Genomic DNA, 127,500 nt, shown 5'->3' on the forward strand with positions numbered 1-127,500 from the left:
TGTGTGTGTTGGAGTGGTGTAAAGCCCTCTTGTTCTACTGACGACGCTCTGTCCACACCTGCCTGTTGTTTTTGGGTCCTCTGACACCGGCAGGGAGTAATGCTGTGGTGTGGGGGTATATGTGTGTGTGTGTGTGTGTGTGTGTGTGTGTGTGTGTGTGTGTGAGAGAGAGAGAGAGAGAGAGAGAGAGAGAGAAAGAGAAAGACAGAGACAGAGAGAAAAAGAGAGAGGAAGAGAGAAAGAGAGAGTGTGAGAGAGAGAGACAGAGACAGAGAGAAAGAGAGAGAGAAAGAGAGAGAGAGAGGAAGAGAGAGAGAGAGCGTGAGAGACAGAGACAGAGAGAAAGAGAGAGAAGGAGAGGAAGAGACTTTTAAAACCCCTTTTATTGAACCATTGCATGGATAAAAAAAAACACCTTAAAACACTACAGTATAACCCCCCCCCCCAACCCCCCAGTCCCCATGACATCACCACATAAATGCCAAGGCCCCATCAATAATGGAGATCAGACCTTTGCCCGTACACCATTTCTGTGAGAAATGATCCACACTGTCAGAAACTTTAAAAAAAAAATATTCAACCCTAACCCTTGATTCCACCAAAGCTTTAAACATGTCCACAAGGTTGACAATCTGGCCCTCCTCCTCCAACCGATTCCCCCTCCATATTGCCAGTTTTGCTTGGCCAATCAAGAAGTTCATGAAGGTGCACAGTTCCCTTTTGTTTTTGGATGAACAGTTCTTTTGATAAAGTGAACCCCAACCTCTGGCCCACTCCCTCCAACAACTGAAAAAGGGACAACAATTTCAGACAGTCACAAAAAACATGAAACACTGAATCGGGTACATTACAGACACTACATAAAGGTGAGAGATCATGCCTGAACTTGACGACAAAGACCTTTGTGGCCATGACACAGTGAAGTACCTGCCACTGAAGGTCCCCAGACCTTTTTGGTATGGGGGGCTTGTACAGTACCCTCCATGATGGTGACAGATCTTCACTGCCCCCAAAATGACCCCTCCATTTTGTGTCAATCCTCCCCGCACATTAGCATTAGCAGATTTCACAATGGCATTATACAACATCTTTCTGTCCACTGATGTAAAATGTATATCAAGCATCCCCTTAAAAGAAAGCAGTGTCTCTGTAGAGGCGTATGTGGGGCTTTTAGGGGTAATACGTAAATCCGGAAAGGGGACCTCAAAAGGGCCCCCATCCAGAACATGATTGATGAAACTTAATAGACAGTCAGGAAGACCTGCCTTCAGGCTTCTCAATATGCCCTCCACTACCCTTTCTGACCTGCAGCCCAAATAGGACACCAGGTCAAGGACAGAGCGCCAGCGTCTATTCAGCAGGTGGCCAAGTGTTGTAATTTTTGCCCCAGTGAAAAGAGACACAATGTTTCTTGATACGTCACCCTCCATTGTCCAGAAAGGATTAAAGAACAAAGGTTCATTGAGGCCATAATGCTCCGAACGTGACACCCTAAAGTGTCCCCAGGCCTCAAAGACTAAGCTATAGAAACGTGTTGGCTCAGTTTGAGTTTGAACAGTGGCAGTGTGTCACCAGGAACAGCTGTCGATCCAAACGCATCTCAGTCCTGGTTCTCACCATTGCCAGACCGAAATCCACCCACGGTAGATCAGTCCCGTATAGCAGCTTCTGGGAGGACTGCAGCCTCATTGCCTTAACCTTACTGGCCAGATGGATGAGCCCCTGCCCCCCCTCAGCCAGGGGTAAGTAGAGGACTCCTGGAGGTAGCCAATGGTTCCCATCCCAGAAGAAGTTCACAAAGCTTTTCTGTAAGGAGGCGACAAGCTCAGCTGGCGGGTTAAACACAGTCAATCTATGCCACAGCATGGACGCTGCCAAATTATTGACTAGCAACACCCGCCCTCTGAACGACGTAGAGAGGAAGAGAGAGAGAGAGGGAGAGAGAGGGGGGGTTGTTATGAGGAGAGGCTGAAGGAGGGCTGTTTGTGTAGGACGAGCCCGTGCTATCTTATGCGATGCGCTCCCTACCCCACAGCAGACGGTCTGTGGCTCAAGCAGCTGTGGAAGTGAAGTGTGTGAAGTGAAGAGAGTGGGGGAGAGCAAGGCCAGATGAGTCCGTGTGTGACAAAGGGCTTTTATAACCGTATGGGTGAGACACACTCATAGCTCAGGACACGGCTTTGACTGGATAGAATGGTCCTCTGTTTGGGTGGATCCGGGATACAACATGGGTGCAAGGAAAAGCAAACCGACTTCTGAGAGGAAAGGGCTCTGTGAAGTGAGTGGGATTACCCAAAGTGTGAGGGGCTCGCAACGTCGGGTCTGGGAATCGAAAATAAATGCAAATAAATGCAAATAAATTCTCATAAATACAATCTTCTACAATGTATCTATCAGAACTGTGTAAATGCACTGGATGAACGTTACAAGAGAGAAGTACCATGTAATCTTTATTAGCACCCAAGCAGGGTCCCATTTGGCCAGAGTTTCAGAACTTTGGCAGAAGACATATCTGTCAAGCAACACGGCCTAAACAAAGTCAGCTAACTTCTTTTCCAAAGATTACATTTGCACAGGATGTGTTTCTTTCTCATGTAGTGTGAAATCCCTGAAGTTGAAGAAAGTGATCTTACAAGTTACAAGTGTCTTTGTTACAAACTGTTGTGTGTGAAATGCTTGACCTCGATGCTCACTACACAGCTCTTATTGGACAGATCTCTGACAGGAAACCACTCTGAGTGATTAGATTACCTATGGAACCGCCTTCTCATCAAGACAGACATCTGACCAGAGTCCTGACAGGATGCAACTCTAACTGGTCAGATTGATTAGATAAACCTGTGACAGGACTTCTGGCACACAGGACCAAACCAGCGGTGGACAGCTAATGACCCCATAATTATGTAATGGACTAACAAGTTCAGACCTAGTCACACACTAAGTGGGTGGTACATGGAGTTTTTACTTTTAAAAGCTTCCCATTTTGTCACAAATTACGGCAATTTAGCCAAGTCAGATTATCTTGAATCGTAATCAATGCGATTCAAGATAATCAGTCAATGAGTCACTGTAGACAATCGAAAAGACATCCATTGTTATGTCACCCAGAGAGAAACAGAAATAATTACAGGTCAAAACTCAAGCACTACAGCCACAATATCCATTCCTCTACCACAGCACTTTCCATTAACCTGACTCTCGCCAGATGAATTTCGCCAGATGAATTTCTCATCCATCTGGGACCAATCCATTGGAGTGTTGCTTCAGAAGGCTGGGCCTAATCAAAAAATGCTTGCATATGATTGAATAAGTCACTTCAACCTCTCACATCGAAGTGCTACTTCAACCACTCACATCGAAGCCAACCCGTGACGCTGATAACAGTCTCACAGTCGCTTCTACACTATGTCACATCTATGAAACTCCCGCCCTGCGTCCTGATTGGCTGTACCATAAAATCGGTTGCAGAAATCACTCTCAATGGAAGAGGTCCCAGATGGATGTGAGTGAAGCTAAGCAGAACGAAATTCATCTGGTGAGAGTCAGGTTAACTTTCCATAGCAATCCTGCATACTTTAATGCAGTGGTTCTCAATCTGGGCCAAAAATATTGGAGGGTCGCAAAATGGGTCGCCAAAAATGGGAGGGGTCGCGAAATGATTTGCAGTCTGGATTAAAGACATTTTTGTAAAGGTTTTTAGTCAAAGGCTACCATTGACATAATGCCTTTGATGTTGACATAGCCTATACCTTTCATTTTTTGCCTCTGCTTCCAATCCCCATCTTACAACATTTGAAAACCAAATTATGCCGGTTAGAGAGAAGGAGGTTGTGAGACTTGGCCCATGTTTTGTGGTCATAGAATGAGGAGCCATGTTCTGACATGATGCAGGCCCTCGTTTTACAGGCGTTCCACGGCTCCTCCCGTGTGCATACCGCAGGCTTCCTCTGATCCTCTGATGGGGTGGATTATGGGCTGAAATGTGCCCTTATTATCCAGAGCCACTGACACTCTAGAGCATTGCTGCCTGCTTGCTGCGTATCAAACAGGGGGCCCAGCGGTCAGAGGCGGCATTGTGGGCCCAGTTTCTGTCAACAACACCCGACCCGTGGGGGAAAAGAGACACACACACACTCTCTCATCGGGTCAAGAGTGTGTATGAAGTCGTCACTTGAGGCAGGGCATTGCTTGACCATGCATGTATGTGTGTCCATATGCTGTGTTTGTGTGTGTGTGTATGCGTGTGTGTGTGTGTGTGTGTGTGTGTGTGTGTGTGTGTGTGTAAGAGAGAGAGATGCACATTCAACAGGGTGTGTGTGTGTGTGTGTGTGTGTGTGTGTGTGTGTGTTTGTGTGTGTGTGTGTGTGTGTGTGTGTGTAAGAGAGAGAGATGCACATTCAACAGGGTGTGTGTGTGTGTGTGTGTGTGTGTGTGTGTGTAAGAGAGAGAGATACACATTCAACAGGGTGGTGTGTGTGTGTGTGTGGGGAGCAGTGGGCTGTGATCTCACACACACAAGGCATGGTTGATTACCCCCATATGATCATGCCACAAAAGAGGCCATCGGCATGGAGCAGAAGCACCAGGCCTGCCAGAGAAGAGGAGCACGGTACCTAGTCAGCAGTCTCTTTATGCCAACTCTCGTCCTCAAACCTCAGTCTCCATCTCTAGAGTCAGCAGGCCTCTCTTTATGCCAACTCTCGTCCTCAAACCTCAGTCTCCATCTCTAGAGTCAGCAGGCCTCTCTTTATGCCAACTCTCGTCCTCAGACCTCAGTCTCCATCTCTAGAGTCAGCAGGCCTCTCTTTATGCCAACTCTCGTCCTCAAACCTCAGTCTCCATCTCTAGAGTCAGCAGGCCTCTCTTTATGCCAACTCTCGTCCTCAAACCTCAGTCTCCATCTCTAGAGTCAGCAGGCCTCTCTTTATGCCAACTCTCGTCCTCAGACCTCAGTCTCCATCTCTAGAGTCAGCAGGCCTCTCTTTATGCCAACTCTCGTCCTCAGACACTCTCATCAGAAACAAAAGTGCAATGTGGAGTCCTACAAGAGCTCTTTGGCGTTGCTTTCTGTGAGACTTGTGAGAACTTTCAACACCTCACGTCACGCTGACTTCAAGCACACAAGCATGAGGTTGGGTGTGGGAGTTGCTGCACGGTTGGTTGCAATGTGCATGCGGCAAACAGCTACGATGGTATAACCTGCTCCTACTCCTGTACTTAAATGACCACAGGCGGAGGTCTGCCAAAGACCTTGACGGCTGGAGAAACCCTCAGCCTCCGGGAGGAACAAGAGGAGGAGGAGGAAGAGAAGGAGGAGAGCAAGGGGTAGAGAGACAGTCCTTCCACCTGTGGCGATAATCACACGTTAGTGTCGCCGATTTTTTAACTCCTCCATCAGTTACCCCCGGGTGCTTTAGCTCATTGATATGAAATGACAGCGGCACACTGTAGCCACAAAAATCCACCAGCTCCAAAATAATATGCTTCAGGTGCATACTAAAAAAAACAGCACCTGAGGTGATAAACAGGAGAGTAGTTATTATGCTACAACTATGCTAAAGGCTAACGTGCTAGTGGAATGTTTTCCTCACAGCTGAACATCCACTGCAGATTTGACACTAACCTAACCCCCCCCCCCCCCCCCCCCCCCGCCCGCCCGCCTCCTCAGTACTGCCATAATGCAGTATGTTCAGTGTGGTTGGCAGTCGGCGACGGTATTACAGCTGTGCAAAAATCCATCCGCAACAGCATTTTTACAAGCCTCTCTCTACAGCACTGCACTTTACTGTCTGTAAAAACATGTAATTATTTAAGCCCGTGCATCTCCCTCCCCCTCAGGCCCTGCAGAGTTGTAGGACGTAAGTCATTTCACAATCACTTTGCCTTGTAGTAGACAAAGAAACAAACAGCTTCTTGAATTGCATTAATCAGTAGTTGGGGTAGGGGTGGGGGGGGGGGGTGATGTAAAGTTGACCTAGTTAAAAAGCTTGGGACGGGACGGGCCTTGGTTGGTGCGGGCCAGAGGAATGTCTCCCTCCATCTGGATTTGATAATAAAGCACTCGGGTGTGCGATCTGTGGAAAGGCCCCCACGTGTCATCATCATCACTGACGAAGATGTTTTATTTTTAGGGGGAAATGTGAGAACATGTCCATCACATTATGTCTGCAGAACAGGGGAGGAGGAAGAGGAAGAGGAGGAGAAGGAGGAGAAGGAGGAAGAGGAGAGATGGGGATTTACAAGGAAGGTTTTGAGTGCAACACCTTCATTTTGAGTTGTCGCTTGTAAGTGTTTTTCATAAGGCATGCACACACATGCACAAAGACATATGCGCATGCACATGTACGCACACACACACACACATAATATACAGTACAAGCACACACACACTCTCACACTAACACATTAACATACATATGCACAAGCACACACAGGCATGCACGCAGGCAGGCACGCACACACGCACGCACGCACGCACGCACGCACGCACGCACACACACACACACACACACACACACTTGCATTTTGCCCTCTAAATCCCTCTCTTGGTACATCAAAGCTACCCAGCCCTGCCTGTTGTCCTGAGTAATAAACTCCAGGCACACCGAGAGAGACATGTCCATTTTGACAGCCAAGACGCACGGCATCACTAGAACATGAAGAACACACCCAGAGCTCACTAACAGAACCAGCAGAACGTCTTTACTCCTAAAGTCTTTACTCCTAAAGTCTTTACTCCTACTCCTACCTGTTGTTTTCAATGTTTCCACCCACTTGGTGGGGCACAAACAGCGCTGATTCCCTTGCTCTTTAACTGCTCTACCTTACAGAGGAGACCAGGAGAGCAAGGGGTTGAGCAGGAGAAATGAGGAGGTTTTTCTGGCTGAGCTCTGGCAGTTCTCTCTCTCTCTCTCTCTCTCTATCTCTCTCTCTCCCCCTTCATCTGATGTTAGCGGTGAGGTAATGCTAGTGGTTTTATCAACTGACAGAATCAGCAGATGGACCTCTCAGTGGAAACCTTTCAGTCAAGAGCAGACTGAGTGAGTAAGAGATAGAGAACGAGAGAGAGAGAGAGGGAGGAAATTTAATATACTTTTCAGGGAGATGATTAAGGAGAGGAAACCATGAAGTGAAATTCAGAGTGAGCAGTTTAAAAAAAAAAGAATGTCTATCGTCTGTCAGTGTTCCAGACCCACTGTCTACATGGCTGGAGTGCAAAGGGCAAAAGGTCACGACCTTTGGGGTGCCCTGCATCACCCCTGCTAAAGCCTCCATGACTCCCCAGGGGCAGCTGGGATCCTCCGGGCTGCTGGTCTGTCCTCTGGCCTCATCCGTTAGTGGAGTGGGGGAAAAGGCCAGGCGGTGGCCAACAGCAACGCTGGATGTTTGTCCAGCGCCCTTTATCGCCGGCCACTTACAATAGGCTGATAATTACTCGCTTGGCATGTCTTAGAGATTTATCCATGCTGATTTTCCTCTCTCGTTTTTTTTTTCTCTTTCAGAAAACAAGCCTCACACTCAAACACCCAAGGCCTTGTTTGGTTCTAGCACAGCAATCTCAAAAGTGTTTTGAAACTGAAAATGAGATGTTTTTTTAAAAACATATCAGTGCTTTTTAAAAGAAAAAAGAAAAGAAAAGAAAGAATGTGCTAAGATTGTTTTTAATTGACTTATTCTGTTTGCTTGCCTGCTTGTGTGTCCCTGTAACAGTAACAGTTATCACAGTAAGTGCTGGCAGGTCTGTGCCGGGCCCCCTGTGGGCTGCCAGTCGTCCTCGTCCAGGCTGTGGCACAGTGGGGACGTGCTGCTTGATCAGCTGCACGTTTCCGACAGAAAGTGACCGCTGGAGTGGAGACGTTCACACCGGCAGTGCTCTAACAAATTGTCCGGCGGGGGGAAAGCCTGCAGAGGAAAAACACTGTTCTTGACCCATCAGGGTGGACAGAGAGAGAAACTACAGAGAGAGGAACCCTTTCATCTCTGGGTAAATGAAAGCAACCCCCCTCCTCCTGAGTGTCTGTCCTCCATCTGAAAGTGAAAACACCAACTGATTTAAACACGTGAGAAGAGAAGTGCAAAAAAAAAATCCCTGTGTTAATTTCTGAAGCTGTCGTTAAATGAGTGAGTGCCAGAAAACCCTGATTTTCCTGCCATTGTTCAGCGTTAGATAAGAGAGGAGGAGATATCGGAACAGGCACTGCCCAGCACACGCATGCAGCCCTTGCAAGCTATTTCTCCTGCATCATGTATGAGAAACACATGTGATGCTTAGGCACACTACACCTAGGCACACTACACCGCCTGCCTCTCCAGCTGGGTCTGGGGCCGTAGTTTTACTGCTCCTACTGCGACCACAGATAATTCATTACATCCACCCACCACCACATCCACCCAACGCTGCAAAACTCCACACATAATCACCTCTATACAACATCTCTCACTTGCATTAAAACACAAAAGCTTTGTTAATATGTAAATCTGATACATTTAAAGGAATTTTAATGTTATTAATCTTTTAAGTACAGTCAATGGTTTCTGGGTTTGAAAATCACCTGTTGGGTGACAGGTGTCGTATTTAAAAATGGCTGAGTTTAAATATATCTTACTATATCATCTTGTTTCTTAAGTAAACATGTAAAACTCTTATAAGATAAGTTATTGTAATGGTATTTCTATTGTCCATTAAGCATGTGATGTATGGTAGTCTGTGCCTACTTATATCAAGGGACTCCTCCGGTAAAGGAAAATCAAAGTGGGGAAAAATATGTCCAAGACCACCTCTAAGGGGTTCTATGTTTGGGTGCCTCTATTCAAAGACTCCAGTGAGCATGTGCAAAGGTTCTCCCCTTCTGCCACCTCCACAGCAGCTGTGCCCCCCAGAAACCGGGTGGGGCCCAGACTGAATCACCAGACCACCAGCTGTGTCCCCCAGGGCTACCCTCTCAGAGTTGCCCCCTGCTCGGGCTCTCCCGGCTGGGCCTGGGGCCACGTCACCTCAGCCTATAGCAATCTCTGGTTTACACACCCAGAGCTATGTTTAGACCTCAGATTATCAAAGACACACACATGCACAAAGGCAGGCACACATACATACACACACACACACACACACACGCACACACACACACACACACACACACACACACACACACATTACAGACATGTGATCACACTATAGACACACACTGTCTCTCTCTCTTTCTCACACTCACATACACACACACACAGAGGAGAAAGAAAAAATATACTCTCACCCCCAAATGTGCTGTCTGTGGTAACCAAGCCAGCCCCACATCCTGGCCCAAGATGTTTCCTGCGCTCAGAGGTAAATTATCTCAAACTGTAACAGTGGACAGCACCGCTCCACACAGCACGCACATGACCACTCAGAGTACCGGCCAGATGTGTGGTCGCTGCAGTAAGACCTGCAGGCAGCACAGTGTTTGTTTTCATTGTGGATTGAGCTTCATTCCCTTATATTATAGCCCAAAAAAGCCCACCGAGGTGATTTCTTAATAGTTTTCAAAAATGTGTTCAATATATGTCTCCGGTGATTTTTGTCATCATACTGTAAACTCGCTCGCTCTTTCAAAGATAAAAATCAAAGGAGAGTATGGAACTTGATCTTGTCATCATAACTTCATTAAAGATATTTGTCAGCACGTGCTGAAAATACAGTGCTGTCATAATGCAAGTGTGTGCTTCATGATTGTCAACACAAATGCAGTATATAGGCGTGGGATAGGTCATATAGTGTATGTGCATGTGTTAAACACATGTATGATCCGATAGTGAGTGAATGTTTTTTTTTCCCTTTTAGATGATCATGCATCATAGGAATGTGGGAGACTCCTGATAGAGGTGGTGGCTTTCTAGCCAATATTACATCTATAAGTAGTTTCCTGTCTAGAATCAGAATTAAGTTCCCTCGTGAGTGCTTCAACATGTAGAGTAGTGAGGTATGAAATGTGAGATCCCCTGCAGACTGTGTGTGTGTGTGTGTGTGTGTGTGTGTGTGTGTGTGTGTGTGAGTGTATATGCATGCACGTGTGTGTGTGAGATGTCAAATCAAGACACACACACACACAGACACAGACACACACACACTGTAACACACACACACACACACACACTAACTCATACACAAGTGCATACTGTACACACGCCTTTCCTGCCACTTCCTTTCCAGTCACTTCCATGGTTGTCGCCGATCCGCCCTGTTTCCGGCCTATTTGGCGTTCTCACAGCCACTCACCCACCCACCCACACACACACACACACACACACACACAGACAAAGACACAGACACACACACAGACACACACATCCACTTCAAAACAGATTTAAGCTCACACACCACAGCCTTGGTCTTGGCCAGTGACCATTTCCGCCTGAGGTTCACCATTTCCGCCTGAGGTTCACCATTTCATGGGTTACACCTGTGAATGTGCTCAACTTTAACCATCTTTGTGTTCAGTGAAGTGCACACACATACATATACACACAGGCACACACACACAAACACACTTGTGGCTCATAATTGCTACATTGTTACTGCAATCAGTGTCAAAATCATGTTCAGATGCAGTCATAAAGTTTGAGACAAACACACACACACACACACACACACACGTACACACACACGTACACACACACAAGCACACACACACACACACACGCACACACACTAACATCACACACACAATTGGGATACTGATCACGTTAGTCCCATCTACTACACAATGTATTAGGTCAGCCTGACCCTGTTTCCATCAAGGACCGTGACACATAAACAGGATACCTGGTGAGGAAGAAAGGAGAGAGAGAGAGGAAGAGAGAGAATTAGAGAGGAGAGGGAAGAAAGAGCCAAACCCTAAGGTAAACTCAGCTCAGCCTCAGAGACTGAGCCACTGAGGGATTCAACATGGGGGCAAAACCAAAACAAACTCGAGGCAGATCGCCTTTCACACGGCCAAGCGAGGTCCAGGCTCTGGCCCAGCCACTGCTGCTGAGCTCATGGGGCTTCCCGGTCCGCTCTGTCCTCACTCAGCCTCGTCCACTCCTCGAGCCTCCCTCTCGTCTCTTCCCATCTCGTCTATCTTTCATGGGGGGGGGGGGCTTCTCATTTCTCACGCATGGGATTTCTATCACGTGTCCATGTATGTGAAACTCCGAGGCAATGAGGCCTGGCTCAGGGTTGCGGAGCGCCAGTGAACTCTCAGGTGAACAGCGCAGTACCTGGCGGCACCAGGGCGCAGGTGATATCTGTGGATATCAGAGGCGACGCACAGACTCACAATGCAAGATGCTAATGTGACCTTAACGCCGCACAAAGCACACCTGGAGAGGAGAAGCATGAGGTCAGAGTCACATGGCAGAAATGCCCTGATCACTGCACCAAACAATCTCCTTATTTCCCCTCTCTCTTACTCAATACTTTACAAAAATGTCCTTTTTGTCCTTATCTATGTCTGTAAAACTTTAGCTACCAGCACCTTCCTCCTCACCATCATCATCACCACCACCACCACCTTCAACATTATCATCTTAATCACATACACCTACAATTCTCCAGTTCGCGTTGGCTCATCATCATCTCTCGCTCACATCGCTGGCCGAACACACCTTCCTCTCACTTCTCGGCTGCGCGGGGTGGACAGCTCCTCTCCTCTCCTCTCTGGCCCCCAGAGGAGGCTCGGCCCATTTGGCTGTGGTCTAACAGAGCGTGATTGTGCTTGTGTGCCGCTACAGAGCGGGCAGACAGGGGACGGGGACGGGGACAGAGGCTGGGTCCATGGGGCAGGCAGGCCCCCTCAGTACAGAGCAGACAGCGCAGCGCTGCAGTGACCTGCTTTCTGCACACAATGTTCTACCCGGAGCCTCCTGGTTCACAAGGTGCACACAGAGGGAGAACACGCACACATACAAATACACGCATACACATGCACTATACACCCCTCACCAGAGATGGGAAGTAACGAAGTACTAATACTTCGTTACTGTACTCAAGTAGATTTTTTAGATATTTTTACTTTACTTTACTATTTATTTTTGAGACGACTTTTTACTTTTACTTCTTACATTTTAACATAAATATATCGGTACTTTCTACTCCTTACATTTTAGAAAACTGGCTCGTTAAAGTTTCAAATAATTTCAGTGGAGTTAGCCTACCATTATTATTTTTTGCGTCATTAATAGCGGATGGGAATATACGTTGCACTTGACGCACCACTACAAGATGACTCGATAGATTTGGGCGGCATTCATTCGTGGCAAATCATTACAGCTTGATGGCAGTAACGTTAACGTTAGCACGTAGTAGTATGTCTCAATTAAATTTAGTCAAAAATGCCCTCCTCCTCTCCTCGCCTTTGATGCTTCCCTAACTTCTAGCTGCAGTGTAGCCTATATCCTTAGCAATAAGTAGATGCAGCATTGGGTCTTGAACAGGGATGTAGTGGAGGCTAAACGCAAGTAAACGCAGTTTCCACTTCTGAAATTTCAGAAATAGTTTATCCATCTCTTATGAGAGTTTATCCACCTCTCAAAAGAGTTTATTCACCAATACAATTGTTAACATTTTAAAATCTCACTGTATTATCCACAATAACAATATGTACACTCATCAACACTCTATGAACCACTTAATCCCACTTGTATTGTTATAAACATTGGACAATAACCTCCACCATCATCAAACATGTTCTGAATACCTTTTCTAAAAATCTGACACCGCATGGCACAGTCCACCTTACAGTGATCACAGAATTCATAGTTTACCCACCTCTGATTTTACCACTACATTCCTGGTCTTGAAATATTCACAGGAATCCATAGGAATTAAATATTCATGTTGTTTTATCCAATATTAGTTGTACAGATGTATAGTCCATCTTATACACACCCATGAAGCCAACAAAGAAAATGCAAAAATAGAGACTTATTTGTATGTAATTATATGTAATTATTCCATTTTGTGTAGTCATTCTATATCAGAACCTGACATAGGCTACAATCCAAATAGTCTACAAGAAACCTCATAAATCCATACTTTTATTGTCAGTATGCATTTTGGGTAACCAAAAGTCCTATGGGGAGTTTCCATAGGGCATTAAAAAAAACGCATGAGCATACCTTGGCAAATAATGATCTAAAGTACTTATTTTCATTCTACATTGATCTACTTTTGCACACAGCTTCGCAAGACCTGGTGCTAGGGCTCAGTTGTGTTTCTAAAATCATATCAAGTGACCTATAGAGGGCTGAAATGTGGTCAATTCAAGATGCTTGTTATCCGGCAGAAAGAAAAAACAATATTCTAGGCTCTGTAACTCTGTGCCAGTGCTTCCTTAGAAACTACAGGATCTTAGCTTTCTAAAGATGTCCAGCATTTGATGGTAGGCCAAAAAAACACCCTCTGAAGTAGGCTGTGCAATGTTGGGGGGGAAAGCCTAGAAATGGCCCAACAGGTTATGGGAAGATTTAAAGACTGGCACTCTTGCACTCTGGTAACATTTGTGTGGTCCAGGTACCGTTGCATAAAAAATTGTTGTCATTCACAAGACTACTTTTACTTTTATACTTTAAGTACATTTCCAAGCCTGTACTTTGTTACTTTTACTTGATTAAAGAAGTTAAATCAGTACTCCTACATTTACCAGAGTATTTTTTAACACAAGTATTTGTACTTATATGAGTATGGGGAGTGAGTACTTTTGCCATCTCTGCCCCTCACACATTATACTGTGCATACACAATCACATACTCAGGAGTATACTCATATTTGAATGTACACACGTTCGTTGTGTGTCACACATACACACTCATAGTTTAGACTGTCTGTCTTAAGCATAGATTTGCTCCAGTCACCTGGTCACTGACTCAGTTGTTCGTACATGCAATTGTGCAAGCAAGCCTATAGATTAAGCATCTCACTCACTCTTTACGTCATGGTAAAGAGCTAATTCATGCCTTTGGCAGGTTAGACTACTGCAATGCACTTTTCACTGGTCTTCCCAAAAACATCTAAAGAAATTGGCACTCATACAGAACTCTGCGGCTAGACTTTTAACTAAGACCAAGAAGAGAGAACACATCACCCCTGTGTTGGCTGAACTGCATTGGCTCCCTGTTTCCTATAGAATTAATTTTAAGGTTATGTTAATTACTTACAAAGCTCTGAATGGCATAGCACCTTCATATATCTCTGAGCTTTTAATATCTTATCAACCACAAAGGAAACTTAGATCATCCAATCTTTTAATTGTACCCAAAGTGCTCCACAAGCAAAGTGGAGAAGCTGCTTTTATCCATTATGCACCAAAACTATGGAACACCCTGCCTCTGTACATCAAGCAGGCGAGTTCAGTAAATATTTTTTTTAAAGATCTGAAAACATACCTGTATAGGAAAGCCTTTAGTTAACTCATCTTATCCTGTAGACTACTTTTTCTGCTGCCATTGGAGGGCGCAGCCAGCCAGAAGCAGATGGGCTCCCCCTATTAAGTCAGGTTCTGCTCAAGGTTTCTTCCTGGAATATGGGAGTTTTTCCTTGCCACAGTTGCCATATGGCGTGCTTGTGGGGGGTAAAGGGTTAAGGCTGCCAGTCTTGAATGTCTGTGTATAAAGTCAAATAATTGCGACATATGCTAAGAACAAGCTAAGGCTGGCTGCTTGGAGTCCGCATCAACGGGGCCTAAGCATTTGTTAGCCTAGGCATTTGTCAGCAAAGCCTTTATCCATAGTAGTATAAAAGTATTTCTGATATGTTGCTGATTGGATCATAAACGGCCACAGAAACAAAGGGGAATGACTGACTCTTCTCTAATAACTGTGTTACATGTTGTTTTCTATATTTCTGATATGTTGCTGATTGGATCATAAACGGCCACAGCAATGGTGAAAGTGATTGATAATGACTGACTGACTATTATTGTGTTACATGCTTCAGATGTAAAGCACTTTGAGCTGCATTCTGTGTATGAAAGGTGCTATACAAATAAAGATTATTATTATTATTATTATTATTATATGGTCTATATCTTCTGTCATACACACCGTCTCACACACACACTCACACACACACACACACACACACACAAGGTAGAGGCTGTTACGCAACCAGCGCTCAGAGGGGAGGGGCGGTGGGCCCTGGGGCCCTCATCGTCGCCTCTTTCTTTTCTCTCTCCCTCTGAAAGACGAGCAGTGTTGGGTGACTTCGGCGTGAGAAAGGGGGACAACACAACTCCCTTTCGCTCAAAGGTTGGACAAGGGTCATTTTGCAGCGCCAAGGCACCTGACTCTTTCAATGCATTCACGCCATGTGGATCTTCATCTCCCTGTGTGACGCGCAAGTGTGTGTGGGTGCATGTGTGTGTGGGGGGGAAACAAAACAAAGACAAAACAAAGAAGAAGCACAATTAAGGTGACTCTGGAACATCTCTGACATTATGAAAGCATAGCTGCAACTGTTCTGAGAAAGTTTTTTTAAATTGTGTAACATAATCTGCTTTCTTCCTTTCTCTCTCTCTCTCTCTCTCTCTCTCTCTTTGTGGAGCTTGTGAAGGTATTAGAGTCCATTCACAGAGAACATTGCTCGGCACCTCCAGGGATTAGTAGAGGATTTAAGGGATGAATTATTCTCACCTACGTACACAATTATCAGATTAATCAGGTAGGGCATGCTGACTTAGAGCAAGGGAGCACATAACTTACAAGTTATGCAAAGAAAGAACTCGCGCACCATAAGCGAAATGAAATAAATAAATAAGTGGGTTAAGAGTTATGTGCAGGAGTCACCCTAATGGTCTGATCCTCTCCAAGTGGTCAAACCCCAAGCCAAAGCCACAGCTGCATCTATGCTGGGACATTATAAAACGGGGCCAAGGGACTTCAGGGTTTTTGAGCGGCGGTTGACGGAAAATGAAAACAATTTCCACTCAGGCCGCTGCAGCTTCTTCTTCTTCTTCTCCGACTTTCAGCTCAGACAGCTCAGCGGTGGCGCGGCAGACGAGGGTCCCAGGAGCCACGGAGGATCGTCCCGGCGGAGCTAAAGTGTGTGATCCAGCTGTAATCCCCTCAACCCCCCCCCTCCAGACGGCCTGGCTCAGTGCATCGGTCCTGGACGCCTGGCGGCGCTACAGGTGGATCTGAATGAAACTGGACAAAGCCAGGATGAGTGGAGTTTTCCATGTAGATACAACAGCTCTCGAAGAATCGGCTCGAGAAGAACTTGCTCGGCCGGTGAGGTGGGATGTGGAGTGAGGTGAGGAGTCATCTTAGTGTAAGATCATGAAAGGGATTAAGCGAGCAGCTTTTTGTTGTTTGGCCACTGTCTGAGTTCTTTGACTGAGTCAGACAAAAGACGGCACAGCCACCACGACGATGGAAAACTACAGCATGACAGCCATGTTTGTTCTCAGCCAAAAGGACAGGATGGGGGGATGACTGATTCCCTGGGGTCATGCTCCCTGGTGACTAGAGTGGGGTGTGTTTCTTCGGGGAAGGCCAAGAGGAGTCAGAGGTTTCTCTTGGAAATAAAAAGCGAGAGAAGATTTCGAGGGTGGAGGGGGCGGTGAGAGGCAGTTGATGGGTGGCTGAGAGTGTGGAGGGGGTGATGAGGGGCAGTTGATGGGTGGCTGAGAGTGTGGAGGGGGTGATGAGGGGCAGTTGATGGGTGGCTGAGAGTGTGTCCATCACCTAAGGCACACCAGAGAGGAGGGGGGGGGGGGGGTGACAGCCTCAGGAGAGGTCGTCTGGCACCACCTCCCCAAACAGCGCTACACCCTTTGGAGAGAAAAGGCCGCAGGAGGGTCAGCTCCTAGAGCAGGACCTGAATAAGGAGATTTACGGAATTGGGGGTGGGGGTGGGGTTCTTGGGGGGGGGGGGTCTGTGGACTGGTCTGGACGCCTCATCACTAACTGGAGCTTTCTCTGCAAGCCTGGACAGAGTGGGCAGACAAAAAGGACACTCTCAAAGATATTGGATTTAAAGGTGTGGAGGGTCGGGGGGCAGTGTTGAAGTCACTGACGTACGGTGTCTTTTACCACATCCATAAACAATAACATGACCCTCGCCCCCCCTCCATGATTGATCAAATGGTTTATTGTGCACAAGTTGAGTTTAAAAGTGATGGCTTCACTCCTCTTTAAAAGGCTTACTCACACAAAGTCACTGCTCCAAACTGGTTTGTCTGACCGACTAAACGGTGAGGAATTGATTTTGGGGAGGCTTTACTTGCACACTTACTCCCACTCAGAACTCTGTCTCTGAGGGATATGTTGCTGACCAAGCATGACTCACACGTAGTGGCTTTCGTCAGTGTGGGTTATTTTGGCCAGCTCTCTCAAGCCTCATGTGTCCAAAAGTGCACACGCCACATAGCAGGTTTTGGATCTCCGCCCTCAACTCAAACATACATTTCCTCAGTATCCAGACCATACAAGTATATACAGTGTACAATTATTACATATGATAACTCAATCAATATGCTTATATACCTTAAGAATAAAATGTAAAGCTATATAAATTATATATCCATAAAGCTACTTACGTATGAGGACGTGCTTGGCTGTTTTTGAAGGGCAGTAGGCCACTTAGCTGTGATATGTGGCTTGGTTAAGGCTACAGCACATTTGTAACTGGTCCCGGCACAGACTGCTCTGGTGCTGAGTGAATCCCCAGGTTATCGTGTGAGATATTACAGCCCTCTCAGCAAGGGTGACATTCCTGCAGGGACCACGCAACAACTTCCCGCTACGGAGTGGTTAAAAGTCTCAGCACATCAAAATGAATGCCTCTAAAGATTTAAAGAGAGGCATTTAAAAAAAAAAAAAAAACATACTTGTGTGTTGCCCAGGCAAAACAAATCAGACCACAAAATGTGCAGCTATAAAATGTATGTGTGTATCACTCCCTCCTACACCTGACGGAAAACGCAGAGGGGGGACGGCCGGCAGACAGAAATCAAAGAGCCGGCACCTGATATTTAAGAGCTTGCAGCTGGATCCCTCTCCCGTGCAGCCACCTTTGCAGTTGTTTGCTCGCAAACTATTTTTTTTTTCCGACAACAAGATTTCTATGCCTGCAGGCTTCCATATGGGAAATGGGTTGGCTGGAATCATGTGTTTGCAAGTAGTTTTCTTGGTCAAAATATCTACACTATAGCAATTAGGAAAATTATTCAAAAATGCTTTTCTCAGCATTTCCACAGATTATTCTTTTTTGTAATGTTGTAAAGTCCAATGCATTTTCCATGAAAAAACTAGTGTAAGCTGCCTGGTGTAAAAGCCAAACATTAATGCTTAAAATAGAATAATTCATTAAATTATTGGAAGATGATTATGCAGGTCATTGGATATGAAACAGTGGCCAATGGAATACTGAGAATAAACATAATCTTTATTACACATTACAGGTTATAAAATGATTTGACTGGGCATTCATACACAAAGTCATGTTTTTTTAGGCAAGAGTGTGTTAAGAGGTTTAAAGGCAGTCTTCTCAGACAATCTACTTGGCTTGTGACTTGATAAGATGTTGAAGGACGAGCTTTGCTTTCCCATGTGAAATGAAAATGGGCAGGCGTTGTTGAAAAGCTGAAGGGTAAAATCCTTCATGATTTGTGTTGGGTATTACTGCCCTGTGTGAGCACAGTGCCCTGTCTAAGGCAGGCCCTGCAGCATTCCATGACAGCATCAGAAAGACCCAGAAAAGAAGCAGGAGAGATAAAGCTGGGATGCAATCACATGATGCCCCTAATGCCTATGCTGTGTACTGCAAGTTAACATAATATACTGAGGATAATTAGAGCAGATTACAATGCTGACATTTTCTGACAACTACCCTAACTGCTATTAATGAGATTGTATCACGGGTTACAGTATACCGTGGTCTGTCTTAGGAACACTCAGTTATTGAGTAAGTTATTGTCAATGAACATCAAAAGTAGAAAAGTAGAAAAACTATAACTAAGATTAACTAATAACATGCCAGTATACAGTTAATGGCAATTGTAAGCTGACCATGGAGAGAGCTGCAAGATGTCATTGGATAAAGTTAACTCATACAGACTTAATCCCTCAGTGAGGTAGTCTTGTGTTCTGTTGTCCCCCATGGATTTCATCCAGAAATTAGGAGAACTGGACATTTTAGAGTCGCAGGCATCACAGGCACACAGACATCAGTGCAGGAGAGTCTGGCTTAAGTTTCGCAGGAACACCCACACTCACACTGACACCCATCGACTACAGTCAGCCCCACAGACCCAGGATGCATACAGACTAGCAAAACAGACATTCTTAACTGCTTGTGGATCATAAGTCACTTGATCAGTGCAACAAAAAAAACTACACAGAGAAAGTTAGAGAAGCTTTGCCATTTTCATATTTATCTATGAACACAAAGATATGGTCCTATAAGATTCCATCAATTGGCTAATTGTCCCTTGAACTGATGGAGTGGACCTTTGCCGCAGATCATCTTATGAGCCAGAACAATGAAGGCCCACGATTAATGTAGACAGTGGTAGCCGGCTACTGAAGGGACCTACTCAGGCTTGTAAATGATGTGACCGATTGTGCTACGCCGCAATGTATAGAAGGTCAACACTGTTTACGGTCGACCGGCCGTGCAAATGTCAGTGTGTTTCAATACATGACATCACCTATTGGGAATGGACGATTTAGAGCCAATGGTAATCAGTTTTCAGAATGTGCCTATCTGGCCTGAATAGGAAAACTGTTGACAGAGAACGATATAAAGGTATAGGGATATGGTTAGTTAGGCCAATTGAATAGGAAGGGCTTGGACAGAGTTTGAGAGAAGTAGAAACAACAAAATCCAGCCAAGCCTCCCAGACACATTATTGAACTCACAAACACATTTATGGGACAAGCGGCTACCTCAAGAGCCAGGTCTTCCCCCATGAGTACAATGACTGGCTGGATAACAACAAGCTGGTCATGTTGACAAACCACCACCTACAAAAAAAACCTGAATGGAGCTCCTTGTAATTGCTGTAACCCAGACGTCCCCTGTTCAGAAGCAAGTGTGTTTCATTGGGCTGACCCTTTTACATGCACGTGTTGCCCAAAATAGCCAGTTGTCTGTGAGAACAGAGAAGCGGGGAGTGGAAATATGCCACCGGGGTCCCCGTGGAGAGGTGTCCATCCTGGCCCTCCGAAAACTGAGGCTTGCACAAAGATAAAGGATGTCAGATGCAATCGCCACAGACACCCCCATGACATCACTCCCCCTGCTAGCTTTTCCCAAGACGACAGCCAAAGCCATGCAACGAGGGAAGTGGGGCAGGCACACACACTGGGCTAACACACAATGCAAGCTAGCGAGCACACACACACACACATACAAAACACACTCTGAACTGAGCAGCCCATCAACTACACACATACAAATCCGTCCACTCAAACACACGGAAACAACGTGCCCTGTGCACACAAAACATGGGCTATAGGGACCATCTCTGCCAGCGATGTCAACCGGTTCCCATAGATTGGGGCAGCGCAGAGAAACAAGCAGTTGCACTATGGCCCCCTATTTTCAACAGCCAAAGGAGAAATTAAGAGTTAATGAGACTTTCATCCCATCCAGGCCTTCAAGGACCTCTTTGACATGTCAATCTGCCAGAGAGGCTGGGAAGGGTGGTGCAGGGTGAATTGATTAGGTATGTTTGCCCTCCTTGCCTTTCAGTTGAAATTAACTGAACTCTTCCAAGATAAAGAGAGGGAGAATGAGAGATGAGAGTGAGAGAAATTAGAGAAAGAGAGACATGAGAGAGAGAGAGAGAGAGAGAGAGAGAGAGAGAGAGAGAGAGAGAAGGGTATATAGGTCTATAATGGTATATAGGTCAACAGTATTTCACAAAAAGAAATTGAATAGCATTGTAGTTCCATCAGATGAAATCGATTTTAGATTAAAGAATTTTAGAGGACAACATAGGTGATTGAGTGTGCATCCCTTAGTTAATTTGCTGTGTATCAGACCTACATGTACATCAATATCTAAGATTAGACAAAGATGCAATATTACATTCAGATGTGTGCCAACATCTAAGATTAAGGTACATTTCTATTAAGGAAATTCAGTGGTGATTGCATTTTATTTAAAACTTTCGGTTTATCTTTATCGCTATGTTCTGTACAAGACTGCTCTCTGCTGGTAAAATGGTAAAATGCTGCAAATGTGCTGAAATCCATGTGATTCATAGATGCGTGCATGTGACTCAGTCCATCCCTATTCTTGCATTCAATCTTTGATATGTGGTGAAATATCAGTTAAATTGAAATTAAATTATAATGCTACGTAAACCTTAAAATGCAGAAGCATGTTCCAGTGTCTCACCTATTTTTTGGTGGTGGCTGCTAAATTGGATTTCTCTTTGACAAATACACTGTAAACTCTGCAATGCCACATCGGTTAAGATTTCTTCACGCATATTTCATGGTTTAGTTTGACCCAGAGGTCAAGTCTGCCTTTATCAAATGTACCGCAATGCCTCGCGCAGTGATATGTCCAGGCCGTGTATCAAAGGAGACCGTGGAACGACCTCGTTCTCCAAATCCGCTATTAATTGCGTTTCTCTGTACTGTAATATGTCAAAGTACTGAATTGACCACTTGTCTATATGCATAATTACTGGTGTAAAATTGCAGGGACGCAGTGGAAATAATTAAACAACATATCAAATGACTATCTTTATTTGACTGAGATTATGGGCACTACTTTTCTTTGGAGAGTGCATCCTTCAGATCCGCCATTTCAGGGGAGAACAGGCGCTTTGTTAGGTTTACAATAACGACAGAGCGGTAACTGCTAATATTGGTGGATTAACGTCTACCTTTAAATGACATACTTTAAGATTTAAGTGGATATATTTAGGTGTTGATGCTATTTCTGCATTTAATGCATGAATTTAGTTTTTAGACCAGCCGTTTTGAGACGGTATTATCTAAACGTTGTTGCTAGCTGAGCTAGTCGGACAGTGTTGTGACATTAAATCCCGTGGTAGCTAGCGCGTTTTGTTTAGCACCAAATTTATTTTGGGCTGAACAACGGTCTCGGACCTTTTAATATTTTCATTAGCTTACATTACGTAAACTACACAAGCAACACTGACGACCACCGTTCAAGAGTCCAAGACCGAAGGGGAGATGGCTAGCTCCGTGGGAAACGTGGCCGACAGCACAGGTAAACATTTTTCTAGCAATCTACTTAGCATTAATGTAGCTGAGCTACCTCGCAAGCTAGCTTGTTAACACACTGTGTGCTTGGTGTGCACATGTTATATTGCATTGTAGTCCCTTCTAGGCTTGATAGCTCGTAACGCTAATGTTAATTTAGTGTCAGCACTATCTAATACTTGTGTCAGCGACACAAGGAAACGTTAGCTACAAACTAACGTTGGCTATTGACTTGCTGTTAGCTCGCTAGCCTTGATGTCCACTTAGCCCAAATCAGTCGGGCTCATCGGTAGCAGATAGCCAACTAAACGTTAGCCAACAATGGCCTCGAAGGTAACGTTAATGTTAGCTATGGAATCCAAACGTTATTTGATAGCTAATTTGCCAAATTCACTGTTGTAGTCCATAATATTTGTTTATCCTGTCACAAGCGTACGTTACAACGATATACGCCTTTTTGTCATGTATTAACAAATAATTGTGTCTGTCCAATTATTCCCCAGTGTCGTCTCGCCATGTTTTCTGGCGCGTGCAGTGAAATATGTTCTTGAAAACGCTGACAGCCTTCCCGTTCCCTTCCAGATCTTTCTCTCTCGCATTCACTTCCCACCAATACCCACTGAACTTTTCTAATTTTGCCCGCATGGTATTAATTATGCTTTAACCTTACCCCCACCCCCTTGAAATGTTATGGGTCATTCGCTGTCCCTTGAAAAGGATAGAGAGTGATCATTGTGTGTAAGTTTACGTAACGTTATGCAGGCATAACGTTACCATTTGTGTGTGTGTGTAAGCAAGCATTAATGGCCGATTTTGCACGTCTTCATGTTTCTTTTACCACACTGAAGTAGCAATAAAATGTGGCACCATTCTGAGCTCACCCTCTCGAATGGTGGCATCCCTAGGCCCGTGCAGCAATTTGCTGCTTTTGAAAAATAATTCGCTTTGAATTAAAATGCGTCTTTACGGAGACGCACACGAAACATCTTGCTGCCTCGCAACATTCTCACGTAGGCCCACACCATCCAGTTCATCAATACACCATCATCAGCATCCTCCATTTTCTTTAGGTTATGTGTTTTTTCTGTTTTATTGGTTTTGCTTGTTCATTTGATTGATTCACATACCATATTATTTTTGTTTTATTTCTCAACTATTATTTCCATTTCTTCTAACATTGTTGTTCTCCCTTCCCCACCCCTCCCTCCCCCCGCTGGGCCCCCCTCCTCGGGTTGTGTTGGTGCTCCAGAACCAACCAAACGTATGCTTTCCTTCCAAGGGTTGGCGGAGCTGGCCCATCGCGAGTACCAGTCGGGGGACTTTGAGGCCGCCGAGCGCCACTGCATGCAGCTATGGCGGCAGGAACCTGACAACACCGGGGTGCTGCTGCTGCTTTCATCCATCCACTTCCAGTGCCGCCGGCTTGACAGGTGAGCTCCAGGGAATGGCATAGGGAGAGCAAGGGATAGGTCGATAGATAGGGTTCCCCTACAGGGGGTGTCCCTGGGGTGCTCAATAGAGAGACGTTGTGCTCTGTCTCAGTTGTGTATAAAGAGAGTAAATTGTGTGTATTGATTATTGAGATCTCTTTTAGGCACCTGCATGTCCAATGTTTTCATGCAAATTTTGACCAGTCGAAAAGGAAATACAAATTTAGATTCACATATAGTCTAATGTCGAATATTAAATTGCCTTGTTGGTGGGGATGGATTAGCCCCCAGTTTGCATGTGGTAGAGCGTGACAAAAAACATTAATTCACCTTAAATTGATATTCCAGTGAAGTTGCCCTGACAACACTTAGTTTCGAACCCACAGCTATTCACCCCTCCTTTTCCATGTGGAGAATGTCCATTTTTAATTGGCACAGCACAGCGGATGCACACTTGCACAGGCTGACGATTTCTCTTGCAGAATTTTCACGAGTGCTTGTAATATAACAAATGAGTTGGATAGGAAACTAGCAACTGTCTCTTGTTCTGCCCCAATGTATCACTCCTTTAGCTCTATGTGTGACTCCTTTACACTGGTGGTTGTTACACACACACACACACGCGCACACACACACACACATACATGCATACACTTACCAGGTGCTAGATCTTTTCTGACTGTGTAATGTGTGTTTTCTGAGGAGGTGTGCTGCTTGTTATGCGCTAGAATCACCTGTGTAAACCAACGTCATGCCAGGCTGTAGTTGTGGGGTCTGGCATGTTTGTGTACAGGGCCGTGTCGGCCATCTGTGTTATTCTATTCTTGGAGGACTAGGTAGAATTTCAGGTTTGGGACTGGGAGGATCATCTAAACTGCAACTCAGATGTGGGTTTGTTAACATGTAATTAATGTGCTTATCTCTCGAAGTATGTGGCTTTGAACAAGAAACTGAGGAGTTTGTGAGGGATCTGTGTATATCATGTACAGTAATTGTATAGTTAGAGACCAAGTTACATTTGATTCTGTTCTATGACCGACCGTACAACTTGGGAAAGTTGATTTGAATATTGACATTCTGTGTGTGTGTGTGTTCCGAGTTGAGTTTGTCGAGGTGGATAATTTGAATGTGGTCATGTGTTTGCCCTGCCCATGGAATAAACATGCAGCATCCATCCAGCATTTCTACCCCAGGGTTTGGGCTGTTCTTAGCACAACATTTCAGCTAACTGAACATAAAGCAATGGAACAGACAGCGTTACTTTAAGGCTACTGAAGTAAACTGACAGATAATAAAATAAAGCTGCGTTAACAACGTTAACATACGTAGCCTATGGTGGAAAATATAGCCTGCTCATGTCTGTCAAGGTTGAATAAAATCAATATTTTTTACAGGCAGATTACATTGCCATCAAATTGACATTAGGCTAGCATCTTATAGAACATGAACTGATGAAACAGATAGCATAGTGATTAAACCTACTGAAGCTTATTGACATACCATGGCAGAGGCTAATAAAATAAGCTGCAAGTATATGTTAGCTGACCTACCTCAGTGGAAAATACTCAACTTCTGCCCTCCTTGTGTTATCAGGAAATGAATCAGCAATTTTTCTTTTTTCAGGTATATTACCATCAAGGTGACATTATGGTAGCAGCCCATTTATTGCATGAACATAAAGTACCGGTAATGAAACAACATTCATGTTTTGGGAAGAAGCTGAATGGTTTTTAAAAATGACATTTGACTGCCTTGACTAAGTTGGCTGTTGTGTCTGACTCAATCAACATGCAAATGGTTCCTTTGGAAAAGTCCCAACCCCCAAATAGAAGCTAAAATAGTTATAGGTACTGCGGTTTAAGGAACTACAATTGCCCCAAGTTCCATGCTGTGCGAATGTGCTAAATGTAGTTTCTCTAAAGTGGTTTGATAGTAAAGAGACGGCAGAATTGAGGCCATTGGTTATACAAACGCCCATATTTTTTAGTCCTTACTGCCCTTTCTCCTTTTGTTTTGTGTATGCATCCTCTGTCTTGTAGTTGCCTCTTAGTTGTGCCTTTGCCTACTGTTTAAGGCTGGGAATCAGTAACTCGTAAATCGACACTCATGATACCCGAGTCATGATGACGAGATCATCACAATACAGCAATCCTATCCACCATACTTAATGCATTGATAGAAAATCATTTATGATTTATTGCAGTATCTGTAACTGAAGACTAAGAATATGAATTTGATGTACAGCATGGTGCACAATGTTTTTACACTGTACATTTTTTGTCCTTGACAATTTCTTCTTCCTTGTAAAATGTTTTACTAAAAATATTAATATCCAATGCTAGCAATAATGAATGCATTTATAAGCTGATACTGCCCCTACGACTGCTTATGGTTTATCTGATGCTAATCTTTCTTTCTTTCTTTCTTTCTTTCATTCTTTCATTCTTTCTTTCTTTCTTTCTTTCTTTTTTTTTCTTTCTCTCACTCACTTTCTGCCCTCCCCTCTCTCTTTCTCTCCACTTACTTTTCTTTTCATCTCTTACCTCTTAAATTTTTTTTTTCCTCTGCCATTCATTTATGCTTTCCTTACCTTTGTCATACCCTCACTCTTACACTCTACTTCTCTGTCTGTCATTCTGCTGCCTTTTCCATTTTCTCTTCACCTTTCCATATATCCTTCTACCTCTGTCTGTGAATGTGTCGCTCCCTTTCTCCTTCTCTCTCTCTCTCTCTCTCTCTCTCTCTCTTTCTTTGTCCTTCTACCCCTCTCTCTCTATTTGTCCACCTCCTCTATCAATCTCTCCATCTATCTCTGCCCACTTCTCCTTCTCTCTCTCTCTCTCTCTCTTCCTCACGCCTCCTCTACAGGTCGGCCCACTTCAGCACCTTAGCCATCAAGCAGAACCCGATGCTGGCGGAGGCCTACTCCAACCTGGGCAACGTGTACAAGGAGCGCGGGCAGCTTCAGGAGGCGATCGAGCACTACCGGCACGCGCTGCGGCTCAAACCCGACTTCATCGATGGCTACATCAACCTGGCAGCCGCCCTGGTCGCCGCTGGAGACATGGAGGGGGCCGTGCAGGCCTACGTCTCTGCCTTGCAGTACAACCCTGTGAGTGTTTGCATTGAGATTTACATGTGTGTATACTACACACACACACACACCACTGTTAACACTCTTGCAGCTCTCTGCGTCAACATGGCAGTGTAACACTATGGCTGATGTTGCTAAGAGAATATTTCTGGATACACACACACACACACACACGCGCACACACAAATCCATAAATCCTTAATACAGGCAAATATAACGCAGACATTTATTCTCACATACATTGTCCTGGAATAGAAAAGGATCAACAATTATGGCTGCGTGAACAGACACACACTCAAACCAGTCTTCAATTAAGACACATGCTTGTCAGGTTTATTGCACGAAGATGTCGGCTGCGTTCAGATTGTTTTTGACCGCTGTTTTTGTTTGTGTGTTTGTAGGACCTTTATTGTGTGCGCAGTGACCTTGGTAACCTGCTGAAGGCTCTTGGCCGTTTGGAGGAGGCTAAGGTATGTTTCATCGGGTCCATCCTGCTTGATGGCATCAAGCTTTCTCCGTTCATTTCCCTTTTTTATTTCTTTATTATTTCCCTTAGTTACTTTTTTTTTTTTTTTTAAAGACAGGATTTTTTTCTACCAACTTCCCCTATCCTCCCACCTCCCGTTTTGAACCCCCACAGCCCTCCATCTGGAGTTTTTGTATTATTATTATTATTATTTATTTATTTTTTTTGGCAGGGGGCACTATCTCTTCCCCCCGCCCCCCACCCCCTGGCTCTGTTAGTAACTCCCCACCCCCTCTACACCCTGGTTCACTGCTTGACCAGATGAAGCCCCCTGACGTTTGCAACAGCCTCCAGAGCCAGGCCACCAGCCAGTGCCAATCTCAGAACAGAATCGTGTGAGAAACGGCCCAGTAAATCCTGGCTTGGAGATTCATGCAGATGAAGACTAGAATATTAGGGATTTTTTTATATCTCTTATTAAAGATAAGCTTCTTTTTTGTTTTTTTTAAATCAATATTTTTTTGAAGAAGAGAGTAGTTTTCCACATTTTTTTTATTGATATTCTTTTTATAAATACCTTCCTCAATTTTTAAAAAATATTTATATATACATGATAGGGTAGTGACATCTTCATGCTCTCATCCCCATCCTAGAACCCATCCTTACCCCAACCCCCACCCTCAAAGCCTTGTGCTTTTACCCCATCCTGACCTCTATCAGGTCCTCTCCTCAGGAAGAAAGGCTGTACTCCTGCCGTTTAGGCTTCTATGCAGACCTCTCCTCTTACCAAAATTTCAGCTGGCTGCCAGCGATGCAGTGTTCTTTGGAGGGAATAAAGCTGGCTCGGTCTTTGCCGAACCAATGGACTGGCGGAGTTAGTGGTATTTGCTATGCACCAATAATAAGATGGCTTCCAACTTGCCCCCCTGTCTGCCATTCACCCGTACAATCCGCTCCGATTGGGAAGAAAGACCCATCCCACCAAAAAAAAATCCTGAATGAAAAGCCTTACTCTCCTGATGACTTAGTGAATTTATGCTTCTCGCAGTTTTGAAATGAGAGAAGAATTGTCCCTCTTAGCTTGCCGTAGCGCCCATGAGCCACCCGTGTTGGGTCCACCTGCGGTGACATTGCGGACGGGGGACGTGCTGCGAGGGGTCACAGTGCGTGCCCCTCGCCGTGGGGTTGGATGCCACCTTATTGGTTTGAGAGGGGGAGGGGGTCGTGGGGCGAGGCAGGAAGGGGAGCGGCCAGCGTCCACCCTCCGGCCCCACCCACCCCTCCCCCGCGCGCCCGCTCAGGTCACGTGGAGTTGCGCGCGCAGTGAGCTGCTTGCCTGACCCCCCTCAGCCGTACACACACAAGCGTTCTGTCACGCACTTGGGGAGGGTCACCCACTCAGTCAAATCGGTCTTCGACCCGGTGGATTGTCACATCATAGTTTGATATAAATACCAGCCTATATCTTAAGAATCCTATGGCAGCGCAGCGTAGTTGGCTGTTTGTCGGTCTATCTGTGTGTCCGCACACAATGGTTGGTCATTTAACTGGAATTTGAGCACCTCAAAAACAAGTTTTGCCCTCCCCACTTCGGCTGTGCCAGGCAGGTAACTCCCACTATGCGCTCCACCGCAAGCGACAGATGCTGGGCTAGAAAGAGAGAACCCACCTGCGCGCCACAAGCATTGACCTCTTTATTTCAGAGCTGTGGAGGCTTCTAGAATACAAAGAACATAAACCCCTCCCACCCCCAGGCTTCTCTCTTCTCCCATTGGCCAGGATTCAGGAAATGCAGGACAGGATAAAGAATCACAATGTATGTACAATTATGATTAGTTGTTCTTTTTTAAGTATTGCCTTTGAAAGAAAAAGAGAAGGAACAATGAGGTAAAATTAACCTGCAGATAAGAGCTTGAAGAATGAATGGATTGATATTCCCCCCTTTTGTCTTTTAACTATGCAATGATTTGGGAACATACCCAAAGCAATGTGATCAGGTCAAGGGGGGAAGACCAAGCCAGTTGGCCTCCCTCATTTTCTTTCAATTGGAACAATAATTTTGAAAATAAATTATGTTAACTTATTTAAGTAAACATAGTCCAAAGCCTTTCTTCTCTCCTGCTCTAGTCCTTCCTTTGCGAACTTTTTCTCCCCCTTATCGCAGACATTTTAAATGTATTTGCATGAGTATAAGATATGGACTAAGCTTAGGATGGCTTATTTTCATTTCAAGTTGTATATTTTTTTATATATATATATATATATTTATTTTGGTGTGCGTGTGTGTGTGTTTTTTTTTTTTTTGTACATCCATTTAAAAAAAGAAAAGAAAAAACACAAAAAAATGTTAATAAATTGCCAACTTTTACTAACGATCTTTTCTTCTTATTTTGTCTCTTTTGGTTTCCACGACTGATATTGTTATTTAGAAGGTTTCAGGTGTGGTGGCCTCTTCCTCCAGCTCAGGGGTGGTGCTCCGGAGCGTCAGTAGGCCACCAACAGCCCTCACCTCCCCCCACTGCAGCGGCTGCCCATGACACAGTCCCAAAATATGGTAACGGGTTTGTAACTGCCAGCAAAAAAAAAAGCAAGAACTAAAGAGAAAAAAGAACTAAAGAGAAAAGAACTTAAGAGGATAAAGAGAAAAGCGAGAAAAGAGTAGAACACGCAAAAAAAAATGGCTGACTTCTGCTGTTTTGTGGCTTACTTTGGAAGAAAGCATTTACTAATAACAAGGAGAAACAAGTAAATGGACAAATAAGTAACTTTGCAAAACAAAGTAACATCGGCCCTCTTGCTGAAGCTTGTTGAAGAGAACAATGTAACAAAAATAAGAAGGGAGAAAAAAAAAAAAAAATTAAAAATGGATTGGATGCAGTTTAGCTCCAAACGAGCTAAGCACAAAAAAAAAGCAAAAGTAAGAATCCCTCTAACTCTCTTACTTGTTGATGATTTCCTCCTGTTGATCTGTTTTGCCTTGTTTGTTTGTTTGGTGTATGATTATGATTTGTATTTTTTCTTCTGGGCTGGTTGGAGCTGCTCCCGCCGCCGCTGCGTTGTGTGCCGAAGCAGAGGTGCAGCAGCACGCGCCGTGGGTCTGCAGTGCGCATGGGCCGCGCCGGCGACCCTCTGGTGCCACACAGAGGCGCGCGCACGCTCGCCAACCTCGCCCCCCCGTGAAGTCCCAGCGAAAACCCACCCCCTCACCCTCCTCCATCCAAACCCCCCCCCCCCCACCCTCTGCACACTTCCACTCCACCCGGCCTGTCCGCAGCATGCCCCCCCTGGCCTGATAAAGCATCCTCCCCCCACCAGCTTGGCACCCTGAAAGGCCCACCCAGCTCTAGCCTAGATAACCAAGATCCAAATACTCTTAGCCACACACACACACACACACGTGCACATTTGTTAGTTAGCTCCTCATGGTGTGTGTGGGTTTATTTTTTGCACCCTGAGGCGACTGGGGGTGTCGTGGAGTGTGCCAGTCTGGTTTTGGGGGGCGAGGGAGTCATCTGGCCGACCAGTGTTGGGGGTATGTGGCGGGCCCAGTGAGCCGGTGTTGGCGCACGCGAGAGGGACACTCAGCCAGGTGACCGACGCAGCAGCAGGTCCAAGCGCGTGCGGCCGCGCCAGCGTTGCGCGCCAGCGTCATAGCAACGCCCTTTAACCCCTCCTACAGGCTGGGAGGGGACTGGGCTCACAGCGCTCGCTTTACAGGGACCTCCACCCATTCTCACCCCCCGCATTCAAGGTTTAGTACAAGAGCCCACATAAGAACGCTCCTAAACAGCCTTAATCAGAGATGAACTAGCATGCCAGTTTTGGCTTTGATAAGCTTTCTAATATCAGCTAAATTATACATTATAAATTTGCTGTAATGGCTCGAGTTGTGTTTCTCACACAACCTTGGCTGTTTTTGAGTTTTTAACCAGTGGGCACCCTCCTGTGTGTCTCACACACACACACACGCACACACGTGTGTGTGCGCATTTGCTCTGTGCAGTGAGCAAGGGGGTCCTAACTGTGGAATGTGGGGGTGGGGCGTGTGTGATGGTCGGATCCGCGCAGCGCAGGGATACAAGCGTGCAGCTTTCGCGCGGCAGACAACACACTTGCGCAAGCTGGCCCACACTGCAGGCTCACCTTTTGCCTTAGCTAGGACGAACACTAACACTGCTTCTCTCTGCCCCCCTCCCCTTCTTTTCTTTATTTCTTTTGGTTTTATTCACTCTTATCTTTTTTTATTTTCATTTTATTTTTACTACTACCCCCTCCTCCTCCCATCTTTCCTTCCCCTCCTCCTCTTCCTCTTGTCTCTTCTGTTCTATCGTTCTTCTCCTCCTCCTTCTCCTCTCCTCCTGTCCCTGGCTCTGGTTGTTCTTTCTGAAGGCGTGCTATCTGAAGGCTATTGAGACCCAGCCCAACTTTGCCGTAGCTTGGAGTAACCTGGGCTGTGTGTTCAACGCCCAGGGAGAGATCTGGTTGGCTATACATCACTTTGAGAAGGTGAGAAGAGACAGACATTTTCATGATTAAGAATACTGGGCAGGTTTATCGGTTGTGTGACAGTGAACAATTATTGACCCAAATCTTATCACGTATGCCTATTGTTTACTTCAGAAATGGATGTAAAAAAATATATATTGTTTCCCCTTAGGCTGTAACTCTTGATCCCAACTTCTTGGATGCCTACATTAACTTGGGAAATGTCTTGAAAGAGGCTCGTATATTTGATAGGTAAGGTCTTCAATTTCCTGGTGCTGTCCAAAATACAGTAGATTAAGGTTTGGTGGTACAATGAACTGAATCCCTTTATGTAATGATGATGATGATGATGATGATGATAATAATAATACTGACAATAATAATGTATTATTATTATTTTTATTATTAATACTGTTGTTAATATTATTAGTCCAGTCACTGAATGTGCATTGCTGAACAACCTGAATTCTCCTTAACCCACCCTTCCTCTCTCTCATATTCTTTCTTTCTTTATTTCTTTCTTTCTCTCTCTCGCTCTCTCACATTATCTCTCTCCAGAGCTGTTGCTGGCTACCTGCGGGCCCTCAGCCTAAGCCCCAACCATGCGGTGGTCCACGGCAACCTGGCGTGTGTGTACTACGAGCAGGGTCTGATCGACCTGGCCATCGACACTTACCGCAGGGCCATCGAGCTGCAGCCACATTTCCCAGATGCCTACTGCAACCTGGCCAATGCTCTTAAAGAGAAGGGCAATGTAAGCATCTTCGTTGTTTGTTTGTGTTTGTCCATGACTGGGCCTAGCAGCAACTTTGTCATTTGGTACTGATAGGTATTGTTTTGTAGCCTTGCCAGATGCATACACCTACCTTACCTAACTCTTACCTTAAACCTACCTAACTTTCTTTTTAGGACAGTTAAAGAGCTTAGGTCTTAACAAAACAGAGTGGTCCTTAGATGTTGGTTATAATGAAGTTGTGTGTGTGTGTGTGTTCTGTAGGTGTCTGAAGCAGAGGAATGCTACAACACAGCCTTGCGCTTATGCCCAACCCACGCTGATTCCCTCAACAATCTGGCCAACATCAAGCGTGAGCAGGGCAACATTGAGGAGGCAGTGCAGCTCTACAGGAAGGCCCTGGAGGTGAGAGACCTGAAGGGGAAATAGGTCACCTGACTGCCAAATGGCGGCGCACTATGCAGACCGGTCCTCTCTTTGGCAGATATGTTAACCAATAATACTTTGAGGTTTTTGTTACATAAACAAAATGGCCTAGTTCTTTAGAAAATCCCTGGAGACAAACGATGAGCTTAGGAATAATTGATTTTATGATGAGCTTAGGCGGAAGAGTTTATCCTGCCAAATATAAGGGAACATGATTTGATACCATAAGTGGAGCTTGGTGACAGATTAGGGTCAAAACCCTGGCTCCAGTTTTTAGGTACAAGAGTAGTCATGAAAAGAGGTAGATGGAATCGGAATCAGTATCAGTGGTAGTGACACACTGTGTGTGTGTGTGTGTGTGTTCAGGTGTTCCCAGAGTTTGCTGCAGCCCACTCCAACCTGGCCAGTGTGCTCCAGCAGCAGGGTAAGCTGCAGGAGGCACTGATGCACTACAAGGAGGCCATCAGGTAACCTAATCACATCATCATCATTTCAACACTGAGCACATCAAGCATCACTGTCAATCAGCGTCTGCCTGAAAACACAGCTTGCATGAAATATTCTGTAATAGTTTTACATTATGGAAAACATTTACCTCCTCCTGTGAAAGAAGATGCAATGTACCCTCCCACTGTCAAAATAACCTACGGACATATTTCTACCTCCTTGCAATCATCCTAATAGAGGTTGATGATTTCTGTGAACTCTTGACTTTTTTTAAAATGTGTGTGTATAACGGCATTCTGTCCCTTCTGATCCAGGATCAGCCCCACGTTTGCGGACGCCTACTCCAACATGGGCAACACCCTGAAGGAGATGCAGGACGTGCAGGGAGCGCTGCAGTGCTACACACGTGCCATACAGATCAACCCCGCCTTCGCTGACGCACACAGCAACCTGGCCTCCATCCACAAGGTGACACACACATATGCGCATATGCGCACTGTACGCATTCACACACATACTGTACGCATTCACACACACACATTCACACACACACACACACACACACACACACACACGCATTCACACACATACTGTACGCATTCACACATACGCATTTACACACACACACACACGCATTCACACACACACATACTTGCACGCACACACACACACACACACAGTCAGGCCTGGGTGCTTTCATATCTGCCACACTCACTGTGTAGAGTTCCAGTTTCTGATATTTAGGGTTGAGTAAAGATGTGCTCTGAGTTTTTATGTTTGTTAATTGATCACTTTTCTAGTGTTTATATTTGCTTATTGATCTCATTTCTAGTGTTTATATTTGTTTATTGATCACATTTCTCCCTGTTTGTGTGCAGGACTCTGGCAACATCCCAGAGGCCATTGCATCATACCGCACGGCGCTGAAGCTGAAACCTGACTTCCCTGATGCCTACTGCAACCTGGCCCACTGCCTGCAGGTCAGACCTGCTCACTGCTAATTGGATATGGCTCTTTGGCTGTTTCTTAGAGGTTTCGTCAGCTACTAACTGAAAGCCAATTGATATCTCTTAAAATTGATGAGATAAGCATTCTGTGTTATTAATTGATAGTCATGAACATATTCCATTTTGAGAATTCAGATTTAGCATGGAATGTCTGCAGTTGGCTAACTTCCCTCTCTGTCTCTCAGCACCATGATTCAATCTTGAAATTCTTGTTCTTGTCGTATTTTGTTTCATTTCCTCTTCACTGTACTGGTAGAAAATAGCCAACCAGTTTATTTTCTCTTTTAAAATAATGGCCTCCATCTAGGGGTGTAAAGATTAACCGATACGTATCGGTATCCGTTTTTAACGTGTAAGATATGGCTACATCGATACGTGAAACCCCGTATCGGAAAAAAACTGAAATGAACCGGTCGTTATATCGATTTACTTGTTATGAATCGGTGCACAACCTTTTCTGCTCGCTCAGACTCATTTACGTTCCAAGCAGCGCGTTCATCTCACTTACGGTTTTGAAACTATACGTGGCACGGAATTGTGGGTAATGCAGTTTGTTTTTGGTTACATTCATTGCCCAAAGTTGTCAAATGACCTCATGACCCCATACATCTATTGCAACTTAACCATGTGACAACTTGCACTCGGTCGGCTTTTGTTTTTTCGAAATCCAGCGCGAAATTAAGCACTTATAGCATTCCTAAACAGCAACGATAGTCTGTAGAGTAGCCTTACCTTTGATGAATGGATTTCCTTAATGTTAAATAACAATTTGGCCCTTGCTGCTAAAACGATGCATAAATTATTAGCCAATGATTTTGTTCATATTCACTCAGACTTGTGGCATTTTAGGTTTCTGCATTAGGTCTACTGTTGGAACAAAATAAGCCCAGAGAGTTCATTGATTTGTAGGCCTATTTTATTCTTGTAGGGTAGGCTAGGCCTATAGCCTATGAGAAAAGGCCAAGAGTGTCTTAAGCACTGTTTTATTTTATTTCGGTATTGTCTTACCTCAACAAGGCTACAGCTCCATGAAAACAATCTCAATAAAATCTGTAAAGTCTATAAAAATGTATTTTTATGTTGTATTTGGCTGCTGTGCTTGACTGAAATGTAGACTATTCTTTTTTCATTCCAATACAGTATATGAAACAATCCTCAGTTTAGATAATCATATTCACACATTTGACCATGATAATTGATAATATAAAATGAATGTGCACCTTGAGCAAATTATAAAAAATCTTTCAGAATGCTTTCCATTCTTGAACTGCATCGAATTGCATCGAATCGCATCGAATCGTACTGAATCGTGTTTTATAAACATGTATCTTTTCTTGTATCAAATCGTGCCCATGTATCTAGATGCGAATCGTATCGTCTTTTACATGAGAGATTCACACCCCTACCTCCATCATATAAAATGGCTGTAGCCTTGTGTTTTTTTCAAACTAACCTTTTCTGTGTGTGTGTGCAGATTGTGTGTGACTGGACCGATTACGACGAGCGCATGAAGAAGCTGGTGAGCATCGTGGCGGACCAGCTGGACAAGAACCGGCTGCCCTCGGTGCACCCCCACCACAGCATGCTCTACCCACTATCGCACGGCTTTCGCAAGGCCATCGCCGAACGTCACGGCAACCTCTGCCTCGACAAGGTACACACACACACACACACACACACACACACACACTGCCTCAACTGCTCTGTTGGGCTATGAAAATCATTTTCCTTAGTGAGTTAAACTCAAGCAGCTGAGGGGAATAGATGGTGCCTCCCATATTGGGAAGATAAAATGAGACGCTCCAGTGTACCAGTGGTCATAGGATATCAGGAGATTGCCTTTCCATGTGGCAGATGGTGCTCTGTGAGGAAGTGTAGCACCTCGCCCCAGGGGCTCAGGTTGCACTTAGCGCTAGAGTTTCTGCTGCTGGGGCGTCACATGTTCCCGAGGCTCCCCTGGCAGGCACTAGCAAGGCTAAGGTCACAGCTGAAATGTTAACGCATTTGGACACCAGTGTATGTGTTCTGTACTTCAAATCAATGTTGGTAAATGCAGATTACATCATGTCCCGTTCCCACTCCATCTCTCCTTTCCACTCAATTCCTCTCTCTCTCTCCACTGACCTATCTATAAATTACAGGAACTTCTGTGTCTGTCTGTGTGTGCGTGTTTGTGTGTGTCACATATCTGTCGAACCATTTGTCCGATTGATTTCAAACTTGGCAGGTGTCTTGCTACGGGGACGAGTAAGTGCAGTGCCAAGTTTGACGTTTGTATAAGAAATGCAAAACACACTGTTAAATATATCGGTAAATGAAGCACACATTGGCTTTTGCCGCTCTAGCTGCTGGCCATTACCCCTTCCCTCTCGCGCACTAGTCATCAAGTTATTCAACAGGCTAACCATATAGCCTTAACTCAAAGCTTTAGACTTTAGCTTTAGTCATTTTGATCAACTACAGACGAGTAGGCTACCAGAGATTGTTTTTCAACAACGTATAGCCTTAACTCTAAATCTGTAAAAAATATCACATGCAGCCATGCTTAAACTCTGCTCACTGCACATTTATTATAATGTATTATATAATATAATATTCAGTATTCATTATTGAATGCTTAGGGAAAAGCATCATTCAAGCTGCCTTCCTTTTTTAAAGCAGGCCTACCTGCGGGCATGTATTTGGGCTACGGGGTTTCTAAAGGAATAGCGTGTTTGAACGGGCACTGCAGTAGTTGATATAAAGGCAAAAGCCCAAATTTTAAAAAAAATAAAATAAGAAAAATACCTGTCTGGTGAGTGACTGTGATTCCCATGATTAGACCATGAACACTTTTCTGTCCAGCTCTCAGCCCTTCCTCTCTTGTCTCTTGGCGTCTTTGTAGATTAACGCTCTGCACAAGCCACCCTACGAGCACCCCAAGGACCTGAAGGCCAGCAACGGCCGCCTGAGACTGGGCTACGTCAGCTCTGACTTCGGCAACCACCCCACCTCTCACCTCATGCAGTCCATCCCCGGCATGCACAACCCTGAGAAGTTTGAGGTGAGGCCTGCTGTGCTGTTTGTGACGGGGGACTGTGTTCACTCATGTATCACAGTACAGCTCTATGAAACTGGTATTTTATTGCTCATAGTGACCAAACATGTACTACAAGTAGCACAATGATTTTGTAGGTTTTGCACACGGGTAAAATAAAGTCTTGTGTAGGGTTGTGCATACGGATAGTTAAAAATATTGTGTGAATAACCCACAGTGTTATTTGGCTATTATTTGATTATTTGCATTGCTTTTTTGAAGGTTCATTATCAAAGCACACCTGTGTGTGTGTGTTTTCTGGTGTTAACTGTGTGTTGTCTTGTTTGCAGGTCTTCTGCTATGCCCTGAGCCCTGATGACAGCACTAACTTCAGAGTCAAAGTTATGGCCGAGACCAACCACTTCACAGACCTCTCCCAGGTACACCTTTAGCACAAGCGCGCACACACACACATGTACAAATACACTCTCACTCACACATTGACAACTTGTTGTGGATGTGTAGTGTACGGTCACGCAAAACATCGCCACGTCCGTGTCAGCTGTACACTCCCACAGTTTCGTTTGTCTCGCTCACACATTGCTTGCTCCTCAGGCAAATCTTCCTCTTGTTTCCCTTCAGATCCCATGCAATGGAAAAGCAGCTGACCGCATCCACCAGGATGGAATCCACATCCTCGTCAACATGAATGGCTACACCAAAGGAGCCCGTAACGAGCTCTTCGCCCTGCGCCCAGCTCCCATCCAGGTGTGTGTGTGTGTGTATTTGTGTGTCCTGCATAGTCACCTCTGACTGCCTTTTCAAGGCTTGAGAAATTGGTCCTCTCATCTGGAGAGCTCCTAGATTCCGGTGTTAACAGTGACTGACCCTCAGCCCTATCTGTACATCACTCATAGCCCTTTGAAGAGTAGTTTTTTTTCTGTCATTCTAGAATTTGCAATAAATAAAAACATTGGAGTTCATAACAATTACTTTAGTTCATTAGCTGGGTTTCCATTCAGCTCAGTCACACATTCAATGCGCATTCATAAAACTTTGGCTCAAGAATATATACATCTACTTGCGATTCCATCCACTGAGTCTAATCCACTCCCCTCAAGCAAAGAAGATTAGATGCTGCTGGGAGCGTTCTCAGCCCATATTTGTGCTGGTACGGGGTCAGAGCTTTAACCTTCATCTCCCCTCCCATAGGCCATGTGGCTGGGCTACCCTGGCACCAGCGGCGCCCCCTTCATGGACTACATCGTCACAGACAAGGACACTTCTCCACTGGAGGTGGCTGAGCAGTACTCGGAGAAGCTGGCCTACATGCCCAACACCTTCTTCATCGGCGACCACGCCAACATGTTCCCACACCTCAAGGTAAGAATTCAGGTGCACAGACACACACACACACATGTGCATAGATATGTGCATGCATATACACAAACACACCTTCTTATACATGCATGTGTATGTTCACTGCACACAGCAAAACATGCATACATTCAACATGCATATGTCTATACTTTCAGACATGTTTCTGATTAACCATAAGATGAAGATAAATGATGATGGTTGCACAAAGCTTTCGGTGGTTTTTAATTGAAAATCTTTCTTTTTTGTCAATGTAGAAAAAGGCTGTTATTGACTTCAAGTCCAATGGTCACATCTTCGACAACCGCATTGTGCTGAACGGCATTGATCTGAAGGCCTTCCTGGACAGTCTGCCTGATGTCAAAGTAGTCAAGGTTTGAGAAACAATCCTCTCTCAGTTCACACTTGAGCTTTCTCGTCATGACTAGATGACTAGAACAAAGCTATGCATTACTATTATGTATTGCTATTCTCCTTATTATCGTTTGACCAACATCTTAATTTGTTCCCTGTTAAATTTAAATATTATATTGTTTTGTATTTGTATGTCGCTTTGGACAAAAGCGTATCCATAACCATTACAAATAAGCCATACATTGTTGTGCATTACTTAAAAGTAAGGGTTAATATTTAACATTGAAAGCAAATCTAAAAATATAAAGTGTGAAGGAAGTGGTTTTGTAATTAATGAACGGCTTCTTGAATTTTGATCAGTGGTAGTGGTGTTCTCAGAAGAATTTAGAAACTTTAATTGCAAATGTATTTTCTCACCATAAATGCACTTATGGCCATCGTCCCAGCAGATGGAGTGTGATGGCCAGGAAACCACAGACAACAACGCTGCCATCTCTATGCCAGTCATCCCCATGAACACCGCAGCCGAGGCCATCATCAACATGATCAACCAGGGACAGATCCAAGTCACTATCAACGGCTTCACCGTCAGCAATGGCCTGGCCACTACACAGGTAACCCCCCCCTCACCACACACACACACACACACACACACACACACACACACACACACACACACACACACACACACACACACACACACACATATATATATACTTTTTCCTCACGGTGTAAAGCACACCAAGTAGTCTGCGGATCCTGCATCTGTGTGACCGTTCAGTGACATTTCAGGGGAGGGGGTGGACTTGAGAGGCTCTGTTAGTTGTTTGAGTTTGAGTGATGGTCATGAACTGTGGTCCTGCCCACTTTAACCCTACCATCCTCACCTTAATGTGGGGGGCAAGTTCCTCTACTGGGGGCGAGGTGGCTCCCTCTCCAGGCCCCCCTTCACACGGCCCTGTTGCTCTTTGCAGGCCTCAACAGTGGAGGAGATGGTGGTGAATGGCACTGTAGTGCTGCAGGTACAGCACTGTGATGGCTTCTGGGGTTAAAGGGGCAGATGTGTCACATCAACTGGATGTGGATAAAAACACATTCGGCAAATTACGGCCCCATCTGACTGGTGGTGTGATGAACGTGTGTTTGGTCAAAGGGTGGCGTAATAGGCACAACAGGACACAAGACCCGGCACTGGGGTGGCACTAGTGAAATGGACATTGAATTGCTAGTTTTGTTGCTTTTTTTTTTTTTTTTGTCCTTTTGTAAAGCAAGCATTTGCTGATGTTCCTCTCTTGCTCCAGCCTTCATGCTAATTTCTCTGCTTTTGGCTCTCTTCTGTTCAGATCAACAACAAGGCAGCCACTGGAGAGGAGGTGCCACGCACCATCACCGTGACTACACGCTCCCAGTACGGCCTTCCGGAAGACTCGATCGTCTACTGCAACTTCAACCAGCTCTACAAGATTGACCCACCGACCCTGCAGATGTGGGCCAATGTGAGTCCCTCATGAGTGTCCATTACTGATTTTTCTCTATGTCATCAAATTTGTTTTTGTAAATGCTTAATGTTGTATTGTTTTGTGCTTTCCTCCTATACTTTTTTCTTGTCTCTTCCCTGTCGTCCCCTCTGCCCTGCTCTCCTCTCCTCCGTAGATCCTGAAACGCGTGCCCAACAGTGTCCTGTGGCTGCTGCGCTTCCCTGCGGTTGGCGAGCCCAACATCCAGCAGTACGCCCAGAACATGGGCCTGCCGGCCGCACGCATCATCTTCTCGCCCGTGGCACCCAAGGAGGAGCACGTCAGGCGTGGGCAGCTGGCCGACGTCTGCTTGGACACGCCCCTCTGCAACGGACACACCACTGGCATGGACGTGCTGTGGGCCGGCACCCCCATGGTCACCATGCCTGGTCAGTGACATCACTGTGGCAATAGAGATTGTTATGTAATAGACCTCTGAAGTTCGCCTACAAAAGGTTCCAAATCTGCCATCTTTGGCCACATAAGGAGATCCGGATCTCCTTATATGGGCAAAGATGTCAGCTTTTGGTTCTTTTTAGGTAGGCAAATTTCAGAGGTCTATCTGTATTAACCTGTGTATATGTTTCAGGGTTTCCATTACCTGGGCATTACAGTGTTTTGATTGCTAATGTTTATAAGAAATAAGATCGGTGGGGGGGGTGTTGAAATATGCGTGAGCAGAGTGGAATAAGTGTATCCTCACATTGAGCCGTCGTCTTCATGTTTCAGGAGAGACTCTTGCGTCGCGCGTGGCTGCTTCCCAGCTCACCTGTCTGGGCTGCCTAGAGCTCATCGCTCAGAGTCGACAGGAGTACGAGGACGTGGCCGTAAAACTGGGCACAGACATGGAATAGTGAGTACCTCTCATTGTCTCAGTGTGTGGATGGTTAGATTTTCATATCCGTAATGTTCAGACTAGTAGTATGAAAGTGATTTATATGTTGTTGTTTGCTTGGGGTCATGACACTAGAAAAAGTCTGCACATCCAAGACATGACATTTTAAGCCAAAATGCTCTTTGTCGAGTTGGGTTTATTGCTTTCTTCCCGTTAAACCGCCCCCTCTCTCTCTCCCACCCCAGCCTGAAGAAGGTGCGTGGCCGCGTATGGAAGCAGCGAGTGTGCAGCCCGCTGTTCAACACCAAGCAGTACACCATAGACCTGGAGAAGCTCTACCTGCAGATGTGGGAGCACCACAGCATCGGGAACAAACCCGAGCACATGGTGACGTCGCAGCCCATCGAGGCGTCGGAGACCGCCTGAGCTAGCCCCACCACCAGCCCAGTCCCGTCCCTTCCCCACCCCCCAGTGCTAAAGCGCTAATGCACCCCCTGAAAAACCATGCGCTCAGACCTCCTCCCTTCTGCACCCCCCACCCCCTCCCATCTTCCCAGGGACTCTATGGAGCCTGTAGGTGGAACTGAGACATACTCTCACACACACCACCACCTCTGAATGAAATCAGGTCCTTTAACATGCGCCACATCCCACACACCGATGAATCCCCTTTGCCCACCATAAGACAGTGAGGAGAGTTGAACCCCACATGCCTCATACCCTCCCGAAGCTAACGACACAATCAGTCTGGTAATGCTCCTTGTTGTGTGTATATGCGTGTGTGTGTGTGAGAGAGGGAAGAGAGGGTTGTGTGTGTGTGGGGGGGGATAGTGACATGGACCAACCAAGGCAAATGGAGGCAAATTTTGTTAGACAATTTTTTTTTGTTATTGTTTGTTTTTTGTCTCTTCTTTTTGAAAGAAGGGTCAGAGCAAAAGGGACTATTCTTCGCCTAAGACAGCTTATAATCAGTACAAGAACATTTTCAAATCAGCTTTAACTCTTTAGTTTGCAGCATTTTTTTTCTGCAATCCCTCACTTTTTCAAGGTGAAGTGGAATGATTTATTTCTTTATTTGCTGTCTTGGGTGATTAGTTTGTGGAGAAATGTACTTAGATGGAAAATTATATTTACCAAATGCCAAGTTCAGCAAGATATTTTGTTACTGTGGATTCGTGTGTCAATGTGAAATACGAAATGCCCCCAGTGTCCTACTGGGTCCTACAGCCAGGGGGCGATGCGTGGGCCGGATTCTCTTAAGAGGAGTCGCAGTCAAGCACCGCATTTGAGAAAATAAGCATGAGTGGCCACCATAGCCTACTGCCCCAAATCACTATGAATCGTTGTCATTTTCACCAGGGGAAGGCCCAGGTAAGTATTTCTAAACAGTCTTGATTTTATATTCTGCTTTGTCATTGGTTATTTGTTTTGATTTTTTTTTTTTTTTTTTTTACCCATCATATTGGCCATTTTATTTATGATCGGATAATGATGTGCTTCAAAGGCTCTTGCGTACTAGCGTGAAAACATGAACTCTGTCTCACTAAACGAGCGGCCAGTTTCGAGTCGTGTTGCCGCTGTTTTGCTTACGTGCTTCGTCCCGCCATGGTTTTCTTCAAATTGTATAGTAAGTGAATTGGATGGTAAGACCAGTTTAATCGCTCATCTCTCATCAGCTCAAAAATGTTCCAAGGTGTCTTGTTCTTGTCACTGAATTAACAGTGTTGTGCATTCAAAGAAAATTTGTGCGATTGCTCTGTGCTAATAAAATGTGTTGACATTTACCTTTGTTCTTCGTTGTTTATGTAATTTGGTTTGTGTTTAAAATGCTGACTTAGCCTGGCGAGCCAGACCCACATTAAAATGTAGGGTCTGGGCACTCACCGTTCGCAGTGCTCAGTCCGAGGGTCGGGATAATCAGTTGTCTTTCAAATTCCCTCTGCACGCAATAGGACGCAATAGGATATTTGTTTTCAAGTAGCAGGGAATTCAAGCCAAACCGTTGCAACTCTGCCATCAATCATTATGTTAAGCCCAACAAACGACTCTATACACGATTTCAATGCCAGATTTAGTTTCGATTTCTAGAGCTCACAAGTCAACGGAGAGTTGCTAGACTAGCCCTGGCAGCAAATGTAATTTGCTGCCGCTAGGGGCGCGTCTAGATTTCTAGGCTAATGCTGACTAAACATTTTGTCTGAGTTGTCAGTTAAAGTATGTCAGTGTACAAATATTCAGTACTCTTCTTGAAACCCTTTTTCCAACATGATTGGTTCTCCAATATGGCAGTCAGGTTATGTAAAGTGACAGGTAACCTTTAACACAACAAAATGTAGTAATAAATAGAATCAGTCCACTTTACAGGGCCTGTCTCCAACAGATAGCTCGCTTTTGAGTAGCTCAATACTAAAACAAGTCAATAATATACTGTTTGTTAGGAAGAAAAAAAAGTCAACAAATGATGAGTGTATGGCCTGTCTGGTGCGAAGGTTGGAGAACCATAGAGCAAGCACCGCCAGCTTGGAAGGGGGAGGGGAGACCCATCTGCTTCTGCCTTGGCAGAGAGAGGGAAACGGGGGAGGGGAGTCACAATCAGAGGCAGGCAGCTGAATTCATACACACGTCAGCATTTAACCTTTGCATACAAGTATTCAAGGATTTTTATTTTTCCCATACATACAGATACTGTGGTAAAACATGGTGAAGTGGCATGGCAATGGCATGAAATGGTTACTTCAGAACAGTGAACCATAACACTTAATGATGTAATTTGTTTGTATTGCTGTGACGCACTGGCTGGCGTAAGATGTAAGACCAATCATAAGCTGGGTAGAAACTGGACAACAGTTTGGGAATGCGCAGCTGTAAGAAGGGGTCAGCTTACTGTATGGTGATAAACTGTTTAACACAAGCATCAACATTTGTTGGCAAAGGTCCTAGATATGGCACTGAACAGATGGAATTTTAGTCATACACACACACACACACACAAAGCAATTGACATGCAAATCTCAGTGTCTGAACAAAGCACTGCTTAATTATCCTAACACCACTTTCATCCATTATACTATAGCATGCCACATGCTATCCAGGGTAAGGGGTGGGGGTTGGCGGGATGGCCCCCTCGGGAGTTCGAACCTGGGTTAGGGCAAGGGTGGGGAGGACAGCCCCTGGAATACGAAGCCAGATTTGGGTAAGGGGAAGAAATTGGGATGTGAACCTTGATCTCTTTAGACACCCAAAGAGAATGAACCTTGACAAGTGATAATGACTGAGTAGACTTAATATGGGCACTTCATCAGATAAATAACACAATGCATATTAGGGACAATCTCATATTTCTGAGGAATTCCTTCTGAGAAAAGTTTACTGGCTATGACGTTAGAGCCCTAACCCTTAGTTCTTGGATCTAGACTCTAGGGGGTGTGCAGTGAGCATTTTTTCTTATGTGACTTAAAGGTCACCTCGAAGTCAGAAGTTTGAAACAATGTAAAAGTAGGCAAATTAAATCATGTCCTGATATTCCCAGCTGTGGAGATTCGACAGTGGGATTCACAATGACATTTATGTAGTTGGTTCAGACTGTCGTGTAGGGCTACGCATTTATTACTTTTCGGATTCATGACACGGCACATGATTCCCATCTGGTTTAAGACCAAATTGGTTTTTATTTGGGCTATCTAACCTTATTAGACATTCTCTGACCACCATTTTTGTTATCAACATCACTACAACACGTAACGCGACGGTGCTCTAAAATCACAGTTTAAAAAAAAAAAATTGTGATAGTTATGTAACTGCGTTTGATTTAGGATTGAGCATGTTGGCTTAGTGAGAGACTGAACATGCCCCTGAATTTACGACATCAAGATATTTTAAAACTAAACTATCGTGGGAGACGTGTGTTATCGTGGGCGTAATTTTACTAATACATTGTAATATAAGGCTAAGACAAAATAGATACAGTTGTTTCGATTTACAAAACAATACCCATATCGATTATTTAAGATTTAGTTGATTATCTCGTGGACTTTTGTGCCGTTTCAGCTCTCCTCCGGAAATAGCGTCAGCCATGACCTTCCTTCTTCGGATCACGTCTGTCATGTCGACAGCATAGGCTAACATCCCTGGCATGTAGGCTAGTTGTAGAAAATGTGCACTTCTACATAGATGGTGCTGTCATTAAGGTAAGAACAAGTATCTATGTGTGCAGAATTTCTAGGCATAGACCACTCTGTTCTATGAACTCCTGTCTGTGGAGTTAATCTTAGTCACAAAACCTTAGAGCTCATAACGGTACTTGCTAGTAGCCAGTCAGAAAGCTAGATTTGATAGCAGCTAGTCCTTTGATTTTTGGTCAATGTACGTAACAATTGACTGTTTGAATGTAACGATGTTTCTATGACGTCGAATATGTAACAGTAAAACTGACTGGCAAGTTTGTCACATTTCAATTTCTCGTGAATGTCTTCTTTCATTGGATATCGGTAAGAGCACCTTTTTACCACATGGTGCTAATTAATTACTGAAGTTTGACCTCTCACCCATTTACACAGATGTTGGTAGTGCATAATTTGTGTACAGTACACTGAGAAAACTTCGTTATTAATAAATTATGCGTGTTAGGTCGAGGGTAAAAAAAACCTTATTGAGCTCTCCCTTGCAACGTGTACATCGGCACAAGCCTATTAATACTATTATGTTCGAGAAATTTCTCTGTTGATAATAGTCGCAGTGGGTTTGAGCCAACAACTTGTTTTGCCTAACTGCCATCCATAATAATATAATAAATTGTATTGTTTACAGGTTCATTTGTTGTGGTTGGAGGGAACATATGTATCCAGGTGAACATTTAACATTTCCCACACAAGTACCTCTGAATAAATGAACTCTGTCTGATTGGCAAGACAGCAATCTAATTAAACTAAAAACTTATGTTGTTTACATTGCAGGTGTCTGATGACACACTGTTTAATTTGGGAACAATGGTGAAATATTTCCACTGCGTTGGGCTTCTCAAGAACACATGGGACCAAGTCTGCCTGGCTTTCTGGCAGCGATACCCCAACCCCTACAGGTAAAGCTTCATGTGACAATCAGTAGGGAGAAAAGTAATACAATAAAAGACTAGAAAGCATAGAAATGCATGATCAAGTATTGCTAATCATATTTATATCATGTTAATTGTATCTTGTATAAGTAATGTAATATATGGTGAATATTTCTATAATATATCTCTACCTGTTTCCTGCTGCTACTCTAGCAATCATGTTTTGACGGAGGACATTGTTTTCCGCGAGGTGACTCCTGACAACCGGCTCATTTCCAGACGCCTGCTGACCAAAACAAACAGAGCCCCACGCTGGGCCGAGAAGTTCTTGCCCAAGCAAATGGCCCGCTTGGCGTACATTGTCGAGGACTCTATTATCGACCCAAAGAACCGGACCATGACCACAGTCACCTGGAACATTACTCACGCGCGCCTCATGGTGAGACTAAATGCGTTTGTTTGGCAGACAGCCTTATTCTCGGATTAACGTTGACTGCTCCCTTTCTCCAGTGGCACTGGATATGTTATTGATGGCTTAAGCCACTGTGGTATTTTTGTAGTTGAGTTGAGCTGTTGAGGGATTTTTCTTTTGAAGAATCAGTCTTACGAATGCTCTGAAAGTCCAAAGTGTTGTGAACACTTGTGAATTGAATGCTTCACTGCACTTGAAAAGTGGAGCGATCAATCTGTCATTGAGTCTAGCAGTCTTCTTATCAAAAATTGATTGAGTATTAATGTCCTGGAATGACTTGGCTGTCTCTCAGTTTACAACCAGCCTCTCACTACATGCCCTTCTCTTTTTTGCACTCTCTCTCTCTCTCTCTCTCTCTCTCTCTAGTCAGTTAAGGAGCACTGTGTTTATGCTGTAAATCCTGACAACAGCAACTGGACGGAGATAAAGCGTGAGGCATGGATCTCTTCGAGCCTCTACGGGCTTTCCAGAGCCATCCAGGTCAGTAGGGGAGAGAGAAGCGGACCTTAAGCCTAGAGGGGGGAAAATCACCACCGCTTGCGGAACATGTCTTTTGCAGCATTACAGCAGTGGTTGGCTATGCACTGCAAATAGTCCTTGCTGAAAGACACGCATGGGAGGCTGTCATAAATTGAGCCTCCTCAGCTGTTAGCGGTCACATGAATGTGTGTTGGCAGAGACACGTATGCCGCCACAGGGCAAGGTTTCAGATGGCCGTCATCTCTTGTGTACCAAATGATGGTTTTGAGGTAACATTTTTATATTTTATCTTTCTTAGGAATTTGGTGTTGCAAGATTCAAGACCAGTGTTACCAAAACCATGAAAGGGTTTGAATATGTTTTGGCTAGAATGCAAGGTATGTGCATTTTTAATCATCCCTCAATCATGCTATGGGCTTGTGAACTTTGACAAAAAAAAGAGGCTGAACAAAATCGACACCCCCCTCCCCCTGTAAAACTGGCTGTATCTTGGAAAGTATTGATCTTACATAAAAGTAATTTTACAGTGTGTCTCCTGGATAACATAGGTACACCTGGTAATTTTTTCAGAATTTTTTGAGACCTAAGTGCGTGGGCCATGACCCAGAATAATTGCTATGACGAATGAAAGCTCATGGGCTGTTCACACCAATAACGATAACTATTGATAACGGCAAAATTCACTCTAGCTAATATGAACAACCTCACGTCCACACATAAACTATAACGGTAACGACATGAAGAACAATATGTTTGTAAATCACTTTTAGAGAAATTTTGAAAACGATAATAAGCTGACAGCCAATCAGAATCCATAAAATGTTAGACATCACAACATGAGGAGAGACTTTATCATTGGTCGCTAATACCATTATAGCAACAGTTGTCTTTAAAGTTCTCATTCCTGGTGTGAACAGCCCTTTTAGTGATAGCACTTGCTCAATAAAGTCAAGAGACCACAAATGAGGGTGTATGTCTTAGTGAAGTAATTTGTTCTAATTTGGCCTTTTACATAATTTCAAGGAAATCCATGAAATAAGTTTCATGTTGGTAGTTCTCTCTCTCTCTCTCTCTCTCTCCTCCCCTCTTAGAAATGTGACTTATGTCAGTGTATAAAAAGATCGTCCGCGTAATGTTGGCAAGTGGGTAAGCTGCCAGCATCTATCCTTGTGATTGGTGATGAGACTTGTGTGTGCTTTCCCGATCATAGGCGAGACGCCCTCCAAGACGCTGGCGGAGACGGCCACAGAGAAGGCCCGCGAGACGGCTCTGGCAGCAAAGGAAAAGGCCAAAGACCTGGCGTCGCAGGCCCAGAAGAAGCAGTATGTGTGAATGGGTGGGATGTGGTGCTCGTGCTCTCCCATGTGCTCTTTGGGACGCCACTCATACTCCCCCCTCCTCCTCCTCCTCCCCCACACACACACGCGCACTCGCCACACCTCCGTGCACTAGAGCTCTTATTCTCTGTGTGTGTGACCCAGTCATCTCTACTTGACCTGAGTGTGTATCTCCACGTCAGCCTTATCCCGGGTCAAGACATGACTGATGCGGATGTATATCTTCCTCCATTTAGTGTCTGTTTTTTGTTTGTTTTTTCTTATTCAAGAGTAGTTACTAATGGGTTGTTCTCATTAATCGAGGATGGGTGGGTGGGTGGATAGATAGATGTAGGTCTTAATTTCTCCGTCGACTTTCCTTTGTATGTGACTCTACATACTTGACTCTATCTCAGCAGACAGTTATGCTGCCTTTATGTTTTTCTCTTGTCTCCTCGTCCACTCGGTGGATTCCGTTATCAGATGCTGTTTCTGTTTCACCATTTGTGTTCCTTACCCTGCTCCCCATCTTCATCTCTGTACCGCGTAGTTTCATTGCTTCAAATTGAAGTGATTTTTGTCAGATGATGGCTCCACGTTAATTGCAGTCTTGGCCTGGTTAGGCAAACTGGGCTTTCATTCAAAACAGAGGACAGGACCACCAAAACATAACCCACTGTGGTGGCCAACTCCACCTAATCAATGAAGCACTTACTTTAGTTTACCCATAACATCACTAGAGCTCAGGGTATTCCAGAATATAAAGCGGTCATCCTATGAATAGCAGTGAATACATTTAGGCCTCAAAAAGCGTTTCATGGACGTCTTTTGTCCTAGTCCTCAAGTGTGAATGAAGACTGGTTTGGGTTGTGTGCATTTCAGATGGACCGCACAGTTGGTATGTTCAAAACATGGGAGAATTGATTGCAATGGGCAGCAGTGTCTGTATACTATATATGCTTGAAAATGTACTGAAATGAATGCATCATTCAAATCTACCAAAGTAGAGATGGTCTTGATTATTAATGATTATCTTGGTGAAATGCTACAAATGTGTTACAGGACTAGAAAGTGAATGACATATGCTTGATGAGAATAAATATTTTCTATTGAACAGAGAAAAGTGTCTTTTTTTTGTTGTTGTAGAAATTGGCTTCAAACTGTATAATCTAAGTAGGGACCTACATGCTCATGAGATTCTAATTGTATTTACATGATCTAAAGCCCTATACAATTTAACACTTGCATTATGCAAACATTTAACACAGAGCCCTTTGCACTATGCAAACATTATTGAGCAAATTTTGTTGTATATATTTGTGTGTGTGCGTGCCAAATATATATATGTGTGTGTGTTACTATAATTTTACGGAATATGGTAATTTGAGGGGCCGATAAATACACCTTTCTTTTTTTTGTAATTTACTGTTTATTAAGCTTTTTCAGTTTACAGCACAACTCTCTCTCATGGGACAGAACAACAGTACATAAAACATAAACAAAACACAACCAAAATAAGACAATAAACAAAACAAAAAAAAAGATACAAACAAGAACCAGGGGAGGTTACATTTTTACATCTCTTATCTTATAGGGACTCCAGTGATATCCAGTTCCAGTAGCTATCAAAACCGCACCCAGAGGAGGAGTAAAAGCCTGCAGTACTTAAATTACACAAAGTCAGGTCTTATTGCTAACACATAATAAACCCAACTTAACCAATTTTCATAAAATTTGTCATATTGATTTCTCAATGTGAAAGTAATTCTCTCCATATTATAGATATCATACACAACATCAATCCAATCATCCACAGTAGGAGGGGCCTTCTGAAGCCATTTTCTTGTCAAGGCCTTTTTAGCCGCCACTAATAGGACTCTCAACAGATATTTGACTAGTTTTCCACATTGAAGTTCCTCAAAGTCACAGAGATACAATGTTTTGAAATCATAGTTAATTCTTATGTTGAAAGCAAGTTCTAAATGGTTATGGACACTTAACCAAAAAGGACCAACAAAGGCACAATTCCAAAAAATGTGAAAGTGATCTGCCATAATGCATCCACAACATCTCCAGCAGTTAGTTAGAGTAGAATATTTTGCCTTTTGGGCTGGAGTATAAAAGAATCTAATAATGTTTTTCCAACTAAAGAATCTCCAGGAGGGTGAACTTGTCATCCTCCATTGATGTGCACATATCCCTTCCCACTCCTTCTGTGATAATGACAAGCTACTCTCCTTTTCCCACCTGGATTTGACTGACATTGTATTGTCTCTTGCCAAGGCCTGAAGAGCAACATATAGTCTAGAAATTATTTTCCTGTAAGCTCCATCTTCACAGGCTTTCAGAAAGATGTCGATTATAATGTTTCTACAAGGTTCTTTCTCTTTCCTTATAAAAGATTTATTAATAAAGTCTCTGATTTGCAGATATCTAAAATGGTCCTGATTCTCTAAACCAAATTGGTCCTTCAGCTCCTGAAAACTCAGCACTAAATCTTGTTTTATTAAAGAGCTGTATGTCGTAAGACCTTTGTTGTTCCACACAAGGAATTGTTTGTCGTGGATACTGGGTATAAAATCAGCGTCATAGGCAAACCATTTGAAGATACCCATCCTGTCTTTTAGATGGTGTCGTTTAGCTATTTTATCCCATAACCTCAGGGAGCAAGATATCCAGGGATTACTGGGATCAGAAATTTGGTCAATTAGTGAACAATCACCAATTAACATACTCATTGGACATCTCCCTCTCATTGAGCATTCTATTTCTTTCCACCTTGATCTATAACTGGGCGTACACCATCCGACTAAAAATCTAAGTTGAGCAGCCTTGTAATAATCTAGTAGACATGGGAGAGCAAGCCCTCCCCTATCTTTAGCCAGTTTTAGTGTTTTGTACCTTACTCTAGGTTTTTTCCCTGCCCAGATGAATCTAGCTAGAAGTTTGTCCCATTCCATAAAGTAATGTTCGGGCTTCTCAATAGGTATGGATTGGAATACATACAGAAGTCTAGGTAGTATATTCATTTTAATTGAGTCTACACGTGAATAGATACTTAAGTAAGGAATCACGTTCCATCTATTTATATCATCCATAATTACCTTCTTAAGTGGCCCATAGTTAATTTCCTGTAATGTTGATAGGTCTATAGGCAAAAAGATTCCAAGGTATTTTATGCATTTCTTATCCCAATCAAGTTGATACCTTGAGCGAAGATAGTGAGGTGGATTATAGTGAAAGTTAAGGACTTGAGTTTTTTGCTTATTAACTTTGTAGCCTGAATATGATCGATCCATATTCTTCCAGAATTGACATCAGATTCGGTAGGGAGTCTGTAGGGTTGGTCAGGTAGATAAGGATATCATCTGCAAAGAGAGCCAGTTTCTGTTCACCTGCCTCCAATTGAACTCCTGTGATGAGGTTATTTTGTCTGATCCACTGTGCTAATGGTTCTATGAAAATGGCAAACAGAAGTGGACTTAGCGGGCAGCCTTGTCTTGTGGATCTCTCTAGCTGGAATGAATCACTCAGTCCCCCATTTATTTTTAATCTAGCTTCTGGTTTGGAGTAGAGGGCTTCTAGTGTCTTAATTAATCGTTTGTTGAAACCAAATTTCTCCATAACTTTAAAGAGAAATTTCCATCTTACAGAATCAAACGCCTTTTGTGCATCTATGCTGATCAGCATGGCCTCTATTTTATTTTGATTTATATGTCTGATGATCTGTAAAGATCGCCTAATGTTGTCATGAGTCTGACGAGTCATCACAAAACCAGTTTGATCCATGTTTATTATGATAGGCAAAACTTTCTCTAGTCTTTTGGCGATGATTGAAGCAAATAGTTTATAGTCAATGTTTAACACACTAATTGGTCTGTAATTAGAGCAATTAAGCTTGTCTTTTCCTCCTTTTGGTATAACAGAGATGGTAGCCTCCCTCCAAGACTTAGGAATTTCACCCTTTTCAAAGACCCAGTTAAATGTTTTAAGCAGAATAGGTGTCAATGCCTCCCTCAAACTCTTATACCATTCTGATGTGAATCCATCAGCACCAGGAGACTTATTAGCTTTTAGTCTAGTGATAGCTGAGGCTAGTTCTTCTTCAGATATAGGTAACTTCAAAGCTGAATTTTGATCCTCTGTCACAATTGGGAGATCTAATGCTTGGAGCATTGATTCTAATTTGTCGTCATTGTGTACTTGAGGTTGTGAATATAATTTTTCATAGTAGTCCTTGAAACAGTTTTTTATTTCTTCTGTTTCCTGTAGGATATTTTTAAAATACACCTTTCTTACCCACTAATCAAATAGGCGAAGTACTGTGCAGTTCTGTACTCCGGGTTGGCACAACCCTGCAAAAATGCTAGTAAAGCACAACACATGACAGCACAGTATCACCAAAAGACACCAGCTGGCTTTTATCATTAACGGCTGTCTGGTTTTTGCAAAGTTTTTACATGTGTTTGTAAGCAGACGGCTCACTAGTATTTGACCCAAAACTCCAATTCTCTAATGAGTTTACTCTTCTGCACTCCTGATATTTTCTCAGGACTGTTATAGAACAGGGCTGTAAATAATAAATTCCGATACAGTGTGACAGTGCTGATCAAGGACACAAAATACAATCCTATTTCCAAAACAGTTGGGACGCTGGGTAAAATGGAAATACAAAAATAAAAAATAATCTGCAAATCCTGTAAACTCATATTTAATTGCAAAAAAGGTCATGGACAACATGTCATATGTTCAAATTAGACTATTTCATGAAAATGATACTCATTTTGAATTTGCCTGCAAAATATCTCAAAAAAGGACGGGGGCAACAAAAGACTGGAAAAATTCTGTAATGCTACAGAAATCACAAGGAGCATTTCGCAACTAATTAGGTTAACTGGCACCATGATTGGGTATTTAAAGAGAATCTAAAGTCTCTCAGAAGTAAAGATGTGGAGGAATTCATCAATTTGTAAAATACCTATGTGGACAAGACCAATCAAAATGTGAAAATCTTTTTGAAAAGTAGAGGAGAGGGACAATCTGACTTGTTATTAGTGCACAGTTCAAAAGCCAGCATCTGTGATATGGAGGTGCTTGCCATGGGATGGGCAGCTTGCACAGCTGGAAAGGCAAAATTAATGTGGAATGATACAGGGCAACATATGCAGTCATCCAGACATCTTTTTCAGGGAAAACCATGAATATTTTAAGAAAACATTGCAAAACTTCATCCTGCGCCTATTAACATAACAGTACAGCTCCATATTAGAAGAGTCCAGAGGCAGAAATGGCCTGTCTGCAGTTTAGACCCCATCGCATTGGGTGCATCAAGATGTATCAAACGAAAAACTGGATTACGTGGACCCTGGACTGTTTTTGACTAAATATAAGGTTTACGTGATTTACAAATCATAACATTGTTTTTATTTACATTATACACGTCACAACTTTTTTTTGGAAACAGGGTTGTAGACCAACATGACGTCACCATTTTTCAGCCCCTGTAGAGAGCTATCCAGTTCCTTTTCAATAGACATCACAAGGTTTTATTTATTCAAAGCTCCTAAAACAAATTGCAGTCACCTTTCACTTTTGTTAAGCACAAAATGCAAAACAACTGTGTGCTATGTAAACCAATCCAACATCTAGACATGGATGATATAGATATGGAAATAATTATGTCTGAATGGCTGGCTCAGATCATCTTGGCCATAAAAATAAACCCAAATTGTCATAACATGAAACCACACAAAAGATGATTAAATACATAAAATATTTATTTATACAAAAGTGTATACACTAGTATAAAAATGCTACATTGGAAAACAGGGAGTAGGAAAGGACAGAGATACAAAGGTGATGGTCTTCTTCCAGTGATACAGATACAGGCAATAAGGCTTCAGGTGGTCACAATCAAAAAGGCAAAGGTCCTTCACAAATACCTGTTAAGTCTGGTGAACACCACCACTGACACATGTTGCATAAGTCAGTTTACAGTGACAAGAGGGAGATTGGTTTGTCCAGGTCCTTACGTTTTCCTACTGATATGAACGTTTGTTTGTTTGTTTGTTGTTGAGATGCACCTTGTTGAGGTACCAGTTCATTGGGGAGAAGCTGTTAAGTCAGACTGCACATCCAGCTGTAGTGGTCACCAGCTGTTGTAGGAGCATGCAAGCACTACATCTACGTAAAGCTAACCTACTCTCCAGAGAAAAAGTGCGATCTATAACCTTTAAGGGTTCTAAGACTTGACCACATAACTCAAAGTAGCCACAAAGAAACTAGCCGCTCCAGGTGACACCTTCAAGATTTGTTATTATAGCTTAAGAGTTGTCCTATGTGGCCAAACCAAAAAACCCATGTCAAGCACCTTTTTTTTTTTTTAACAAAAATGAAATAGCTTGGATCAGTAACACTTCTTTTCACTGCATTTTTGTGTTTCCTAAGGGCCTCAAAAGACCAGAGAGCCCCATGCACCATCACACCCACAATGTGTTAGAAACCGCTCATTTTCTTTCTTCCTCGGTGGTAGCCCAGCACAAGTCATGATGAACCTGTCCCATCGCAAGGGCCAGAACATTTCCATCCTGCCACACAGCTCAGAAGGTGAGGCACTCAAAGAGTTCCTCTTCTGTGAAAGGCAGCGTCAAAGCTGTAACTCGTCACTGGTGTGCTGACGTAGCCACCCTTCATCAGCCCAAGTTAATCTCCTAGATGTATTTAACAGGTTACACGTATCTTGTATAAAATCAGAAAAGTCAAGAGGGGTGATAAGGGGCCGGTCAGGTCACAGCCTTGCTCTGCGTAAGAGTCTCTGACAGTGAGAAAGAGATTTTGTCCTTGTCATGAAATTATTCAACTAATTTCCATCAAAAATGTGCAAACATGATCTCTTGTATTAAAATCTGTAATATGTTGCCAAACACCCCTTAAAATGGACAAAACAAAAACCAAGTGCTTTGTGGATGTTTGTACAACAATGGACACAGAAACAAAAATGTCTCCAAAAAAAAATAAAAATAAATCAGAGCAAGACACATGGACAAAACCATAAATAGGTTCAACTCCAGGAAACAAGTGCAAGCTTTTCTGTGCAGACGGTTCCTGAAATTAAGCTTGGGAGCTTACATGTCAAATCAGAGAGTGTGTTTACAGAATGACAAGAGAAAAAAAGAAGACAGTTAGCCTGAAAAGATGCAATGCACGGGCTAGGTTTCAGTTTCTGCATCAGTTTTTTTTTTCCTTCCTTCCTCTCCCTTAGATAATGCACTCTCTTGATCAGGATGTTTTTCTCTAAAATTAAAGTCCTTAACATGCTTTTCAACCCTCTAAAAATGTAGAATTCCATCTCAGACTAGAACATCACAGAGGTCTGTGTCACCGATGGACTGGGATTATAATTAAAAAAAATATATTGAAAAATAAAGAACATGATGTTTTTCTTCTTTCCAGGTCTTCTTTTTCAACTGATTTGGAATGTTTCCACTCTCCAGAGTGGGATGATCACACTCACTCACACACACACACACACACACCTGTCAATCATAGCCATACGCGGTCAGGAGTTGAGTAACAGTGGTCCACCACTGTGTGCATGCAGCCATCTGACTCCAGTGTCCAGACCATGCTCTCCACATCGATCTCCACGTCCTCTGCAACAGAATATTAAAGAGTGGGGTCAACATTAATTTCCTATTTTTTCACTTTCTTATCCAGTTAAATATTCTATTTAGATATTTGTAGGACAAAAACATCAACCAGAAATACCACCAAAAGAACAACTCTATTGCATGCATTATTCCCAGCATCATACACCCCATAATATTCAATTCAAGAATGTTGCATCCTGTTTATATTGAGTAAGTAAGCTTGGATGTAATAAGGACGTAAAACACAAGGTTGAGAAGGATAGCTACTTTGACACACAGGAAGGTATTGGTTAGTATTATTCTGCACTTCCGTAATTATACAGTGTTTCCTTTAAGCTTTCACAAGACCTATAAACTAGTTATTACCCTAGTTGCCAGCGTTTTGCTATGCCTATTGTGGTATGTGGAAAACGAATTGTGAAGGCCAAGGGCAGGGTAGCTTATTAACAGGGTAGATCATGAAAAACATTTCATAATTTAATTGCCCCCAGTTGCTCTTTATCTTGTGACTTCAGACTGTGACTAAATTCTCTACCAGGAAGTTTTGCATGCAGACCAGGAAGTTTCTAACCCACGAGCAAAGCAAAAGCGTTTTTATTTTCCATTTTGCTTACATCCCCTTCATTAGAATTTACTGTGCACCAGTGCTGTTCGGGTGGGAAAAAAACAACCTTTAAACACTTGGGTTTGTCTGATAAGGCAGGTGGTGTCCTGGCCTCACCTCTGTCTGAGTCGGAGCGTTCAGAGGAGACAGCCGAGCCGAGGCTGTCATTGCGGATTCTTTCGGTGGCCATGGGCGCGCCGGCCTGCAGCTTCTCCAGACGCCCGCGCAGCTCCTGCTGCTCCCAGCGCAGACGGCCCTTCAGCAGCTCAGCCCGCTCCGCCTGCTCCTGCAGCTTCTGCACCGAAACCAGACACACGCACACGGCTCAGGAGGCTTTCCCCCATCTAGTACTATATATATATATTATTTCATCTGCACATAAAGCTCTCAGAACTGTCCACTGACATGAATTGAGATTTACAAGCAAACTATAAATGAATAAATAAAAACATTGCCTTGTTCATGTTGGTTTATATTTAACTGCCATTTACTGTGAGTACTTCCTTATTTTTAGTGTATCAACATATAGGACTGATTCACTGATTGAGTTCATTGTTATTTTGCAGTACTTTGAGACCCTGGAAGAGGGCCGATTGTGAAACCCAGTACCCAGTACAAAGGCCCATTGTCTAAAAACGCAGCCACAACACAGGCAGAAAAAACAAACCTTGTTACTCAGCACTACAACACACTTTGCACAAACACAAACATGCACACAGCAAGTCCACTTCTGCATTTAAAATGCTGAATCCGTCTGTTTTCGACCTCAGATATCAAAGGTCACCTTTAGGGTGCCAATAAATTGTAATGTCACACCATACATCAAGTGATCAAATGCAGTATGTAACTCACACTCCCACGAGGATTGAAGTACCATGTTGGCACAGACTGAATAGAAATAAGTATACTGCAACGTGCATGGACTTTACCTTGATATGGAGCTGTGCCCTTCTCAGTAGGTTAAGAGTGGTGTTTCTGGCTGAGTCTGAGGAGATAGGAACCTGCTGTTTTAGCTGCTCTAGGCAGTGTCTCAGTTGAGCTCTCCTGTACAACATAGAAAAAAAGTGAATTTTAGTCTTCTGAAAAAAGACTATGGCATGATCATAAATTACTGGCAATATACAATCATTTGTTTTGTTCTCACCTGTGTTTTTCCAATTCGTTGTGGACTGATCTGTACAGATAAGAGTATAGTTGGTGTAAATTAGTTACGGACACATAAGCACACGTGCAGTAGCCTAATAATTCATTTTGTTAAGAAAATGAAAATCCATGATATGTGGTGACAGGTCACAGACAATACTCTTACGTGTCAGAACAGGCACTCTTCTTTAAGGCCACGTAATCAACCTAAGTTAAAGTTACATAACCTCACCTGCTGTTTCCAGCGCCGTTTTTCTTGTTCTTCTGCTTGCTTCTTTTATCGGACACCCCTTTGCTGTAGAACGGCAAGACCGAAGCATAGCCGTGTTCCGCCTCTGAACAACAAAGTAACCAACTTGTCATTCACTTTCTTCTTAATCAACTCGTTTATGGTAAAATATAGGGATTCAATAACTGAGCGGAATAAAACATTAAACGCAAAAACAACACACTGACGGCAGATTCCTATTTTCAAGTAAAATTACATAGCAAGGGAAAGATACTTACCCTGCGGATCGCTAACAATTTGACAGAGGCTCGCGGTTTTTTGGCGCAATGAACATCAATCCGCCGCTAGCCCGTCACTTACTCGCCTGCCACCTAATCTATTTCTTACTATTCTGCTGTTAGAATTAATGAAATCTATACAAACACGTCATATATTATAACTTTCATAGACAATGTCTGGATTTTCATTCATTAACGGAACATGTCTACAGAAGCGGAGTAGTTGCATTTTCAAATTTGCCGCTACTTCGCGCCTTTGTGTACAATGATGATCTCAAATGTAGGTCACTGAGTCAACCCTAAAATTGGCAACAACCAACTAATTTTCAAAACATTTGAAGCTCCATACACGTTATACTTTCATTCAATCCACATCAGGTTAAATGTGCGAATCGAAACACTTAAATATCACAAGACAACCTAGTGTTGTACGTGTAACTTATCGCTAGGCATTTCTGAACCTAGACGGCAATTCCAAGTCAGCAACCTTAGATGACGGATCGAAGCGTAAGTTTGACAGTACCTCGCTCTCTTCTCTCCAAATATTCGGCAGCTTGCAGAAGAACTTGAATATTGCATCCGTTCACTTCCATGGTGATGTGCAAAGTCTATTTTTAAAACTCGCTAGGAGCACTTGACCTGCTGGTGTATTTGTCCAGTTAAGAATTTGGCTGAGCTGGCTACGTAATGTGCGTCAGATTCGGCACGCCCCCACGCCGACCGCTCCCTTGTTTTGCTATGGTTTTGCTACGTCTGCTGTGGCAGCGGAGATCTGAGTCAGTCCATTCAATAGGGGGCGCTGTTAAGATTTCCTTTAAAACACAAAAGTGTTTGTCACTGTGATTCAATGACCCTCCCCCAAAGACATCTTGACCAAGTATTTAAGGATATAGTAATTCAATTCTCATTAACACTTTAACTGAAAAATCATCGTTTCTTGAAGTATTTTTCTTTAGGTTATTAGGTAAAAGCTATTACTTTTTAGGCCTACTAATCCTGTAGCTCTGAGATTCATCTCTGTATCTCACACAATGGGCCACAGCTCCCATCCAGTCAGTGTGAAGTTGCTTGTCTGTGTCCTATGCCTCACATGAGTGAGTGTCACTCATCTCTAACTGAGAACAAAACTTGCCCAACAAGATTGAGCCTGTGAAGGGCGTAATGTACTTCCTTTCTTGCATCATCTCAGTTTTGGAGATGGAAACGTGTTCAATCTGAGGATACTGTTCAGAACCATCTGAATTGTTTACCATGGCATAGACTACCTAAAAGTAACTGTATTCTGAAGCAACTGTATGATCATCGGGTGCTTACACAGCAGGGGATACAATCAGTAAAGAGACACCTATAATATATTTGGAGGCTACACTAGACACCTTCGGTGTCACAGCATGTAACTAAGAACAGATTAGGGAGGTCAAAGTGCAAGACACTCTGGTTGCCTGTCATTTAAAACAGAAACAGATATACCCTTTAAGTTTATAGCATGTGGAACATTCTAGCAGAAATATATCTAGCATCAGAAATATGTTCTGGAATTGTAATGAATAAACTTGTATAAACCAATGAAGTCCTAAACTGACTAGATGATTGATTTCTGTTTTTGTATATGCCATGTAAAGGTATATGCCATTCCATTCATCAGATGGGGTTTTTTTCTTAATGAAAATCACTTTTGAGAATTACAAATCCTGAAAAAATGTACTGTCCTCAATCCAATTTGATCTAACACCATTAATGACCCATTTAAATTGGGATCACTAACAGCAATATATGTATAACATGGGATTATACACCAATTTTACAAATAAATGGTAGTTTACAACTGTCCCTATGTTTTCATCATGTACAGTCACATTTACGTAAAACGGCACATTAAGAGTGTCCAATACATCTTTCAAAGGAAGTGAATTCGTTTGACAAAGGTGACACTTACACTTATTCATTGAGTTCTGATTGATTTCTGTCATTGAATTGTATGATTTAAAACAGCTTTATTTTTGGAGGATAAGCTAGAGTCAGGCCCTGGCACACTAAAATGTCCCAGAAAAGAAAAACAAAATTGTAAAACAAAAAATCCGGTAGCATTTTTACAGGCAGAGCAATGGCAGTTAAAATACCTGACTGTCAGGCCATCATATTAGGCCCTGTCAAAGCCATATGAGATAAGGCCTGATAACTGCAACACTGCATGACAATATCACATTTATTGCATGCAATTTGCATTTAATGTATGACATATACTCAAAAAACACAAAACAAGTTTCCCTAAATATCTAAGAAAATCCATAAAGTCAATTCGGTCACATGAAACATGATTCTTTGAGAAAATATTTATGAATACATTTCAACTGTGTATGTAGGTTAGGCCTTACTTTATAGGCCTTATAGGCCTTACTTTTTTATGGTTAAATGCAAAATTTTAGATAGGCGCTTCTCAGTTTCACATGTCCTCCATATTACTCAATGTTCAGATTAAAAAAATGTTGTGCCCCCCCCCCCTAAGATTTGAAAATGTGCATTTCTGGTAGAATGTCCCACATCAGAAGGCCTAATAACAAACAGAAAGAGGGCTGCCATCACTCAAAGGACTGATCGTGGAGTAAGGACATCAAGGGCTACATTAATAGCTCACAATTAAACTTTTGATTTTAAATTACCATTCATGAGGTCTGTGTTGAAATGCAGTTTAAGCAACTCAACTTAAAAATTGTCACTACACCATCATAAGACCCTGTATCTTCACCAATACACACTTCAGGAGGACAGGTTCAAGTTCAAATCTAGTACCATGTAGCTTACTACTGTTGCAAGTGATTTAATCTTTCAAAGCGGGATAAAGTAATTGACCTTTATTTACTCATTGTTCAATAGTTTTGTCCTAGCAGTGGAAAAACACTGGGCAGAGTGCTTGTACTGATAAAACAGTAGGCTAATCATGTCGGCTAAATTATCAATGCCTCTTGCAAGTGTTAAGTGTTCTCCCTGCAGCTAACTTACAGTGAAATATATAACAAAATGGACTGGGAATTAACTGACGGGGGAAATTAAATGTCAAGTCCTAATTTCTACTAACCAAAAAAAAGAACATTCATTTAAAAAAGAACATTCACATGCAATATGGTAGTGTAACAAAAAAATTGTTTGCTTACACTAATGCCATACAGTTTTACTTTTCCATTCTGGAAAATGAAAAATCCATGCTATAGCACAGCATTTCCATTGGTTTGAGTACAGACTCTTTGTGTTGTTTCAGTAGGGTATTGTCCTGATGCCTCAACCAGCTGTGCCATCTGGGGTACAAAAGTAATGAATTCTACTGCAGAACATTAAAATATCCTGCTAAATATAAGCCAATAAAGAACACCAAATAACCTTAAATATGACTACATGTATGGGTAGTTTTTAGCCTTCAATTTCTTGGAAAGACTGCACAGATCTCAACAGCAACCACATTTTATGTGCTTTTGGTGCTAAAGGTGGCTCTGCTAGTTACAAGATCCAAAGGTTTATATGTATTTTCAACCTGTGACTGTGAATGTTTAAACAATGTTTTGAAGAACAAGTTGACAAAGTTCAACTGTACATGTGGAATAAGTCAAAGACTGCATTACCCATTTTTGTGATTTAAACATATATTTCACCATATGCAATTTGCATTTGCAATGTGGATATCTGAGTATTAATAAAAAGCCTCACATTCTCTTTAGTAACCATTTGTGTGTAACTCATGTTGCACTATAGATAGCTCATTACTAAAGGAACCAATATGCAGGACTACAACATAACAATATTCAATCCAAGATATGAAATAGTTAATTTGATATACAACCCACTGCACTGAACTCACTCTACCTGGTGGCTGATTAATGTCTAAATCACAATTAACACAGCTTCTAACAGTACAGAAAGACATAAAATAACAGGTTTATAATAATCATCCATACAAATTGATCATCACTTTCAAACTATTTAATGTATCTTTCACTCATGCCACTCGGGAAAAAGAGAGACATCCGACCACATGTTTCACACAGGTGTAGTGTAGTCAGGACCCAGGCAGTGGCGAGAGACGGGTTACCAAGCCACATCAGCGCACACCTGGGTTCAGTTCCCACCAGCTCATCTCAGTTCAAGGGAAGAGCCCTATGGAGATCGTGTTGGAGAGAAGGGAGGGCAGGATAAGAATCACAATCAGACAGTGGCTGAAAATCACATCCCATTTTTACTTCTGTTTTATTCCCGTTTTTTCACACACAGTTAGTCTGCTGTGGCATTAACTGCAGAAGGTCCGTTGACTGACAAGCTAACGCAACTGATTGTAATTTTGCCTATAGGAAGAATTAAAGAGTCTTGTTCAGACAACTGGTAGTCAAAGGACGCTACATACAAGTTATCTTTATTTAGAAATAAGATGCATTACATGCAGAACATTTACCTACCTGTGCATTGAGGTTCTGCAGCTGTTCTGCTAGTTCTGCTCCCTCGTCAGTTTTTGAGAGCCAGGCCGGTTCCAGGTTTCTGCAGGCTGATCTCATCCCACAGGACTTAAAAGCAAGAACTTGTTAAAGTCCGGCTGTTTAGGCCACTCTGAAGAGGAGAGAAGAGAGAAACAATGGTGTGCTTAAATGTCACCCAAACAAATACGTTTCTCTCAAACCAACTGGAAAACTCAAACATTTCCAATCAGTTTCACTAAACTTCCAAGCAAAAAAAAATAAAAATAAAAAAAAATGAAGAAAATAATATAAAGGCTACATACAGAAAACTCTTCTTTTCAGGCACAATGCAATTGGGAGATGTAGTGATATCTAGACCTGGAGGTTAGATGGGTATATACATCGATTTTGTAAGTCGAGGGGAGAGCAGATGCATGATGAGCCTCGTCCAGCACCGCACTACCAAGTGTCCACTAAGAAAAACAACATACTCCAAATACAGAACTACTACTACTAGGTATGAATTCACATTGGCTTTTCAGGGTCTCACTGGGATGTTTGCATATTAAAAATGAGAAGAGTTCCTTCTTAGAACCACGAATGGATTTAAGACAAAGCAAAAGAATAACTGAAGAAAGAGAAACAAATCAAATCACTGTGTAGATGAGGGGAAAAGCAGGGTGGGGGTGGTTAAGAGTGAGAAAATAACTGAATCCACAAACCTTGCTCATAAAATGCAGTTCCCCTTGCATTTTGAAGGCATTAAAATCTGGATCTAAAGCATCATGTACACTGGATCTCTAAGCATCTCGAGCCGGTTAGACCTTAAACTGAAAGTTGTCTAAATAGGCATAATTAAAAACAAGAGAACTGAAGGCCAGTCACCACATCGCTATAAGGGAGGTGGGGGGGAGACTTTACAGACATTCACTCAAGCAAAGACGGCAGTCCAACTTCCAAGTCAAACTTACACAGAGGAACAAAAATGTCCACCTGTAACTTAAGATGTGAAAGTGCCATCTGACTGTAATAGCAACAGTAAAAAGCAAAGTTGCATGCACACATTACTGCATTAACTGCAAACAGCCCATCCAACACTAGGTAGGGGGTTGTCCGTTCCAAATGGATCTGTGCCCAGTTACAGACACACAATGTTAATGTAAAGTCTGGTGTATAAAGCAATGCTACAAACCTGAGGTGAATATCCTATGGATTTTCAGCTGGATTTCTACAGCTCTGCAGTACCTCTGGAGATTCCCATGTCGTAGAGGACAGCTAAGGTATACGGCCAGCCTATTTGACCACTAAAAGTACTGAAGATGTATTTAAAAGGAAAGACAGCATAATCTTTTCAATGGATGGTAGAGTTGTGGATGCTCCGTGACTGCTTCCGAGAGGGATGACTGAACAGTAGGTGTATAACTTTACTAGTCTACAAGGTTCTTTGACAGCATAATTCATATTTAATTACAAGGCGGTTACCCATATTCAGCAATAATGTATGACTCTTAACATAAGTGAGCGCTCTGGCACACTATTTTTTTCTGACCTTATGGGCATTTAATCTTTAAAGCTGCATTAAATCCTGTTTTGAGCCAAAGTATTCAGTAAGGTTCATCTTATTGTTCATAATGTCTACAGAGTAAAGAATATTTATTAATGGAAATACATACAGTTAGCTGGTATCTGAAATAAACATGTTTTAATAGGTTTAATCTGTGTATCAGTAATACAATGAAACAGATGCATAAAGTCAGCTTCTTCTGAGATTTGTGAGATCCTTTTAAAATAAAGTCTGTGAAATAGAACACCTGGAAAATTTTCAGATACTTCCTCTGTCTTAAAGAACACGATCACCGCAACAACTAAGAAAAAAAATGTCCATATGTCTAGAATAACGTTAAAACTACTTAAATTGCTTTACAATCACACTAATAGGAGTCACAGCTCAATCACTACAACGGATATTCAACATATTCTGTCAGTAACAACGGCAGTGAACCTAGAGTATTTAAAAGTAACGTGACCTAGTCCTTATAATGCTGCGTTTAGGTACTTTTATCACATTGTGACCAGAACACAACGGTGGCCATCAATGCTATCGAATACTTGAATAGAAATGTCCAAGAGGTGTACGAACTCCGAATAAGATCTAGATGCCAACAACCTGATTTGATGCAGAACTAAGGACTAAATCAAGTTCACTGTAATCAACTACTTGGCCATTTCTAATCATACATGGGGGTCTGAAGATCAACACGTCAACTTAAATACATATTTTAAAATAAAATAGAACTTACAGTACATATCTTAAAAAGGAAAAATAACAGGCCTTCACCAACAAGCAACAGGAAATATCTTAACTGAATTACTATAAACGACATTATAAAGCAAACTGCAACATTGTAGGTCCCCCACCAAGGAAAATGAAAAAGAATCCAAAGAAGTAGTCCTATTACGTGTTGGTAAACCAGGCCTAGTTTATTAGCGACTGAGGAGTAATGGCCGTGTCTCTTAAAGATTTGATGTTTCACTATGAGACGATGTATGGTTGGGCTCTGGTAATAAACACCTGACCTGATTAAACCAGCCTGTGATAGCTGAGGTTTGTTGACTGTACCAGAAAATGGGGTTCAGTGATCCAGTCATGTCCCTGCCGAAAATACGGCTGGGAGCTACTTAATGGATGGGATATTTAAGCGGCCATTTAGATTTTGGCTAGGGGATGGAGCTGCTCTGTTGTACGACTGACCAGGATTCCTAATATGAGCCTCCATAACCCCCCCTGCCGTAACCACCACCGCCTCGGGAGTAAGGAGCGCTGCTTCTGCCCGAGTAATTACCTTTCATTGGACCATAGCCAGACGACTGCTGGCCATAGCCACTTCCAAAGTCATTGTAGCCGTTGCCTCCGCCATAGCCTCCCATTTGGTCTCCATAGCCACCCCCGTAACCGCCACCGTATCCACCTCCATAGCCACCTCCGTAGCCGCCATCGTTGCCTCCGTAGCCACCTCCGTAATTCCCGTAGCCACCACCTCTTCCACCGCCGTAGCCGTTTTGGGATCTTCCCATTCCACGCCCGCCTCTACCTCGACCGCCGCGGCTGCCAGCAGCTTGAATCTCTTGTTTGGTTAGGGCTTTCTTCACTTCTACTTTATGGCCGTTGATAGTGTGAAACTTCAACACAACAGCTTTATCAGCAGAATCGTTATCTTCGAAGTAGACGAATCCAAACCCACGCTTTTTACCTGTATCTTTGTCAGTAATCACCTCTGCTTTCTCGATGGCGCCGAACTGGGAGAAGCATTCAAGGAGATGTTCGTCTTCAATATCATCTTTGAGACCCCCGACAAAAATTTTCTTGACTTTAGCAAGGGCCTCTGGCCTGCCCGCATCTTCTCGTGCCACGGCCCTTTTCAATTCAACGTTGTTACCGTCCAGAACGTGTGGCCTAGCTGCCATGGCAGCATCCGCCTCCTCCGGTGTTGAGTAGGTCACAAAGCCGAAGCAGCGAGATCGTTTCAACGCTTGGTTCTGCACCACAACACAATCCGTCAGCTCGCCGTACTGCTCGAAATGTTTGCGGAGACCCTCGTTGGTGGTCTGAACATTCAGTCCACCGACGAACAATTTGCAAAGTTGATTTTCCATGGGTGCGTTTAATGAAACCAGTTTAAACTGCGACAAAAAGTAAGACTAGCTACCAGCAGTTGCAGCACTCAAAATGGCGGACTTTATCCGAGGGAAATTAAAAAATGGCGGAGGGGGAGGTGCTACAGCGACAGGGATGTTGGGATTGGAATTAGCCAAAGCTTTCTAGTTCATTCATTAGCACATACAAAGATTATAAATTATTCATACGTGCATGTAGCACATGAATGATTCCATGATGATTAAATAGAATAGATCAACCAAATGTTTGCTTAATCGAACAAAAAACCTTGAATCGGGCGTCCTCGCAGTTCCAGGAATAGACTGCGTAACAAATTGAGCGCAAACTCGCGCTCGATATTCAGAGATCGACTAATGTGAATTTTAGGATAAAAGCAGGAATTTGTGTTTTGCACGGTGGAAGTATAACATAATTTCTACCACAGCTGTAACCGTGGTGTAGTACTATGAACAGACTTCTAAACGGCTTACGAAAATACGACCATATCAATTTACTTGTGGTCAATAAATGTAAATGCATCTCGTGCATATGCTGCAAATTCAGATGAAACGTAAACTTGAGTGCACTGATCTCCAACAGGATACCCCAATAATTACCAAAAGAAGGTCTACACATAAAACAAGCAATTTGTCAAATCATGAAAAAGTTTAATACAATTTGACAGGGTTGTGAGTTAACCGAAATTCAAGGTTAAGCAACATTTCACAAAACTGAGTCAACAGAACAGCACAGGACTTATAGAATAAAACTGGATCAATCAAAATAAACATGTATAAAAAACTAAACCCACAGAGCCTGACATCACAATTATACACCACACAATAAAACAATAGGATACTCGAACAGAGAACGAGCTGCTTTTTACATAAAGTTAGCTAATTCCCCTGAGCTTCATGACTTGTAGATAATAAAACAGAGCAAACAGACAGGTCATCGTTCTGAGCTTCGTCCACTTAAACTAAAACCATTCACTACAATCATTAAAAATGGAATAATTATCGTGCTGAAAAAAAAAAGTTTAAAGTCCATAGCTAATGTCCATAGTAAACGGCATAGCAGTCCAGAAACTGAACATTAGGAAGGGGTATCGGCCTGTGGTTTAGATTGAGGGAGAATTCCTCCAACCTTTGCAATAATTTGTGTTCTGAAGTCCCAAAATATGTGCATCCCTCAATGGTGCATGATTCAATAACCAGCGTACCCCCCCCTTCCGTATCCACCTCCTCCGCGCGCATATGGTCCCCCACCCCTACCAGCGGCATAATTACCGCTCTTCATTGGACCATAACCGGAGGGCTGTTGAGCATAGTCCTCTCCAAAGTCACTGTAACCGTTCCCATTGCCGTAGCCGCCCCCCATCTGATCGTATCCACCGCCATAGCCGCCTTGGGTTCCATAGCCGCCGCCGTATCCGCTTCCATAGCCGCCATCATTGCCATAGCCTCCGTAATAACCTCCTCTTCCGCCACCGTAGCCATTTTGAGGCCGACTCATTCCTCGGCCTCCTCTGCCCCTTCCACCACCACGACGGCCTGCTGCTTGCATCTCTTCTTTAGTAAGAGCTTTCTTCACCTCTACCTTGTGTCCATTCACCGTGTGAAACTTAAGGACAACTACTTTGTCGGCGGAATCGTTATCTTCAAAATAGACAAAGCCGAAACCACGCTTCTTGCCGGTCTCTTTATCGGTGATGACTTCGGCTTTCTCAACTGTGCCGTACTGTGAAAAATATTCATTCAGATGTTCCTCCTCGATATCATCTTTAAGTCCACCAACGAATATTTTCTTCACTTTTGCCAATGCTTCTGGCCTACCAGCGTCCTCCCGAGCGACCGCTCTTTTCACATCCACGTTGTTGCCGTCTACAACATGTGGCCGAGCGGCCATAGCTGCATCTGCCTCCTCCGTGGTTGAGTATGTTACAAAGCCGAAACAACGAGACCGCTGTAACGACTGATTCTGAACCACTACGCAATCGGTGATCGTTCCATACTGCTCAAAATGCTGTCGCAAACTTGCATCTGTGGTCTGGACATTCAGTCCACCGACGAACAACTTACATAGTTGAGCGGACATTTTTCCACAATTCTCCGAAAGGCTCGACTGAACTATCACCGGTAACGTACGGTTTAAACAATCCGAGGCGCCTCTGTCGTTACGTCAAGACATGCGCCGCTTGTTATGATTGGTTGAATGGGAATCAAACCCCGCCCCTTCCTTTTACGTATGTCTATCGAGCAAATTCACAAAATCACTATCACGATCGGGATAATACACAGAACATTTCCCTGTTTTTAAAGCACACCAAACTGTCAAACACTACACATTAGTTTCCTATTGCTTATGTAATATGTTTGGGAAAATGTTGGCTTTCGGCTGCGTGAAGCCTCAAGGACATGCAATTTTCTTTTCTTGACCACAATGCTATCAGGCAGTCTTATTCAAAAACTGTAGAAAACATATATTACAGATCCTCCAAACTAGCAAGTGTTAAGCCTGATGCCTTTCAGTTGCAGCTCCCCCCCACACACACCACCATTATGCTTCATTAACTTAATTTGGGAGACAGTGCACTCCAAGTGTCAAATGTCACAAACAATATTGTTATACTTAACCAGTTGAGTCCAGTTTGCCTGGCAAGTAACCCATAGAATTGGGCAAAGGGGTGGACCATTGAAAGGTGCAGTGGGCAGATCTATAGGCCTACATAATATAAAAGGCCTTTAGGGTCAATAATGTAATGCATAACAGGAAGAGTGTGCTGATCTTTGACGATAATCACATTGGGTCTTTGAGTGTTTTAAGTGTGTACATGATCAAGACCAGGGATGTAGTGCTAAAATAAGAGGTGGGTAACCTATGAATTTTGTGATGTCGGTGAGGTGGACTGCACCATGCGGCATCAGATTTTTTAAAAAAGGCATTCAGAACATGTTTGATGATGGTGGAGGTTAATGTCCTGTTTATAACAATACCAGTATTAAATGGTTCCTAAAGTGTTGATGAGTGTACATATTGTGAATGTGGATAATACAGTGTGATTTTTGAATGTTAAAAGTTGCAATTGGTGAATAAACTCTTTTGGGACGGGGATTATACTCTATTTCTGAATTTTCAGAGGTGGATAAACTGCGTTTAGCCTCCACTACATCCCTGGTCAAGACCTAGAGAAAAGGCCACAAGCAGTAAAATCAAAGAACGAGTAAAATCAAAAAAACAATTCTCATGTGCATGTGCTTAGGCTATGATGGCTATGAAGATTTTGCCTCATTATTAAATGAGCTTTAGTTAGACTTTAAGCTTTGCCCACCTTTTAAACTAGGGCCAACAGCAGTCTGTTACAGCTTAAAGGGATGCTGCTTCCGATTCACTTGCCGCTAGCTAGGTTGCTCTTGGTTGAGGTAACGTCCCAAAGATTTTTGTTACGGTTACCGCCGGGCTTAGCGCAAAAGACCTATGAGTCCAAAATGCCGCTTCCGCTGCGCTCTGCATGGCGGCAGACCAGTTCTTGCTCGCACAAGCCATTGAAAATAATGGGATTCATAGCACAGTGCTGCCACTTGCGCATACAATGTGAACCCGGCTTCAACCATCCTTACACCAGAAGACTTTACAATCCTTAAAGAATCTTTCCCAAATCTTGTCAGTCTTTTGAGTAAAGCTTGAATGGGGAGGTGCATTAGTTAAAACACTCCAAACTTTCAAGAAGCTTTCCCTAATCTTGTGAAAGTGTATGGGTAACATTAGCTGCAACTGTAAAGATTATAACCCAATCTTTTACCATAAAACACTACCAAAATATGAAATGTACAGAATTAACCATACATTTATCTAGAAATGGACATGTTCAAATTAATTTTAAAATGCCAGAGCAAGTTAGGATTGGTGAGACCCTTTATTCAGAAAACAGCTTTATCCTAGCTGAAACAGGCCTCATATGAACACAGAGATTTGGTTTAATGTAAAATAATTTATTTGCCTGCATACATAAAGTTTTGAAACAACCAAATAATGCCTTTTTCATTGCTGCGTCACTGATGCTCATACAGGTGGCTTTGACCTTAGGATAAAATAAAGAGAGGTTAGACAGGTCATTCTACCATGATCGTAGCAATAAGTGACACAAAGACTAGGTTTCTATTTAGGCCTCTTATTTATCTATAGTAACTTCTGCATTTTTACCCAAGTAACTTGCTGTGTGTAGTGTACCACTATTCAGTATGAACTGAGCCAATCTATAATGTTCTCCGCACCTTGGACCACCAATTCAGATGGAGGACTGTATGACAACACAACACCGAATGGCCATTGTCTCATTACTGACCCATGGGGCTTTAAAATCTCCCAACCATGCCGATGGATCGCCAAACTCCACAGCCACAGTTGATGTGGTCTGAGTCAGGCATCACCAACTCCCTGTAGATAAAGAGAGAACAAACAAAAATTAGAATTTAACAGCAAACATTACATGAATCCTTGCAAATGGTGTCATGTATGATCTAAGGAGTGACTGTTTCAGTTCAGACCTTTCCACAGGCCACCAAATGCCACCCTTCACATACCAGATATCTTTTTTATATTCAGACACGCTGGCCACATGTTAGGTAAACCAGCTGGTGTCAGTCCAAACTAGGAAAATAAAAACGAACAGCTGCATTTACACTTCTAAGTATACTAGTTAAGAGTTAAAGTTGACCAACACTTAGTGAAGACAGGTTGATTACATACCTATGTTGCAGGGTGATATCCTAATGTGAAATTTCAGTCCTATAATGGACCCCAGGTATTGAACAGGGTCCCTGTACAAACAAACTGCTACAGCTATTTCGAAGTACTGGGATTACTGAAAGAAAACCTAAATATGGGAATCAAATGTAATAGGAACCCCGTTTGTGCCCAACAAGGAAAACATCCCGAGCTACTGGTCACCAACTTCATCGGCCGGCTTTATGGTCACACGCCCCCGTACAGTACCGGCAGACGTCTCCCACTAGGATAAGTAGTACTGTATGTGTAGAATAGCTCATAGAGGCACCTAAAGCTAAATAGACTGAAATTTAATACAAGTTATTTTAGTTGAATGCATAACAGTATTAAGAGAGTAAACTAAGTATACGATCATAAACTTTTTATTTAAAAAAGAAAACATACATTTGCATACCATTGTTCAACAATTTTCTTTGATGTGAAGACATAATATACAAGGTACATATGTATGCTAGAAACGATATACTAAGTAGCCAAAATACCAGAGAGTGCAGATAAATAAGTTCTGTGGAATTCCGCAAATACAGCTGCAGACTACCGTAAATGCCACACTGCGTTCAGCTTTGTAACGATAGTGCACATACATCCACATGTGCGTCCAAAATCCAAAACTGCTTAACACAAGCGCATTCTATTATCCTCTGTGATACATTACTGAGCAGGGGTAAATTAAATATTACTTGTAGCCCATGACACAACAAACTCTAAAAAGAGAAAAGAAATTAAATGAATGCTGGTGAACAATTAAAACAAGCCTTGCACAAAACAAAAAAACGCATTATAAAATAAAACAGGCAAACTAAGTTCTACCTACACGACCTTAACTTGAAACAAAAGTGATCATTTGATTTTGAACATGTTCTACAACAAAAGCTGGTCGAACAAGCCAGGTTTCTGGGAAGTAGTCTTCCTACCTGTTTAGATTTGAGGTCTTTTAGGAAAGGTTTCACAGTGTCCGCCCCGTGTTGTTAAGCAGAGGCCAGAGGATTGAACCAATCTGTCCAATGTCGTGATATTGAGGGTATTCTGGGACAAAGTTCTCAGTCTCATTCACTGCCCTTAGTACGGGGCACCATATGCGCCTCTGGCAGCATAGCCCCCTCCACCTCCTCTGGGATAGGTAGCGCTGCCCCGAGCTGCGTAGCCGCCTGCTCCCTTCATGGGCCCGTAGCCTGAGGGCTGTTGGGTATAACCACTGCCAAAGTCACTGTAGCCATTTCCGCCACCGTAGCCTCCGCTTTGATCTGCGTAGCCACCGCCATAGGCCGCGCCGTAACCTCCAGCGTATCCTCCACTTGCATAGCCTCCGCCATAGCCGCCATCACTGCTTCCGTAGCCATAACCTCCGCCGTAGCTTTCGTAACCACCTCGGCCACCGCCGTAGCCATTTTGATTTCTTCCCATACCTCTTGGCATTCCTCTTCCTCCCCTTCCTCCCCTGCTCGCAGCTTGCATCTCATGTCTTGTGAGGGCCTTTTTAACTTCAACTTTGTGTCCCTTGATGGTATGAAACTTGAGGACAACCGCTTTATCGGCGGAGTCGTTATCATCAAAGTGAACAAAGCCGAAGCCTCGTTTCTTGCCGGTGTCTTTGTCGGTAATGATCTCGACCTTCTCAACAACACCAAATTTACCAAAATATTCATTGAGGTCTTCGTCCTCGATGTCCTCCTTCAGCCCACCAACAAAGACTTTCTTCACTTTGGCAAGCGCTTCGGGTTTACCTGCATCGTCCCGTGCAACAGCTCTCTTCAACTCCACGTTTCGGCCATCAACAACATGTGGCCTAGCGGCCATTGCTGCATCTGCCTCCTCGGCGGAGGAGTATGTTACAAACCCGAAGCAACGAGACCGCTGTAATTGTTCGTTCATGACCACTACGCAGTCGGTAAGAGTTCCGTACTGTTCAAAATGCGCCTGGAGTCCATCTTTGTTGGTCTCCACGTTCAGACCGCCGACAAAAAGTTTGCAGAGTTGATCCATACTGCCTCGTAAAATATTTCTTCTTTACCGCCGACACGAGCTTCTTGCTGTTCAACAGTTGGAGCTTAAGGTACCCCACCTTCATTTAAGTTGTCGTAACTCTGACGTCATATGCGCTCAGATACGTGAAAAGCTACGCCCCTTAATCTGTCTGGGCCAAGGCCCGATAGCTCCACCTAAGGGCAATAAGTGTGTCTTTACAAATGTAAACTAGACCTATGTGAGTTGGAAGACAGAATAAAATGATGTTTCCTTGTGTGCATTTTTAAATCTTTTTTATAATGTCATTTTCGGATTCAGACCTCCACATATTCACGTTTCTTGAACGTTGACGAATGAGAATGCATACAACATCCAAAACGGTTAGCCTACCATGCAAAGAATGGCCATATATGATGAAACCAATGACTGGAGTTATAGTGAAACCATTTCCAAGTCGCTGTATAATTATACATCAATACATTAATTATATTTTAATTCAAAAATGGGAAACAGACAAAAAATGGTAGTAGGCCTATGAATGTGGACATAGCAACTTGTGTAGGCCTAAAGAGATCTACAGTTTGCACCTAAAATATAACCACACACGAAAGAGTGCACTTATTCTTCCTCTTCAAAAAATCACATTGTAAAAAGAATTGGGCCATCAGGAAAATCATGAAGGGAGTAAAGGGGTCTGTAGCAAGTCATGTCATCATTAAGATTTTGAAAATGACATGGCCTTAAATTGAATTAAAAACATTGCCCAGCAGATATGTGCAGCATATTAGGTCATAATGTAAATAGTGCTTAGTCCTCCTCTCTGGTAGTATAGGCCAGTGTTTTTCAACCTTTTTTGTGCCACGGCACACTTTTGACACTTAAAATGTCCCACGGCACACTAACATCCTGTGTGAAGGAAAAATAAACATACTATAGCCTAAAATTTCAAATAATACACAGATATGGCCTTATTATGGCTTCTATGCAAGACCTGCTCAATAAAACAAGTGCCCTCTGTTTCATTAGGTGACTATATGTAATTTAATTGTTGTTATGAACTGGATATGTGATTCTGTGAATACTGGATATAGGGCCCCCGTTGTACAATGCAATGTAGTCATGAAGTAGTCGTGATAGCCTAAAGTAGTCTAATAGGCAACAGACCCATTACACAGCTCAGTCATCATCATGAGCATTGCCTAGCTCTCTATATCAGGGCCGTGCTGAGACCTTTGGAGGGCCAGGGGCTCAAATTGAAAAAGGGGCACATGAAACAAGATTTCTAAACATATGTCAGCATAATTTACAGTTCAATCCGTTAAATTATAGCCACCCATATTGAAACAAAATTCAACATGGAATCTTACAAAAAACTACATCATACTATAGTATATAGATCATTTACCCCACCAGGTGAAATCTTTATCTATCTGTTTGTATGTGTGGTGAGAGAGAGAGAGAGAGAGAGAGAGAGAGAGAGAGAGAGATCCACTGACTTTTGTGGCTTTCTTTCTGCATTTGTCTACTGTCTTTGAGGCATCTTGCACTGCATAATTCAATATCATGATTTATAAAAACAAAACACAATTTAACTTTGTAAACACCAACCTGAATTGACATGAATCTAGCTTTTAGTCAGTTTTATAGCTGTAGTTCAGCTGTTGTTCAGTTGTTCAGCTCTGAATCAGAAAATATAGTTTAAAAGTATAGCAATAATTATAGCAATTGATTTATTGTAATCTCACAATGAAAGAAATTAGGAAAAACCTTGAAGGGAAGCAAATTTATTTGGAGAAAAAGGAAAATCTCATAAAGAAATAAATATTTGTAACAAAAACACATTGCTCACAATTATTGGCACCCCTGCTTGTAATAACTTTTTAAGCCTCCCTTTGCCAATAAAACCCCATAAAGTTGGAGAATACAAAGCAAGGGATTTAGGACCGTTCGTCTTTACAAAATCTCCCCAGATCGTCCAGATTCCTAGGTCCACACTTGTGCATTCTCCTCTTTGACTCACCCCACTGTTTTCCTATGGAGTTTAGATCAGGGGACTGAGATGGCAATGTCTGAAGCATTATTTTGTGTTCAGCAAACAATATTTGTTTTGATCTGGACATTTGCTTTGGTTCATTGACCTGATGAATGATCCAATCATGACCAACTTTTAGTGTCTTGGCAGAGATTGGCAGATTTCCTTTGAAAATGTTCAGGTTTTTCTTGGTGTTCATGACACCATGCACCTTAATTAGGTTCTCAAGGCCTTTGGGAATAAAAACAGCCCCACAATAGCACAGCCCCTCCACCATAATTCTCATTAGGCATGGGGTTCTTTTCAGTATAGCCATTCTTCTATGTACACCAAACACATCTAAAGTTTCTAACCAAAGAGCTCAATTTTCATTTCATCTGACAATAGACCACACTTCCAGACAAAGTCACTGTACCATTCAGTAACTCCTGCCGTTTACATTGGTAGTTAAATGGCTGGACAGGCTTTTACCTGCATGCCCAAATAAGCTATTAGCAGTGAGGTCACTTTTGAAGACTTTTTTGGGGACTTGGTGACCCCAAGATGATACATCATCGGTTTAATACCGCTATTATCTGGCCCTATAGCCCAGAAACCCCCATTCAGCCCCATCTTCAACTTTGCCTTTACAATTTATCTTCATTCACTTACATAAACATACTGTGCTGTCTACTGTTTTAGCCAAAGTTGTGCAAAGTAAAGAGGCATCATACAGGCCCCTCTGATTGGACAGACAGTCTATCAGTCAATCCCTGTCAACAACCATTTCCATTGATTCAAAGGGCCAACATGTAAAAATAGACACCAATTTGGCAACAAACCAGTCTGAAATAAGCATGAGAAATGTACTAACTCTTTGAAAACAAAAGAATGTTCCTCAACAATGCAATATTCTAAAATCCCATGTTAAGTTAGATGGGGTCAGATATTCTAGAATGCTTATTCTACAACATTCTAATGAAAATTTTGTCAGTATTTGCTGAAAGATAATGCATAAAACAACCCTCATTTTATTATATATCCACCAACTGGATTTTCATGGACTTTTACTATGGTGTTTAAATCACAAATTGAAATATAAAAATGTGAAAATAAATTCTGTTGCAATTAGTTTTGGGTCAGACCTGACTTTGCCTGGACTACATGTTCACATGCATGGGATATCATAGGCCTAATGTTTGTTTGTGGCAATGCAAGGGATTAGGCCTACGACATGTAAACAGTAGGCTACAATTTAAATGTCTATTTTCTGTCTATTTTCTAATGTAGGCCTAAGCCTTACATTATTTTGCCACGCCAATCTTTTCTGTTTCGATACTAACCTTTGCCTTGGTCTTAACACTGTTGAGAGATCATCAAACGTGTGAGTCTACTGATCGTTAAGTTTACCACAACAACAGGTCACACATCCCCAAGCATCGTTGCGGACAAAGAGGTTTCGCCGACGCCCTGGAGACGGCCTTTTGGACATGGATGGCCAGAGTTTGTATATGAATGGAGGGAACTTGACTTCTCCTTATGTGATAGTAAATTCCTTTGACGTGTAAACGACTGCCTTTTACACTTGGTCTCTGACGCTAATCATATTAGGCTATGTTGAGTGTCAGCAACAGCTATTGAGGCTGCAGAGTTTTAGGATGGTATAATTTTTTTGTAACATTTAAGTAAGTAATTTCATTCACATCAGGCCATACATAAACCTACTTACATCAACTCTAAGACCGAAGCTAAACATACACACAATAGATTAGAGTGCATTTGAGTCCAATTAATACATGCGAGCATTGTCATTTCTAGTAGCCTATAGTTCATTCTAAAGCAGGGGTGGGCAACTAATTTCCCCAAGGGGCCACATGACAAACTGGGACTGTTGAGGAGGGCCGGACACAAAATACCGAACTCAAGTCTGAACTCAATTCTGTTCAATTCTATTCTGTTCTTGTATAACATTAAGTAAATCATATGGTTTTGTTTACTAGTCGTAAGAACAGATGAAAATGTGAGGGGAAAGGAAAAACAGCAATATTTAATCTATGTCCAGTATTTAATCCTCATTCTCCAAAATGATTTTTTGACATTGACATTTTTTTCAGTTTTCAAAGACTGATATAAAAAAAGTACTACAATATCTATATAATTAGGCTAGGTCATGAAAATGTGAAGGAGTCAGTACAACCGATAGGCCTGTGCCACCATTTCATCAACACTCAGCAATATTTCATCATTAAATCATTACCATCATTAAATTAACTCTATGCAGAATTAGACTACGAAAATGTGGAGCAGACAATAGTAGACTGTCATTAGTTAATCAACATGCACAAAGAAAACTATTTTAAAAATGTAGGCTATTTTTTTGCTTTAACTTTATGCACATAACTGTGATTGGTCAACTCGCTCTGTGTGTTGAGCTGGCTGATTCAAGCAACCTGTGGGTAGTAGCATCATACTAGTTCGCCAACATAAGCTTTGCAAATAAACTCAGACATATTTTGGTTACAATTACGGGGTTATCCGATTGTAAACTGTCTATCTGCCAGTAACGTTTTGAAATGAACACTTCGTATCGCCAACGAGCAGCAGTAGGAGTTCCAGTCGTTCTAACAACCTTTGCGGTGGTGAGCGACGCAGACATAAGAGACACAAAACTTTGAAAGGTTTACGCCGACGTAAAGGCAACTGCATTGTGTCGACGCAGGAGCATAAATTCTGTTCACCAGCACATCAGTGAGGGTGTTTACATCGTATGCATCCACGCACAAATGTATGGGCGTACAAATAGCAGTCGCTTTCAAAATAAAAACAACGATATTGATTTGCATGCATTATCTCTATGCTAGGTTCTTGACTATTGTTCTTTCACGGACCTTACGCGGGCCGGTTAGGGAAAGCCCACGGGCCGGATGTGGCCCGCGGGCCGTATGTTGCCCATGTATGTTCTAAAGTGTCTGGTGCCAATGCAAACAAGTTATTTAAACCTGATCATAGGATTATTGACATCTATAGGTTGTTATTCACATTTTAAACTAGCTAGACAATTGAGGCATATTAAAAGGGAAAAAATAATTGTTTGCATGACCTTTACAGCCCACTGAGTCTGTTTAGTTTGTGCCAAGTTCTATCATAGCCTTCAAGTTTACATACCCTGTAGCCCACATACACATGCTAAAGTTGACTTAAAAGAGAAATAAATTGATCTTATTGCCTTAATTTAAAAAGAAAATGAGGAAAAATCCAACCTATAAGGACACCAATTTTCTTTGTGAATGAATAATGTATCAGATAAATACCTGTTCCTTAAAATACAGGGGCCATAAGTATACATATGCTAATTTCCCATAGAGGCATATGTTATGAGCACAACTGTATTTTTTATTAATATTGTGCATAGAAATAGAGAAATAAGAAGTGTTCTGTGGCAGGACATTGCATTATGTAATTTATTAGCTTCACTTCCCCTGTAGGTTTCCAGTAATTTGGTTGTTGGAAAGATCCCAAGTGTGTGTAGTTGTAAGTACTGTGCATGTACTGTCTGATAATGAACTCAGTATAAAGGCTTGCTTATTATAGGACTGAACAGTCACATAGTGTATGTCACATGTTGATCTAATTCCTCACCTGAATCAGAAGGAAAAGTTAATTGACTCATTGCCAAAATATGGTATGGTATTGCTTTGGAGTTGCTGTGCTCATCAAAGTCTAGAAACTGTCCATTGGATTCCATTCATCAGTTGGGCAAGCCATTCATCTATTCCAGTAGTCAATGTGACACTCTCTGTGGTTACCACAAATCCCCTCATTTGCTGAGTGCAGACTCTAATTTCCATGCGGTTTGCACCTTAAATCTCACCACAAATTGAGTCCGAGTAAAACCCATCTGAAACTCTAAAATCGGCAGACCCTTTCGCTACCCTGCCAGGCTCTCACAGTTCCCACGATGTGATCTAGCGCTTGCTTGAACCTCTCGGCTCCCTGTGTGAAGTCAAACTCTACTCTGTTGTTCAAACTCAAGCTCAAACTGCTGGCCTATTGTGTTTGCTGTGTCTGTGTGACACACTGTTGTCAGACAGGCCTGTAAATCAAACCCCTTCTCTTGATAAAAGGACACTCACTGCACCTTCAGTGGTGTCTGCAGGCCAAGGTCATTGAATTTCATAGACAACACTGTCAGGGACTGAAGCAGCGTGGAGGTGATGAGTCAGGACGGGTGTCCACTACTATGTCACAATAGCACCAACTGTGCAAGCGGACTGGAATAGTAAGAATGCACACACACAATGCAGACACAGCTGTGTCCTCAGCTGTCCATATACATCTGTGAGGCGAATCAAGGCCAAAGTCTTTAGCAGGACAAGCAGAGGGAGGAGGGGGGATGTTTTCTGTTTGGATAGTGTTTGTTTTATACATATGTTCAAATGAATATAGGCTACTGTCCAAGAGGTAATCTTGTTGAAAGATGTAAAGATTTACAGTAAAGAAGATAAACATCCCAGTCATGTTTTGTTTGTATCATAATGGGCCTTCGAACATGCTACCCTGGGTATTGTGTATTAATGACTAGATCAATACAGCTCCATACGGGGCTGTTTTTGACAGGAGGACCCAGAATCTTAATGTAGCCTCTTGCTTTATTGACCTTCTAAAAGTAAATGGTAACACTAAAACAAGGGTCTACATTAAGATTTTTTGAGGAAAAGATCAGGCAGTCTAACGAGAGACCTGCCCCAATAAGCAGCATTGGACCATTAAACCACACAATGATCCAAAACATACAGCAAAACAAGGCAAGAAATGGTTAACCGAGAACAATATCAACATTTTGTGGCCCAGCCAGAGTCCAGACCTCAATCCATCAAATAACTGAGCACAAAGTCAGAGTGATGGCAAATAATCATTCCTGTCTCAAAACCTGGATTGCTGTTAAAAAGGTGCTGTCTAGAATCATTGTGGAGACATGAAGAGGCTTGGAAGATATTATATGAACCGTTTTGAGAGCTGTGAATGCAAATAAAGATGTTTCTATTTATTATTTTAAAAGGGTATGAATATTTTAGACATGCCATTTTCAAAATGTTAATAAAGATGAAAACACTTTTTTTTATTCCATGTTTCTCCCACATTGTCTTGCAACCTTTTGGCATGTGACAATGTGTACAATATTTGCCAGGGGTATGAATAATTTTGTTCTTAATTGTATATCCTCAAAAGTATCATAATGAATTCTTGGTAAAACAATTATCTTATAGAATCCAAGAAAACCCTATCTTGAACAAAATGTCTAAGGACTATGGGTAAAATTGGTGTCCTACAGAACCAAATGTTCCAAAGCATGAGATGGATGGAGTATACTGCCATCTTGTGGACAACTTTAAAACACACACCATGACAAGTGAGAGATACCTATAATATTTGCAATCATTTAACAGGACACCAAATCCTCAAAACTCAAACATATGCCTTTATTTTTAAATTTCATTTGTAACACAGCATCAACAAATAAATAAAGTAACAATAAAAATACACAAATTAATGACTTCCTTAATCTACAAAGCCATGTAACAAAATGGGTTATCTGCTCAAGTAGCAAGTTGACAGGGAGATCACAGTGCAGTGTAAAGTTTGCTTTTTGTTTGAATTAGACAAACAGGCTACTGATGGCATTGAAGTTGCCATCACATTGTGGATGACAGACAGACTAAGTACTGTGAAAACATAATATTAGTAAAGCTTTCTTCAACAGCACAAAGATTCGCCCTTGTTCAAACATTGTTGGACATTTACACTGGGAAAATAAGATTCCCCAATATTTGTGTTTGTATTACATTCCTCTACCTGAAATGTATAGCTAGAAAGTAGTGGTTGTGAGTCATTGTCATCCAACACCATCTGAGAAATTAGTCTCTGAGAAACCACCCTTAAACTTTAAAATGTAAAATATCCAGACTTTTATCCAACCTAAAACAACATAACTGAAGCCATTATAAAGGCATGGTAATTATTTGTAACACTATGACGCATGTATCTGCATTACATTGAAGCATATACTTAAGGATACAGATGCTGTACATTAAGGTGACATACATTACAGTTAGCAGCTTTTACTCTTATTGCATGTGAAGTTCATGGAGGACATGTGTATGTGCATTTATCTTAGTTTTTTTAATACTACAGAATCCAATGCATTTCCTAGCTTTATTCTAGGGAATGCATAGAAAGTGTAGGTTCTGATGCAACACCAAAAGCTGTGAGGACAACAAGTACAGCCAAGTATGTTGCAATATTGCATATATGATTTTCAAGACATTCCCTATTAATTTTTTTTTGCATACGTTTCAAAGCAATGAGCGTGCATTGGATATTACTGGGTTGTCATGGGAAGACAATTGATTGCCAAAGCAGTAGCTACTCGTGATATTCATTAAATGTTTTTCATTTTTTTCTGATTAAAGAATGCTCCTAGCTGCACAAACTATTGGCAGTTTGGTAACATTTAAAAGCTTATATTCCATGAATTCAAAGCTGAAGACTAACTATAATACAAACCAGTTATGAAACCTACTGGCAAAGCCTCTCCTTCTTAGTGCCAAGAGAACACCATAATATCCAACCTGAGTCTTTTAACACAGAAATACAACAGGAACTTTCATTTTTAAAGCTATTCCAACATAATATTACAACAAAGGAACACCTGTTTTTATTCAAAAGCTGTTTATGTTTTCAGGCCCGACAACAGTGCTTGTCTGTTACCCCTAATTTGATATGGAGAGGGCTAGTACATCAGATTAGTGTTTACACTGGGGGTTATTCTGGTGCCATTGACGTTTTCTAAGAATTTGGCTTTACTGGTGTTTTCTAAAAGGCAAGAAAAATACAGAGCTTGTGGTTAGACATATAATTTCTTTTGCATTTTGTCCAGACACAAATGGTAGTACCATTCCAGATTTTTCATATCGCAATATAAGAAATACAATATTCAATAGTATTCTAATAGTATTTTAAGGTTAAATACATAGTCATTTTAATATCATATTCAATATGTTGAGAAAGAACATCCTTTCTTAAGTATTCATCAATTTTGAATGTGGTTCAACCTTACAAAAAGCAGCTTCACTTGCCAATCAAGTGTATACTGACTTACCACCCCCTGAAAAAGCACTACTCGGTATCGGCTTTCCATATTTACAATATGCACTATATACAGAAAATATATTCAGCATAGTCCTATCAAAACTGCACAGAAGGATGCATGCTAGACTAGTCTCGCTTTTTGACGCTTTTGACGATTCTGACCATGGAGTGAGCTGACCTGGATGGGGGTTAGACTTTAATGGCTTTGAGGGGTCCCCAGTGCTTGTGGCGGTGAGACATTTCATATCTAACACTCGTTCACACACACACACACACACACACACACACACACACACACACACACACTCACACACACACACGCACGCATGCACACACACGCAGAAAGCGGGGAGCCTTCGTCAGTTGTAGCGGGAGCGTACCTGCAGCAGTGTGGGGGTCTGCTCCATGATGCGCACGAGGAGCTTGTCGATGTAGTCCTCCAGGTCGCGCACCTGCACCTTCATCTTCTTCAGCTCGGCGTCGCGCTTCTCCAACAGCGCCCCCTGCAGCTCTGCCTCCTCCCGCTGCCGCTCCACCTCCCCCTCCTGCTGCAGCAGCAGCGAGATCAGCTCCATGTTGGTCAGGTTCTGGTACTGGGCCCGCGCCTCCGACAGCCGGGCCTGGACCGGACAGAACAGAGAGAGGCAGAGACTGGTGATACAGTAGAGTGTCACTTCCATGCATATCCCCACATACACAGAAATACTGTATACACACACACACACACACACACAAACACACATACATAAACACACATGATGGAGAAAACAAGGAAGTCTCAAGTCTCCAAAAATATAATGGTTCTATGACAGAGAGTTTTTTGCAATGATCACCCTACCAGAATATCTATAGAGATAGATCTATAGAATATTCTATATTTAAAGTATATTGTCACGTCAGTTTTCTTTCATTACATTTTCAACTCTTCAACGGTTCAAAAATCTTCTGAGGGACCCTGCTTTGATAGCCATTTGAGAAGTTAAATTGCTTTCTGTGTTGAAAGCAGGTTTTTTACCTTCAAAAAAGGTAATCATCTTCAGAGGATCAAATATCTTAAACTTTCAAACAAAGGTTATTATAATGTTCAGACATCTTCTTCCTTTTCACAGGTCTAGAAAGTCTAGAAATATGGGTGAAAATCTTGAAAAAAGCTGGTAGTTTTGTCAACAATGCTAAAAACCCCCCACCAAGGGTCAAAGGTCAAATTCCCAACAAAAAGGCACACTTTTCTTAGGACACTATAGAGTCTAGAATACGTTTGGAACTTTATCTGGGAAAAGTGTGAGCAGCGTGGAGCCTGAGTAATAAAGGAGGAGTACCCCCCTACCTCTCTCTCAGCCACCTCTGCTGCAGTGGGTTGGGCAGCGCGGCCCGGGTGGATGGTGGACTTGAGCTTCTCCAGCACCGAGCGTCCCTCCGACTTCTTGTCTCCGGCCGGCGCCGCCGATGTGGTCAGGGGCTTCACCGGGTGGGGACTGGACAGCACGGACGGTCATGTAACAGCATCGGACACAGCGATTAGTACCAACATGCACTCTACTCACTGCTGTAACAGTTATCCAACTTAGTACTGAATTCAGCTACTACTATTGCTATGCTAAGCTTACATGGTTAAGTGGAAATTTAACTACCACACATTAAATTATTTCTCAAAAAGGACATATTGGGAGAAGTATTGAACTGGATGAGGAGTCTTTTCACTGTATGCAAAATGGACGATGCCTAGCTATTAGACACAAAGGCTTCTGGGCCCTACTCAGGTTAGTTTTCTGTTACCAAATCCAGACAATGCAAACACACATACTTGAAGAATGACTTGGCTGACTGGAATTCAGCATCACCTGACAGTCTCTGCAATTAAGTATCACTACTCTTATGACTAAGATCTATCGGCTACTGAAACTGTGTTTTAGCCCTTTATTTTTGATAGAGAATTGACCCTTTAGCACGTATGGTATCTATTATTGAGTTAAATGGTCCATGACTTGCATTGTAATGCTCACTTAAAGTCCTAATGAATGGATTTCGTACTTGATTAATACTTGTGAAATAACTGGAGTAAAACCAATGAGAACAGAGATCAGTTACCAGGCTACAGTTCCTCCTGTGCTGAGAGTGTGCATGAGGTGTGTTCAAAAAGCATTTCCTGGTTCTACACTCCTTTGACCTATATTTTATCTAAGTCTAATACTGCTGGGTTCCCACCCAACACTACATTGCAAAGATTTAGACATTAGTCATATCATTTAGCCAATCATTTTCAATTTAATTTAGTCAATCAGTGAATATTTTATCAGCGCTCTTGTTTTCAAGGGATCAAATCTGTCAGAATTAAACACGGTTTTATGATGGCTATGTCATTCCATTGTTTGGAGTCATTAATATTAGAAACATTGCGGTTGTAAATATTAGGCCTGTTATCCCTTCCAACACACAGGCTAAATGGTAGGCCCTGACTATACAGTATTACATGAGTACAAAGTAAGCTATACACTTATCACTAAATATAGTCAGTCACAGGCTACTCTGTTGTGAGAGCACCACAGTACTTAATTTGGCCAGTAGTTGGTTGTTTAGTTCTCGTTAAATTTCTCCGACCTCACCCCCTTATTGAACTGACTACACGCTGCCCCTGGAAGGGCTCGACCACCCATTTTAGGAAACACTGGGGTAAGCCAACATTTAATGGAAAGGGTTGATAATCTGTGTGATCTTTTCAAAGACCATATGTCAATGGAAAGCAAGGTACATTATTGTCATCACAAATGATGCAGGAAGAGATAACTGGTACATTATATAGTGTGGGAATTAGAGATACCAGAGTACACAAATATTTAATAACTAGTTGAAAATATCTTTTTTTACTATTGGCCAGTTACAGCGGCACCCTAACACTCTGCTTGTCGTGAGCACCGAATTGTGAGATTCCAGGAAATCTAGTGGGAAGGCAAATATCTGTTGGACGACGATACATCAAAATGTTAACATTTTTGTTGCTCAAATCCCTCTTATAAGCAGAGATTTACCACCAGTCTTGGTATTTTTTAAACACACCTCATCTCCTTCCTGACATCAAAGTATGGGGTACACCTGCCAAACTGAACATGAGACTAGAATGAAGGAAAACCAAAATAACATGACATTTAGAGGAACAAAACAAAACAAAGAAAGAAGAAAGCAAAAGAATGTGTACAAGCCATGCTCCGTCATAAACCCAGGCAGGGAAACAGGCAGAACCAAACAAAAACAAAAAACATGTGAAACCAAATCTGCTTGATGTGTGAAAATCAACAGAGGAAACCCAAATTCCAAATGTGAGAGTTGGAAGGAAAGTGGACCATCAGCAAAGCCAACCGTCACACTTTAGTAGACCCTCAGCCAGAGGGCTCTGTTTTCTGCCACACAAATTTCAATCAAAATCACACACCCCACAAAAAAGACCAGTCAAATCAGCTGACCAAATGAGAGGCATCGTTTTCATTCACGTGGGTGTGTTTCTCTTTTTGTTTTTGTTTGTCGTTTACAGATGAAGAGTGAATACACTCTGAGAAGCTGTGCGGTCTCACCTGCTCTCCGGATGGGGCAGGAGGCCGCTAGCTGGCTGTAACTCCCCTGGTGTAACATTGTGCCGTGCGTCAACCATGGGCTGGACAGTGCAGGAGGAACAGGAGGAAACGGTAGCGGTTGTGGAGGTGGAGGAGGAGGAGGAGGAGGAGCAGAAGGAGCAGGAGGTGAGGGGGGCCAGATTGTGGGCGCCTCCGGTTTTGGGTTGGCCATTTTGAGGAGGTGCATTGGGGTCAGGGTGGGAGTCAGGGTTGGGTTTGGCGTTAGTGGCGTTAGAGACTGGAGTGGGATGGGAGGAGGGGGAAGCGGCGTCATGCGGAGGTGACCCTGTGGGCCGGAGGGAGTGTGAGGGGCTCGGGGCCACCCTGGCATGCAAGTCCGCAAAACTCATATCCTGGGAGTTCTCCAAGTCGGACAACTCTGATTCATGAGTGTGGTGGCTGCCCTCACTATTCTCCAAATCTCCAGGTTGGGGTTCTCCATCAGTATGGCTACCTCCATCGAGGGCGTCAGCCACCACACCTGCGGGGTCTACCTCTGACCTAGTGTTATATGTGACTGACCAGTCAAACAGTGCGCTTTGTTGGTCTGAGTGTTGACTTGGTCTTTGATTGTTACTTTCCTGTTGCAGTTCTCGAGGAGAGAGCTCACCAGCAACACAGCCACCTTTGTTGCATAGAAAATCTGTGAATGAATCATTGTCCCTGGTTGAAAAACCCAGCAGGGATAAGTTCTTGATACAGTTTGTTGGGGTGGACGTCAACTCTTCCCCTCTCATCTCTGCACCAATGGCATTTCCAACTGCCTGTTTTTTGGGATTCAAAGGGTACTGTGGCTGTTCACAGTTAAAGGATGAGTGTCTCTCGTCTCCAAAGTCGAGTCTAATTTCCTCTTTAAATGAAGCATTCCCGTGGGTCTCGCAACCTCCTTTCTCCTCACAGGAGGATTGATAATGAGGTGAACGATCCCTCTGCTCATTACCCAATGAGTCAGCTTTGAGGACAAAGTGTTCAGACTCTTTCTTTGTTTCACACACTGAAAAAGACACCATTGTACTGGAAAGCATCTCCAATTCAGATTGTTTGAAGTCAGAGTTCATTGCTGTAGACTCTTGGGCAGACGCGGGGTTCCCTGATGAATGGACAGCAGAGAACATCTGATAAGTGGTCAACATCTTGTTGGCGTTCTGATCGTAAATCTCGAAAGTGTTAATAGTCATCTCAGATGGAGAACTGTCCGAGTCCACAAATGCAAAGTCGGAACTGTCTATGTTTTTGTTTGGATCTGGGGGTGAACCCACAAAAGAGCTTACACCATTGGTCACCTTGGGCTTGTCTGAGTGGTCGGCTGTGCAGTCAGGCCTCAGGCTAAGTTCACAAAGACTCTTACCTAAAGGCTCCATGTCTGTATGGGTAAATTTCTCTTGTGATTTGTCACTGTCATTGTTGCCACTGTTGATGAAGGCTGGAGATGTTAGAGGGTTATCATCATCATAAAGAGGGTTCTTGTCTAAAATATTTTCTGTTGCAAAGCCCAGGGCCATGTTCAGGACGTCTTTGCTAACGTCAAAATGAGAAGAATTAAGCGCGTTGTTCTTTCTCTCCATATTGCGTCTTTCTTGCGCATCTGGGCTGACCCTCTCTGATAAGTCCACCTTCCAGCCATGCTCGTCGCTTGTTAGTATTCTGTTGTTCATGTCACTGGACTCCGCGACCTCTGTTATTGCTGACGTGAGACACATATTCAAATGGTGGTGTGCTGGATCGGCATACAAATCCAAGAGTGAACTTTCTGCAGGGAGTGCGTCGCCAAGAGCCCAACTTTTGGTCTTTCTCTTGTGTCTTCGTTGTCGCGCGTGTTGACGAGAGGCCAGTTCTGTTTGAAGCATGAAACTGGCCTCCCTCTCCAAGGCCAGCTCTTCGGCTCTTTCCAGCCAACTCTCTGAGCCTCTCTCTCTGGACGGCGCTCTGAGGGGTCGACCAGGGGGCAGAGGGGGGACATCTGTCGCCTGCGAGAGTCCTTCTTGACCACCACTGCCTCTGATGTCAAGGAGAGGGTGAGTGACGTGGTCACCCAACATCGACGCATTTGAGGTCTGCCTTCTTGTTGTTGAATTACGTGCAGAGGGTGTTGTGCCATTTGGTGAATTCAGCCGGCTCGCGGCAAAGGCATCAAACGACTCATCCCATTCGGTGCTGATGTTCTCCGAAAGCGAGCGGTTGGTGGCCGAGTTGGGCAGGCTACTCGCCGTCGGCGGCGGCCCCGAGCTTCCGGGCAGCAGCACCGGGAGAGACCTCTGCCTGGCCATGCTCCTGGGCCTCTCCCTCTTAATGCTGGTCCTCTCCCGCAGAGTGCCACTGCGATGGGCAGGGCTAGGGAAGTGGGCCGCGAGGTGGGCCGCGTACTGGGAGGCAGGTGAGCCGGTGTAGCCGCCACCGGCAACCGGCGGAGACTTCAGAGCCTCCTCGGCTAAGAGCTCCTCGAAAAAGGGGTTGGTCTGCAGGCGCGAGAGGAAGGGGTTGGACGGGGAGATGGGGATGGAGGTGGGGGTGGGGGGCGATGGGGTGAAGGGGTTAGCGTGACAGCCATTGGCGGGGGACGGGGGAACGGGGGTGGGAACGGGGGTGGGATGGGTGGGAGGGGAGTGCTGAGACTGGGGCTGGGGCTGATCATGGAGAGGTGGGTGGAGGGGTGAGGGGGTATCTGGGCTGTTCTCTACCTTAGGAGAGACTTCCAGGCTGTGGAGGGAAGGCACAGTTAGAGCTATGCCGGCTAAGGCCAATCATCCAGCCAGAAATATATAGGGGTGAGTAACAGGGGGAATGAGGGCCACCTGATACTTCAACTAGGAGTGGCAAAGGAACTTACTCATCATTTTTTTTTATTCCAGGCAATCAGACAGTGTATGTGTGAGAAAGCTGGCGAAAATTAAGTCAAATCAAAATAATTCAGGGATACTGGGATGCATGAATAAAACTCTTGATGTTGCCATTCAAATCAATGAAGCGACAGTCCTTGACAATAATACTGTTCCCTTTCCACATACTAACACATTTTTGACGTACCTACAGTGCAGCACACCTATTTAATTATTAATTAACTCATTCTTAAATTTCAGTAAAGGCAGATCTTTAGCTGATTAACTGAAAACATCTAGTACTGAACTGTTAAAATATTTGGTATACTTCTGTGTTTCATTTCATCTATGAGATGCTGCATATCATCAAAATTCATACTATACATTCAACATAACAATGTGCAATATATGATTAATTACTATTTTCTGAAATTTTTCTGACAAGAAAAGGACACATGCTAACAAATGCTTGACATTTATGGGAACCACAAAATACCAGAATACCAGTGAAACTACCAACTGTTCTATTCAGTCAATTCAGCCTTTTTAAACCTTAGCTGTTGGGTGTCCCTGAAATAGGAGCACAAACCATAACAAACCAATCTAGAAGAGGGCAGAATGGGTCAGACCTTAACTGCTTTTTTTCCGTCCCATTTTAAGAGCATGCTAATTTTTCTCGTGATCCTGGCAAAGCATTACACAACTGGCCACTTAATCTCTCAGTCGCTTTGGGTAGATTGGTTTGTTTTGGTCTGCACATGACATTCATGTTGAGGAGGTCTCAAAAAAGACTTGCAGCAACCATAAAGATGGCATTGTGTTTCACAGCTCGTGTTCCCTGTCCATTTGTAAAACATCAACTTCCCCCAAGAGCTCTCGTATAGTATAACACTGCTGAGCAGACCTCACTCACCTTGGCTTGTTCTGGGACTCACCGGAGCCAAACCAGCCCCTGAGTCGACCTTCGTGAGCCGCACTGGCCGGGCCGTGGTCCGCCTTGGCCGGCAGCGAGTCACTCCTCCCGCTTGAGAACAGAGTCCTCCTCAGCTTCTTCCCTTTGTCTGACGTTTCGGCCGAAGCCCCCGCCGCACCGACCCCCGTTGCGGCCGCTGCGGCAGCCTGAGAAGAGCACTCGTCCGCAGGCGTCGCGCCCTGGCCGGTGGCCTGCTCCACGTCCTCCTTCTTGGTTTTGTCGAATGACCAGCGCCGGCCGTCGCTTGCGGCCAGCGCAGCCCTTTGGGGGTCGTCGGTGCGGCGCGTGAGGTTCTGCAGCGAGCGCGATAGCGGCGAGCACTTCTCCAGCAGCGCCCGTTTGGCCGGCAGCGCTCCGCCCGGGTTCGGGCCGACTTTGGGGCTGGCCGGCTCCGAGCCGTACACGTGGCTGCCGTTGATGCACAGCGAGGACTTGGACAGCGCCATGCTCTGGCCCTTGAGGGTCTCCACGGCGGGGCAGGGCCGCGGGACAGCGGAGGTGGAAGGGGTGGTGGTGATTTTGCTGGCCTCGTCGCTGTACGCACGCTTGTGGGTCATCACCTTAGGGTCATGAGGCGTGAACGCTGGGGATGGAGAGAGTAGAGTGAGAGAGTGATGGAGATGCTAGTTAAAGCCTAGGGAAGTGGCAGCTTTCTCAACGATTCTAATGGGAAGACAGAAATTCACAAGAATCTGATGCATAGCCTATTGTCAATAAAATTCCAGATATACACATGATATGAAATGCCTGACAAGATGTGAAGATATACACATGATATGAAATGCCTGACAAGATGTGAAGATATACACATGATATGAAATGCCTGACAAGATGTGAAATGCCTAGTGCTGTAGGTAGGGAATTTCCCACAGCAGCCAATCAACAACCAAGCCTATTTACCATCAAAAACAAATTCACCAACAAAGCAACCTTTGTGGGCAAAAAACATCACCAACAGAATAGCCTTCGAGAGCATTTCAATGGGGTTATTAAGCCGGCAAAATACATTATTGTGCACATTTACAGTGCTATGTTTTCAATTATGTGCAGCACTTCACGTTGCATTATACTGATATAAGCCTGAGGGAAGACAGCTGTCTCATACTAAATGGTTTAATGGGAGGAACAAGAACCGAATGTGTACCTTATCTTACAAAATGCACCATCATTGTGTACACTGACAGAGCTGTCTTTTAAGTGAAGCATTATGTGTAGCCTTTCACAAAAGTGCACTTCTCGGTAAGCTTTAGCAATATCACCCCTCTCCCCACACACACACACACATACACACACACACACACACACACATTGGTGGAAAATCAATAAGATTGGGCTCCAACCTTTTCCTCCTGCCTCTGTGTCTCCGCGGAAGGTGTCGGTCACCACTCTGCTGCTGTAGATGGGGGTGCTGGAGAGCTCCACTGGAGGGCAGAACGGCTCTCCTACCGACGACGCCAGGCTGCTGTCCGAGGCCAAGGACGAGCAGGACCTCGTGTCCGAGGACTTGCGCAGCTTCCCGAAGAAGTCCTTGACCTTGCTGCCCCTGCGCTCCCTCTCCTCCACTGGGGGCTCCTCCGGTTGCTCGTCCTCCGCTGGCTGCCCCTCGCCGAATGGCTGGCCAGCGGACCCCGAGAGGGCGGCGTAGCGGCCGGGCACGATGGCCGAGGAGGACTCCACGTCACGCTTCTTGCCCGTGACCCGGTCCTTGAGCTTGCCGAAAGCTGAGCGGCGCTTGTCCTTGACGGACAGGTCGTACATGCTGGCCGTCAGGTTGTTACGGGTGAACTGGACTGTCACCTGTAAGTCCCCGCGCTCTTTCTCTGGCCTGCCGACCTTCGAGTGGAGCTTAAACCATCTAGACACGGCAGGGAGAGATGGTTATGAGATATAGTATTGTACTCTGCATACCATTAACTAACACTGTGAAGTACTCTTACTGTAAGTGAATGTAAAGCTAAATAAACCACATTCAGTTTTATTCACTATCTCAATGATTTGATTTCATGTTTATGCTTAAGGGAAAGCAATGCATCTTGGGAATTTCAAAATGGTATAAAAAAATAAAGCTTGCTGAAAGCGTGCAGCCACAAGATGAGGTAGATTAATTGGACTTCACAGAAATCATGCGTTATCAAGGTTGCTCTTTTGTCTTGGTCTTCCAGTCCTGAAAGTATTCCCTGTATTCTCCTTTTTCTGTGCCCAACACCTTATGTGCTGGCCAGACACACATGTGCTGGGGCCAAAGCAAATGCCTTCCTTTACTGTGCCTGTCTCGTGCAGTGGAGAGAGAGAGAGAGAGAAAGGGAGAGAGAGAGAGAAAGAGAGAGGGGGAGAGAGAGAGGGGGGGGGGGAGGCGGACCTCAGAATTGAAGCCAGATGTGCAGCATTGTCTTTCCCCTGAACCCTCTGGATTGGTGACTTGATACAACTTACGCAGTCTGGACATTTTCCCCCCACGAGTAACTCCACGTGTTAGACTGTCACAGTAGGCCCATTCCTCGCAACGCTTGGCTGCCTGGCTCAAAATGCACACTCCATACAATATTTCCCATGTTGAAGAAAGTCAGGACAGTGTGTCCTGCCAGAACTATCGCTTCAGGAATAGATACTGTATGTTGCCATTAACAGTTAACTACTGAATCAGTGCTAATGATAAGTATATAAGATATGACGCCATCCCTCCACAAATCCTACACTACAGATATATTTTCTTTTCTTGTTTAGCATTATTTAGCAATCAGCTATGAATCCTTCATCTTTAGGCATACTATGCATAATATCTTTAGGCCTTTCAGTTGGTTTAGAAGATGTTCATATCGTGACAGTAACTTGAATCTTTTTTAGTTGGCTGGCCTGTGTTTGTTTTTTAAATGAACCAGAGGGCCTGCTTGCTTCATCTCAGAGTGCTCTCTAAATGCCTGAGATGTACACTGATGAGGAAAATAGATGACTTGGTTTAAACCTCACCCCACTAACCACCACAGTAAAAAAAGAAAGAAAGCAAAAACCATCCTCAATTATGTAAGCAATGTGAGCATTTTCACAAGTGTGGGGGACTATAACCATGAGGAAAGGAATCTTCTAGAGAGTCATCGCAGCACTGGAGCACTGTAGCTTAGTTGAGTGTCTGTCTGCTGTAACAGTCCTGACAGTGCCTGGCACTGCACAGTGTGCTGCCCAAACAAATGCGTTACTGCTGAGGCTGGCATCTCAGCCGGACATGCTATGCCATCTAAGGAATGTAGTGGGTGATATCTCAAATGCCTTAACATAGCATGCTGTAATACAGCCTGATATTTTACACTGTCTGCTGTAACACATGAGTAGGCCATAGTAGAAGTCCACATCAGACGTGTAATATAGGTGTAATATAGGTGTTATTTTCTGATTTGGGATAATCTACTGGGATGCAAAGCATCAATGGTTCTTGAAATTTCCTTCTAACCTAGTAATGAACCCTATGCGCTATACTAATTCTAACACCACAGTCTCAACAACAGCAATTCTTAGGCCATCTTCAAACTCAGGTCCACGATATAAATTAATTTCAGGTGGTCCATTTTCTGTGAACAATCAAACGGTTTCCTGGAAGATGAAGGCCTAACGTTAAACATTCATCCCATGACCCACTACCAATTATAATTTAAACTTACTCATTTCTCGGACACATTCCATCTTGAAAGACCTTGTCCAGAGGGACAATAGTTTGACCAAGGAACACGTCAAGTCCGATTAGCACTCGATGCATCACTGTGAGGACCAAGTTGCTGCTCCCCGGGGGATAGGCACTCGTTCCAGCCAACTCCAATAACCCGGGCAGAAGTTCGAAAGTACATTCTTCATTCCACTCCGGTTCCGCTGCCTTCTCCACCAAACCGGTGGTGTATTTCTCTTTCCCCAGCTGAATGATGGTGTACACATAGCGGCTGCCGTGCTTGCCCTTCGTTCTTAGTCCCCTTGCCCGAAGGACAGTCACATTTACATGCGTGGGAACCCATCTCTGGTCGTCGTCGTCCAGGCTTATCAAAGGCATCCTGAAATGTTTGCTATGACATAAACGGGATGCCTGCAGTAGGAGAGGACAACAGAGGGGAACCTTCCTTCTCTCACTCCGCTGTTTTTTCCAGGAATTGTCTAACGGTCTTGACAATTGCGCATTCGGTTCGCTGGTGTATGTGCCCTCGCCCTTGCGTCTGTCCGGCCCAGCTCACTTACTGTGTTTGCTCGTTCAGGCAAGCTCAAAATCTCTGCATAATCCCCAAACGCATACGATAAAATCCGGAGTAATATCCGTCATTGGATATTAAAATGCGCATTCGTTTATCTTTGATGCCACAATACCTCCAGCGGACAAAAACAACTTCCTCACGCGTGCTTCCACTTCAGGCCCACAAACTGTTTACTCTCTCAATCTCTTCACAGATTTTGATAACTCATTGTGATGACGGCCCGCCCACTGTAACAATTGCGGCCCGCGTGCCAGATATCTGCCGAACTAAAGAGCAGGCTTCACTTTCACAGCGTCATGCGCAACGTTTTCGTTTCATGTATGTAGGCTATATGATGATGCTGCCGTCGTTAACGACGATGCTAGAAAATAAACGTTGGTGGAACGAACACCGTGCTTCATCACAGACGCACCATTTAGTAATGCGGTCCTATGCGGTGACAGCCGCTGCTGGCCGAAAATTACAGTTGTGTTCGTCTCCAAAACCAGGGCGGGGCGCTCTGCTGCAAGCTAACAGCATATCAACTCTAAATCCGTCTTCTTGTACACACATCATTATTTTCACGGGAAATCACGAAGCTCTCCCAGAATGGTGGAGCAGATTACATAACCGATGGCCAGTGATAACAGTTTGCTCGTGCAGATTATTTAAGGGTCGCGCTCTGCGGGTTACATGAACAACTTCACTGGTAGGCCGATTACTCTTGAAGTTAAACGTCTATTTAGAGTAAAAAAAAACTTTTACCGTTGTCTAGCCGAACCAACAGCTACAGAAACAGAATACTAACATAGGCGTGCGAAATGTTTAGTAAAGACTGTGATTTTGACCAAATCACAATATAAATGATCAAATCATCTTTCTCTCTCTCTCTCTCTAGTGTGTGTGTGTGTGTGTGTGCGCGCGCGCGTGTGATTAAATTCTAACTAGGCTAACTGTTTTTATTTTTATCTTAGGCCTAATCGAGGCAGGCAATAATTAGGCAAACCTTCACAGATAGCGCCTGTTATCTGTGATCATGCAGTGCCATTGACCACTTGTAAAAAATGGACAGGCATGGAGATCATACATTTTCATACCTCTTTCCTATTGTATGCCGTATGTAACTTATCTTTATAATTTTCAAATGTTATCTCAACATTCACACAAATATGCTGTCTATGGGCCTACAGCCCCCACAAGTCTACCACCACATTCTGCTTGAAATACAGAATTTACATTTTGTCTATCAATAAGAGTGCAGTGGAATTTAAATAGTAGCCTAAGTGGAAATATGTTGTGACACAGTTTAGTAAAGAAACCACATGAGTCTCTTTCTCTCCTTCTCTCCCCTGAGGTGAACACGGTTGCCATCTGGTGGAATACACTGTACATACACAGAGATGGTAATTTCTGTAAAGGCCGGACTCCCTTTCAACCCACCTTGTTCACAGCTGTAGGCTATGACACATTCCAGACTGAAGTCACTTTTAATATCTTTTTAGGAAGATACAGCACATTCCCAGTTAAACCCCTCTGCTGGGTAAAGGACACCTGCTTAGCTATTTTTTTCCATGAAACTATTTTAACTGACAAAGAGGCTATACTGAGAAAAAAATATCACAAGTACATGTCAAATTCTGTTAGTCTGTCAATTTCACAGTGTCGACAGGGTAACTCAGAGAGTAAAATATTAATTGTCAGAGAGCAAAGGTGGCTACGTGTTAACAGTCACAACATGATACAGCACAATGACAAGCCTTAGTGCTTGAGGCTTTTCACTAAAACCATTTCTTGGGTTCAGGACAAGATGAGACAAGCAGACATAACATGCTGTTGGAAAGATGCCCACTGTTCAGGTTTAAGTTGTCACACAGGCTTAAACCTTACATGGCAGGAAATGTTCATTGATGCAAGTTCAACCCTTAGTGCCCAGCTGTACAATACAATGCAAAAACACATTTCACACAACGATGCCTTGCTAGTCCCAGGGGACCGTCATCATGTCATCATGTAAAGGTTATGAAAAGTGCTATTTTGGTCTTTAAGAGACTTTGGAAATGTCACAAAGATGTCACAAAGCAGGTCTTTAGGACCCCATGGAGGAAATATAGGTACAGTCACTCCAATATATACAGAGTTGATGTTGTGTGTATGTATTGAACAAGTTCAGATACAACATGGCACTTTGTTCTCTGATCTGACAGAGTAGCAAATGCATTATATAATTTAAAGTTAATTTAAGTAAATAAAACATCAGATTTTCCATAGCACCATAACAATCTATTAACAATTATTTTGCACTTATGCATGGAGTAATATTTTTTTTTGTCAAATAACTTCCTTGAACAGTATATTCCAGTACATTCAGAACCACAGTTTATGGCATGGCAGATATAGCAATGAGGCAAAAATATCAACATGTATCCTGAGTAATAAAAACTTTACAAAGGCATTTCTTAAGTAGGAATGCAAACGACTATTGCAATAATACTCTAGTATTGATAATAAAACCTTACAAAAAAGGATTTTAAGAGATCATACTAATCTGGGTGCAACTGTGAGACGAACCAGCCATGGAACATCAGACCTGTGCGAGGGTAGGTCCATGGACAAAAACAAGCAACCCCCCACCCCCCCCAAAAAAAAAAAACACACATAATAACAATGGAATCTGTAGAGGTTTCAGGGTGCTGAGAGGATTCTGGAATGTTCACAGGTCGGAAGAAGTCTCTACTTGGCGCAAGGGGGGAACCATTAATAAGAAGCTATATTTTGAGCCTCCTTTTCAATAATCTCAGTGTGAGTTCAATGCATGGCTAGGCCTTGTGTCCTTACTGTGTGGGGCTGTCTTTTAAAGAAAGTCTTGAGGTCAACCAAAGCAAACGTCTTAGTCACCGAGCCTGTCTTAGTCGCCGAGCCCGTCTTAGTCGCCGAGCCCATTCTGTGGCGGCTTCAGGAAGAGCTCGTCTTGGGACAGTTGACCATCAAAACCCTCCATGTAGAGGCTGCTACTGCTGCTGCTGCTCCCGCTGCCTCCACCCCCACCCCCGCCACTTCCAACCCCGCCACAACCCCCGTTGGCCAGGAAGGTGCCCACCGCTCGTCCCTGACGTGCGTGACCCACTGCGTCACTGAACACTTTGTTAATCTGCTCCTCAGAGGGCATCCACCAGTCTGGGTTGGACGCACAGTGCATTCGGATGAACTCTGTGAAGACAGGAAAAGATGAGTAGATTTGTGAGCATTTGAACTTGAGAGCTTCTGCCATCTGGCCTACTTTATGGCATGTCAACTGTAGAAGACAAGATAACTGTTTTCATAACAGTTAGCATTATGCATTTCAATGGGGTTTGTTGGGTGTCACCATACTTTCCACTGCATACATTTACTGCTAACGACTGTTGTTGCCTTCTCACGTCATTTGCACTTAGGTAATAAGGTTGATGGGCCTACCTCTGAGACAGGTGACCTTGACCGGGTTCAAAGGTCGTCTCTCGGGCCCGATCTCCCCCGTCTGGACAGAGCGTTTCCTCTTGCCCAGGCCGCAGGAGTACTTCAGTTCGTCTGTGGTGAAGACGTACCGAATAAGATAGCGGAGCAGGCGGCGGCCATCTTTTTTGGAAGAGTTCACAGCCTCGTCCCACTGCTTGTTGGTGATGAAGAGCGGGTAGTTCCCCAACAGCTGTTTGCTACCCTGGAGATATAACAACACAGTCACTAACACCATCGCCTACACAGGAAAATCTATTGTGTTCAGTTCAACTCTTTAAGAGTGGATTTTAACATGGTATTTACATGGTTATTTGATTTTGAAGGGTTAAAACTACTATGACAAGAGTTGAGTAAGTAGAGCTTGTTACTCTATTCAGATCAAAAGGGGTTAATTTAACACTTTCAGTCTCTTAATTTAAAACTTGAGAATTTTATAGTTGGGATTTTACTTTTGTGCATTTGTTACAAATAATAAGCAATAATGATATGTCAGCTAAACTGTCGCTCCCTCCCTTATTAGCCAGGTACATTGAGGATTGGTTCCCAAGCTAAGTGCAAAAGATAGCCTCTTTGCTAAATCATCTTTTACAATTAGGGGAAATGTTGTTTTAAAGGGCAAAGCTTTCTAATCCTCTGGTACGGGCAGTGAAAACAAAACCTCTTGCTGAGTGAGCATAGATTCAGCACGTATGGTTTTACGCTAACTGTGGAATGGAAAATGGTGTGTGATCATAGCCGTGGGAATCCCCATAACCTGAAACCAGATGGTTTGCCCACAACTAAGATGTTTGACTGATCAAGGGTCTGTAACTGAGCTGTTCTGAAACTTGGGGCTTTGCTTTAGTTATGCAATAAGTGCCACAAAGCTTTCCGATCAACTTATTTGCTTGAATAGCTTGAAATACAGTATAGTTTCATGTGTTTAACTTCACGTTCAATTCACTCCACAGGAATGAGTTGGCTCCAATCCATGACTTGATTTGAAGTCCACAACAGACGGTGTCTGTACCATGACTCAGGTTAAAATATAAAAGGGTAAAAGTAGTACAGTATGTCTCACTAATACTTCTTAATGCCATATAGATGTGTTCATTTGTTTGCTGCTGCCCTAAATGTTGCTTTGAAACATACAATAACATACAGCATATTCATTAAACAAGATGTGCTTTATCAGAGACAAGGTTATGGTATTTTCAGTGATAACATGCTATGGGTGGGTATCTTCCCCTGACAGATTTCCAGACAAGCTCTCATTTGTCATATTGTTAAGAGTGTACATGAGTTTAAACAGGGTGGGTTAAGCTGTTTCTTTAGAGTCTATGTGAGTCAGTCTCCTGTGATCCCTACCCATTAACACTGAATAGTCATCAGTTATGTTAATGTCTTAATCTAAAATGCAGAGGTGTGGACTGGAGTCACATGACTTGGAATCGAGTCAGACTCAAGTCACAATTTTGATGACTTCAGACTCGACTTGACAAAATTAGAAATTACTTGTTACTCGACATGGACTTCCATGCTATTGACTCGAGACTCGACTCGGACTTTGCCCCTTTGACTTGTAATGTGCACCCAAGTAGCAGTGCTTGTGTAAATGTAGGCTAGTACTGCTTCAGCCTCTGGCAAGCTCGGGGGCAGCAAGCGACTGGTAGCTTGAGAGCGTGTGTTTTAGGCATAGTGCAAGCCCTAATCTCTGACTGAAAGTGCACAGAACTTGTGCATTTACATAACAATATTTAATACATTTCCCCCTCTAACTTTTGGGCTTAAAGGTGCTCTAAGCGACGCCACACGTTTTTTAGGCTAAAACATTTTATGTCACTTACTGCAAACATCACCTAACCAACCGCTAGCTGGCTGTGTCCTGAATACACAGTAAAAAAATGCGATCTCTGTGGACAGCCAAGGCTCCAAAAATGGCAACAAAAACAACCTGGGCAAACCTAACCCATAAAAGCTCTCTATTTTGTTTGAAAGTCAACAGAAGTGACGTTACCCAGCATCGCTTAGAGCACCTTTAAGTAAGAAAAAATGTCTGACATGTGGCAAGTTCACCAAGCTCCCAATCTCATTCCACAAGCCCTCTCGCGTCTGTAGACGGTAATGTTTCATGTAGGGTTCATGTCAATTCATACTGACTAACATTTGAAAACATGTTAAATTAGGCCTATATATATTTTAATATATAAGTCGCACCTGACTAAGTCACAGCCAAACTATGAAAAAAAGTGCGACTTATAGTCCAAAAAATACGGTAGTTCCAACCAAGTATGTATTTGCTTACAAAAGAGCTGTCTCATTTGACATTGTTATTTGTACACATTGTAACTACACACATCACAGCATGTAAATTCTTTTGTCACTATTGGGAGGTGTAGGCTAATGAAGCCAGCCACTTCAAGGCACTTGTGATAAGCCAGGCTAGCGGTGGGTGCGTCAGACCGAGTAACTACATGCACGGAGATGAGAAGGGTATGTAGCCTACTATCGACTTATCGAACTCTGGGGAATAGGGTGAATGAGCTGAAGTCCCAAAAAGTTGACGTGTTCCTTTAAAGTTGCTTCATTAGCATGCAAGTCGGGACATAGTATTACCAGTTAGTGAACTCATTACAATCAAAAATCCAAAACCTGTAGCCTATTCACTCTTACTTTTCCTCAGTAAGAGAACAAAGGATACTTTGTTTGTCTTTGGGCTTGTGATTATAAGTGTTTTAAAACTCTTCAATATGTAAAGTATAAGTACTGTATATATTGATAAGAATGATATATAGAAAGCATGATTGATGACATATTAATATGTGGTTGAATAATACGACAGTGACTTGTTTAGGACTCGAAAAAAAATTGCTTGGGACATCTCTGTCGTGACTTGGGACTTGACTCGGACTTCAGCGTTAAGACTTGAGACTTACTTGTGACTTGCCAAACAGTGACTTTGTCCCACCTCTGCTAAAATGTTTACATTTTATTTCCTAAAATCACCTTCAACATTTACAATTCATAATACAGAGACCAAAGTGACCACAGAGATCATGTGACCTGTGGCCAGACCATGTCACCTTCTCAGGGATGGACGTCCTGGAGCGGATGTGTGTCCTCACCTCTGTCAACTGCTCCTCGGGCGGGGGCTGGAGGAACTGGTTGTGTTGTTGCAACACTGCCTTAAAGAAGTCCAGTACGCTCTGACAGGGGGCTTCAACACAAACCAGATGGAAAGGTCAAATGGAAAGGTCAAATTTCCTTCATCCTGAATCTGTGCAGAGTTACAAGGGACTATAATAGGTTACTACTATTTAAAAAAAAAATATTTGGATCGGATTCAGTCCCAAAAGGAGTTCATTTTTGTATTCTTCTAAAGTAACATGAAGGAAAATATTATATTACAGTTGAGCCTACATGACGGGATCTTGTGTCATTACATATATTACATAATTTTCCAATCAAAAATTGCTTTTTCGGGCCTTTCGGTGAACACATACATAGTGTCTGTATTCAAAATGCTTCACATGATCCCTGCAACTTTATAACACAGTTCTGTTTACATCTTTATACTCAGGGTATAAGATCCACTACATTTGTGGCACATTCCAAAGAATGAAAGGAACCACAATTTCAATACAGTTGAAGCAGTTTAGTATTTATGTTTGTAGGGGAATCTGGCACGGTGTCCAAAAATTCCTTTGACTTCTCCATGCATATTATAGAGTAAAATAGATCAACCTAAACTGCAATAACATCCTTTATTTACTACTGCTGGTAGGTCAAATGTCCCTGTGAGAGTAATATGTATGACTCTATGTGGATTCATTCCTTCAGTGGGCAGGCGGGCGGTGTGTGTGTGTGTGTGTAAATATATATGTGTGTGTGTGTGTGTGTGTATGAGTCTGTATGTGTGTGTGTGTGTGTCTTTGTGTGTGTGTGTGAGAGTGTGTGTGTGAGTGTGTGTTAGCTATTAGTGAATATTAGCTTGGAATATATATACTTGGTTCTAACTGCCAGGTGAATCATTATAATCAGGGATTCCACTAAGAGGTTCTGCTTTAAACTCCATCACTTGTCTGTGATAACAAGCATGACACTTTCACATGTTCTTTAAATAGAAATCTAGAGGATAAACTGATGGAAGACAACACATGGCCCATGAATGATGCTGTCATTCATCATGTGATTATCATACATCTGTGGTTACATGTAATTAACATAGTATGATCAACTGCTATGCAAATAGCTAGTTTAGTCAAACAGTGGTAACTATCTGAACTGTTCCTCATGTGATGCATGCATGGCTATTTAATAACGGACTGTCCTGAAGCTGTGATATCTATCTGACCTGTACAGATGCTTGGCTATCCGGATGCATGTCTATTTACATAGGGACTGTTACATAGGGACTGTCCTGTATCTGACAGATGCTTGGCTATCCTCCTGATGCATGTCTATTTACATAGGGACTGTCCTGTATCTGACAGATGCTTGGCTATCCTCCTGATGCATGTCTATTTACATAGGGACTGTCCTGTATCTGACAGATGCTTGGCTATCCTCCTGATGCATGTCTATTTACATAGGGACTGTCCTGTATCTGACAGATGCTTGGCTATCCTCCTGATGCATGTCTATTTACATAGGGACTGTCCTGTATCTGACAGATGCTTGGCTATCCTCCTGATGCATGTCTATTTACATAGGGACTGTCCTGTATCTGACAGATGCTTGGCTATCCTCCTGATGCATGTCTATTTACATAGGGACTGTCCTGTGTCTGTGGTGGGTACCTGGCACGCTCTCCAGCTTGTTGCGCAGCTCCTCGTTCTCCTGCTGCAGGCACAGCACCTCCTGCTCCAGCTCGATGCAGCGTGGACAGCAGCCTTCCTCCTCCTCCTCCTCCTCGGGCAGCGTGGACGACGGGTGGCCGTAGGACTCGGACGGAGACGGCGAGGCCCAGCCGCCCATGCTGTGCCGGGGGGAGGCAGCGCTGCCGGCGGGGGCAGGGGGCTCCAGGTGCGCTGGCCGGCAGCGCTCCCCCTCCGGCGGCGGCCCGGTGAGCAGGTAGCTCTGCAGGGACTCGGTGAAGACGCGCAGGAAGGCCGAGGTCTGCTGTTGGCTCCAGGTGCTGCCCGCCACGCGCTGGGCCTCCGCGTCCCCGGGGTCCAGCCCGGGGGCCTCTACGGGCCGAGGCTTGGCCGCGGGGGAGGGCCCACAGCTACCCGGTGGCCTCTCCAGGTCCTCCTGCTTGATGTGGGAGGAGGGGAAGGGTGCGGGCAGCGAGCCGTGGGGCTCCATAAAGCGCCCATTGCTGTTCAGGAGGCTGAGCACGCGACTGCACTGCTGGGCAAATGCGTCCAGAATGAGCCGATTCTCTGGGGAGGAAGAGAGACCAAACACCAACGATTATGAGCATGCACCTATTCATGAACATCAGAGGATCAGAGTGTAATGACATACTGAACTCACGATTCAGTAATCTTTTGACCAATCTGACGTTGAACAAGTGAAATCAAAAGCAGATTACGTCCTATTGGGATTAAAAATTGCTTCACTATTCATTTTTCTATCTCAACCGGCTGTAATCTTCACACACTTGTATCGATTTTTAGCCGATTCATGGTGCATTGTTACATCCCTATCAGCAGGGTAAGAGAAACATACAATATATTCATATAATAACGTCTTTCCACAAATAGCAGTGTTCTTGTCTTGTTCTTGCCATGCTGTTCTTTAACACTTTTGAATGTAAACCCTGTGCATTCTACAGTGGTAGACAAGAAAAGGTAGGTCAGAAATGCAGGGTAAGGAGTCCATGTAAACCCTTAGCTGAGAAACACATTAATGTGTCTTCAGTTATGTGTTAAGATAGTCTCCACTTACGTGTTTAAGTAAGTCTCTGTTATGTGTTTAAGTGTTTTCAGTTATTGAAGTAGTTTTCAGCTATGTGTTTTGAGCATTCTGTGGTTTCAATCTGTTGTTGCCACAGAAACCCCCTTCCCCCATCTTATCTCCATCTTTCATCTCTCTCTTCCTCTTTCTATTTTCACTCTGCCACCATTATCAGTCACCCACATCTATGAGCACGGAGTGGAGGGGAGGGAGAGGAGGGGATGGCAGAGGAGAGGAGAGGAGAGAGGGGGATGGCAGAGGAGAGGAGGGGAGGGGATGGCAGAGGAGAGGAGAGGAGAGGAGAGAGGAGAGGAGGGGAGGAAGAGGAGGGGAGGGGATGGCAGAGGAGAGGAGAGGAGGGGAGGGGATGGCAGAGGAGAGGAGAGGAGAGGAGGGGATGGCAGAGGAGAGAGGAGAAGAGGGGAGGGGATGGCAGAGGAGAGAGGAGAGGAGAGGAGAGGAGGGGAGGGGATGGCAGAGGAGAGAGGAGAGGAGAGGAGAGGAGGGGAGGGGATGGCAGAGGAGAGAGGAGAAGAGGGGATGGCAGAGGAGAGAGGAGAGGAGAGGAGGGGAGGGGATGGCAGAGGAGAGGAGAGGAGGGGAGGGGATGGCAGAGGAGAGGAGAGGAGAGAGAGGAGAAGTGGGGAGAGAAGAGCGAGAGAGCTGCATCCCCAAAAGTAAATCTTCCACACAGGGATTCTGCCTACGCCCAGTGAGTGGTGTAAAATGAACATGTGCTGTGTATGTGATTTGTATACTGTAGTCTTTGTGTGTGTTGTATATGAGTGAGTGAGAGAGAGGACAGGCAAGGTGGCATCCCCTCTCCCCTGTAGGAAAAATGATTTTGCTTTGGTTCTTACATGCACAGTCTGTCACAAACAACAGAAGACCAGGCAGCAAGTCTGCTTTTAAAATGAAAGGTTAGTTTTATTTGTCATGGCACCTGATATGTTAAGACACTAGGTGATCAGGACCTGAAACTCAGTGGATGTACAGGAGTCTTTCTTTCAACAGTCAAAGAACATTCATCACAACACCTTTAGTCACATGGGCCAGAACGGCCACAGCGTGTTCCAGACAGACCTGTTGGAAAATAACCTTCACAGTTAAGTGCAAAACATCCTCTATCCTGTCAGGCATGAGACCTAGTTTTAGGAACGAGAGTCTCACGAGTCTACAGGTGCATCCAGTCTCAGGCTGGTGCCATTGAACTGTAGCTGGACGTGAGACGTCAAGCTTATCCAACTAAAGTGGCCAAAGATGTGCAGTTTGTGTTGTACAGTAGTTGTGTCTCTGACACACATCCACAAGTTATGTCTCATATCACATACTAGGCTTACAGTGGTGTGGAATGCAAACTCTTCATTTATAGTGGTTTATAGGTAACTAAATAGTATGCAAACACTAATAATCGTTATGTGAGTTACATGGTTTCCATCCTTCATTTAACTTGTCTCAAAATATTTCTCACAGCAGGTGAGTATTATTTTGTTTGAAACAAAAACAGACAATTCATCACCTTACCCCCCAAGTGGAGATAAAGTAAAAACAACATGTTCACAAAGCCAGGCGAAAACAAGAAACATCACACGACAGACAGGGCAGAGGCATCTTCGGTCTCATCCAGCACCCCCCCCCCCCCCACAAACAGACACAACACAGACACACACATCTCCCATCCCCCCATGCGGCGACAAAATGAGATGAGAGATCTTGTGCATCTCTTGCTGGGCGATTATGAACCTGTCAGCCCCACACAAAGAGACAAGGCAGGTAATTACCAGGGGCCTGGCCGTCGCCGCGGAGACCATGTGACGGACAGGCTGGTGTCTCGGCAGGAGTCGGAGACGTGTCTATCGCGCCGGTGCAGATGTGCCGATGGATTAATATGCGCGGGCGCTCTCTGTTTACCCGCAGAAATGAATCTGATATCATTTCCCCCCATCGCTTTCTCATTTCTCTCTCTCATGCCCTTTCTTCCTCGCTCCCCTGCTCTCACTCTCTCACACACACACACTCACAGAGACACACACACGCACACATACAGACACTCACACACACTCTCACAGACACACACACGCTTACACACTTTGTCCCTGACACTGTGCACAGACAGAGTCTTATAAAATTTCATTAAACACAACACCCGATGGGGAGAGGGAAATTTATGAGGCCCATTTATTTTAATCACAATCTCTTTGGGAGAGCTTTTAAATGCAATTTGCGTTATTACAGCGATTTCAGAGCCGTGTCCTTGGGTGTGAGTCTGTCTGTCCCCACGCCTGCCGGAATTAAAAAGCAGAAGCTATTGTCACTGTTTGCTCCCCCCCCCCGGGCACCACAGCTGCAGTCACTGTAGCCCCATATGCACAATTAGCCTCCCGTTCTCTCAAATAGCTACATCTCAATACATCTTCATAGCACACCCAGACAAATACACACATGTAACGACATCCTTACACCCTTACATACACACACACACACACACAGTGCATGTACTTGTGTGAAAATGTAGTTAATTGATACACATATGCAACAAATGCAGACAAACACATGTATAAACACACACACACAAAGACATTTGCACTGTGCGCTACTGTAATTCTTGGGTGCCTAGGCGTACTGAATTGTGCTTTTTTTTTGGGTGAGATTTTTGTGAGGTTCAACAGAGAGTGTTGGATTGCCAGTGAAGCTGTGGTGCCCTTGTGCATAAGTAGAGCAAGAGAAAGCACACTGAACATCCTCATTGACATACTGATATCTATCTCTCCTCTCTCATTCTCTCCCTCTCTCGCTCTCTCTTGGCTGCTGATTAAACAGTTAATCCTGTTTCGCAGCGTGCTCTTTGATGATCTGCTTAATAGAACAGCATGATTGTTGAGTATCGGCTTACTCACAGCTGACTCGCCGTGCTCAGTTTAGGGCTTGCCGGCTTATCAGCCACTGTGTCATGACAAGGAGCTGTGTATGTGCAAGAAGATACTTTTTTTTGTGGTATCCAAGATCTCCCACCCCCACCCAAAAACATGGAGAAGTATGGTGTGTCTGGCTCTTACATCAGTGGCTGAGACAGCTTCCCCTGTGCTCTACAGAGCCTTAACATCCTGCTTGTTATTATGCTTACAACACCTCGGGCAGCCGTGGCCTACTGGTTGGCTTCAGGCTTGGAACCGAAGGGTTGCCGGTTCGAGCCCCTGAAGTGCCCTTGAGTAAGGCACCTAACCCCTCACTGCTCCCTAAGCGCCGCTCTAGCAAGGTATCTCACCGCTCCGGGTTAGTGTGTGCTTCACCTCACTGTGTGTTCACTAATACACGGATGGGATAAATGCAGAGACCAAATTCCTTGTATACGCAAGTATACTTGACCTAGAAACCTGATTTACATTTACAATTTACACTATGCTTAGGTCATAGCCAAACTAACATTTGGCTTAGCATTAGGGTGACGGTCTAACTTAAGGAACAGTGCTTTATGTATTTGAGTCCACTTTTTGACATGAATGACATGCGCTGTAATGTGCTCACACATAGCTTTTCAGGGCCCACGGCTACTAGTACTATTGTGTCCAGGACCCATATGAGACCTGGGTTGGTATTGATACATCACAATCTCACTGGCTTCCATTTCATACTGACACAATTTTATTTCTGTCAGATTCCACGGAAAGCAGACACAACAACTGACCTTCAATGTTTTACACTAAGCGCTGTTGAACTGGACAACAACAATCCCTGGAGAGGAGACCAGACATACTGTACATAAACCCTAACAGTCAAAATGCAGTCTAGTCTCGGAATAGCCTGGGAAAAAGTTGCATCTTCAACCTATGTACATCTTTATCTGGGGCTTTGCAGCATTCAAGTCCCCATCTGGAGAATGGAGTGTGACATTATTAGGACTTAAGGGTATGAACTTCATCTCGTCCACAATTGTCATCTCTGGTTTCAGGGTCGGCACATTTTTTTTTATCTTATCATCCAAGCTTTACTGTACAGACGAACCTATGCTATATGAACCAATAGAAGCATCAGCCGCCTGGTTAAATTCACTCCTAAATAAATAAATGGTCCCAAACAACAGAAATCACATCATTACATACGTGTACCACTTCACTTACAGTTTTACATACAGTGCCCATGGAGACTATAGCAGTGTTTCCCATACATTGACTTATTTGTGGCGGCCCACCACAATATCAACATTGACCACCACACAATGATTTTCCTGGTTGTACTAAATTGTGCTTAAATATGGTTAGAATCATAACCGCGCTGCACTAATATGTTAAAAACTGTTGCATTCGAGTTAATTCTGCAAACCTACCACCACAAATAGAATTCAATTCTGTGGGAAACACTGCTATAGCCTGGTACAACCAGACCCTTTCACTTTCTGCATGTCCTCATGTAATCTCAGTGACACAGTAAGTCGGGTAGTGGCAGGCAACACAGAGGCTGCTCACCCCACTATCCTCCTGCTGCCACCGGATGCTTCCACTGGCCCACTGGCCTGGATGAGTCAGGGCTGTTTTCAGAGCAGGTCGCACAGTACAGACCACAGCAGTCTAGGTCACTTCCCACTATAACGGCTTTGCGTCACAAAGGATAATCTGATATTGTGCTATGTCCAGATATTCTTCACTATGTAAAGCGAAATACTGTATATGGTGTTGTTTAATGGTTGACCCTGGAATCGATTTAGGTGGCAAGTCCACAAGACTTGCGCCTGGATGAGCTACAGCCAGGAATTAAATCAAATGCCTGAAATAAACAACAGAACTAATCATATTATCTCTTGACACAAGCACATTAAATCACCCCTGTGTATGAAATGTGCTGCTATATAAATAAACTTGCCTTTCCTTGGAATTAGGCTTGTTAAATCTCCAATCTCCAAAGCAAAAGTACAAAACCTCTATACAAGTACTAGCACAAAAGCTAGCAAAGGGATATAGCACAAATGATAGGAAAAATGTGAAACTTAGAGAGAATTGTTGTCCTTTTGGATTCGCAAACATAACATGCGCTCTTCATAAAGTTCATCCCCTCTCGAAGCAGTCGCCATTTGCAGCTTCTGATTATCACGAGCCCTTTAAGATATGAATGCCTTGTATGCATGCTCATTGCTGAGGGCCGTACACACTTGTTAGCATAGATTTCTGGCTGCTTTCAGACCACAACAGACATTATCACATAAGCCTGCACAAAACACACACACACACACAGACACATTGCTTTGAAGTTTTGTAGCCTAAATGTTTATCAGATAAGAAATAAGTTAAACTGGCAAATAGGTCATGTGTAGACTGCAGGCCACTGGCATTGCTAACCATGTGACGTTTTACTTTTAACAGAATAATTTACTAACTTCTCAAATTGAGTGGCAAGATTGTGCCGTTAGCAAGATGCTTTTGGGTATCTGCGTCATGTCTTTTAGAACACGAAAAGTAAAAAAAAAAGCCATACCGTTGCTCATTCCATAACTGCAGTCTGGAGACTCCTGACGAAGCTCGGCTCGCCCTGAGTGCCTGGAGTCGGGGCGCAACCCTGCTCCGACGCCTCCACCACCACAGCCGATCCTCCGCTGGCTGCCAAGGGATGCTGCCGCCGTTCCGCTTCCTGCTGATGCTGAGGTAGATGTCGCGACGCTGCTGCTACTGGGCCTGTTTTCGCAGGGGAAACGGTACGACGTCTGAGGCTGCTGTTGGCTGCTACTGATAGTGACAGTGGCTTGATGAAACTGCAGGCGTTGCTGGTGCTGCTGCTGATGTGAATACTGATTATAATGACTGAAAGACGGATGGGGATGCTGCCCTCCTGCGTCTCCGAGATGCGGGATATCCACCATTGTGGGTCTGTCAAACCTCGCCTTGCCAGCTGCCCGCTTGTTCGGGAACGTCTTGAGCGCGCTGTAAAGACTGCGCTGCTGGCGGCATATCTTGGGAGCCGAGAGACCGTCGTCTGCTGGCACTATTTCCTCCTCCATCGCCTCGGAAGTTGTCAGCTAGCTAAATGACTTTTGCCTCTCCGGTCGCAGGTGTCGCTTCGCCTGCGGTGTGTGTCAACGACGATTATGAGGTGCCTCCCCACCCCCTATGTCTTGGTGTCTAGCCTACTGTCTCAAACACTTCCAACTCAATCTGAAACACTCGGAGGGTGGGCGCCTGTACTGACATGGCACCGAACCAATCCCCTGGTAGAAGCGTCACGTTTTGGAGAGTACCAGCATATGAACACAGGCGGGACTTTGACGTCCCGTCTGCATGCTGCATGTTGTGTGTGTGTGTGTGTGTGTGTGTGTGTGTCAGAGAGAGAGAGAGAGAAAGAAAGAGAACAAATAAGAGGGAGAAAACTCTTAGCAGCACTTTTGATTAATATCAATGATGGTTACTAGGTTATATAGGCTAGGCTAAAATTAAAAAAGAACAAACAACATAAAGAACCAAAAGAAAGTAGCCTATTATGTTGCTTTTAATTATTGCCTAATTTAAATGATTAGTGACAAATAATAATAATAATAATTATAATAATAATAATAATAATAATGATGATGATAATAATAATGAATATCCTACATGTAGCTAATAAGAAAAAGAAGGAAGCCTAATGAAAAAAATATTCTTCAATACGCCTAGGCGTAGGCAAAACATATTTTGTATATTCAATACAATCTGAAACGGTCATTCTCGTAAAGAAACAAATGAACCACAAGATGGCAGTATATCATCATCAAGGGGTATAGACCTGCTCATTCTTAAAGCAGGGCTTTCCAGTTCAGTTCACAATTAACAATTACACGGACAGCTTACCGTGTCATAATGTTATAACAAAATGTACAGATAATTTAACGGAATACCAGAAGTCCTGGACAAAGTAGTCATTTGTCGTTCACTTTGGATGCAAGTTTAGAAAAACAATGCTAGAACAATGCTAGAAAACAATTGTTAATAACCAATTAATAGATGTGCAGAATAGGGTATTTCATAACAGACCTGTTTTGGGATACATATTTTGAATAAACATGGGCGTTAATGTATTGGCCTGTAGGCCTAGTTAAATGCAGGAAATTGATTTGTGCTTTTAAAGGAATTTATCAAAGTTAATTTAACCCTTTTTTTGGCCTCATCATCATATCCAGGGCGCACCATAAAGGTTGGTAGAGGAAGAGGCGCCAAAACACTCGTAGGTGGTTTCTAATGAGATGACCATGAGACACCACAAAGCGAGAGCAGAGACATGAATGCGCACGTTTGCGTAGCAAAGCTGCGTGCGCGTCAACGGATGAGCTCACAAAAAGCAACAGGTTTGAAATGAGGTTGCGGTCAGATGCACGGCACCACTGACAGGACACACGCTCTTGCTCGTGGATTTGGATTGCTAGCCTTTATTCACAACTTTTGACAGGGGGCTTGAGAATTCTCATGTTTTCCCATGTTCTGGAACGCTTCTGCTTTGCCGGGTCCTATTTGATATTGGCGAACACAATGGACATTCAGAGAACTAAATGAAAAATGGATGTCAGAAACTGGTAAATGTAAGGATCTGCTAAAGGATCTGCAAAACTGCTAAAGGATCACAGAATCGGCATTTGTTGTGATGGTCTGAATGATCGGAGTTTGCAGCGGTACCTCTGCGATTTTGTGTTTAGAAGAGTTGGAAAAACTCTCCGATAACTATGACAGCAACGATTCATCAAAGCATTTGTGGTGTAAATGAACAACGATGGTAAATAAACCAAACATCTTTGTGGATTATACAACGAGGTTGCAGCAGCGCATTTGCAAGTTTTATTAACTACAATCAATCGTGTGAAATAAAAAGCGTGCATTCCAGTCAAAGCGTCACGGGCAAACTACGGCACATTCGCCGGCATGGTGCGCCTTCTCAACTGCCTTTTTTTGGGCTACTTGACATGGAACCTCCGGATATCTGATGCCCAGGGAGAGTATTGCCACGGCTGGCTGGACGGCCATGGAAATTACCACGAAGGCTTTCAGTGTCCTGAAGACTTCGACACGATGGACGCGACCGTATGCTGCGGGACATGCTCGCTTCGGTACTGCTGCGCTGCCGTGGACGCACGGCTAGACCAGGGGAGCTGCACCAATGACAGGGAAGTGGAGAACACCGAATTTGCAGCTCGTAAGATACTTTTAATACGTTTCAAAGTTTTAACTCCCCAACAACAGGATAAGGGTTAATATCTGTGGTAAACTGGACCCCACCAAATTATGCAGGGTAGAAATCCAATGCAGATTTGGAGATGCAATTAGGCCTATTTGGTGAACCACAGGTCATTCAGCCCCGTTGGTATACATTTGGCGTAAGGAATTTAGCCTGGTCACTAATGCAAATAGCAAATGTTTCTGTAGTATCTGTTGCTTGTTGATGACAAAGGGGGAAACAATTAATCTTATGTAAAATATAATCAGTTCATGTTGTGTTTTGATTCAGGTGTAAATAAATGTTTCCGCATTAGTAAGCATCACATCCATTCGTTTATAAATTAAATATTACGCCTTTATGATCTAACAGACCACAATACAGAAAGTCAAGTATATCTATTACATATTCTAACTTGTATTCATTTTATTTATATAATTCATTCCAAACTATTTCCAGATGATTGTGGTTTAAAGTTAATACATTTTGAATAAGTTTTTGTTGTCATAGTGCTTATTGGATGAGTCTCTGAAGTCTTAAAAATATCAAACTATAACACTGAGCATAATGCATATGCACGACTTAGGCCTAGCGCTCTCTAAAGTCTAAACAGCCCTAACCATAACGGTTGACATTAATGCATGTCAACATTAATACATTATTCATAAAGTGTGATTTAATACATTTATTCGTGCAATGAAAAAAGGTTTATTTTTAGAAGACTGGCTGTGGTTTCTGCAGTAGGCTAGATTTGTGTGGTAGGCTAAACTTTTTTCCTCTAAATCAAATATAGGCTACTGATCAATGTGGCTCTCCTTTTATGATGAGTAGGCTAGTTTGCCTGTCGTTTTGTGTGCGCTATGTAATGTGACATTCACAAAGACTGTCTGGTTTGTTACAACGTTTCAAGTTTAGTGTACTGGCTTGCACTAGGCCTAATGCAAAATAAACAAGAACTTTGGTAGATTTTTTTTTCGAGTCAAGCTCGCAAATGACAGTAGGTCTGAAGTATAAACTAAATTGCCACATAATTATTTTTCGGACAAATTCTGTGGCTTGATGACAATTATTCCCCTCTAAAGCACTGCAGGCTACCCCCTATGAATGTATCTTATTTCATTTCAGAGCCAGAATACTATTGATCAAGTGGATAATCTGCCATCTGTCAACGTCAGCCCGTGACCTCTCGTATATTTTTCCTTGTTTGAAGGAAATAAATCAATTTGCACCGATTTCCCCTTCACGAGCACACATTACAGTTCGGAGATGTAATCTGACCTTTCATCAAGGACTCGTGTATTTTTCTTTGGACCAAATTACCTACGATCGCCACGACAAAACAATGAAACGAAAATAGAGAAGTGTAGCCTACTGTTGATGAGGCTTGATAAATATGTCTTTGCCAGTTACAACTGAAAACCTCTGTATTTATTTAAAATGTTACTGTTTATGACATACTGCAAAACGGAGTAGGCCTAGTCCATCAACTGAACGACAGTTTTGGATGTGCTTTCAAAACTACTGCCTCGGGACAGCGAAACCTGCTGAACCCACAAGTAATTTGAATCTTGACCATAAACATTTCCCGCGGCTGTGGAGGAAAACAGTTTGTTTTTGTGGTAAATACTATGTTGAAATTTTACACCCAACTGTCTCAAGTGTCAGGCTGTCCCCACAGTTCTTACCTTCTCTCCTCTCTAAAAGGTTCAACAGAAGCGCAAACAGATCAGATAGGAAACTAACACTCCTAGTCGATGTAAAGTTCCAAGCAAAGTGTTTAGTAGGCTAGTTGTTCTGTGGGATATATAAAACTTTGCTGTTATATTGTTGGTATTTGTAATAAATAATTCTAGGATAGGAATCACAACGGTCCTAACAAAACAGGTCATATGCAGTAATTTAACTGTATACAGACATTAAGGAATGATGTCCAATGTGAGGCCATTGTGTATCTGCCTGTGCATGTTTTGCATTCATCTGTTGATGTTGATCCATAATGATATGGTAAGCTATATTGTCATTTGGTCATGAAATGGTATTATCCCAACCTCTTTGTAACTTTGTGTCTTTCTCCACCTCCAGAGCCCATCTACGTGCCCTTCCTGATGGTGGGCTCCATCTTTGTGGCGTTTGTGGTAGTGGGTTCGTTGGTGGCCGTCTACTGCTGCACGTGCCTGCGTCCCAAGCAGCCGGCGCAGCCGCCCATGCGCTTCTCACTGCGCAGCTGCCAGGGCGAGACCATCCCCATGATCCTGACGCCGGCGCCGCCGTCGCTGCGCACGCCCTCGCGCCAGTCTAGCACGGCCACCACCAGCTCCAGCTCGGCCGGCGGCGCCACCACCACGGGCACTGGCAGCGGTGGCTCGCTGCGCCGCTTCTCGCTGGGCCGCGGCGCCGACGCCGGCCTGCAAGCGCCCATGCAGGCGGCGCCCGCCGCGCAGCTCCTGATGCCCTCTGGCCTCGGCAGTGCTCTCTCCTCGTCTTCGTCCTGCTCCTCCTCGATGGCGCCCCTTCCTCCTCCGCCACCTCTGCCGCAGGCGACCCAGCCGGCGCTGCCGCCCCCTCCACCCCCTCCCTACACCTCCCCCGCGGCGTGTCTCCACGGCGGCCTGTCGCATTCGCGCGGGCCTCCTCCTCCACCCCCCCACCCTCACACCCATGCCCACTCTCATGCCCACTCCCATGCCCACACCTCACTGCAGCTGCACCACGCCCCCCAGGGCTCGGGCTTCCTGCTGCCCCAGCAGTACTTTTTCCCCCTGCAGACTGAGCCCTTCGGCACGGCCAAGGGCTTCGCCGACTTCGGCCAGAGCTGACTGGTCCTGGACACCCTCTGAACCCCACCCCCCCTAGGGAAAAGAGTGTGTGTCGGTGGATGTGTGTGTGTGTGTGTGTGTGTGGGGGGGGGGGGGGGGTCGAGGGGGATAAACATAGGAGCTCACAGTGGAGCCCTTGGTTGGTTGTAGAATCACACCAGGGGGAGTGTGAGTCTGGTGGGTTGTCTGTGCCTTTGCTGCAATTCCATGAGAACCTTCAGGGATGTGCTGGAGTGAGGGAGACAGAGGAAGCAACTGACCCAGCTGTGAAGGCTTTTCTCCAGACCCAAATGCAGTGCACGGGTCCCCATCCCAGCTGTGAAGGGGCTTTTCTCCAGACCCAAACGCAGTGCACGGGTCCCCATCCCAGCTGTGAAGGGGCTTTTCTCCAGACCCAAACGCAGTGCACGGGTCCCCATCCCAGCTGTGAAGGCTTTTCTCTAGACCCAAACGCAGTGCACAGGTCCCCATCCCAGCTGTGAAGGCTTTTCTCTAGACCCAAACGCAGTGCACGGGTCCCCATCTGAGCGTGCCTGGCCAGCTATGGAGTTTTATGTGAGGAAAAAATATGCACTTTTATAAGCAGTCTTTATTTCCCCCCGTTGTTTTCTCACTGACCTGCCAACGTATCAGGACACATCGGTCATTAAATATTTTGAGGATTTTTTGTCAAGGTTGTTCGGACAGACAACTAATCAGAAATTTCCAAACCAAGACTGAAAAGACAGCTGTTGGTAGTTTGTTTTGGACACGTTCATATTGTCCAATGGCATTAAAAAGGAAACAACCAGGGATTAAAAAAAAAAAAAAAAAAGGTATTTTGACAATCTCAAGGCCCCTCTAAAAGAGGGAACAGAAAGAACTTTTACTTTTGGATTAAATGTCACTGAATTATGTAGCTGTGCCCAGGTCAGCTGATAACACGCAGACGTGTCCATACATTACATAACATATACATCCATTCCTTCAGGGCTAAAATGTCAAATGAGTAGACGATTCATATTTTTTAAGGGGATGTAATTGATTTTGAAGTCTATTTTCGGAAAGCAAATTAGACTTTTTTTAAGATTAATATGTGACACATGTGTACTTATAGTTTGTTTTAATGAAACCATCTGTGTCTGGATAGTCATGGAGCTTTTTAAGCCTCAATAGGTCACGGCACTCAAAGCAGCCCATTTCAACAGGGCACAGAATCGGAACCGGATCACTGCCAGTCACAGTGTAGCAGTGTCACTTTTCTTTTTTATTGTATCGTCTTTGTACAAAATGTTTGTCACAACTGACCAATAGCGCTGATTTATATCAGTGGTGCCAGTGCTTGATCAGAAAGGGCTTATTTAATGGTCATTGACCAACACAACCCTATAAGTTGAGCAACCCTCAACCTCCTCAGTAACAACATCCACTTTATTGTCTTATGTACAACGACTCAATATTAGAAATACAATGGTTATTAAAAAAAGATTGGCGTCTTGTCTGTTTTTTTAGCCCGTAGGTTATGATTTTTTTGGAAAAAGATATAGAAAGCCATCTGATTCTAGCGTACTCCTTTTTGGATTCAACTCCGACTGAGGAGACAGTCTGGGACACTGGATACGCTTAAAAATAACACTACAAATTTTCTTGTTATGTTAAATGCAAGTAGGAGATGCCATTGCCAAGCCCTCAGATTACCACAGAGCAGACCCAAGTGATGGCCGGTCAGTCTCTAGGGCAGTAACAACCGTGCCGAAAGATGATCAGAATGATGCCATCTGCTTGTCAAGCGTGTCAGCGCACGGATGTTTTCACAATGTCTTTCCCTGCCTCTTCCTGTTTGGATATGCAGTGCTTTTTTGCATGTCCTGTTTAGTTCAGCACACACACACACACACACACACACACACACACACACAAAATACATTTAAAGACACTCTCACACACATATACACTACACACACCCGTCATGGGAGAGAAAACCAGTTGGCCTCTTGAGGGACCGATTTGGAGGGTGGGGGTGGTGGATGTGTGTTTGGGGGGTGGGACAGAATGCCTTTCTGCGGTTTTAGACGAAAACCCTGCATTTTAGAAACTGACATGACGTACCCTTGCCTTCTTTTTGTGACGGGCCACTGAGCTAATCTGGTATTTGCTAAATTGCGCATGGAACTGCAGACGCATGTCACAATTTGACTGTCAATGCTGGATTTCCAAAAGGCAATCAGGTTCAACCCAAGCACATGGAAATTCAATTTCACACCAAAGGCTTGCGCGTTCGCCGAATCTGGTCGCCGAAGTGGTTCCCAGTGGACGAATGAGATAGGACTCCCCCGGGGCCAGGGAAGGGTATGTTATCAAAAAAAATTGAGACATGAGGCTCAAGTGTCCATTTTCCAGTTGTAAAGTTTATTTCAGTAGTCCTTTATGGCAGTAAAAGACAGAAACACTTAAAAGTTTTTGCAGTCCCAACATGCTGAACAATCATCAAACAGAGGACGTAAAAGAAAGGAGGAAGGGGGGGGGGGTAGATTCAAATAGAAAAAGTGCATTTTCCTCTTTAAAGTGACCAAGACAAGAGAGAGGGAGAGAGAATCAAAGTACAGTTTAAAACACTTGAAAACTGAACGTTTTTTTTGATTTTTTAATTCTCCATTCATGCAACCACCAAACAACTTCCACAGATGACGAGTTAAAAACAAACAAAAAAAAATAAACAAGAAGAAAAGAAAGACAACAGTCCTAAGCCATTCACCACAACTTTCACATCAGTAGACCAACAACAGAGCTCAGAGTTTGTGACATCTGATGACGACTAGCAACAGTGACAGAAAAAAAGCCCCATCAAAAACAACAGCCTGAAATGGATATATTTTTTTGTTTACTGTACATCCTCCCAAAGAAAAACCAAGAGAGTAAATACTCTGGAGTTTGTTTTTAAAGAAGAACACCACATGAAAGAGGTTAGAGAGAAAGAGAGAGAGAGAGATGAAAAGAAAAACTGGATTCAAACATACAGCCAGATAAATAATAGCAGAACCAAATGGCCATTAATACAATTATCCACTACAGGAAAGTTAAAAACAATGCATTGTGCAACATCTGTCAAGCTAGCAGTACAGACGACGGTTCCCTCACACCCAGCCCCAAATGGAGAAAGGCTGGAACACAGGATCTAACCACACACACACACACACATACACACACACACACAGCCATGCAGCATTTAACAGTAGTTCATCGTTACACCTGCCAAGTCGTGCGGACAGATGAAAGAGCGAGCAGCACACATGAACACACACACACACACGCTCTTATAAGCTCAAAAGGAGGTTAGAGAAAATCGATAATTTCTCTCAGTATCAACAAAACACAATCTTGTCCAATTAACATACTGTGCTCATGCTCACAAAATAAAGACCTCATACAGTACATACACCGATTCTGTCACGCACGCACACACACACACACACACACACTCGCACCCACCCACACACACAAATAAACACGCAGACATGCACATGCAGACAACACCCGTTGGATAATCACTCTACAACCTGATCTCCCACAGGGAGAAGAAAACCAAAAAATGCACAACCATTGGACTATAAATAAATTAAGAAGCATTATTAACAACATTACAGACATTTTAGTCATACAGGAACTAAAAAAACAAACAAAACAACAAGCACCGCATTCACCACTGTCATTGTCTGGAAAAAAGGACAATTCGTTACAAAGCATGTCGATCCGAAAAGTCATACTTGTCCAATATAAAAATACAAATTCACAAAATAACTATTGACACAAAGTATTTCTTTTAAACAATACTGTGTGAATTTCCAGGTTATCTCTTTTTTTTGTTTTCTTTCGTTTTGTTTTCCCTCGAGCTAATGGCACTTATGTTTTATAGGATTGACTCTCCGTTCTGTAGGAGAGAGCGGGAATGAGACGGAAGTCGCTGCTCGTAAGCCGACATTAACGCGGATAAAGACGTTCATTCCGTCTGTCTACTAGACAGACACCCACCTGTGTTACATGACCGGGCAGAGGTGTTTGAGTGTCCTCACAAAAGGGATGTGGCCCTTCATGTTCCCTTTGGGGACCAAGAGGACGTCTTTGTCCCGTGGCGCGAAGCACGGAATATGAGAAGGAACGAGTAAAATTGGGAATACTTTCTTTAGCAGGGAAAAAGGAAAACTAAACTCCTAGTTAGGCACCTTTGTGATCGTCGCAGCCGAGAAACACATGGAATGCAAGTTAATTGTTAATAGCTTTCAAAATAATGCTGTACAAAACAAAACAAACAAAAACAAAAATGGCAGAAAACGACTGACTTTTGCAAGAAGCTGTCAAAACAGAACAACAGGCACAACATCTACCAGCAAACTAATAATAATAATAATAAAAAAAAAAATCAAACTACATAAACAAATGAAAGTAATGATGGCTGAAGGCAACAACAAATGTAAGGCTTTGATACAGTAGATCATCGAGTGCAAGAATTGAACATGAAAAGAAAACAAAAAACAAACTGGGAGTGCAGTGATCTGTTCAGTGCCGAGAGAGAGAGAGAGACGCATGCTGGACCGGACGCGCTGAGGCTATCAAAGCGCATGTCTGTCTTTGTGTTGGAAATCCAGATTGCATTTAGAGATTCAGGACTATGTTCTTTGGCTGTCTACATCTGAAAGTTTTCCGCTGTCAAAAAAATGTGAATTCCTAGTTGTTTTTTGGGGGGATTTGTGTGTAGTGTAGCATCCCCAATTGGGCACTAAAATAAAAAAATAAATAAAAAGATGATCGATTTTGGACAACATAGTTTGGCATTACACTCAAGTAAATTTTTTTTAACCAAGATCAGAAGAGACAAGTAATTTCAAAAAGTAGACGCCATTCCCCTTTTCAATCAGTAGAAGGGAGGAGATTCAGACCACAAACACAACTGCAAAACACAATAGAACAAAAAAAATGCAAGCACAGTAATCATTTCTGCTGGACAAACAACTACGGCGTAAGTGAAGAATAGCTTCAGACAATATATATATTTTTTCATATCTTTTTTTTCTCTTGATTTAAATTTTTTTTTCTTTCCCTTTTTTCTAAGACGTAGAGAATCAACAAACTGTGTGCTCTCTACCCTCCTTCACTGCTGTTGTTGTTTTTTTCAGTGTCGTCACGGCGGCCTGGATGGTGTGTCTGAGACAGTACACACTTCCAACACACACACACACACACACACACACACACACACAAACACACACATACACACACACAAACACACACACACACACACCCGTGGCTTCGCGTGGGCCTCCAGGATCAGGGTGCCCGAGAGGGGCTCTGCCCACACTAAAACAGCTCCGGGGTGGAGGATGAGGAAAGGACAGCGGACTGTCCGGCGGCTGGCGGCAGTCGGGTCTCACCACTCGGTGGTCCGCTGCTTGGTGGTGTCGTAGGCCCGGATCACCTCCGACTGGGACACCACGCCGTTCTCGTCCTGGGAGAAGGCATAGCCGTCTGCGGTGGGCAGGAGAGAGATGGAGTAAGCTCTCAAAAGGTCAACAAGGTCACATGGCATTGCAGAGGACAACAAAGACAAAAAACATTTTAAGACTTGAAATGTAAAAAAAGGAGAATAATTTAATTAAAACCATAAATGATACAATGAATAAAAAATAAACAAAATTAAGACACAACAAAAGACTAAAATAATGTGATGGTGAACAGAACATTTACTTAGGCAAAATGGACTGTCCATCCCCACAGCATTTATTATTGTTGTCTAACCACTGAACCACACACTCCTCTAACACCTCTCAACACTGCCTAAGCCACTAGGCCTGACCTCTGAACTCTGACCCCACTCACCTCACGTCTCACTGGACTCGGCCTCTACCTGCAGGCCTGGGAGCCGCATGCAAGGGGCCGGTGAGAGCAGTGCATTGTGGGAAGGATAGCGATACAATTTTTAAACAATTCTACATTTCTAAACCATTACACACACACACACAAACACACACACACACAGCAAAACCACACAGGATTGTGGGAATAGGGTACGGTCGTAAGAGGATTTCTGGGGGGCTGAGGCGCAGGGGGGTGAGCGGGTGGTCTACCACGTGTATCAGGTATTATATCTATGAAAGCTGGGAGGGGGGGGGGGGTTCCTTAGGTGTGCGTTACAGCTAAGGGTATGACAGGGTCAAAGGTCAAACTACATATGACCGTCTCCTATCCCCACCTAAAAGTAGACACAAAATGAAGAAAAGGAAAAGAAAGAGACACACATGAGCACACAAAAGAAAGGAAGGAGAAATTCCAACATATGCAAACTGTGAGGAGAGAAATGATGAGTGAAACAGAGCAAACAGAAGAGAGCTGAGAGAGCTGAGAGAGAGTGTGGCGTGTCCAGAGGAGGCATGGGCGGCCCTCTCTAGTACACAATGGCTCCAGACTTTGTCTTCCAACATTTGGGGATTTGATGGAGAGTTGCGAGTTCTGAGTTGTGACTGAACAGGTATATAGTCTTAAGTACCTCAAACACACACGCTTTTCGCTTTTGCTAGCACACACACACACACACACACACACACACTCACTCTTGCAGGAGAGGGGAGTGAGCTGCTGCATTTGCTTCCGTATGTTTATCTTTCTCTCATATCAGCCTGGGTTTGTCCAAGACACACTATGAAACGACAGCATGACAGACCACACATTACCACATGTGGAGTCCCATTTAATTGAGAAATAGTGTCCCACGACTTTTAAACGCTGACACATTCCAGCCTTATTCTACTCTGGCCTTCAGGCACTTACATACTGATACTGAGTGTCTGTGTGGCCTCCTCTGAACCTGAACATCTCTGTAGGTATGCGCTAGTGGTTACTGTTAATGGTCAGTGAGACTGGAAAAAGAGCACTGCAGCGTTTCATATGAGAGAGGTGCAGTATGAGTTGATGCTTGCGTGTGTGTGTGTGTGTGTGTGATATGTACTGTGTAGAGGTAAATGTGTCCTCCACATTTAACTCATCAGAGGTAGTGTACACACACACACACACACACACACACACACACACACACACACACACACACACACATACACGGAGAAGTGAGCTCACCAGCAGCCCTTGATCTGATGCCTGGGAAGCAGTTGGGGGTTATGTGCCTTGCTCAAGGGCACATCATCTGTGGATGTGGATGTGGAAGAGTGCTCTTCAATCACTCCCCCCACCCACATTTTTCCTACCAGTCAGGGATCGAACTGGTCACCTTTTGATCCGATTCCCTAACAAGTAGGCCACGGATGCCTGTGTTTGTGTGTGGCGAAGGCGGTCATGTAAAGATAAGTGTGTGTGTGTGTGTGTGTGTGTATGTATGTGTGGTGGAGGCGGTCATGTAAAGAAAGTGTGTGTGTGTATGCGTGTGTATGTGTTTGTGTGTGGTGGAGGCATTCATGTAAAGATAAGTGTGTGTGTGTGTGTGAGCGCAGTTGACTTACGGAGTAGGTTTTGCTGCATGGAGTCCGAGCGGTAAAGACTAACTGTGCTCTTCTTAAAGACATTCTTCAAGAGCTGAGCCCTCTCAGTCAAACTGCAGAGAGATAGAGAGAGAGAGAGAGAGAGAGAAAGGGGGGAATAAAAAGAAGATGACTTCTTTACACAACTTCTAGTACGTCTTTATTAAAGTGGAGGGGAAATTGGAGAAAGTGGAAAAGAGCAGAAGAGAAGAGGACTATCTATCTATTTTTTTTTTTTTTTTTTTTTTAGCTTATCTTTGGGCATCTCAGGTTTGTTCCAAACAATGTCTCGTTGTATCTGTGACAATGACAATAATGTATCTATCTAGAGAAGAGAGAAGAGGAGAGGAGAGAACAGGGGAGGAGAGACGAGAAAAGAGGAGAAGAGAGGAGAGGAGAGGAGAGGAGTTGAAGAGAAGAGCTGCGATAAGAGAGAGAAAGCGGGAGAGGAGCTGAGGAGGACAGACAGGTCAGACGGAGCCCGAGAGACACCCACGCAGGAGCGTTTGGAGGAATGGAAAGAAGTACGGAATGGAAAGATGGACAGGGGAGTGAGGGGTGTGTGTAGGAGAGCAGAGGTAATCAAAGAGGTAGGAACACACACACACACACACACTTCCCTTCGGCTTTTTTTAAAAAGAAGGGTCCACACTCAAGAGAAAACCACTGAAAGAGTTTAAGGGAGAGGCAGAAAGAGCAGGTGGGTCAGAGGAAAAGAGACTGAGAGACTCCACTCATCCACTACGTAGTGCACTAGGCTTTATAGTAAATAAGCACTACAAAATGATTCCCTACACAGTGCACTACGTAGTGCACTAGGCTTTATAGTAAATAAGCACTACAAAATGATTCCCTACACAGTGCACTACGTAGTGCACTAGGCTTTATAGTAAATAAGCACTACAAAATGATTCCCTACACAGTGCACTACGTAGTGCACTAGGCTTTATAGTAAATAAGCACTACAAAATGATTCCCTACACAGTGCACTACGTAGTGCACTAGGCTTTATAATAAATAAGCACTACAAAATGATTCCCTACACAGTGCACTACGTAGTGAATGAGTGGACGCTCAGAACGCCGGCTGAGACTGAGAGAAAGGACAGAGGAGATGAAGTCAGAAAGAGAGAACAAGCAGCAGGAGAAGGAGGAGGAAAATGAGAAGGAGGAGAAGGAGGAGAAGGAGGAGAAAGAGAAGGAAAAGGAGGAAAAGGAGGAGGAGAAAGAGGAGAAGCAAAAAGAGAAGGAGGAGAAGGAGAAAGAGAAGGAGAAATAGGGGAAGGAGAAAGAGGAGAAGGAGACAGACAAACACAGAGAGTAATATCTGTTCTGTTCCAACACAGCAGGGCACGACTGACTGGCCAGCCAAGCGGCTCTAGCAGGGTCTGCCCACCCCAGCAGGCGCTGGCTGCTGCCCGACTGGCTCCTCCAGGCCCAGAGCTGCTGCTTCTGCTGCTAGAGCTGAACTGGCTAACTCCAACAGTGGAGTGGACTAAGGGGCTCTACTGGGCTAGCTAGCTAGCTAACAACAGTCTTACCCCCATCCATGCTAACCTCTATTTTCTTCTGGCCTTTAAGTTAATGGAAATAAGAGACCAATTAAAACACAAAACACCAACATGCAATACACCACTCTTTTGGAGCTTTGACAAATTGCCTATTGTCAATGTTGCTATATAAAAGCACTAAAAGTGAAACATTTAAAGATCGAAAGATCTTTAGAACGTGGGATCTGCTTTAATATGTCAGGTGATACCCTATCAGATAAGGAGGCGGAGGGGGGGTGGCACTGGGGAGGAGGGTGGCCCTGCTGAGGGACACCTGGCCGTCAGGGGATTATGGGTAATGTGATCTTTGGCAGATAAGGGCGGACTCATACCTCTTCCCGTGCACCACGGCCCCGGGGTCCTTGGACAGGGCCTCCAGCTCCTGAACCTCATCCACCAAGGTCTTAAAGCACACCTTCTTCATTCTGTGGGGGTTGGAGAGGAAGAGAGAGAGAGAGAGAGGGAGAAAGAAAGAGAGAGAGGGAGAGAGAGAGAGAGAGAAAGGGTTCGAAGAGATTGCACAGTGAAAAAGCTGATGCCAAGAAACGTCCAACAGAGGATGTATGCTCAGCAAAACAAACATAACTGTCTGTATTTCAGATGAAATGGTGTAAGGCGATATCCCGTTTTTATACAGAGCTTTGCAAGCTTTATCATTTTTAAATCTAATAAAGTTCCCCCATGCGCAGATGAGCAATACTAGTGATGAGGGAAGAAAAATAACAGCGCAGTGTGAGTCTTGGGCTCTCCTCGCTCTAGTGTGTGTTTGAACGGAGCGCGTGTTTGAACGGAGCGAGTGTTTGAGTGAAGTGTGTCTAGAAGTAGTTTGTGTTTTGTGTGGAGTGAGTGTGTGGGCAGAGTGTGTGTTTCTAACTCTGTGTTGGAGCGGAGTGTATGTTGGAGTGGAGTGTGTGTTGGAGCGGAGTGTGTGTTTGAGCGGAGTGTGTGTTGGAGCGGAGTGTGTGTTTGAGCGGTGAGAAGGACAGTGGGTTAGAGTGGCGCAGTGTTCAAACGGAGGAGACACTCACACTTTGTAGGCCACGTCGAACACCAGAGAAGTGATGGGGATGAAGATCAGCCCCATCCAGAAGACTCCTGAACTGAACATCATGTCCGCCTGAAAAACACACACACACACACACAGAAAGACACAGAAACACACACGTTAGATCCCCCTCTGAGGAAGACTATGGAATGTCAGTAGATGTAATTAATGAGGTGAATGAGGTGAAAATGAATCACACACACACACACACACACCTACACATACCTTAAGACACCACACCCTAAACACCAGTCCTCAACATACTTCCGTGGTGTTGACAAAACAACAGCTGAGTCTTGAGTGCAGACTCCTGAGAGTCTCCTAAAGAGGCAGCACCCAACAGCTGGTCCTCTGCTCTGACCACACGTGAGAGAGGCCCTCCAGCGCTCCACAACACAGACGGCTGGGCTCCAGGACTGAGGGGACTGGACTCTGGAGCACTGGAAGTGCTTGAGGAATCCCCCCCCCCGCCTCCCCAACCCACCCTGTCAGTATCTTGTTAGAGTTAGAAAACAATGACAGTGCAGGCTGGATTGTGTCCCGGAGCTCTGCCACACACACACTTTACATATTGTGAAGAATCGTGAGAGAAAGAGAGAGAGAGAGAGAGAGACTGAGGAAGAAAGAGAAAGAGTAAAGAAGACACATGGGAGGGCAAGGCCAACTCAGGCAGACAATGCAGGGGCCAACTAAGACAAAGGGGATGAAAACGTTGTTTTGTTTTGAAAATATGTTTTCCTTCCAAACACGCATGAAATTTCCAAATCTTGTCCGCAGATGACAAGATGGGGACACTTATAGACAGGAGAGGGGGACACCTAGGGCTGGCCGATATATCGATATAAAAGATATATCGATATATTTTAAAATGCGATATGGAATTAGACCATATCGATATATAGTTCAAATTTGCACCGTGATCCTTGCTCCACGCAAGCCGCTGACCGGAGATCTCTGCACTGCTCCCCTCTCTGCACTGTTGTGAAACTGCACGCTACTTTTCTCATATAAATATATTTATTTCAGAAAAAGATTGGCCTATTTTATTTTATAGGCTATTTTTATTTAAGATATTTTTTTTTATTTAAATGTGCACCTTACGGAGCTTTGATTTTAAAAAAGGCACTCCAGTTTTATGTTTACATTTTATTGTTATTTGAGTAGTGAGTTTTCAATAAAACTACTCATATTTGACTGAACATTTCATTTTACAGCTCTAACTTAACGGAAAAAATATTGGGATATATATCTTATATCGATATTCAACCTAAATCAGGGGTGGGCAACTAATTTCCCCAAGGGGCCACATGACAAACTGGGACTGTTGAGGAGGGCCGGACCCAAAATACCAAACTCAAGTCTGAACTCAATTCTGTCCAATTCTATTCTGTTCTTGTATAACATTAAGTAAATCATATGGTTTTGTTTACTACTCGTAGGAACAGATGAAAATGTGAGGGAGACCAAGGGAAAAACAGCAATAGGCTATTTAATCTATGTCCAGTATTTAATCCTCATTCTCGAAAAAGATTTTTTGACATTGACATTTTTTTTTTCAGTTTTCAAAGGCTGATATAAAAAAGTACTACAATATCTATATAATTAGGCTAGGCCATGAAAATGTGAAGGAGTCAGTACAACCATAGGCCTGTGCCACCATTTCATCAACACAATTTCATCATTACATTATTAAATTAACTCTATGCAGAATTAGACTATGAAAATGTGAAGCAGACAATAGTAGGCTGTCATTAGTTAATCAACATGCACAAAGAAAACTATTTAAAAAATGTAGGCTATGTTTTTGCTTTAACTTTATGCACAAAACTGTGATTGGTCAACTCGCCCTGTGTGTTGAGCCGGCTGCTTCAAGCAACCTGTGGGTAGTAGCATCATACTAGTTCGCTAACATAAGCTTTGCAAATAAACTCAGACATATTTTGGTTACAGTGACGGGGTTATCCGAATGTAAACTGTCTATCTGCCAGTAACGTTTTGAAATTAACGCTTCGTATCTCCAACAAACAGCAGGAGTTCGTTCTGACAACCTTTGCGGTGGTGAGAGACGCAGACATAAGAGACACAAAACTTTGAAAGGTTTACGCCGACTGAAAGGCAACTGCATTGTGTCGACGCAGAAGCATAAATTCTATTCACCAGCACATCAGTGAGGGTGTTTACATCGTATGCATCCACGCACAAATGTATGGGCGTACAAATAGCAGTCGCTTTCAAAATAAAAGCAACGATATTGATTTGCGTGCATTATCTCTATGCTAGGCTCTTGACTATTGTTCTTTCACGGACTTATGCGGGCCGGTCAGGGAAAGCCCACGGGCCGGATGTGGCCTAAATATATTGGGATATGACTTTTGGTCCATATCGCCCAGCCCTAGGGACACCTGAAGCACAGATCACATGACCATTTGCACAAAGCACATGACCATTCATGCAATTGCAATTTGGGGGCAGCCGTGGCCTACTGGTTAGCGCTTTGGACTTGTAACCGGAGGGTTGCCGGTTGGAACCCCGACCAGTAGGCACGGCTGAAGTGCCCTTGAGCAAGTGCCCTTAACCCCTCACTGCTCCCCGAGCGCCGCTGTCACTGCGCCGGGATTAGTGTGTGCTTCACCTCACTGTGTGCTGAGTGTGTTTCACTAATTCACGGATTGGGATAAATGCAGAGACCAAATTTCCCTCACGGGATCAAAAGAGTATATATACTATACTAATTGTCAGCACTGCAGAAAAAAAATGCAGAATTGAACTGCACTACAGATGCTACCAAAGACAATGAGGTTAGGCAGGCTTGTATTCAGCACAGCTTGTATTCAGT

General features: G+C 43.5%; 8 protein-coding genes across 19 annotated transcripts in view; 3 read left to right on the forward strand and 5 right to left on the reverse strand.

Annotated features, from left to right (window-relative positions):
* The first annotated feature begins 21,790 nt into the window (after nucleotides 1–21,790).
* Nucleotides 21,791–43,174, forward strand: ogt.1 (O-linked N-acetylglucosamine (GlcNAc) transferase, tandem duplicate 1). Of its 9 annotated transcripts, none has more exons than XM_076292116.1 (22): nucleotides 21,791–22,210; nucleotides 23,453–23,633; nucleotides 26,502–26,745; nucleotides 27,129–27,197; nucleotides 31,583–31,699; nucleotides 31,851–31,930; nucleotides 32,237–32,432; nucleotides 32,676–32,816; nucleotides 33,204–33,304; nucleotides 33,599–33,752; nucleotides 34,163–34,264; nucleotides 35,766–35,945; nucleotides 37,176–37,334; nucleotides 37,658–37,747; nucleotides 37,923–38,075; nucleotides 38,520–38,690; nucleotides 38,942–39,058; nucleotides 39,485–39,652; nucleotides 40,382–40,534; nucleotides 40,692–40,944; nucleotides 41,285–41,408; nucleotides 41,636–43,174. In XM_076292116.1, the coding sequence occupies exons 1-22, from the start codon at nucleotides 22,174–22,176 to the stop codon at nucleotides 41,814–41,816; spliced, it is 3,171 nt and encodes a 1,056-aa protein (XP_076148231.1). In that variant the 5' UTR covers nucleotides 21,791–22,173; the 3' UTR covers nucleotides 41,817–43,174. The 9 variants fall into 9 exon arrangements, with proteins under 9 accessions (XP_076148231.1, XP_076148232.1, XP_076148233.1 ...); XM_076292117.1 differs by having other exon boundaries at nucleotides 39,488–39,652; XM_076292118.1 differs by having other exon boundaries at nucleotides 37,950–38,075.
* A 2,093-nt stretch (nucleotides 43,175–45,267) lies between these two features.
* prelid1a (PRELI domain containing 1a) lies at nucleotides 45,268–49,825 on the forward strand. Its single transcript, XM_076292126.1, has 7 exons — nucleotides 45,268–45,577; nucleotides 46,197–46,234; nucleotides 46,343–46,467; nucleotides 46,654–46,879; nucleotides 47,279–47,392; nucleotides 47,691–47,769; nucleotides 48,603–49,825. The coding sequence occupies exons 3-7, from the start codon at nucleotides 46,376–46,378 to the stop codon at nucleotides 48,722–48,724; spliced, it is 633 nt and encodes a 210-aa protein (XP_076148241.1). The 5' UTR covers nucleotides 45,268–45,577; nucleotides 46,197–46,234; nucleotides 46,343–46,375; the 3' UTR covers nucleotides 48,725–49,825.
* Nucleotides 49,826–55,937: 6,112 nt separating this feature from the next.
* Nucleotides 55,938–59,676, reverse strand: mxd3 (MAX dimerization protein 3). The gene is made up of 6 exons (XM_076292127.1): nucleotides 59,135–59,676; nucleotides 58,337–58,439; nucleotides 58,106–58,135; nucleotides 57,891–58,005; nucleotides 57,079–57,256; nucleotides 55,938–56,360 (listed from the first exon to the last, which is right to left on the reverse strand). Exons 1-6 carry the CDS (start codon nucleotides 59,202–59,204, stop codon nucleotides 56,251–56,253), a joined length of 606 nt encoding a protein of 201 aa, XP_076148242.1. The 5' UTR covers nucleotides 59,205–59,676; the 3' UTR covers nucleotides 55,938–56,250.
* Nucleotides 59,677–64,684: 5,008 nt separating this feature from the next.
* Nucleotides 64,685–73,569, reverse strand: LOC143132905 (uncharacterized). The gene is made up of 5 exons (XM_076292729.1): nucleotides 72,556–73,569; nucleotides 69,826–69,890; nucleotides 67,928–68,875; nucleotides 67,433–67,436; nucleotides 64,685–66,749 (listed from the first exon to the last, which is right to left on the reverse strand). Exons 1-5 carry the CDS (start codon nucleotides 73,474–73,476, stop codon nucleotides 65,811–65,813), a joined length of 2,877 nt encoding a protein of 958 aa, XP_076148844.1. The 5' UTR covers nucleotides 73,477–73,569; the 3' UTR covers nucleotides 64,685–65,810.
* Nucleotides 73,570–80,953: 7,384 nt separating this feature from the next.
* Nucleotides 80,954–94,634, reverse strand: rab11fip5b (RAB11 family interacting protein 5b (class I)). The gene is made up of 7 exons (XM_076292128.1): nucleotides 93,666–94,634; nucleotides 91,353–91,867; nucleotides 89,953–90,595; nucleotides 86,185–88,920; nucleotides 83,946–84,093; nucleotides 82,999–83,238; nucleotides 80,954–82,342 (listed from the first exon to the last, which is right to left on the reverse strand). Exons 1-7 carry the CDS (start codon nucleotides 94,043–94,045, stop codon nucleotides 82,316–82,318), a joined length of 4,689 nt encoding a protein of 1,562 aa, XP_076148243.1. The 5' UTR covers nucleotides 94,046–94,634; the 3' UTR covers nucleotides 80,954–82,315.
* A 1,049-nt stretch (nucleotides 94,635–95,683) lies between these two features.
* bend4 (BEN domain containing 4) lies at nucleotides 95,684–109,712 on the reverse strand. 2 transcript variants are annotated; one of them, XM_076292130.1, is made up of 5 exons: nucleotides 109,059–109,712; nucleotides 102,491–103,075; nucleotides 100,817–100,908; nucleotides 97,674–97,914; nucleotides 95,684–97,427 (listed from the first exon to the last, which is right to left on the reverse strand). In XM_076292130.1, the coding sequence occupies exons 1-5, from the start codon at nucleotides 109,576–109,578 to the stop codon at nucleotides 97,144–97,146; spliced, it is 1,722 nt and encodes a 573-aa protein (XP_076148245.1). In that variant the 5' UTR covers nucleotides 109,579–109,712; the 3' UTR covers nucleotides 95,684–97,143. The 2 variants fall into 2 exon arrangements, with proteins under 2 accessions (XP_076148245.1, XP_076148244.1); XM_076292129.1 differs by having other exon boundaries at nucleotides 100,775–100,908.
* A 1,216-nt stretch (nucleotides 109,713–110,928) lies between these two features.
* On the forward strand, nucleotides 110,929–116,027 carry shisa3 (shisa family member 3). The gene is made up of 2 exons (XM_076292948.1): nucleotides 110,929–111,734; nucleotides 113,838–116,027. The coding sequence occupies exons 1-2, from the start codon at nucleotides 111,464–111,466 to the stop codon at nucleotides 114,569–114,571; spliced, it is 1,005 nt and encodes a 334-aa protein (XP_076149063.1). The 5' UTR covers nucleotides 110,929–111,463; the 3' UTR covers nucleotides 114,572–116,027.
* Nucleotides 116,028–116,938: 911 nt separating this feature from the next.
* The window catches only part of atp8a1 (ATPase phospholipid transporting 8A1), a 149,749-nt gene continuing 139,187 nt past the window's right edge, over nucleotides 116,939–127,500 (reverse strand). For 2 of the 3 annotated variants that reach the window (XM_076292132.1, XM_076292131.1), the window contains 4 exons: nucleotides 124,648–124,736; nucleotides 123,952–124,044; nucleotides 122,053–122,144; nucleotides 116,939–120,070 (listed from right to left, as the gene is read on the reverse strand). In XM_076292132.1, coding sequence (XP_076148247.1) covers nucleotides 119,973–120,070; nucleotides 122,053–122,144; nucleotides 123,952–124,044; nucleotides 124,648–124,736 — 372 coding nt within the window. In that variant the 3' untranslated portion in view covers nucleotides 116,939–119,972. Of the gene's footprint in view, nucleotides 120,071–120,709; nucleotides 120,795–122,052; nucleotides 122,145–123,951; nucleotides 124,045–124,647; nucleotides 124,737–127,500 lie in introns of those variants that run through there. The other variant, XM_076292134.1, reaches the window with a different exon arrangement.

Source organism: Alosa pseudoharengus, unplaced genomic scaffold (genome assembly GCF_046254945.1).
Source record: "Alosa pseudoharengus isolate Yale_2024_CS ecotype anadromous, Long Island Sound unplaced genomic scaffold, YU_APseudo_1.1 YU_APseudo_1.1_scf_19, whole genome shotgun sequence".
Taxonomy (NCBI): domain Eukaryota; kingdom Metazoa; phylum Chordata; class Actinopteri; order Clupeiformes; family Clupeidae; genus Alosa; species Alosa pseudoharengus.

Coding starts and splice junctions, on each gene's coding strand:
- LOC143132905 (XM_076292729.1), bottom strand. CDS start 73,476: ATGGATCAACTCTGCAAACTTTTTGTCGGCGGTCTGAACGTGGAGACC. Junction 69,891..72,555: donor GCGCATATGGTGCCCCGTAC/TAAGGGCAGTGA, acceptor CCTTTTCTCTAG/GTCTTGACCAGGGATGTAGT. Junction 68,876..69,825: donor TCTGAAAATTCAGAAATAGA/GTATAATCCCCG, acceptor ACGTAACGACAG/AGGCGCCTCGGATTGTTTAA.
- mxd3 (XM_076292127.1), bottom strand. CDS start 59,204: ATGGAAGTGAACGGATGCAATATTCAAGTTCTTCTGCAAGCTGCCGAA. Junction 58,440..59,134: donor TTTGGAGAGAAGAGAGCGAG/GTACTGTCAAAC, acceptor TTTGTTGTTCAG/AGGCGGAACACGGCTATGCT. Junction 56,361..57,078: donor ACGCTCCGACTCAGACAGAG/GTGAGGCCAGGA, acceptor ATTCTGTTGCAG/AGGACGTGGAGATCGATGTG.
- shisa3 (XM_076292948.1), top strand. CDS start 111,464: ATGGTGCGCCTTCTCAACTGCCTTTTTTTGGGCTACTTGACATGGAAC. Junction 111,735..113,837: donor GAACACCGAATTTGCAGCTC/GTAAGATACTTT, acceptor CTCCACCTCCAG/AGCCCATCTACGTGCCCTTC.
- ogt.1 (XM_076292116.1), top strand. CDS start 22,174: ATGGCTAGCTCCGTGGGAAACGTGGCCGACAGCACAG. Junction 33,305..33,598: donor CACTACAAGGAGGCCATCAG/GTAACCTAATCA, acceptor CTTCTGATCCAG/GATCAGCCCCACGTTTGCGG. Junction 35,946..37,175: donor GCAACCTCTGCCTCGACAAG/GTACACACACAC, acceptor GCGTCTTTGTAG/ATTAACGCTCTGCACAAGCC.
- rab11fip5b (XM_076292128.1), bottom strand. CDS start 94,045: ATGCCTTTGATAAGCCTGGACGACGACGACCAGAGATGGGTTCCCACG. Junction 91,868..93,665: donor GGAATGTGTCCGAGAAATGA/GTAAGTTTAAAT, acceptor TGCCGTGTCTAG/ATGGTTTAAGCTCCACTCGA. Junction 82,343..82,998: donor AGACCCCCACACTGCTGCAG/GTACGCTCCCGC, acceptor CTTGCCTTTTAG/AAAACACCAGTAAAGCCAAA.
- prelid1a (XM_076292126.1), top strand. CDS start 46,376: ATGGTGAAATATTTCCACTGCGTTGGGCTTCTCAAGAACACATGGGAC. Junction 47,393..47,690: donor GGCTTTCCAGAGCCATCCAG/GTCAGTAGGGGA, acceptor TATCTTTCTTAG/GAATTTGGTGTTGCAAGATT. Junction 47,770..48,602: donor TGTTTTGGCTAGAATGCAAG/GTATGTGCATTT, acceptor TCCCGATCATAG/GCGAGACGCCCTCCAAGACG.
- bend4 (XM_076292129.1), bottom strand. CDS start 109,578: ATGGAGGAGGAAATAGTGCCAGCAGACGACGGTCTCTCGGCTCCCAAG. Junction 103,076..109,058: donor CAGTTATGGAATGAGCAACG/GTATGGCTTTTT, acceptor CTTCCTCCCCAG/AGAATCGGCTCATTCTGGAC. Junction 97,915..100,774: donor GGACGTCCATCCCTGAGAAG/GTGACATGGTCT, acceptor TTATATCTCCAG/GGTAGCAAACAGCTGTTGGG.